This window comes from Dipodomys spectabilis, unplaced genomic scaffold (genome assembly GCF_019054845.1).
Source record: "Dipodomys spectabilis isolate Male_0828 unplaced genomic scaffold, ASM1905484v1 ptg000003l, whole genome shotgun sequence".
Classification (NCBI taxonomy): domain Eukaryota; kingdom Metazoa; phylum Chordata; class Mammalia; order Rodentia; family Heteromyidae; genus Dipodomys; species Dipodomys spectabilis.
Genome location: NW_024870680.1, coordinates 17,835,117 through 17,954,611, shown reverse-complemented (window position 1 = coordinate 17,954,611; position 119,495 = coordinate 17,835,117). Strand labels below are relative to the sequence as shown.

General features: G+C 39.7%; 11 protein-coding genes and 2 pseudogenes across 11 annotated transcripts; 5 read left to right on the top strand and 8 right to left on the bottom strand.

Moving 5' to 3' along the window:
- Window positions 1-3,565: 3,565 nt before the first annotated feature.
- Window positions 3,566-4,531, bottom strand: LOC122113995 (olfactory receptor 52D1-like). Its single transcript, XM_042687133.1, has one exon. The coding sequence runs from the start codon at window positions 4,520-4,522 to the stop codon at window positions 3,566-3,568; it is 957 nt and encodes a 318-aa protein (XP_042543067.1). The 5' UTR covers window positions 4,523-4,531.
- Window positions 4,532-12,848: 8,317 nt separating this feature from the next.
- LOC122115881 (olfactory receptor 51I1-like) lies at window positions 12,849-13,793 on the top strand. Its single transcript, XM_042689460.1, has one exon. The coding sequence runs from the start codon at window positions 12,849-12,851 to the stop codon at window positions 13,791-13,793; it is 945 nt and encodes a 314-aa protein (XP_042545394.1).
- A 7,390-nt stretch (window positions 13,794-21,183) lies between these two features.
- LOC122116011 (olfactory receptor 51I2-like) lies at window positions 21,184-22,128 on the top strand. Its single transcript, XM_042689654.1, has one exon. It carries the CDS (start codon window positions 21,184-21,186, stop codon window positions 22,126-22,128), a length of 945 nt encoding a protein of 314 aa, XP_042545588.1.
- Window positions 22,129-31,238: 9,110 nt separating this feature from the next.
- Window positions 31,239-32,183, top strand: LOC122115899 (olfactory receptor 51I2-like). The gene has a single exon (XM_042689500.1). It carries the CDS (start codon window positions 31,239-31,241, stop codon window positions 32,181-32,183), a length of 945 nt encoding a protein of 314 aa, XP_042545434.1.
- A 6,831-nt stretch (window positions 32,184-39,014) lies between these two features.
- Window positions 39,015-39,953, bottom strand: LOC122115846 (olfactory receptor 51I2). Its single transcript, XM_042689417.1, has one exon. The coding sequence runs from the start codon at window positions 39,951-39,953 to the stop codon at window positions 39,015-39,017; it is 939 nt and encodes a 312-aa protein (XP_042545351.1).
- Window positions 39,954-48,517: 8,564 nt separating this feature from the next.
- LOC122115976 (olfactory receptor 51I1) lies at window positions 48,518-49,462 on the top strand. The gene has a single exon (XM_042689601.1). The coding sequence runs from the start codon at window positions 48,518-48,520 to the stop codon at window positions 49,460-49,462; it is 945 nt and encodes a 314-aa protein (XP_042545535.1).
- Window positions 49,463-58,788: 9,326 nt separating this feature from the next.
- LOC122113608 lies at window positions 58,789-59,721 on the top strand (annotated as a pseudogene).
- A 3,219-nt stretch (window positions 59,722-62,940) lies between these two features.
- LOC122113984 (olfactory receptor 51Q1) lies at window positions 62,941-63,894 on the bottom strand. The gene has a single exon (XM_042687126.1). It carries the CDS (start codon window positions 63,889-63,891, stop codon window positions 62,941-62,943), a length of 951 nt encoding a protein of 316 aa, XP_042543060.1. The 5' UTR covers window positions 63,892-63,894.
- A 7,323-nt stretch (window positions 63,895-71,217) lies between these two features.
- LOC122116745 (olfactory receptor 51J1) lies at window positions 71,218-72,171 on the bottom strand. Its single transcript, XM_042690402.1, is given in 3 exon segments — window positions 71,218-71,607; window positions 71,609-71,868; window positions 71,871-72,171. Coding segments are annotated over 3 exon segments (951 nt in total).
- A 10,373-nt stretch (window positions 72,172-82,544) lies between these two features.
- Window positions 82,545-83,540, bottom strand: LOC122113973 (olfactory receptor 51M1-like). Its single transcript, XM_042687118.1, has one exon. The coding sequence runs from the start codon at window positions 83,538-83,540 to the stop codon at window positions 82,545-82,547; it is 996 nt and encodes a 331-aa protein (XP_042543052.1).
- Window positions 83,541-92,579: 9,039 nt separating this feature from the next.
- Window positions 92,580-93,518, bottom strand: LOC122116287 (olfactory receptor 51B6). The gene has a single exon (XM_042689932.1). It carries the CDS (start codon window positions 93,516-93,518, stop codon window positions 92,580-92,582), a length of 939 nt encoding a protein of 312 aa, XP_042545866.1.
- Window positions 93,519-102,822: 9,304 nt separating this feature from the next.
- LOC122113961 lies at window positions 102,823-103,826 on the bottom strand (annotated as a pseudogene).
- Window positions 103,827-113,277: 9,451 nt separating this feature from the next.
- Window positions 113,278-114,216, bottom strand: LOC122116306 (olfactory receptor 51B6-like). The gene has a single exon (XM_042689966.1). The coding sequence runs from the start codon at window positions 114,214-114,216 to the stop codon at window positions 113,278-113,280; it is 939 nt and encodes a 312-aa protein (XP_042545900.1).
- Window positions 114,217-119,495: the final 5,279 nt, after the last annotated feature.

The window sequence follows — 119,495 nt, the reverse complement described above, 5'->3', positions numbered from 1 at the left end:
AAGAGTTCAAGCCCCACGACAGACAAAAAAAAAAAAAAAAGGGAATGCTTCATGCATTTGCTCACCATTTTTATGCAGCAACCCTCCTAATCTTTGTGCTGTTCAAATCTTCTTATATGTGCTGACAAAGCAAACACTAAATATTTGTATAAGCTTCAGACATTTTGGGCATATTTGTGTCTATATAGAAGGCCATGTGCGTGGACAGAGCTTTGTATATCCCTGGAAATTCTTTAGTAAGACCTTAAAACTCTATTCCATGGTTCACCTTGAGTTTGAATAGGCAGGAAATGAAGGCTAAAGCAGACATGCAGAACAAATGCTGTGTTGAAGTTGTACCTCAATAGACACATAGAGCCCTCAGCACATAGAGAAATAAATACCTCTTCTAGCCATTTAAGGAAATAGCTCTCCAATTATTAAATGATTGTGAAACTAACAGAGAGAGACTTCAATGCCTGAACATAGCAAAAGTTAATGTTAAGGAATTAATTCAGAACCAGTGAATCACTAAATAGAGCATCATGCAAGTCTACTGGTACCAGGTATGTTTACAGCAACTTTAAGGATTATCAATACTTTTAGCAATAGTAATATTTTGGCATGTCTTGCTATATTGCTCTGGCTAGCCTTGCACTTGTGATTCTACTACCTCAGTCTCTATAGTACTTGGATTGCAGCCATGTGCAACAATTCTGTCTGATAAAATACTTTAAAATTGAGATATGTGCATTGTTTCTTCAAAATCAGTGTGGAGGAAACATAAAATTTAAGTACACAGAATAAAATAAACACATCTAACTCTCTTTATGAAAACACTTCTTTATTGTGATTATTGCTGAACTCTTGATATGGCAAATAATGTCCAATGTATGTGTGTTTTTTAAATGTACAGTACTCCATGGTTGTCCATTGCTACTCTGTTCACCATAGTCAAGTTAAGGAAACATCCCAGTTGTCCTACAACAGATGAATGGATCAAAACAATGTGATATATCTATATCTATATATCTATGCATATCTCCATATATAATGGAAATCAATCATTCATCAGTAAGAAAAATAATATGTCATTCACAAGAAAATGGAGGGACCTGCAAAAATTATGTCAAGTGGAGTAAGTCAGGCTCTGAGAGGAAAAGGGTGCATGTTTTCTCATATGTGGAAATTAGACATAAATTATCAACATGTATAAAAACATTCAGGGCTATGTGCATACATATGCATATTCACTATAGTATATTTTATGCAGAGGAGGATTGCAATGGTGTAACTCCTTTGAACAACTAACTTACAGTTTAACAAAATGAATAACAGAAAGCTGAAACCTGTTATTGGGAGGGGAGGAGGACAGAAAAATGGAGAGAAGGATGGACAAATTCAGTCATAATAGTTGTGTATATAGGTGAAAATGGAACTAGGAAAATTGGGGGGATAAGTGGTGTTGGGAGAGATGAGGGAGGCTGATGAAAGAGGTCCCATTGATCAAGATGCATTGTACTCACAGACATGGCGGCTTGAAACCTCTCTGTACAACCACATAAAGATCATAAAATTATGTAAATAAAATTCAGATATACAGTGTTCAGCACAAGATGCCGATAGAGGTGAACAAAGAGGCCATCCACGGGAAAAATACCAATAGATATTGTTTCTGAGTAAGAGCAAACAGTAGGCTTATTAAACTAAACTTTTAATGAGCTATTTTAATTATGTTCAAAGAGCTAAAGAAAATTCTGTCTACAAGATAAAGGAAAGTGCAAGATGACTCACCAAAGAGATAATATTGGTAAAGAAATAGAAAAATCACATGCTTTAAAAAGTACAATTACTAGCCAGGTACTGGTGGCTCACGGCTGTAATGTTAGCTAGTAGCTAACATCTGCGGAGGCTGAGATCTCCGAACTGTGGTTTGAAGCCAGCCCAGGCAGGAAAGTCCTTGAGGCTCTTATCTTCAGTTAATCACCACAAAACCTGGAACTGGAGCTGTAATTCAAGTGGCAGAGTGCTAGCCTTGAGCACAAAAGCTCAGGGACAATGCCCAGGCCTTGAATTCAAAGCCCAGGACTGGCAAAACAAACAAAAAACCCCAAAAAGTACAATGGCAAATCCTTTGTACAACTATTTAGCGATAATATTTTTTAAAGTACAATAACTAAAATGAGAACTTCATAGGCAGAGGTCCTGGTAGAAGGAAGAAACAGCATATTTGAAAGTAATTGAAGAGAACTGAAAAGGAAAAAGATAGAAGCAACATAAACCAAGTCTGGGGATCATGAACATGTCGAGTGCCATGGAACACATGAGCTTAGGTGTATGTAGATCCAAGAAGGAGAGGAGAGAGAAAATTTCCAAATTTGACGAAAAGCAATAACACCCAAGAAGCTCAACAGATCCTAAAGTAGTATATTCTTTAACAAATGACAGCAGTAACTGAAGTCAAAGGCATTAGGTAGATGGGCAACTCAGGTCTTATCTGGCTTCCCTGAATGCATAATAGGGGTATTGTTCAGTGCTAACAGAAAACTAAAACCTCAGATTTTATTGGGATGAAAGAGTGTGGCATGTAATAAGATTTTTACAAAAGACTAGCCATTCCTAAACACTGCCCAGTGAGTAACAGAATAAAAATATACACACTATAGTAATATTATATATTTTACCTAGTATAGATACAATAATTCTGTCATGTGAGATTCTGTGAAAAAAGAAGTAGAAGTCTCAGATAAACAATGTTTTGAGAGGTTACTTTATATCTACTTATTGGCAATATTCCGTTCCAGGACCTGCTATAAAATTTTCTGCAGATGTTACATAATTATGTCAATCCCCACCATCCTCAGAAAACAGGCATTACACTTATCTCCACCTTACACCTAATTATGATAAGCAGGAAAAAAATGAACAACATGCTTCAAGACAGACAAATGTTATGGAACCAAAATCCAATTCAGGCAATCTGGCTTTTGACCTTGTGGGTGTAGCTCCTATCAAGAACTTTGGAGTTCAGATCAAAGCTACTCCAAATGCTTTGTTTGTTTTCTGTTCCTTTGATTTTCATCAGATGCTGCAGTAAAAGATCCCAGCTATAAAATACAGTCTCCTCTCCAGACTAAGGCCACTTCCTATTTTGTCAAATTGTAACTCCTTCTAAGATGACAGAAAAATAGAATGTTATCCATTTCTGGATAATGGACAAGTGTCCAAGGAGCACATCAAGTTGATCCTTAACAAATCCAGTTGGTGTTCGCTCTTTCTGTTCTGTTCAGCCTTTATTCCACCTTATGCCATCTTAGCTCACATCAGAAGTCTCGGTCCATTTAACTTTAGCTAATGGCTACCTTGCCAATGTCTTTTTTGGGGTACTTTTTATTGTAAAAATACTGCGCAGAGGGACTATAGTTACATGAACAAGGTAATGAGTACATTTCCTATCAAGCATTGCTGCCTCCTCCTTCCCCCCCCTACTATTCCTTCCCTCCCACCTCCACTACTTCAATGTCTTTATTTTTGGTGATGGTGGTGGCTGGGAGGTGGGGGTGGTTCTCACACTTCTGTTCAGAGTTCATCTTGAAATCTTCCCAAATTGAAACAGCCTCAGAAGTCGACTCCGAATCTCTTTGGTCCTAGCCCCATAGATGACAGGGTTGAGTACAGGAGGTACCAGCACATAGAGGTTAGCCAGGAAGATGTGCACGTGCTTGGGAACTCGGTTGTGGCCAAAGCGGTGGGTGAGGAAGGAGAAGAAGGCGGGGAAATAGAAGACAAGGATGACACCCAGGTGAGAGCCACAAGTACTTAGAGCTTTGAGCCTGGCATCTTGAGATGGCAGGCGGAAGACAGCACGGAGGATAAATCTATAGGAAATGGCAATGAGGATGGAGTCCATACCCACAACCAGCAGAGCCACAGTCAGCCCATAGATAATATTGACAGTGATGTTGGCACAGGCCAGCCGGGCAATGCCCATATGCTCACAGTATGTGTGAGCCATGACACGGTGGCCACAGTAGGGCAGCCGCCTCAGTAAAAAGATGAAGGGGAAGGCAATAGCTATCCCACGGAATAGCCCCACAGAGACAATTTGGCCGATGACAGTATGGTTGAGGATGGTTGTGTATCTCAGTGGGTTGCAGATAGCCACATACCGATCGAAGGCCATGGCGAGAAGAACTGCTGACTCCAGAGCAAAAATACCATGCACACAGAACATCTGGGCCAGACATCCACCAAAGGAAATCTCACTAGCGTGGAACCACAGAATTGCCAGTGTCTTGGGCACAGTGGTAGAGCTGAGAGCCAAGTCAGCGAGTGAGAGCAGGCAAAGGAAGAGGTACATAGGGGCATGAAGGGCGCTGTCAGTCCCAATGACCAGAATGAGGGCAGCATTGCCCATGAGAGCTACAAGATACATGGCACAGAATGGGAAGGCAATCCAGAAGTGGGCAAACTCCAGGCCTGGGATCCCCGTCAGGAAGACTGTGGCTGGGAGACCATCCTCACTGACGTTAGAGCCTGACATCCTTCTTGGCAAATTGGATCTCTGTCTAAGAGGTGATGATATGGTATGCAGTATGTGATGGAATTCACCTCTCTATCAAACAATATTGTAGAACGGAGAATAAAAGTTTTTTTTAATATCAGTAACTATTTGCAAGCATCTGATTAAACTATCCCCTAACGTCCATATTTTCTCCATTTTCTATCTCCTGTACTATTGGGTAATGATGCTTTTAGTCTATGTCAAAAGCAAATAATTATCGGTCTATATAAAAAGCACAAACTAATATTTACTTATCATTTTAATGTTGTTCTTCCTGTTTTTGGTTTTTTAAAACCTGTTTTCTTCCTTTCTTTTTTTCCCTCCTCAGCTCTTGGCCTCCGGAGTAGCTAGGGTTACAGGTGTGATCCACTGGCACTTGGCTTGCCTTCTGTTTTCTCTTTTCACATGCTCCTTCATCATGAACTTTATTTACATTACTGGACATTTAACCCACAACCTTGCACATCTACCATCAATTGTTTCATTCCCAGTTGAAAGAACTGTTACTTCTGCTGTCAATATCCAGGGAAAATTCTTTACCTTCTCCTTCTCTAGTTTTTGAATTTCAGGGCAAGTTTCTCTACGTTCCCAGATGTCTTTTCTTTCTAATTTAGCTTTTAATTTATTACATCCATTACTTTGCAAAATCATATGAGGCTAAAACTATTTTTATGCAGTTATACTCTCCACCTTGTCCATGACTGTGTACTTATAGATTTTAGTTAGCATTTACTGAAAGAATAAAGTCAGACAATTTCTGGTTGAAAACACTCCAAAACTATTCATCATTTTAGCTTAGGACTATTAGACTTTTTCTACTTACTGTCTGTGTTTATAAAATATTTTTCTAATTATATAGTAAATAGCTTCTTTTTATACCTCAGGTATATTCAGTCATCTATATATACTTAAGTGTTAGGCAAGCACAGGGTGCATAATTGAATAGTCATATTCAATTGAATATTCATAGTAATTTAGGCACATCTGGAGACGATAGTGTGGAATAGGACATGAGGGCTGTCAGACATGCCATCTATGGAGACAGTGCCCCTAGCTCCTGCTGCTCATCAGTGTGGAGGCTCCTGTGCTGCCTTGATCAGCATGCCAAAGTTGGATAACAGGGAGAAAAGGATGCTGGTGTTGCCAACAGTAAAGATACCCTGGAAGAGTGAATGCATTGCTCTTTTGTACAATGCTATCTTCTATCTATCCGCCTTCAATAGATTATTGTACACTTAGAAAAATGTGATGTTGGATGACACAAAATTGGCCCTCAGTTCAGACTATAAGGATGCTGCAATTAAACCTCTAACTTTGAGTAATCTTGATTTTCAAAGAGCAGTGACTCTGAAATCTCACTCTCAGCTTTGGTGTATTTCTACTACCTGAGTTTCAGTCCCTCACTTCTAACTAGAAAATGGCAACATTTTAACCTATTGTTTTCCACAAATTGAGGAAAAGGTAAAGTACACTGGATTAAAATTTGCAACACAAGAAGCAATAACCTCCTCATCTTCACAAACTATTTTCCCCATAAGGATAATACAGAATATCAAAGCATACTGTAATATAAAAAAAAAATTCTCACCTCTGTCTTACCCATCAGGGAAGTTCAAGTTCTGAGTTGTAAATAATGCCAACCACAGAGCTTCTTACTGTCAGAACTGAAATTAGCTCTCCTGCCTCCTGATTCAAACTTAGTGTTTTCATCTCACATAACTCAATTTCTGTTGCCATTACTCGAATTTCTACCTTCCTTTTGCAAGGCACTTTGAACAATATCTGTACCCAATCCTACAAACATTTTACCTTCCAAAAAGTAGAGATGTCTTCTTAGTTGCCTCAAGATTTTCTCTGATGACTCTAGTTCCTAGAAGGAAAGAAACATGCATGATGGAAAGTGGAGGGCTGGAGTTGCTATTCTGTTTTCTTCCTAGCCTATTCTTCTCCCACAAAGGACATTTCAAATGGTTGTCATAAGGAGGCTTCTCATCTGTGAGCACTGATAAGGGTGGGTACTGGACAGACATATGAGCAAGTTTGGATTTCAGAGAAAAGATCTAAAGAGAGCCACAGAGCTGAAATACTATCATGGTCTGATTAGGGGCATTTTTTTGCCAGCCCTGAGGCTTGAACTCAGGGTCTGAGCACTGTCCCCGAGCTTCTTTTTTGCTCAAGGCTAGCACTGTACCACTTAAGCCACACCACCACTTCTGGCTTTTTATGTTTATATAGTACTGAGGAATCGAACCCAGGGCTTCATGCATGCCAGGCAAGCACTCTACCACTAAGCCACATTCCCAGACAATAGGGGCATTTTTTGTCTCATTCAACCTGTCTCTGAGTCACTATGAAAGCTTGAATTTTCAGTTTATTTCCTAAGATCTACCTAGATCTTAAATATTTGAACCCTAAGTTCTTTCTCTGAATCCAGTTGTTTTTTAAAGATGAATTTGAGCCATGTGCCAGTGGCCTACACCTACAATCTTAGCTTCTCAGAAGGCTTAGATCTGAGGGTTCAAAGCCAGCCCAGGCAGGAAAGTCTAGGAGATTCCTTTCTCCAATTAGTCATCAAAAATAAAAAATAAAAATAAAAAAGTCAGAAGTTCAGCTGTGATTCCAATGATGGAGCCCTAGCCTTGAGCACAAAAGCTCAGGGACAGTACCCAGGCCCTAAGTTCAAGCCCAGGATGGGCACTAAAAAAAAAAAAAAGAACTAATTTTGAGAACATACTTGTGCGAGTGGCATGCATTCACAGGATGGGCACGTGTAGGTTGAATGTGAAGCTTGTGGGTGTGGGTATGGGTGTGGGGGAAGAGCAGCCACAGCTTATGGATCATGTGCCCCCAAATGCAATGGTTTGCTTAGGGATATTAAAGCTGTATCTTTCTTTCGTGTGTGTGTGTGTGTGTGTGTGTGTGTGTGTGTGTGTGTGTGTGTGATTTGAAGGACGGATGAGGTCTTCGTGTGTCATCTGTAAGAAGAAAATGTTTATCTTCTCTCAGTTTCCTAGGCTTAGTGAATACTTTAAGTCAAGCTTGGAGTTCCTGCTTTTTTTTTGTTGCAAAGATGAGTGAGGCTATTTATTGATGATGACATTCAGCCCTAAAGCCCAGAAGGTCTGCTCTAGGGATTTCATCCACAGTGCTCATATTTTTAAGGAAAAATGCAGAAGAAAGGGTTGAAATGGGAGAAAGAAAAGACTAAGGAAAAAATTTCATAAGGAATTTTCAAGGGAAGTTGAAATACACAAACTAGCAAAGTTCATGGTTCGTTTTTTTATTGTGAAAATACTGTACAGAGGGGTTACAATTACATGGGCAAGATAATGAGTACATTTCTTATCAAGCATTTTAGCCTCCTCCTTTGTTTCCCCTTCCCATCCCTTCCCATCCTCCCCCAGCAGCCCCACCCAATCCTCCTTCTCCCTCTCCCCCACCCAATCCTCCTCCTCCTCCTCCCCCCCAAAACCCCTCCCCCTCCCCCTACCAAAGTTGTAAAGTTCATTTTTGACATAATGACTTGTACATCTCATGTCATGCAATGGGTCCACCTGTATCCCTATTTAAACGATTTGTTTTTTTCCCTTCCCAGCCAAATTCATGGTTCTTTTTCTTTTTCTTCCTTTGCTCTTTCCATGTCCTACTCTCCTTAACATTGTGGGTGCCACTAAATTCCCACGCAACAGGGGTCATGTCTTCTGTATATACAACAGTGATAGAAAATGTTACATATGTAAAAGGTGCTTAGGAATGGTCAAGACACCTGTGTGCTCTATTGTCTATTAGCTTGAATTTCATAACATATGCAACATTATTAATACTTTTGCGAACATGTCAGCAGAGCATTGACTGAATACAAGGCCCCTCTGTGTGTGGGCCCCTGTGTTGCTGCTGTGGATTTTACCCCCATGAAGTAGCCCTGGAAGCCAAATAGCATTGGTACTCTGGCCAGATGCCGAGATCCCTCACATCATGTTCATAAAAGCAGCATCTAGCTCTCTAACGTTTCATAAATTATGAACCATGAGCTTCATTTTTAAGAAGGGGAGGATATATTACTTATAAGATTCAATCTGTTTCTCTATCCCCCAGATCCATAGTAATGGAATATGATATGATTAACTTTCAATTGTTTTAACTATAGGTCTTTTAATGATTATTTTATTATTACTTTTACCTAAGGGCTTTTATTATTATCTTTAACACAGATCTTTAGTTCAACATGTCAACTTATGAGTACAATTCATCTTTTCAATTTCTTTTATTATTTTAAGTAGTTGCATCAATGGGTTTCCATTCATGTCAATTTATAAATACAATGAATATCTATATCTATATCAATATCTATATCTATATGTGGAATGGAAGTAGGCAACTTGAGGGGATGGATGAAGTTGGGAAAGATGGGAGGAATGATAGAAAGTATGACACCAATGAAGATGCGCTATAGCTGGGTGTCAGTGGCTTATGTCTTTAAACCTAAATAGTCAAGAGTTTGAGGTCTCATGGCTTCAAATTAGCCTGGGCTGGAAAGACTCTTATCTCCAATTAAGCACCAAAAATCTGGAAGAATAGCTATGGCTTAAGTGGTAGAGTGCTGGCATTGAGCACAGACACAATATCCAGGCTCTGAGTGCAAGCCACAGAACTCACACCAAATAACTGTATGACCTCTCAAGGGAAGGAGGCTGGTGGTCAGCCATGCCTGAGCGTGTGGCCTGTTCCCTCCTCATCCAAAGACTCACTTCTGAGGATTTGCTTATTCCCTGGGTTCACAAAATTAATTCCTTAGAACCTTAAGCAGTATGAGTTTGTACTTTTCTCAAATGTATTTTGGATTCTAGTTATTTCAATCCTACAGGTCTGATCTACAAGGCTCTAGTTTCTCTTGTGTCTCTCCCCATTAACACTCAACACTGAGGCAGAGGACAAAAAAAATGCACAGAAGGCAAGATAGAAGCAGGGCCTTTTTTTTTTTTTTTGTCGGTCGTGGGGCTTGAACTCTGGGCCTGGGCGCTGTCCCTCAGCTCTTCAGCTCAAGGCGAGTGCTCTACCACTTGAGCTACAGCGCCACTTCCAGCAGGGCCTTTCTTACTAAGATTTTCTTCCCCTGCCTCCTCCCCCACCCCATAATCATCAAACTAGTCTCCTCGTAAGGTCTGCTGAATCATAGTCAGTATTTAATTTTGCTAAGTTAGAGACAGGCCTATGGTGCCAAAAAATAAATAAAGCAAGAACTTTTCTGGTCTACTTTTGTTTCTGAGTACAGACTATGTATTGTGTCATTTTTTTCCTTTTTTTAAATTGTGAAAATACTGTACAGAGGGGTTACAATTACATGGGCAAGGTAATGAGTAATTTCTTATCAAGCATTGTTGCCTCCTCCTCCTTCGTTTTCCCTTCCCATTCCTTCTCATCCCTCCCTCCCCTTTCCCTCCCCTCCGCGCCAAAGTTGTAAAGTTCATTTTCAACATTGTGTCATTTTAATAAGAGAAAATACCTCATTTGAAGAAAACAATGCTAAATAAAAATATATGGAAGAGTTCCAATTGAAACTCAGAAATCAGTGTTTGGTTGAGGCCTTTTTAGGATTAGTACTATGAAGGTGACCCTAAGTTTTTTTTTCTTTTTGCTTATGTGGTGCTGAGGAATCAAACTCAGGACCTCAGGCATGTAAGGCAAGCGCTCTACCACTAAGCCACCTTCCCAGCCCTGACCCTAAGATATTCTTTTAGCACCTGTCTGATGTGGGAATATAAAATATAAAGAATGGTTTTTTCCTTAGTCCCTGAAAGCCAGTAGGTTTTGTAATTGATGATGGAGGAAGGAAGAGAGGAATAAAGTGGATCAGAACCAAAGGCTCTTTGTGAAGGCTTATATTCTCCTGCCCCTTTTCTTCTATTACATTGTTGGGTTTCAACAATGACTGTGGTAGTAAACATGTTCTTTCTTATTGTCTATGGGGGTGGGGGGCTCAGGGAGTTTCCTTATTTAAATTAAGTACTTTCTGTATTCCTAGCCTTTGCATCTATGTATTCATTTGAAACTAATATCTCAAGACATTATTATTATTATTATTTAATGTTAAAATAGGAACTTACATAGATGAGAAAAGTTATATTTGAATGGACTGAAGATCAGAATTTAGCTTAGTCACCTAAATATTATCCAGATTTTAGAGTGTGCTTGAGCACCAGGCAGTCGTAGGAATGTATTTGTGTTTGGTGGGATGGTTTTAACTTTGAAAGAGTGAATGTAAGTATCAGTAAGTAAATTGCTGTGTCTAGCAATTACCTGTCTATGGCCAGGCCTGTTTGTGGGCATTATGTGCCCTGATCAAGAATTGTTAACATAGTAATGGATAGGGATGGTGACATCAAGGATTTGAGTCCATGAGTGAGAGTCCCCTGGGAGCAATTCTCCTATGGCACAGCTCCTGATACACTGATGTCATCCTTCCCTATTATTTCAACTCCCCCCTTCCACCACAAACAAATGAGTCTTAGGATCCGGGGTTATTCATAAGCTTACATCATAAGAGATGTGCTGAGGATGCCAGTCTGCTGGCTGGACCCGCAGTACAGTCAGTACAGCTACAGAGAAGAGAAGCATCTTCTATGCAGTGAGTGCTTCCTCCCCTCGCTCACTGCCCATCTGGTCCTCCTCAGGAAGGTATCTAAGGTTTTACATTTTTGCTGAAATTACAGGCAAACTCTTATCCTCATATCTCTTCTCCACCATGAGCACATTTCTCTCCTATTAATGCCCAGGATAACAGAGAAATGATTCTAGGATCTTATCTAGATCAAAACTCCAATGTCAAATCACCTATCATCACCTTAAGGAGTTCCATATGTCAGAGTTAGATTCTTTTAAAGTATTTTGTACCTCTTATTTTAAAAGCCCACAATTGAATTATGGTCGCCATTACACAGCTTTTGGGTATACAGAAAAGTTATGGATGAAACAAGCTGAAATTGCTTTAAAAAAACCCATGGATTTCAATTGTAGTTATATTTTCAGTATAGAGTGTGTCATGGATATATAACTAGTTGGACCATAGCTGTGAGTGTGTTAATGTTGATGAACTTACATCATAGTGCATGTGTGTTCATGAGAATGTAAATAAGGAAATATCTTTTAAACGTATCTTATGCCAATGATCAGCCACGAGTCTTTCTAAGTTCTGTGCTGTGATAGTGTTATATGGAACCAAGGGCATGTGTAATAGTTTTTGTGTTTCTGCATCAGGCCTCTGTGTGTGTGTGTGTATGTGTATGTGTGTGTGTATGTGTGTGCAAGTGCCTATGAAAATCTGGATTGTGTATGCAGAAGTGAAAAATGTGTATTTTCTAGAACCTTAAAGGGACAATGAGTAGAATGTGATCATACATGAGGTATGCTCTATATTTTCCTAATCTTTCTGAATAAAGTTTCCATGTAGGAAATGTGTGTCCACACAGAAAAAGCAACCAAAAAGCTGTGTTTGGTGGTAATATGGCTTTGTTTTCCTTAAAGGAGGAGTTTTCAAAGTTATTTTTCAGACAGAACTGAGTATAACTGGACTGCCTAAGTTTGCATATCAGGGACCAAGGACAGTGAGGTGAGTTGATCATTTAGAAGTGTCCATCCTTCATCCCTCATGGTGGTGTCAGAGTCTTTCTATTTTCAGCTCAGAGACAGCCTTGTAGTAAGTATGATTTTTTTTAAAGCAGATTTGAACAGGTGGGATCAAAAAAGACTACTTAGAGATATTTATTTCAATCTCAGTTACAAGGAGAAGAGTTTATAAAACCTATGGGAAAAAAGAAAATCCTGGTGATATGAGAGGTGCTTTGATTCTCAATAGGGAAAGAGAAAAAGCCAAGAAGTCGATATATTTGTTCTTGTCACCCATATACTTTCAGGATTATGACTGTTTGATTCCTTGGCATTATGTAGACACTTGCCGCTCATACAAATTTCACTGGGTGTGCCAGGAGTGCTAGGAATAACCATAAATTTGAAAGAAGAAATAGTTGTGACATTAAAGGTAAGAGAAAGTGGCAGACAGTGAAAAGGAGAGCAAAACACAAGTACGACCAATTGTATACATAGAGACAACTCAGTGATTTTTTTTTTTTAAGAAATCTTTGTCATAATTAGAGGCAAGGACACGGATGTAATCACCCAAACAGATTAATGTTCAAGAGTGAAGAGTAGATGATATAAGAAAGACTTAAAATTATATTGGGGCGAGAGCATGCTCAAAACGATTTGTCTTCTTTACAGGGCACTGGCTGGAAAGCCTGGGGATCCCCAAATGGAAGGTGAACCCCACAACAGCTCAGGACTGCCTCCTTTCACGTTGACAGGACTCCCAGGTTTGGGGACCTCCCAGCACTGGATGTTCTTGCTCCTGGGAGCCTTTTATTTCATCTCTATAGTGGGCAATGCCCTGATTCTGTTTATTATCAAGGAGGAGCAGAGCTTGCACCAGCCTATGTACTACTTCCTGTCCCTGCTGTCAGTGAATGACCTAGGCGTGTCTTTGTCCACCTTGCCCACAGTACTTGCCACATTTTGCTTCCACTTAAAACAAATCAGTTTTAATTCTTGCATGGCTCAGATGTTCTTTATCCATCTCTTCTCCTTCATGGAGTCTGGGATCTTGCTGTTTATGAGCTTTGACCGCTATGTGGCCATCTGTAACCCACTACGCTATGCCACAATCCTTACTGATGTCCACGTGTTTCAAATGGGCTTATCTGTTATTATCCGAAGTTTCTGCCTGGTTTTCCCAATGCCTTTCCTCCTGAAGAGGCTGCCCTTCTGCAAGGCCAACGTGCTAGCCCATTCCTACTGCCTGCACCCAGACCTGATCCGCCTGCCCTGTGGTGACACCACGATCAACAGCATGTACGGCCTGTTCATTGTCATCTCGGCCTTTGGGGTGGACTCCCTGCTCATCCTGCTCTCCTATGTGCTCATTCTGCGCTCTGTGCTGGCCATCGCCTCCCGGGAGGAGAGGCTGAAGACACTCAACACGTGTGTGTCTCACCTCTGTGCTGTGCTCATCTTCTACGTGCCCATGCTCAGTGTGTCCATGGTCCATCGATTTGCAAAGGAGGCCCCTGAGTATGTGCACCAGTTCATGTCCCTGGTCTATCTCTTTGTGCCTCCCATGCTCAACCCAATTATCTACTCCATCAAGACAAAGGAAATCCGAAGAAGGATACACAAGCTGTTATTGAGATCTAAGTTCTGATCCAGAAGGAACTTTCTGTGACATGCCAGATACTTCTGAGGTTTATTATTGTTGCCATTTGGGGATTCCCAGATGTTCTCTTGGAGCTCCTAAATCTCCTTCTAAGTGTGAATGTATTATTGGGTAGAAGGCATTTGATATGTTATCACTTGGCTACAATGTCTGACTCAAATCATCCACAGCTCTAAGTTGTAATTATTCATTTTACAGGTTGCTACAAAGGGTACGCCAATCATATCCCACAAAGGAAAGGACCTTGGATTATATCTTTCTTGTGTTTTTGGTACCTGTATACCTGTCACATGTGTACTTCCAACTAAGTCTCAACAGGTGATACTGATCAAGATACATAGTATTTATAAGCTGTTTATTAAATGGCAACTTCTTTGTACAGCTACCTAAAAATAATAAAAATAATTATAAGCAAATACCCTACTTGGACTGTGTTATAGTTGGGGATTATGTTACTTGAGATCATAGCTATCATCCCAAGTTATTAAAGGAATTATAGTTGTAAATATCTTTAAACTTTGAAATCTAAACACACCATAATTATTTGACCAAACTAACACTCTTGAAATAAGTAAGATAACTCTTTTATCCTAAAATATGGAAATATATTTGTGCCTGACTTCTTATTTAATATGAACTACACACAACTTGGTATTTAGAAGTATGCAATATGGAAAAATGGCAACACCATATGTTGCCAATCAGCAGGCCTGACCAGAGAGAAGACTACAAGTTTTACAAGGATCAACATGTCAAGTGAGATAAATCAAGCTCTAACATCATGTTTTGCCTTATCTGTAGAATCCATATGTGATCATAATCATAATAGTATTACGATATGAATGTAAAAGGTGGGTTATTGAGGAAGTGACCAGTGGGAAGGGTGTGGGGAAAAAAACAAGGTGATGGTTAGTCAATATGCTAGAAAAACATATGTGTATAAAAATAGAATAGTAAAACCCAGTTAAATTGTAAAAGAGTGGGAGTAGAAGAAAAAGAGTATGTAAGAGTAAGAGAGGGATTGAACTAAATTGAAGTACATTGCATGCATATATCGGCGTATCATCATGAAATCCATTTGTAGATATGCTAATGACATTTAAAAATCTTGTAGAGACCTAATGCACACACAAGTTGTCAGAGAATCAGAAGTTGGTGATGGATCGAGGGGCAAGTGCACTTCAGTGGCAGTGGTATTGTGGCCCAGTCTTATGGACATGGGTCTTATCGTGAGCATCACAGTCCAGGTAACACAGAACAGAGCCTGGAAGTCTGCAGAAGAATGTCAGAAAAAGCCACAGAAAGTTGCCATGATGTGAGATGTGACACTAGTCCTCTGGAATGCATGAAAACCAAACATAATCCAGACTATACAAGCATGTGTATCTGTGTAGGCAGAAGTAAGTACAGTCATGTGGACACTTTCACTGCGTAGTGGACAGGTCGTGGCATAACTTGACTTTGAGAAGTAATTTGGAGAAAGCAGATACTTGGGGAAATAATTATTATTTTAAACTTACATACTTTGTAGTACTGGTATTTGAACTCATACTTGGCTTGACTGGCTAGGCTGGTACTCTACCATTTGAGCTATGTCTTCGGTACAGCCTTTTCTGATATTTTGGAGATAGAATCTCATGGACTTTTCAACTCAAGCTAACTTCAAACAGTGATTTTCGGGATCAAAGCTGCCTTAGTAGGTAGGGTTATAGTTGTGAGCCACTGGTATTCAACTAAAGAAAGCAACTAGCTTTGAGGCATTCTTCATGGGAAAGGATGCCATAATAGAATGCAGAATGAATGCATAGCAGACAAAGATGAACATGGGCAGAATAGCTCAACAGCTATGTACATATGACCATATAAGATGATGCTAAGCAAAATGAACTCCAAGATGTGGGCACATGAGGTTTTTCCTTGTTGTTATTGTTTTTAACATTTTATATGATTTCTTTTTTTCTTTTTCCCCCTTATGGTTTATTCCCTGTTGTCACTGTATTTGATTTTAGTACCCTGGGTATTGTATATACGTTTACCTGAATTAGGGAAGGGAAGGGGTACAGAAAATGGTGAGAAAAAGGACAAAGGGAAAACCAATGCAACAGTGATACTCACAAGACAAAATGTTGGAAATGATCTGTACAACTTGGGGGTGGGGAAGGAGGGAAAGTGGGAGAAAAGTGAGGAAGGGGTTAACAAGTTCAACAAGAAATATACTCAAGGGGCTGGGAAGGTGTCTCAGTGGTAGAGTGCTTGCCTTGCATGCATGAGGCCCTGGGTTCGATTCCTCAGTACCACATAAGCAAAAAGAAAAAAAGCCGGAAGTGGCGCTGTGGCTCAAATGGTAGAGCGCTAGCTTTGAGCTGAAGAGCTGAGGAACAGCGCCCAGGCCCAGAGTTCAGGCCCCACGACTGGACCGTCCCCCCCCAAAAGAAATATACTCACTACCTTACTTATGTAACTATTACCCCTATGTCTATCACCTTGACAATAAAATAAAAATAAGTAAATACTAAAATAAAAAGGTGGATACAAAACAGGGCCCCTAGATGTTTTAGAAAATTTTTAGATGCCACTCATTGAGATTTAGCATAGACTGCATGTACACCATATTTGATGACATTGTTTCAAAGTATGAGTGATAGTTCAGCCAAGGAAACAAAATCAGGGTTTAGTTACAGTCTAGTCAGGTTATAAGAATCACAAGCAGTTTCTACAATTGATAGAAATTAACATACCATATTGTCAAACAAGTATAAGGTCTCATGAAAGACAAACAGATCTGAGCCTCCGGAGTAGCTAGGATTACAGGCGTGAGCCACCAGCACCTGGTGAGAAGGAACTTTTGTAACTATATATTTCAATATAAAATTAGTTGCATAAATGCCACACAAAGCATTTGGAGTCCACAGTAAAGATACATTCCACTCATTGTGATTCAAGTTTAAAATATTTAATTCATTTCATGTCTTAACTTAGTCAATTCCTCATACACATAACCTCCTCCAAATGCTGACCGTTGTTTCCAAATGATAAATATTTTATCAACATATTCATATTTTACATATGGCTATTAGTAGTTTTTCTGTTATTGCCTCATTTCATTTTCTGTTTCATGGGATGAAGCTGTAGGACTTGGTAGAGAGGACCCACCTTGTATATCTTATGCACCTGTCTTCTGACAGGTTGTAGCTTTTTTTTTTTAAAAGGCAATTGTGTTTAACAATTGCACAGAAATATCTGTACAACTAACATTTAGAACTCAATAATCACTTGTCACAGAGACCAATATATTCTGTAGATACAGCTGGCCAGTCTTATAGCTGCCTGGCAAGACAGTGGTTAGAAGGTAAGATTTAATGGGATAGATGGAAGAATAATTACAATTTAATGGGATGAGAAGTTTTGTGGCTAAGATGAGAACATTCTTCCTAAATGAAATACACATGCAAAGGAGATTCAGGAAATTTGCAATTTGAAGACATGGAAATTTCTCCCAAAGATAGGAGAAATGTTTACCTCCACTGTGTGAAATTTACTAAAAGAAGTACAAAATATGGGTGTCAGGTGCAGTCAGGAAGGATAAGGTGAAGAGGGAATGGGTGGAGAGAGGAAAGGTATGTGAATGCAGTCATACTATTCAACCTTCAACCAACCTATTTGGAAATGGAACCAAATAAACTGGGTTGGGAGACATGAGGGAGAATGACACAAAATTTACTCACAAATGATACAAAATGTACTCACAGATTGACATGTTGAATTGAAACTCCTTTGTATAATGACTTAAAGATAATAATAAATCCCTCCCCCACGGTATAACCCTTGCTTTCACTGTATTTGATGTCGGTATAATTTGTGGAGGGGAGGGAAAAACCAAATCGTTTAAATAGGGATTCAGGTGGACCCATTGCAACAATGAGATGTACAAGTCGTTATGTCAAAAACGAACTTCACAACTTTGGTGGGTGGGGGAAGAGGATTGGGTGGGAGGGTGGGGGGGTGGGGGGGAGGATGGGAAGGGATGGGAAGGAGAAACAAAGGAGGAGGCTACTATGCTTGATAAGAAATGTACTCATTATCTTGCCCATGTAATTGTAACCCCTCTGTACAGTATTTTCACAATAAAAAAGATAATAATAAATAACTAAATAACTAAAAAGGTATAAAATAACTTGAGATGTCTAAGGAATGTAGACAATGAATTTGCATTAAATTTGGCCCTTTTCCTACTTTCAGATTTTGAACTCTCATAGAATGAAGAGTGCTGATGATTTATATATATATATATATATATATATATATATAATTTAAATCCTAAAGACATACAAATATCACAGCCATCTTGATGAAATTGTTATCTTTTAACTAATTAGAGTATGATTATTTTAAATTTCCTCCCAAATAAGCTACCAAGCAGCTGGGATTAGATATGAGTCACCATGCTCAGCCACAATTAGTCTTTTTTTTGTTATATATTTTTTTTATTGTGAAAATACTGTACAGAGGGGTTACAATTACATGAGCAAGATAATGAGTACATTTCTTATCAAGCATTGTAACCTCCTCCTTTGTTTGCAATTAGTCGATAATGAGTACATTTCTTATCAAGCATTGTAACCTCCTCCTTTGTTTGCAATTAGTCTTTATAGTCAAAGTAATAATACACAGATTATAGTGAGAATTTGATGTGTGGTGATACCTGTTCATGTTTAATGACTTCGAGCATTGGGAAATTGAAGAAATACATTTACGGTTGTTGGAATGAGTGTAAATCTGAAAGATGTATTGTGACTATAAGAAAGTAAATAGCTGAATGTGTCTACTGGAGTATTTTGGGGATTTTCAGGGTGTCTACGACTATGCCTGTTTTGGGGCATCCTGTGCGGTGTGCTTGCAATCCTAACCAAGGACGTGTTCACACACTAGTGGATACGGGTGGTAATAACAAGACTATGAGCTCAAAGATGAGATCCTCTCAGGAGCAATTCTCCTGTGGCTCAGCTCTCCCACGCTGATGCCATTCTCCCAATTATTTCAACTCCCATCCTCCCACCACAAATGAATGAGCCTTGGGACTTGGGGTCATTCATAAATTTATGTCCTAGGAGAATGTGTGATGCCACTCTGCTGGCTGGGCCTACAATGCAGAGCTTCTGGCTACAGGGAGGAGAAGTACCTTGCACGCAGTAAGTGTTCTTTCCACTCATGCTGCCTGCCAAGTCCTCCTCAGGACTGCATCCCAACGTTTAACACTTTTACTGAAATTTTGGGTAAATCCTAACATCATATCTGCCATCCAAACATGACCAAATCCCTCTCCTTTCAAAGCCCAAGGAAAGAGAGAAATTGCTCCATGTTCCTCTTCCTCAATCAAATACCCCAATCTGAAGCCAACTACCACTAGGCTTACGGGGCTTTTCCACCAGATAATGGTGCTATCTTGAAGCTGTTTCATACTTTTGATGTTCAAAGCTTACAATATGAAATATGATCATACATTTGGCTTTTAGATGTGTTGCTGGAAAAAATTACAGAAGGAAATACACTGAAGTTATTTGACCAAATAGTGTCCAAGTTTCACTTGGATTTTCAGGACTTTGAATATATGAATGTAATTTGTGGAGATGTTACTGTGGATCTGTTAATGCTGACACATTTGTTATACTGTATGTACGTGTATATGTGTCGGTATATGTGTGCAATCTTTTTTGTTTTGTTTTTTGTCAGTCATGGGGCTTGGACTCTCAGCTTGAGCACCGTCCCTGAGCTCTTCAGCTCAAGGCAAGTGCTCTATCACATGAGCCACAGTGCCACTTCGGGTTTTCTGGTGGTTTATTGGAGATAAGAGTCTCACGGACTTTCCTTCTCAGGCTGGCTTTGAACCACCATCCTCAGATCTCAGCCTTTTGAATAGCTAGGATTACAAGTGTGAGCCATCAGTGCCAGGCAAATGTATTCTTCCCACCCCAACCCCACCCCAGGTATGGGGCTTGAACTCAGGACCTGGGCGCTATCCCTGAGCTCTTCAGCTCAAGGGTAGTGCCATAGCACCACTTCCGTATGTGTGCAGTCCTATAAGTAAGTGTTCAAGAGGGTGTAAACCTGGAGGAATTCTGGAAACTGGTATTATCAATGAGTAGTCATAGAAGACAGGAAGGAGGGAAAGGAAGGAGGGAAGGAAGGAAGGAAAGAAGGAAAGAAAAGAGAGAAGGAAGGAGGAAGGAGAGGAGGAAAGAAGGGAGGAAGGCAAGCAGGCTGGTGAGTGGCATCAATTGTTCTCTTTGGAAGAGAAATTTTTAGAGCTGCTTTTCTGTCAGGAAGTACTGGCGCATGGATGGTATGTTACTGCTCAGGTATACCTCAGTTTGTACACTAGGGGCCAAGAACGTTGGGGTGAGCCTGTCTTCTAGAGGAGTTCTTAGTATGTCTTGGTTCTGCCAGATTTTTCCCTTTTTGAGGAGTCTGATCAGTTTGGGAGTAAAAATGACAGAATAGATCTAGATAGACTAGGTCCCCAATGACTGTAAACAATGACTTTACCCAATGACAATGACTTTAAATCTTGGTTGGAAAGAAAAGTTTATAGAAGAAAATAAGGACCAGGAAATCTACTGTTGTAAGTAGTTCTTTAATTCTCCATCAGGGGGAAAGAAATCAAACGGTTATTTCTTCTCATTGCCAATACACTTTCAGGATTTTGCCCAATTGATATTTTGGAATTATTGAGCTCCTTGTCACCAACAAATTTCACTTCATTTACCAAAAGGGCTAGGGATTAAAATGATACTCCTAAATTGGGTAAAAGAATTCATGGCCTTAGACACAGAAGAAGTGACACATAAAATTAAAAAAAAGAAAGCAAGACATCAACCTAACCAGTTGGATACATTGAGAGATCCAGATCTCAAGAATCTTTGCATGGTGTAAGTTCTTCAAACAAATAACTCAGAGGGAAACATGAGTTGCGTGGAGTGAAGAGGTCAAGGAGGAGGGGGGAGACAAATGGAAAGAGAATGGTGGGCGCATGTAGTCATAATATTCTATGTACATACATGAAATGGTAACTTGAGGGAATGGATGGGGTTGGTAGAGATGGGGGAGGATGATAAATGGGGAGATCGTGATCAAAATGCATTGTGCTCAAAACCTGACTTCTTGAATAAGTCAGGTTTTTCAACGACGTAAAGATTTAAAAAGAAAAGAACCCTTGCAACAATAAGACGCAAGGATGAAGGATAGCGGATTTATGCTTTAGAGCAGGGAGTAGAGAGTTTAGGAAAGACTTAAAATTAGACGGGAGCAAGAGCAGGCTCAAAACTGTGTATTTGTCTTCTCCACAGGGCCCTGGCTGGAGGATCTAAGCGGGAGTCCCAGAATGCCAGGCAAACCCCACAATAACTCAGAACTGCCTCCTTTCACGGTGACAGGCCTCCCAGGACTGGAGACCTCCCAGCACTGGATGTTCTTGCTCCTGGGAGCCCTGTATGTGGTCGCCATTGTGGGCAATGCCCTGATTCTGTTTATTATCAAGGAGGAGCAGAGCTTGCACCAGCCTATGTACTACTTCCTGTCCCTGCTGTCGGTGAATGACCTAGGTGTGTCTTTCTCCACACTGCCCACGGTGTTGCCCACATTTTGCTTCCACTTAAAACAAATCAGCTTTAATTCTTGCATGGCTCAGATGTTCTTTATCCATCTCTTCTCCTTCATGGAGTCTGGGATCCTGCTTGTCATGAGCTTTGACCGCTATGTGGCCATCTGTAACCCACTGCGCTATGCCACCGTTCTTACAGATGCCCGCGTGCTACAGATGGGCCTCGCTGTTTTTATCCGCAGTTTCTGCATGATTTTCCCTCTGCCTTTCCTCCTGAAGAGGCTGCCCTTCTGCAAGGCCAATGTGCTGGCCCACTCCTACTGCCTGCACCCAGACCTGATCCGCCTGCCCTGTGGTGACATCACCATTAATAACATCTTTGGTCTTTTCATCGTGATCTCTACTTTCGGTCTAGATTCTGCACTCATTCTCCTTTCTTATATGTTCATCCTTCATTCTGTCCTTGCCATCGCTTCCCGGGAGGAGAGGTTAAAGGCACTCAACACATGTGTGTCACACCTGTGTGCTGTGCTCATTTTCTATGTCCCCATGGTGGGTGTGTCCATGGCGGCTCGCTATGGGAGGCACGCCCCACAATATGTGCACACGCTCCTGTCCCTTATTTATCTGTTTGTCCCTCCCATGCTCAACCCTGTCATTTATTCCATCAAGACCAAAGAGATTCGTCGAAGGCTGTGTAAAATACTGCTGGGGAAAACGTTTTGAGCAAATGACAATGGTAAAATAAAGTTCTTCCACTTTCAGAAGGGCTAATCCAATGGAAAACATGGTTTAGAGATTGCGTTGGAGGGGTATTTAAGAGTGTAGTAGGATAGTTATACAAGTAAATTTAAGTTTTTGTTATTTTGATGTTTTAGGGAAATAAAAGAATGTGTATATGAAAAATTAAGTGATAATGAGGCAGCGGGAACAGTTATCAATGGTAGATTCAGCCACATTTAAATGATTACAGGGCAAGTATGAAAACAGATTATTCCTGTCATCTTTTATTTCCTAAAATTTGCAAAACCTTGGAAAGTGATGTGAATATGATCATGAAGGAGGAGGTCACAATGTTCAACGAGAAATGTACTCATTTTATCTTACTCATGTGACTGTAACCCCTGTACAGCATCTTTGCAATAAAATAAAATTAAAAAATAAATCCTATCATCAAACATTTCTGTTAGACATTTCATCCCACTGAACACCTAAAAATGAATATTACACATTGTAATTACAAGGAAACAATAGAGTGAAAAGTGACATCCACCATTATTCTAGAATTAATCAAATTAATTCCTTTTCAGAGCTCAATATAACTCATAATGCACTTTAAATAATAAGCTGTGTTTGAAAGTCATAGATTTAAAAATATTAAGCAAAAAATAATTTATAAAAGTAAGGTAAATTTTCTTGATTTATTGGATTTTGTGCTTTATAATTAAAATGAGAAGCAAATACCTTCTCCATTAAGAGTATTTTTATTATTTATTTTATTTTTATACTTTAAGTGGTTGTACAAAGGAGTTGCCACTCAAAAGAGTAATTTACAAATGCAGTGCATTTTGATCAATTGTTACCTCTTTCAACATTGTCACCCATCCCTCTTCCCTCACTTTCCTTAATTTTGCAAGATAAGTATGAAGTTGTTGCCATTTAACAAGGAACTTTATGAATATAATGCAGCTTGATCTGTGTTACCCCTTTCAACATTTAACCTTCTCCATTTTAACTAACCATTTTCATCACTTTTTGAAAGAATTATTGGCTGACGTTGTAACTCGAATACTGAGCTATTTTACAAAATTCCTGTGTCTGTAACTGAATGCTAAGTAAAAATAACTTTAATTATATTTTTACTTATTCTTCGCCACCGCATCCTTCTCTGTTGCTCCTATCAGACAGTGTTTGTGGCTGCTGACCTTTTGGGAGTAAAAGCACTAATACATCAGGTTATTTGAAAATATTTATATATTTTTGTAGAAGAAATATTTAGGAGGTTTGACAGAAAGTTTATTGTTAGCTTTCTGTTAATGACATTTGGGAAGATGTATTTTCTACTCTTGAATAAGCACTTATTTTTGGACTCTCATTTTTCTCCACCTGGCCATTTTTGATTTCTCTTTTAAGTCTCCACCTAAAGTCAACTTCCATATTATTTCAGTCTCCCCTTTTAAAGTGTCTCCTGTTTCAAGCAGGAGGGAAATCAATCCATGTGATTGTTTGTGTAGCCTGTTGTCCTGATTGTTGAGGGAGTGGAGGGAAGAAGAGTTATCTTCGTTGTTGTTTCTAAGCACTGCATTTGGTGTAATCTGTCTCAAGGATGCATTTATACTGACTGAGACAATGATGGTGATTGCAATGAAAAGTAAAATTATTTTTGTGGACAGATAAAGGACTACTTTGCTAGCACATTCTGTTTAGCAATGGTAAGAGACATAATTATGTTTCTGGGCAAAATACAGATGAGCAAAGGTGCTTGACATGTAGCACTGCGCCCGATGGCATTGATAAGAGGAAGTTGTATGAAGCATGAGGTAGAGAGACTCGTTGGGGTTGGTGAGAGGAGGAGAAGGAGAGTCAATTGTAAACTGTGCTCAGTCTAGACTTGAACTTGAAATTTCAGGATGGGAGCCAGTGCTATGTTTTCATGGGCCTCTTGTTTGTGAAGAAAAGTGGGCAACTATTGATGATTGGGACTTGGTAACCAGACAAAAACAGTTACTCTATCTTTCTGCTAAGAAGAATGGATTATAGAGGATTACACAAATGATAATAAATCTCAGAAAATGCAAATCACAAGAGCATGCTTTTGAGGAAGTTGTGACAGGCATAAAAGAACGTTTCAATGTACTGCTGAGCACTCGGCAACTCTACAAATTTGAGAGACACCTCTGCTGAAATCCTTACCATGATACAACCCTGACCCGTGGATCAACACGTGGGCTGTGATGATTTGTACAACAGGACTGATGTTGGCCTGTACATCTCTGCATGAGAAAGGAAAAGAGGCAAAGAATTCTGCAACTGCATAGAGTGTCTGTGATTCGTGTCTGTGATTATGCAGTGGATCCTTCCTGGGTTCCACTGGACAACTGTGTCTAAATCTCTGTAAACATACTTTTTGCACCTAGTCCTGTCTTCTAGAAATGATAGAAATTAATTTTTTATTGCATAACTGTTTTGATATTTGTTTTCTGTTCAATTCTAAACAGAAAAAGTCAAAGGGGTAACAGCTCCATTTGTTACTGCTGTGCCTTTCATTTCAAAGTTGCTACCACTGTGTTCAGTGATGGATGACAAAGAGAGAGATTGAAGAGTATTTCATTAGTCAATGAAGCTGAGTTTTGAATGCTGGTGGTTCTATTCTCTTCACAGAACGCATATTTATAATATATGTAAATGCTGTATTACAAAGTGCTCTGATTCTTCATGTTAAATGTTCCATAAACTTTCTATAATGAAACACACAACCACTTGTGCTTCATTCTTTATAATGTCACTTAGAGAACTTATCTTTTGCATGTTATGTATGTTATTTCTTGAGCGTTTTATAGTTATTCAAATTGTTGAAGAATGGTGAGTTTTTCAGGTTTTGTATTTGTGAAGTAATGCACCTTTCCATACGATAAACACAGAGGCTTGTATAGTTATGATTTTCTGAAAAAGTCAATCTTTTAGGAATTGTTTTTTAAATATTTTTTATTGTAAAGATACTGTACAGAGGGTTACAGTTACATGAGTAAAGGTAATGAGTACATTTCCTATCAAACAGTGCTACCCTCTCCTTTGTTTTTCCCCTACCATCCCTTCCCACCCCACCTCCCCAACACCTCCCTCCACCTCCCTGAAGTTGTAAAGTTCATTTTCAACATAGTGTCTTGTATGTCTCATTGTTACAATTGTTTTTTAGATCTGTTTTCCTTTGAATTAAAAAAAACCTCATGTCTGAAGTTCAGATGGGTATGTGTCAAATGCTACAAAACCAGCACATTAGGATATTGGTCTGTGTTGAAAAAAAAAAAAGAATATTGGTCTGTGCTGCTTAGGTGGGTTAGTAGTTTCTTCACCATAAGGATGCTATTCAGGTTGCTTTTCTCTTTGCTTTTCTCTCCTCTTCCAGTTGGTGAAAGAGTGTGTATGTTTGTGTGAATGTGTGTTTATGAGTATGTGTGAACATATGTTGTTTGTATGTATGTGTGTGTATATGTGTGTGCTGCAACTGTATATAATCATATTTTTTTTGTTTTTTTTTTGGGGGGGGATCCAGTCGTGGGGCCTGAACTCTGGGCCTGGGCGCTGTCCCTCAGCTCTTCAGCTCAAGACTAGTGCTCTACTACTTGAGCCACAGCGCCACTTCCAGCTTTTTTCTTTTTGCTTATGTGGTGCTGAGGAATCGAACCCAGGGCCTCAGGCATGCAAGGCAAGTGCTCTACCACTGAGCCACCTTCCCAGCCCTATAATCATAGTTTTTAATCCTCAATTAATACCTTGGCTTATCTGACAGTTACATATATATATATTCCATATATATGTATATACATATATATATACATACATACAGGCATATGTATATACATACATATATATGGAATATGTACATATATTCCATAATCTCTCTGGATGTCAGACATTTCACTCACAAAAGGTAGATTAAAGAAGCCCAGACCTCTTCCCAGCAACAAAAAGGAACGCAAAGAAAAAACAAAAAAATCCAGAACTGGCACACACAAAAAAGAATCCTTAATTAATAGGTTTATATAAAAGTTAGTGTATAAGAAGACTCGAGTAAGCTATGGCATGTATCGCTTACTCGATAAATTATAAGTCTTTTGCATATCCTAGTTTGTGAATTTCTTTTCTTTTTTGCCAATCCTGGAGCTCGAATTTAGGGTCAGGGTGCTGTCCCTGAGCTACTTCTGCTCGAGGCTAGTGTTCTACCACTTAATCCATTGAGCCACTTTCAAGCTTCTTTGGGTAGTTTACTGGAGATAAGAGTCTCACAGACTTTCCTGCTTGGCCTGGCTTCAAACCATAGTCCTCAGATCTCAGCCTCCTGCGTAGCTAGGATTACAAACATGAGCCACCAGCATCCAACTTTATGAATCTGTTTTGAGACTAGGTTCCATTAGCTTGCTCCCTTAGGTCTCAAAGTTGTGACTGTCCTGCTTCTACCTCTGAAGTAATTGGAATTGCAGCTTGAGAAACCATGCCAGGCTTCATATCCTATATTTGGAATATGGTTAAAAATCAAATATTGAATGTCACAGTAATTATCAGGAAGAATTGTATTATTTTGAAGTTTTCTTTTTATGCCTCTCATGATTGTTTGTGACATATGTTCGTTAATATGGAGAAGATAAACTGATTTACTTGGAAGTAATGACAGTTACTTCCTTTCACATGCCCACTTCCACCTCCATACATGCTCTTCTGCAGGCTCACATACACATAAACAGGACACTACCACAGACACTATCAAAGGTTTGAGAGGGACCAAACCTTTTTTTTTTTTTTTTTTGGTTGGTGGTGAGGCTTGAACTCTGGGCCTGGGAGCTGTCCCTGAGCTCTTCAGCATAAGGCAAGCACTCTACCACTTGAGCCACAGCGCCATTTCCGGTTTTCTGGTGGTTAATTGGAGTTAAGAGTCTCATGGACTTTCCTGCCTGGGTTGGCTTTGAACCTCAATCCTTAGATCTCAGTCTCCTGAGTAGCTAGGATTACAGATGTGAGTCACTGGCAACTGGCTGAGAAGGACTAAATCTTGAGCAACTTTGCAGTGCAATATATGCATATTATATATATGTTTAAAAATTAAATTCCAAATAGGTAAAAGAAATGATGATGTTTTAAACCAAAGTAATATAATTGAGATGCATACTAATGTATGGTGATCTTAAATGCTTTACTTCTCTCTTGCTCTGAATGTATGTGTTTATTTTGATTACTGGGTAATTCAGTCCTGATGAGAAGCATAGAAAAATCAATTCATATAGTTGCTCCTACCTAGACACATAGTGAGTACTCAGTATACATCTCTTCTTTTCTTCCTCTCTTTTCAGCCATGGTACTAAGACATAGCATGAGCAGTGGTGATATTTGGGCCCAAAGCAGGATACTTGTGCTTAAATTATGTCTGTAAATATTTTCTGTGCGCACATGAGCAAGCTCTTTATGCTTTCACATCTCAGTGTCTCCATTATAAAAGTTTAGGTGTGATATAAGGCAGCTCAAGATGCTTTCTAATTGTAAAATCTTTTTTTTTTCTTTTTTTTTTGTCGGTCGTGGGGCTTGAACTCCGGGCCTGGGCGCTGTCCCTCAGCTTTTCAGCTCAAGGCGAGCACTCTACCACTTGAGCTACAGTGCCACTTCCGGTTTTCTGGTGGTTTATTGGAGATAGGAGTCTCACGGTCTCTCCTGCCTGGGCTGGCTTTGAACTGCGATCCTCAGATCTCAGCCTCCTGAGTAGCTAGGATTACAGGCGTGAGCCACCAGCGCCCGGCTAATTGTAAAATCTTGAAGTTAACGACTAAGAGTTCATGCCGAGCTCAGAAACATCAGAATTAATTAGCCTTTCCATCCATATGAAAAATGAATGTCTTTCTAGATATTTTTTTTTTTACAAGATGTATACAAAACAATTTTAAGTAAGACATACAATACAAGTGAATGTATTTAAGCACTGTCAGCACACTGACAGTGAGTGACATGTCTTGTGAAGTTGTCAGTCTGTAAGGCCTCCCTAATCTAACAGAGCCTACTACTAAATTCTTCAGAGCTGCAACATTTATTTTTCATAATTGCCAGCTTAGTATTTGCTTTATCCTTAGGCAGTCCTTACAGACACTCTAGGTATTTTTATTTCATGAGGATTTGGCATATGACATTGTATCACAATGATAAATGTTCAATTCTACAAGGGAGGAATTTGGAACAGAGATAATACAATAGCCGTACTTCATGATGTTCCCACAGACTGAGGAGTTGGATTTGAATCTTGGTTCTGTGCATAAAGCAACACACTGTCTCAAGTGTGCAGAGATAGATAAGATTTCTAGGTGAAGGACTTTCAGTGTTAAAAACTTCAGAGTTTGAAGCGAACTGAGACGCTCACCCTATTAATGGATTTTTAGATACCTTATTTTATTTCTTGAAACCTATTTGGGTTGTGGCATGGCTAGTGAAAAGAATCCTAATCTACAAATCAATGAGCATCTGTTAAAATGAGATTTTATCCAGCTCTATGGCTGGTGTACTGAAAAAGTTCTTTTGGATTTTAGATTTACAAACGGAAAAGCTGAAGATGTTGATCATCCATGACTACTCAAAGTTCACCCATCATTCCTTTGAAACCCCAGAAGGGAGAAACAATAGGACACAAAGGAGCCACCTAATCAAGATTTTTCACACTCCATATTACCCCTACCATTTCTTTGAACTCTGCTCACTAGACCCAAGGGAACCTTAAGAAATGGTTTAATAGAACTTGGAGGAGGGCGTGGATGGAAGCTGGCAGTAGGGTAGTGTGTAAGATTGTGTTCAGAGTATGCGGGGTCTTGTACTTTTTCTCTTTCGTGAGTACCTCTCCTGTCCTTCTGTTCTCATTTATCAGAGCTCCTATAAGGAGGTAAGTTTAGAGTTTATCTCTCCTCTCACAGAGGCCTTTAGAATCTCATTCATAGCTTCAAAATCTCACATGACTGAGATAAAAGATGTAAGTAAGAGGCTGTCAGTTATTTAAGTTGACGGATTTTAGTTTTCTTCTGTTGTCACTTCTATTCCTAAACACTCTACAGTTATGGGGTCTGCCTTTGTGGTCTTTTGTGTTTGTATTCATTTTGTATTCTTAATTAAATTACCTTTTTCTTTCAAAAAGTAAAGAAACAAATTGGCATTTTTTTTTTTTTTAGTAAGAGTGCAGCATCACCGTATTTAAATTGTTTGCAAACAATGTGGCTCCTTTATGCAGAATGGATTAGAGAGAGGAATGGCATTGAGCCAGTCAGTGGTCAACAAGGAAGATTCTACCTGCATCCTGGTTACAGGTGATGGGAGTTGGGTAACCTTCAGAAGTAAGATAAAGACATTAGCATTATATATCCATCAAACATGGGACAATAGATTAGTTAGATCTGTGAGTAGAGGAGAGTGAAGGGTGTCTTCTTTTCTGTTCTCACACGAGCATTGAGATAGATGGAGAAGGAATTTAATGAGATGATGAACAGGGTGAAGCACAGTGACAGACAAAATGGTAAACTTCCTACATCATATTTGAAATATAAATAATTGGAAATCGATCTAAAATAGCTAAAAGTCATAACTATGCTATATAAATTTGGTGTACAGAGGAGAAATTAGGAGAATATCATGAATGGAAAATAACTTGGAAAATAGTCATATAAGTGAGCAGAGAAGTAAGTAATTGCTAAAGGACATGAAAAACTGATTAGCTCGATATTACTTGACATGTTTCTTCCATGAAGAAGAGTTTTGTTGGGGTGAGACATATTTGATTGTGGATTCGATTAATATAAGCCTGTGATTCCAAAACTTTGCTACATGTTGGAATTACCTGGAGGATTAAAAAAAAACAAAACAGTAACAAATGTTGATTTTCTAAGTTTTATCTGCAGAGTTTCAGATTTCATGGTTATGGGCGTGGCTTGAACAAAGCCTACTTTAAAAGTTCTCCAAGTGAATCTGACATACATTTAGATTTTGAGAATCTTATACCTACAGAAAAGAAAAAGAACTTCCATGCAATCATATTAAGGATAAAAAAAACCCCAATATTGGTGAAGCATAAAGAACAAGCCTCTAGAGAATAAATGAGGGACTCAAGCAACAAAGAGAAGATGAGGGATTGGAATAATATTTGTGTGAAAGTAGAGGAGACCTCTTACAGTACAGTAAAAAAGTGCCAGCAGATGCCTAGAAGACAATAAATTGGTAGGAAGAGAGTGACAAAAAACAAAACAAAACAGATTTATTAAGAATGATTTTACCTCACTTACAGAAAAAAGTGGTAGTTAGAGTGTTGTAGAAAGATAAAATCATTTTCCATCATTACAACATGATTATTATATTATGTTACATATATATTACTATAAAGAACATGATCATGGAAGAATAAAGAATAATGTTCAAAAAAGGAGTCAGAGAAAGAATTTCTCTGAGGCAAGTGTTGGAGTTCATGACAGATGTGGAGATATGGCTAGATAGTAGGTAGTTTGAAATATAACTTTCTTTTTCTTTCTTTTTTCTTTTTTGGTCAGTTGTGGGGCCTGAACTCTGGGCTTGGGCTCTGTCTCTCAGCTCTTCAGCTAAAGGTTAATGTTCTACCGCTTGAACCACAGCAGCACTTCTGGCTTTTTCTGTGTATGTGGTACTGAGGAATCAAACCCAGGGCCTCACACATGTGAGGCAAGCACTGTACCACTGAGCCACCTTCCCAGCCCGTAACTTTCTTTTTCCTGGTCTTCCCATGGTCTTTTGAATTGTATCCAGAAATCATTGTCAATTCGAATTGTTTTTGCTGGACCTCAGGCTTGAAATCAGGGTCTTGGTACTGTCCCTGAGCTGTTTTATTTGCTCAAGGTTAGCACTCTACCACCTGAGCTACAATGTCACTTCCAGCTTTTTCTGTTTATGTAGTGCTGAGGAATTGAACCCAGGGCCTCATGCATGTGAGGCAAGCATTCTACCACTGAGCCACCTTCCCAGCCCTTCATTGTCAGTTCTATACCAAGACATTGACTGCTCCTGATGTTCATGACTTCCACTGTCTGACCTCATTTTCTCTGTATTTCTCTAAAAGCCATTCCGAAACCCTTATGAAAAGCTTTAGGACTAACATCTCGAGCACCACCAGCTTCACATTAACAGGCTTTCCAGAGATGGAAAACCTGGAGCACTGGCTGGCTGCCCTCCTCCTGCTGCTTTATGCCATCTCCATCCTGGGCAACACCCTCATTCTCTTTATCATAAAGGAGGAGCAGAGTTTACATCAACCAATGTACTACTTCCTGTCTCTTCTGTCTGTCAATGACCTGGGGGTGTCTCTTTCCACGTTGCCCACTGTACTGGCTTCTGTTTGTTTTCATGCCACAGAGATTGCTTTTGATGCTTGCCTTGCCCAGATGTTTTTCATCCACTTTTTCTCATGGATGGAATCTGGGATCTTGTTGGCTATGAGTTTTGACCGCTATGTGGCTATCTGTAGTCCCCTGCGCTATTCCTCAGTGCTCACGGATGCTCGGGTAGCCTACATGGGTATATCTATCATCGTCCGCAGCTTCTGCATGGTCTTCCCACTTTCCTTTCTTCTGAAGAGGCTGCCCTTCTGCAAGGCCAACGTGCTAGCCCATTCCTACTGCCTGCACCCAGACCTGATCCGCCTGCCCTGTGGTGACACCACGATCAACAGCATGTACGGCCTGTTCATTGTCATCTCGGCCTTTGGGGTGGACTCCCTGCTCATCCTGCTCTCCTATGTGCTCATTCTGCGCTCTGTGCTGGCCATCGCCTCCCGGGAGGAGAGGCTGAAGACACTCAGCACGTGTGTGTCTCACCTCTGTGCTGTGCTCATCTTCTACGTGCCCATGCTCAGTGTGTCCATGGTCCATCGATTTGCAAAGGAGGCCCCTGAGTATGTGCACCAGTTCATGTCCCTGGTCTATCTCTTTGTGCCTCCCATGCTCAACCCAATTATCTACTCCATCAAGACAAAGGAAATCCGAAGAAGGATACACAAGCTGTTATTAAGACCTAAGTTCTGATCAAGGAGGAATGTTTTCTGAAATGCCAGATTCTTTTCTGAGTTTTGTTATTGCTGGTGTGGGGGTGTTCCAGGCTGGTATGTTGGAGCTTTTAGTTTTCTTTCTCTATATGGATGTACTGTTGTGTATATGGAATTTGTTACATGATGTAACCTAGCTATAATCTGTAAATTAAACATTTTAAATCCACTTATACTATTTTTATACAGACTGAAAGCTGAAAGTTTAATCATCTTTTTTGTAAATAAATCTCTATCCTTAAAATTATAGCCAAGATGTGCAATTTACACCCAACTTGTTTCTAATAAAATACTTCCCTTACTATCACAAAGGTTTTGAATTAATTTTTATAAATGTTTTAATATTGAACTCTACTTCCTGTTGAATCTGATTGCTAATTTCCATTCTTCATTGAATTATTTATGTATGAAATATTTTTTAATCTTGTATTTGCAACCCAATTATGTAATGGTTTATGTCTGTTTAGCAGATATGTTTTCATTTAGGTTTTAGACTTATTTTATTTTCCTGATCTATATTGTGAAAAATTGTTTTAAAATCATGTAATCTCAATCTAAGGGAGTTTTGTTGTTGTTGTTTTAATTTTTTTGATTAAAAATCACACAGTGGAATCTTTTTCATGTCATATCTGGTAAAAAGCCATTAACCAACTTTCAGATGCTGACATATTTAACATTTATAAAAGAATATGTCTGTCAGAGATACTGGGCTTGACTGTGAAGTATCCTAACAAAGACTCTGAGCCACAGTTGTTTATAGAGTATCTTCTACTCTGAAAATGCAAATTGTACTGGGCACTGATGGATCACACCTGTAATCTTAGCTACACAGGAGCTGAGATCTGAGGATTGTGGTCTGAACCAGCCCAGGCAGGAAAGTCTGTGAGTCTCTTGTCTCCAATTAACCACCAGTAAATTGGAAATGGAACTGTGGCTTAAAGTGGTAGAGCACTAGTCTTGAGCAAAAGAGCTCAGGGATAGCACCAGGCCCTATAAAAGCCCCATGATAGACAAAAAAAGAAAAAGAAAGGAAAATGCAAATTGCAACCTAGGCAGCTGATTTCTCCCAGCTTATCTTTGCCTTAGATGCATACAAAGTCTTATGGTTCTCAGGCTTGTTTTCCTCTTACACAGAAAATCTAAGATACACTATAACCATTCAATACAGATAAGTGTTACATGCCAATGCTCCAATGTGGAATTAAGGGGAAAAAATAACCAGTAGAATGATGAAAGGGGTAACATTTTTTGAGATATGTTTACTCACTAACTGACATGTTGAGTTGAAAGTACTCTGTACAAACAAAGATGAAAGAGAGAGAGAGAGAGAGAGAGAGAGAGAGAGAGAGAGAGAGAGAGACCTAAATTTAGAACAATCATTACTAAAGTTTGGACAAGAGATCTAATTAATACATCCTGTATTTGGAAATATCACATATTACCATTATACAATTATTATGTGTTAATAAAAAAGAGAAGATCATGGAGAAAGAACACAGGAGTATGTAGATAGTAACAATTCCCGGCAGATATGAATACGTCCAATCCTTGCTGTATCTCTTCAGGTAGCTGCCTCTCATAAGCCGTAAGGAATAAATCACACTCACAAGTTCTAACACAAAATCTTTTCATATTACATATTATTCCAGTAAACACTTTTGGGTGAATAAAGAATGAGCTGTGTTATTCTTTATAAGCAAATACTGGAAAAACAAAGCTAGAAACAAATATGCTATGAATATGAATATGAAGAGTTATTACTGCCCCACTCAAAATATCCTGAACTTTTTTTTAACAAGTGCAGTTAAAGAATGACAAGAATCCTTTCTGATAAGGAATAAAGACAGAAAAGCACCTCAGTGAGAATTTCCTGAGCTACATGGCTTTCTGTAAATGATGTAAAGCAGAAGCTGAGTGATATTCACCTCTGCCTTTTGTATTTCTCTTTTTTTATTGCAGCGTTTTTTATTAATAAGATTTTTAATGTGAAAATACCATACAGAGAGGTTACAATTACATGAGCAAGGTAATGAGTATATTTCTTATCAAGCATTGTTGCCTCCTCCTTTGTTTCTCCTTACTATCCCTTCCCATCACTCCCCCTCCCCATGAGTACATTTCTTATCAAGCATTGTTGCCTCCTCCTTTGTTTTGAATTTCTCTTAATTGAAATTTGTTTTCCCTACACTTACACACATCAGTACTTTGGTTAAGTGGTGCCAGGCTATAGAGGTTTATAGGAAATCTTACCTGGAGAGTATGAAGAGTGTTGGAGACATACAAATTTCAGTGAAATATCAAATGTTTAGGTGTTCTCAATTTCTGTGGAAATCATATATGTAGGCAGGTACTAGTGTCTCACCCCTGAAATTCTATCTACTCAGGAGGCTACAATCTGAAGATCACAGTTCAAAACCAGCCTGGGAAGAAAAGTCTGTGGGACTCTTATCTTCAATTAATCAGCAAAAAGCCGGAATTAGAGCTGCCCTTCATGTGGTAGATGGCTAGCCTTGAACAAAAATGCTCAGGGACAGAGGCTAGGTTCTGAGATCAAGCCCCAGGACTGGCGCAAAATATGTACACATATAGAAATCAAATCATTGAATTAAAAACAATCAGTGGATAATATTCCTTGTATTTTTCAAATACATTTGATAAACTAGTCTTCTATGCATAGAGAAAGAGAAGAATAAAACATGTTTTTGCTGCAAATATGAGCAAAATCAAAATATGACAACTAGAAGTAGGCAAAACAGTCTTGGTTTCTGACCTTCGTGTCCAGTTGCTGCTGTCCTACCAGGCACCCTGTTCTTTACGAAGACTGATTCCTTGGCTGTAATTCTTGGCTAGTTGCTCAAGATTAAGATGAGAGTAATTGACAAAGTACCTGCCTATTTCCTGAGTGTCTTTTATTCTAAGAAACCTGAAACATTTAGGACCAAATGCTCTGTTAGTTACATTGTTGGGAAGGTACTAGTTCCCTGTACTCAAATGTACAAGAAGCTGCACAGAGACTTCTTATCTGAGAATTAAATAGAATAGAGGTCCTCAGCCCACAGTAAGTAGTCAGCACACTTAGAAGACTGTCCAGTTCTTGTAGCATATAGAATATTCTCTTACAGAAGAATTGCCCTTTTGCTGGCTCAGAAGGTGAACTTTCTATGTCCTGCTTTTGTTTATTAATCCTGTCTGGGAGAAGAGCACTTCCCATCTATCTGAATTGTCTCTGCAACAGCAAAGACCCTTGTCTTAGAAAAGCTGGTTCTAACGCAATTATAAGATTATTTCTTTGTTGCTGTGTATGTCCCTCCCCCACAGTATAACCCATGCTTTCACTGTATTTGATGTTGGTACAATTTGTGGAGGGGAAGGGGAAAAACAAGTCGTTTAAATAAGGATACAGGTGGACCTGCTGCAACAATGAGAAGTACAAGTTGTCATGTCAAAAACGAACTTTACAACTTGGGGGGGGGGAGGATTGGGTGGGGAGGAGGATTGGGTGGGGAGGAGGGAGGATGGGAAGGGATGGAAGAGTAAACAAAGGAGGAGGCTACAATGCTTGATAAGAAATGTACTCACTATCTTGCCCATGTAATTGTAACCCCTCTGTACAGTATTTTCACAATAAAAAAAGAAATATATATAAAAAAAGAAATGAATTCATTATCTTGCCCATGTAATTGCAACCCCTCTGTACAGTATTTTCACAATAAAAAAAAATTAAAAAAAAGCTGGTCAGCTGTGGCTATCACTTCACTAAATTGGGGAAGGACCAATTCAGAACTGATGGTCAGCCGTACCTAGAGGCCTAGTCATTTCTCTCCTCTACAAAAGACTTATTTTGAGGATCCTCTCATTCTCTGGTTTCATACAAATTAATTTCTTGATACCTCAAACAAGTTTTGTGATGTTTCAATTCCATATTGGATTCTAGTTATCTTTTCCCTCCTATGTGTCAGAACTCCAAGGCTGAGAGGTAAACAATTCTGTGCTAATATAATTCTTCCTCCTAGCTTCTCCTATCCCCCACCCTCTCTCTTTCAACTTACCCCTGGCCTTAGATGATGAGCAGTATGTTCAAGAAAAGACATGATTGATACAGGATTCTTACTACTTAGATTTCCCTCTCCCATAAACTTCAAAATAAACGGCTTACAAGCTTTGCTGTAACTATATTCAGCATTTTATCTAGTTAAGGTAGAAGCAAGTCTAAGGTGCTAAAAAATGTAAAAACTTTTCATCATTTATTTGTTTTCTGTGTATTTTTGTCATTATAATAAAGGAATATTGTTTTCAAAGAAAGCTAAATACATAAAAGGATGTGAGTTCCAACTCAATTTCATAAAAGATCACTTGGCTTTCTGAGGATTAGACGTACTGGTTTTTCTTATGGCACCTGCCTCATGAGAGAATAAATAAGAAGAGAATAGTTTCCCATATTCCTTGCAAAGTAACAAACTTTCTCATTAATGATGGAGAAAGGAAGTGGTTGGTAAAGTGGAATGGAGTCAGGTCACACTGAGCGGCTTCTATTCTCTCAATGCGTCTTCTTTCACTTGCTTTACATACTATCAATTTTCAAAATCAGGTCTGTGGTTAAAATCAGCATCTCCCTCCCTCTCTACCAGGTGACCTTGATTTTCCTTCACTTACCCTTAGTAGTTTCCTTAGGCCTTGTCTTTGCATCTATAGACGAATTTGAAATTGGAATGTCATAGAATTATCTTTTTTGCTGTTCTTTTTAATGTACTTATAATGTACTATGTGATTTTTTTGTTTCGTTGTATGTTCTTCCCCCATGGTACAACCTCTGTTGATACTGTATTTGATTCCAGTGTCCTGCATCTTGTGTGTACATTTTTTTAATTTGGGGAGGGGAAGGGAAATAACAAAATGCTGAAATAAGGATACTGGATGACACATTTTAACATATTGTACAAGACAATATGTTGAAAACGAACTTAACAATTTTGTGGGGGTGTGTAGGGGGAGGGAGGGATGGAGTTGGGGAGGTGGGGAGGAAAGGGATGGTAGGGGAAAAATAAAGGAGAGTGTAACAATGCTCGATAGGAAATGGACTCATTACCTTGCTCATGTAACTGTAACCCCTCTGTACAGTATCTTTACAGAGGAAGAGCATATCTTATTATAAACCATTAAATAGCCTAATTATTTTCTACTTGAAATATTTGAATTATGTTATTCAATTCAACCTAAAATAATTCATTCCAGAAAACACATTTCTCTCCCTACTGTAGCTGTGGATGCTTTTGGGAAAGTGGCTTCCTAATATTTATAATCTCCATTAAAAATAGCTCCTCTCTCCACACCTGTCACTTCTCCACAGTAGATTGTTCCTCAGTAGAGTTTTGCACACAGAGAAAATCTCTCTATATAATGTATATGCTCAATTGCTATGAAGTTTCCAGGACAATTTTCCTAGACTGCACAGGTTACCTCCTTCTAAACTATATTTTCATCTTGCATTAAGTGTAAACTTATTCTGAGATTTTTAAAATTAGGCTGAGGGATTCAGGACTGTGTTTATTCCTGTTATATTAAAGAAAGTATATAAAGAAAAATCAGTCTAACAGAATGTAAAATAAACTATCTTCTACATCTGATGTATGCTGATTATCCCAGGCAGATCAGAGCTGAAAATCTGAGGATATAATTTGTGACATTTCGCCCACCCTGTTGGAGAAAGTTATTATCCTAAGAAAGGAAGAGAAAGAGAAATCATAGCTCCCAGTACAATGTCCTCCCTCAAGTCTGTGAGCCAGAAATCTCACATGGTTTTTCATGAAAGAGAATTGAGTGAAGATGTTAGAAAGAAAACAAACAGAAATGAACCTGGTAATTGTTTGACATCAGAAACTACCAGTTCCCTACATTATCATATATATTCATACACGTTGTTAAATCCTAAATTTGACAGTCCATAGGATTTCACTCAGTGAAACAGAAACAACTCATGAATGTTTGATCATGACTGTGGTGGGGTAAACTAGGGATCTTAAGCAATGATAATTAGAACAAAAAGAACTATTTTCATAGTCAGATGGTCCCACAAACACAGGGAAACAAAACTTTACTTCATATATTATCTCTGTGCCTGATCTGATTTGAATATGAAGTGAGCTAACTTGCATAAATAATTTTTTATTGTGAAAATACCACACAGAGGAGTTACAATTACATGGGCAAGGTAATGACTACATTTCTTATCAAGCATTGTTGCCTCTTCCTTTGTTTCTCCTTCCCATCCCTTCCCATCTCTTTCCCCACCCCATCTCCTCCCTCCAAAAGTTGTAAAGTTTGTTTTTCGACATAAGGACTTGTACATCTCATTGTTGCAATGGCTCTACCTGTATCCCTATTTAAACGATTTGTTTTTTCCCTTCCCCTCCACAAATTATACCAACATCAAATACAGTGAAAGCAAGAGTTATACCATGAGGGAGGGACATAAATAATTTAGAGTAGAATTCGTCACATATATAGATACAGTGCAATTGCTTATTGTATTAGTAAAACTCATTATTGCTGAAAATAATTCTGAGCTCCTAGTCTTCTGTAATCTTTAACTACTCACTCAATTGCCTCCAATGCATACTCTTCTGTGAACGTCCACAGTATTTGCAACATTAACTATCTATTTTGAACTCCTGGTTTGTGCTGTTAACATCTGTGTTTTCATTTCCTGGCTTCATTAACATTTCCGCAAGTGCTATTTTTTCCAAGAATATGCTATATTTGATGATGATCATAATGACCCGTGATCGGTGGCCACAATCACCAAACCAGAAAGTCATATTTTGATGCTTTGAAACATGCGGACGATGGCTCGGCGGATCTCCTTTGTCTTGGCGCTGTAGATGAGCGGGTTGAGCACCGGAGGCACGAAGAGGTACACGTTGGACATGAGGACGTGGACGTAGCGGGGAGCATGCTTCCCGAAGCGGTGCACCGTGGAGACCCCAATCATTGGCACATAAAACGCAAGCACAGCCAAGATATGTGATACGCACGTGTTGAGAGCTTTGAGACGTTCTTCATGGGAAGCAATGGCCAGGACTGAACGCAGAATGAGCACATAGGAGAGGAAGATAAACAACAAGTCCATGCCGAAGGTAGATACAAGAACGAAGAGTCCATAGATGCTGTTGATGGTGATGTCTGCACAGGCGAGCTTCATCATATCGGGGTGCAGACAGTAGGAGTGGGAGAGAACATTGGATCTGCAGATGGGCAGCCTCTTAATGAGGAAAGGAAGCGGGAAGAGGGAGATGAAGCTCCGAGCTGTCACAGCGAAACCTGTCCCGGCAATGAGTTCATTGGTGAGCACAGTGGCATAGCGCAAGGGATTACAAACGGCCACATAGCGATCGAAGCTCATGGCCAGCAGTATCCCCGACTCCATCATGGAGAAAGAGTGAATGAGAAACATCTGGATCAGACAGGCATCAAAAGCAATGCTCTGAGCATTGAGACAGAAGGTCCTGAGTACAGTGGGCAGCGTGGCTAGGGACATGGCTACGTCGCTGAGAGACAGCATGCACAGGAAGTAGTACATGGGGGCGTGGAGGCTGGGCTCTCTGCGGACAGCCTGCAGGATCACTGTGTTTCCCCCCAGGGCCACAGCGTACATCACGCAGAGGGGCCCTGCCAGCCAGGAATGAAGGTTCTCCAGGCCAGGGATACCAGTCAGGAGGAAAAAAGCAGGGCGAGTGACATTGAAGAGCCCCATGATAGGAAGTCTCTGTGTCAGATCTTTTGCCTTAGAGAATTCTAAGAGTTGTACCAACACTGGAGGGCAGGAAACCATGAATCAACCCATCCAAAAGATGATGGCTCCAAAATTAGAAACTGATCCAGGCATCCAATTTCCTGGTGTGGGGATAAAGCAGGCAAATGTGTCTTTTCTTCATATTGTATTATCGCCAGACTGCAGGCTGGAATACTATTTCTCTCTGTTTTACAGAAGAGGGACATGCATATAATACATCAGAGATACCAACTAATTATGAGAAAAAAAATCTTTCCTCCATATTATCTACATCTTTCATGCATTAGAAGCATGATGGAGTAGAAACATGTTAAGAATCATCAATTGTTATGATACAAAGCAATCAGGAGATAGGGTCATCAGTATGTTTTGTATGTGCTTAAACATTTCAGGTTGATGCCTATAGTTAGTGAGATACAAATCAAGAGACAGTTTGAGCCATGATGAGTGCTTATTCATTAAGGAGAAATGGTGGGATGTGAATAGAGCTGCCTACCTCTGAGTATCACCTTTTACAGGCAGAATGACTCTACAGAGAACTGTGTAAATACTTGCTCATGTAATGCTTACATATGGAGAAACTGAGGTTCAGTTGGATTAGTCTGCCTTATAGCTTATAATGAATGGCAAAAAAAGCTTCTGTAAAGATTTACAAACTGTCTTACCAGTGGAAGGGAAGACAAAAAGGAACACACACACACACACACACACACACACACACACACACAGATGCATTTCTAAGCCAGGCACTGGTAGCTCATGCCTGTAATCCTAGCTACTCAGGAGGCTGAGATCTGAATATTGCAGTTGAAAGCCAGCCTGGGCAGAAAAGTCTGTGACACTCCTATCTCCATTAAACTCCAAACAAGGGCTGAGAAGGTGGCTCAGTGGTAGAGCGCTTGCCTTGCATGCATGAGGCCCTGGGTTCGATTCCTCAGCACCACATAAGCAAAAAGAAAAAAGCCAGAAGTGGTACTGTGGCTCAAGTGGTAGAGTGCTAGCCTTGAGCTGAAGAGCTGAGGGACAGTGTCCAGGCCCAGAGTTCAAGCCCATGACCGGACCCAAAAATAAATACATAAATAAATAAACTCCAAACAAGATGGAAGTGGAGTCGTGGCTCCAGTGGTACAGTGCTAGTCTTGAGCAAAAGAAGCTCAGGGACAGTGGCCAGTCTTTGAGTGTTTTGATGTGTGTCTAAGATTCTTTTTTTTTTTTGGGGGTCTGGTCGTGGGGCCTGAACTCTGGGCCTGGGCGCTGTCCCTCAGCTCTTCAGCTCAAGGCTAGTGCTCTACCACATGAGCCACAGCGCCACTTCCGGCTTTTTTCTTTTTGCTTATGTGGTGTTGAGGAATTGAACCCAGGGCCTCTGGCTTGCAAGCAAGCACTCTACCACTGAGCCACCTTCCCAGCTGTGTCTAAGATTCTTTATGACTTTGATTTTTCTTTTTGCCAGTCCTGGGACTTGAACTCTGGGCCTGGGCTCTGTCCCTGAGCTTCTTTTGCTCTAGGTGAGTGCTCTACTACTTAAATCATGGCTTTTCAGAGTATTTTATTGGAGAAAAAAGTCTCATGGACTTCTGTCTTGGTAGACTTTGAACCACAATCCTCAGATTTCAGTCTATAGCTAGGATTACAGGTGTTAGCCACTGGAACCCAGCTGGATTTGATTTTTTAATGTTACTTTTAAATTTCTTAGAAATGAACATTTATGATGTTTTTTTGGGGGGCTGGTAGTATTCAGAAATAAGGTATGTATGCTTGTCTAAACACCATAGATTTAAATCTATATCAAAACTACCAAGAGATTAGCAGTAGGTATTGGTGGCTTGTTTGAAATCACAACTACCGTTTCTCCTATTGAAAAAAAAATCCTGGTGAATTTTATGTGCCTTGTTGTTTTAGGACTCATAAGGTAAGAGCCAAAGTAGAACCATGTAATTGACTTCTGTGGTTGGGAAATCATTTCTGAGTTCTACGTCCTGCTTATAACTCCTTACATTTGCAGCAAGGTTAGTGAATCACAGAAACTTCGACCTTTGGATACTGGAAATTGAATATGGCGTGCCAGTGATCTAGAGAGGTAGGGTAAATGACTCAGGTCTACAGAATCTGTTAGTAGCATTATCACAAGAATCTGAGGTCTGGGGCTGGGAAGATGGCTCAGTGATAGAGTGCTTGCCTCGCATGCATGAGGCCCTGGGTTCGATTCCTTAGCACCACACAAGCAGAAAATGCTGGAAGTGGTGCTGTGGCTCAAGTGGTAGAGTGCTAGCCTTGAGCTGAAGAGCTGAGGGACAGAGCCCCGGCCCAGAGTTCAGGCCCTATGACTGACCAAAAAAAAAAAAAAAGAGTCTGAGGTCTTCCAACCCCGATCTTTCTCTCACTCTGCTAAGAAACTTGTTTCAGATGCCCTCCATCCAGGATTTCACACTTTATTTCTGCCTAATTTGACCCTAGTTTAACACTCTCCTGAGACAGGCTTTGCCCTCCCAATGTTTCTCAACTCACCAAAGTCAGGCAGGTAGAAGACACCCTCAAATTATTCTTCTGTCTGCTATAGTTGAATTCTTGACTTCCAGTTTTATATCTCACTCTAAGTCCTGGGATAGAGAAGTCTGAAAATTCTTCTGGGAGGTTATAGTCTCTCCAGGTCTTTTAATGACTCCTGAGGATAAATAATAATGCTCTTAGAGCTGAGAGACCAGTTCTCTACCCCATCTAAGATACTTTTCTCTCTCTTTTTTTTTTTTTCAAGAGATGGGCAGACACTCTAGGAGAAAAGCTCAATACTCAAAGAGATCCCAGCTTTATGCAATCAATAGTTATTTTAAACCCAGGAAATAATGTGCAATCTGAAAATAACTATTCTTAATCTTTTTCCTTTACGTGTATTGAGTGGGTCACAGTTTTCTTGATCCCTCATAAGAACTCAGTTCCTTACGCTTGTAGGTCACATCCTAATAATAGCAGTAATAAATAACATAATATCTTTTCATATATAAATTAAATGCCCAGCGTTATGTAATGGTTGAACCATCCAGCATTTAGCCTTTTGTTTTCTCTTAACCTAACTTGCTAACCATGGTGAGAATAAGAGAAGGGAAAATAGAAGCCTCTAATTCTTCAGTGCCAAAACTAGCTACTATCATATTTAGTGTGGCTAAATAGACTGTCAGGCAAATACTCCATCACAGGGTCCCAATCACAATCAGTTAGTATAATTTTTATTATATATTTTTATTGTAAAGATACTGTACAAAGGGGTTACAGTTAATATGAGCAAGGTAATGAGTCCATTTCCTATCAAGTAGTATAATTTTTTATTAGCATCAATTAGCTGTACAAAGGAGTTCCATTTTCTGTTTATGTATATATGCGATGCATTTTGATCAGTCAAAATCTTTACAAACAGTTTTATCTCACAGGTTACATTGTGCTATTTTTCTGGGTTTCATTATGTTATTTATTTGTGTGTATATAATATGCTTCCTAGTAGCTTCTAACCATAATGTTGGAGGAACAAAGGCAGGTATGTGGGGCTTATTAAATTATAAAATTGAGGAAAAGTGCTAAAGAACCAAAACCTAAGCTTTTGAGGAGTGGACATGAATTTGGTAGTTCTAAGGTATAAAGAGTCAGGGGAAAGGTGGCAGCTATAACTGAGACTTATTGCCTTGAGACATGTGTTTTTGGAGCTTGTTCTGAGGTCATTATGAGAGCATAGTAGGATTGAATCTGGAAATGCTGGAAAGCTGCAAGGCTCTGTGGTTCTTCTGGTATTAATCACTTCAGTGAAGACATGCTGATAGAGTAACACAGCAACAGAAGCAAAGAGGACCATACAGATCCCTCCTTCCTGACCTTTATTTTCAGAATACTATGATTTGGGAGCTGGATGCCAAATGAGAAATGCAGTTCAAAATGCTCAGCACCTAATAGTATAGAAGATGGAACTAAAAATGAGTGACAATAGAACCTATTCAAAATTTAGAATAAATATAATGCTGAAAATCATTTAAATGGATTTTTGAAAAATCTGGAAGCAATTTTCAGTAGGTAACAATTGAGCTGGGGGTTCATAACAGCCTGAAGTCACTCTTACTTACCGACGGGAGTGAAATGTAAGGCTTCCAAGGCTGTAACAAAGGCAAGCCCAACCAGGAGAAGCTGGAGTCGTAGAGGAGATGTGATCCGTGCTAGAGATCATTCCCTAGGTGAACCAGTCAATGGGAGAAACTACTTCTGTGAATGCTTCCCACAAGTTGCACTTGTCTGTAGGGGTAGCTGATTTAGGAAACTAGAATTTTCTTCAAATAATGATGGGATCTTGGTTATATGGAGAACAGCCATTGGATGGATTTTGAAAAGAAGCAAGGTTCATCTTGCTTTTATTGTTTCATTAGCATTATTGGATAAGTGATTACCCATTGGCTTTTATCTTCATACTATACAAAGTGTCAACTCACTGTAGAGCATGAGCTTGTGTTCTGAGTAAAGATTCTGAGGGGCAACAAGCTCTCCCTCCAGGCTAGACAATCAGATTTCCCTGGAATTTACTAAAGCCTACTTACATGCCTAGATTTTACTCACTCAAGTAGGATGTGTGGCTTTCTTTGCAACTCTCTTTCTGTCTTGAAAGGAGCGGTCATACTGTCTTAAATGTGGCTGCGTATATTTCTGTGGCCTCTGTTGGAGAGAAAGTTCTTCCAGGGACATATACAGTTCCTAGAAGGGGAATGTTTGTTTGTTCAACGTAAGCTGCATCTAAGAAGACCTATTATTACCTTTAGTCATATGAAAAAGTACTCATGTGTCACATGCGTATAATGAGTTCTACAATACATCCTAGCACACTTGATACGGAAGTAGCCCAGGTTTGGCTTAAGCTGGCCTATGAGATTATGTGTATTTAGTTCTTTGTTGTTGTTGTTTGTTTTTAATCATTATTTTAAATGTGGTTTAATATGTTCAGAAGAATGATTGCAATACCTCAGGGTTATATATTGGTTCTACACAAATCTATTTTGTACAGGAATTGCATCTGGCACCTAAATTCCACAAACTAATCCATACGTAGATGTTACATCTGAATTTGTGGGACACTTTGTTGATCTGCTAATAATAGCAATGTGAGTGTGTGCTGGAACAGAATGTAGATTTTGGGAGAGGGCGAATATATTTAAAATATTCTTGGATATGTCTTCAAGTATGTGTATGAGTCCGCTAACTTAAAAATTATGTCAATATTTTAAATTAGCATTTATTATCAATAAAAACCTATAGAGATTATTGTGTGTGTTTCAATTTTCAAAATATCTGGCTTGAGCATTGAGCAGTTGTAGAAGTATATTTGTGTTTGTTGGAATGGGTATACATTTGAAAGAGGCATTGTGAATATTAGTAGGTAAATAAAAATGTATACATGGGATCCGTAGAGTATCTGTGATGATATATGTTTGTGGGCATCATATGTAGTGTGCTTGTGATCCTGATCAAGGAAGGGTTGATATGCTACAAATGGTGACACTAAGAATGTGAATCTAAGCATGAGTTTCTCCTGAGAGTAATTCTCCTATTGCCCCACTGCTCCACTCAGTGGTGCCACCCTCCCAATTATTTCATCTTTCCTCCTCTCACTCTATGGAAATGAGTCTTGGGATTTGGGGTCATTTATAAATGTATGTCAAGGAGAATGTGCCAATGCCAGTCTGCTGGCTGGACTCACAGTACAATCAACCCGGCTGCAGGGAAGAGAGACCTCTTCCATGCGGTGAGTACTCCCTGGTTCCCATGGAACACTTGGTCCTCCTCAGGAGTACATCCCAAATTCTAACATTCTTGCTGAAATTCTAGGCCAGTTCTAATCCTTGTATTTTACCCTCATATTTCATATGCCACAGAAATGTAATTACTGGGGATATTGTTGTGGGTACATGAATGCTGATGCACTTGTTATATCTTGTATGTATATGCTTATAAGTAAGTGTTTGGAAGGATGTAAATGTAGAGGAACACTCTAAAAGTCTCTCTCTCTCTCTCTCTGTGTATGAAGCCATAAGTCTGCCAGTATTATGTGGCGTAAGAGTATCATTTGTGACCTCGGGGCCTGTGTGATTATTTCTGTGTGTAAATACCACAGTGGAGGTGAGAAGAAGTGCCTATGAATATCTAGACAGAAAATGTGTTGGTTTTTTCTGTCACTTTAGATGTGCTTTGTATATATATGTATCACACGTGTTTTGACCTGCATTTTCCTGGTCTGATTTTTCTTCCCAGAATAGTTCTATTTAGAGAATTTGACCATACATCTTTCATGAACAGTGACAAAAATAGAAAAGACTTGTTTGGTGGGCTTTGTTTTTCCCCACACAGAATGAACTGAAGATTGATGAAATACTACCCTTCAGGACTATCTTAGTTTGCATAGCAGGGGTTTAAGGAGAATGAGATGATCTCACTTCTGAAAAACTCTGAGCATCTCTTGATGCTGGCAAGACTCTTCCCATTTCTTTAGGACTCAGAAGGAATCTGCAAAAGCAGATTAGAAAAGCACATCTATAAAGGCTGAATCTTAAAGATGTAGATTTTAAACTTGGTTGGGAGAAAAATGTTTCTAGAGAGTCAGGGACAAGAATTCTACTGAGGAAAGGAGTGCTTTCTCTCTCAGTAGTGGGAGAGAAAAATCCAAGAAATAGATAAATGTCTTCCCATTGGCCATAAACTTTCAGGATGGTGTCTTCATCCACTCTTTGCCACCAATGAATTTCCCTGTGTTTACAAGGAGTTCTAGGAATAGAGTGGAAATGCTAAGAAAAGGCAAGGGATGTGAAGAGTCATTATGCTGGAATGCTGAAGGAAAGCTACAATTTTGATCTATCAGGTATCATGGAAATACAGTTGTCAATATATTTTAGACCAAAAGAAAATCTCGATCTTTTTTCTACATTTCCAGCATCCCGACTCACTTTACTTGGAGTTAGGCTACTACTGTTTAAAGACAAAAACAGCAAAAAACAATTTGGTAAACAAAGTATACACAAAAGAGCCAATGTAAGGAAAAAATTAAGATGCTACCCCCTTAAACAAAGAAGGCAGCTTTAAACAGGTGAGTTTCTAATTCTGCTCATTCTGTGACAAATGTCTTAGCACATAAGAAAAATGTTTTTCACTTAAAAACACAGTGGTCAGTGGTCACCTTCTCCTATTTCAGGAAGGAGCGTGGTGGGGGGGGGGGGTGAGTGATCCAGGAGAATGTAAAAGATATAACCAATGAAATGAGCAATAATAGAATATAATTTTAATATAATTGAATTCTGGAGCATAGAATCGTGTTAGGGAAGCAGACACAAAGGCAGATAAGTTACAAGCTATCTTTCCCTGACATCAGGAAATGTAGGGTTTCAAGCAATTTGGCTAAGGATTGAGGAAGGGTGAGAAGGTAGAGGTATATGGAGTATTTATGTATGAGATGATTTTGCAGGTGATTTTGCATGTACTTAATCGCCATAAGGGAAAGAGGCAGAGAGTGAATCAGGTTGAAGTGCCATACAATGGGCTAACAGAAGCTGTTTCAAAGGAGGTGTCAGAAAATGGGTTTTTGAAGTTAGAGGGTCTGTCTTTGGAGAAGAAAACACATTGACTTCTCACAAAAAAATAAGGATACGCATAAATAAAGGCATACATAACTTTAAAACTTAGGGGATGGTAACGATTCTTTCTCTTCTTTTTTTTTTATTATCTCAGTAATTCATTATTCCCCTTGCTTTCTTGAGTCACCCACCTGTACGCCTGTTTGGCTATAGAACTGACCAAAGATCCCAAGATTGCTCCCTCTGAAAGGCAAGAAAGGAGAAGATGAAACTAGTCTCATGTGTGAACATGTCATGAAAAACTAAGATGAAGGTGCTGATTGCCAAATAGATTAGAAGAGGCTGGAGGAAATATAAAGATTCCAGAGCTACACAGACATGAGGATGACAAATTCAGGGGCTGGCCATGGGACTGGCAGGCTGAGGTGAAGTCTGAATAAAGAATATCGAAGATCTAGTTTTATGGCTTTAGATGGTCTACTGAAAAAATCCTCAAAGATACATACGGACAGTTCTCTCCTCCTTGCCTGGACCGCCCTAATTTCTATTTTTCCTTCAGCACTGTAAGAATCTTGCTTCTGGATTAGATGGGAACGTGAAGGGGTCTGTGGTGAGGATTTAAGCCCCTCACTCATGTTTTTTCTTACCTTTGACCTTATTCTCCCGTCATGCAATAGGCACACATTTGATGACAGAGTTTCCACTATGGCAAAGAGAATATGCTGGGCCCTGGTTGTATAGAAACAAGTGGAATCCATCTCCTTCCTCCAACAAATCAGAGTCTAAAAAGGGAGCCAGAAACACAGACACACAATTTCAATCTCTGAGCTTTTGTGGTGGAGACAGGATATCTGAAAGAAATCAAGTGAAGATCTTCCCCTGACGCACCCTCCTTGGGCTGACTCAACCCTTCTCTATTTTTCCCTCCTGCCTGCCATGCTGGACTTCAATAGCACTCCCTTCCAGCCAGCCACACTGCAACTGACAGGCATTCCAGGGATGCAGACAGGCCAGGCCTGGGTCGCCCTGATCTTCTGCATCCTCTACCTGATCTCCATCTTAGGCAACCTCAGTATCCTTGCTCTGGTGGTTCGGGAGCCTGCTCTTCACCAGCCCATGTACTACTTCCTCTCTATGCTCTCTCTCAACGACCTGGGCGTGTCCTTTTCTACACTTCCAACGGTGCTGGCTACCTTCTGCTTCAACTACTGCCACGTTGGCTTCGATGCCTGCCTGGTGCAGATGTTCTTCATTCACACGTTTTCTTTCATGGAATCGGGCATCCTTCTGGCCATGAGCTTTGATCGTTTCGTGGCTATATGTGACCCACTACGCTATGCCACGGTGCTCACCAACAGCCGCATCCTGGCCATGGGCTTGGGGATCCTTGCCAAGAGTTTCATCACTCTCTTTCCTTTCCCCTTCCTGGTGAAAAGGTTGCCATTCTGCAAGGGCAATGTTTTGCATCATTCATATTGCCTCCATCCCGATCTCATGAAAGTGGCCTGTGGCGACATTCATGTCAACAATATCTACGGACTCTTTGTGGTCATTTTCACATACGGCGTGGACTCGGTTTTCATCCTTCTGTCCTACGCGTGGATCTTGAGGGCTGTATTGGCCATCGCCTCCCAGGAGCAGCGACTCAAGGCCCTGAACACTTGCATGTCACACATCTGTGCGGTGCTGGCCTTTTATGTGCCCATCATCGCTGTCTCTATGATTCACCGCTTCTGGAAACAGGCTCCTGCTGTCGTTCATGTCATGATGTCCAGTGTCTACCTGTTTGTACCCCCCATGCTAAACCCCATCATATACAGTGTGAAGACCAAAGAGATCCGCAGAGGGATCCTCAAGATCTTCCATAAATCCCAAACCTGAGGAAGGCCTCAGACCTCGAGGAAACTGGATTCACCTTCCAAGCATGCTAAAATAAAGAAGACCCAGACTCTTGGGAGTTATGAGTTTGATCCCAATTAAAGAGTATCTACAACAGGGGGAAAATGTGATCAAGGTACATTCTATGCATGTAAGAAAATATCATGTTGAAATCCACTTTGTATGTATAAGGAGTTTATAATGAAGTATAATATGTCTAATTCAATAAATGATGTACATCTTTATTGAAAATTGATTGTGAAAATTCTTACACTAAAAATGTTATAATGGTGAACATACACTATTAAACTACTAGATATATATGACAAGTTGAAAAGGTAGGAAAAATACAACAGATGCTCTTGCGAACAATTCTGTTATCAACAAGAGAGACAAAAGTGCCATGGACTCTTGCTGTTTTCGTTTAAGAGGAGGATCTATTTGGTTCGTAGAAATGAAAACAAGTTCTATAGGTGGCTATGAAATAGTTTGTGAAGAATAAGAGGGATTAGATATAATACTGGTTCAGGATGGCAAGGAGAAAGGAGGTAGTAGTCTCTGCAGATCAAACTTTCTTAGAACAAATCTTTAGGATAAAGTGTTTACAGCCTTAACACTGAACCATATAGCACTGTATATCTGGTAGCTTGCTACAGAAACACAATATTAGGTGCCGCACTACTGAATGAGCACTGCCTTTACTAAAATGTTGAGCGACTAAAGCTTGAGAAGCATTCTGCTTCCCTTTTCTAATATCTCTCAGGTATTAGATGCTTATCTATGAGCCCTACAACAAGAGTAAACAGACACATAGACAACACAAGTTTGGAAAAAATGGTTCTCAATGTTTGATTCTCAGACTAGCACCTTCAGCAACACTTGGGATTTTGTTAGTCATGTAAATTCTAGGGACCTTTCTCAGACTACCCATACCAAAAATTCTGGGAAGCAGGATCCAGGAGTTTGGATTTCAACAGGTATCCCATCTTATTCTGACTCACTAACTTAGAATACTGTTATAATATGTGGGAAAGTTGCTATTACTTTTGTATGGATAAAGAGGAGGTTTTCTCATTGAGAAGCCTGAGAAACAAAGTCTTAAGAGATTGCTTAGCCAGAGGAATACCAAGTACATTATAAACAAGAATATGGTACGAATATTGAAGATCTGGAGGAAACTCCTTTGGAGGAAGAACTGTGATTTACCTCCAGGCACACTAAAACTAGGAAGTCGAATACTCAGACTCTTGAGAGACAATGTAGCCTTACCACTCCTGTGAGCTGATGGAGGTAGAAGACAGATAGTTTCGGAATAATTTGAGAGTCTTCAGCCACTTCAGTCATTATCCCATAATGTGACAGCATTTCCTTTCCTCCTAGTTCTTACTCTGCTATTCCAACTGTCTGACATTCAAAATTCATCTCAATTCCAATTTTAGTGCTGCTCTCTGGGTATATAGAACTTAATGGAAAACAAATGTTTTGCTATAAGATGAGAGATCAGACAAGAGTAGTTTGTGACTGGAGGTTGAGTGTGTACCAGTCCCCTGACAAGAACCTGGTTTGAGAATTTTCTGCTTTATTCCACTGTAGAAAGTTTCACTACTACATTACAGAGCACACTGTTTTCTGCTGAAATGTTGCTGTGGAAAGAGACTCCTATTTTCCTTACAGATGACTTGGAAGACTTACAGTAAACTTTTTCTATGAGATGTGTGCATATGTTGTTCAATTATTACTACCAGAAGGAATATTTAGGCTTTCATGATTTAGCCACTTACTTAATAGAACCTTGGAAAAGGACATTTCAGATGTACAAAAAAGATATATTGCAATCATAGCTAAAATTCTATTTCTATTTTAGGGTTTGGCACACTAAGTTTTAATTAAATGACTAATCAAATAATCAAATGACTAATAAATAATCCAATGACTAATAAATGAGGGAACTGAACTCTGATCCTTCTTTCCTTCCTTCCTTGCTTCCTTCCTTCCTTCCTTCCTTCCTTCCTTCCTTCCTTCCTTCCTTCCTTCCTTCTTTCCTTCCTTTCTTCCTTCCTTCCTTCCTTCCTCCCTCCCTCCCTCCCTCTCTCCCTCTATCCTCTCTCCCTCTTTCTTTCTTTCTTTTTTCTTTCTTTCCTTCCTTTTTTCTTTCATTCTTTCTTTTTCTTTCTTTCTTCTTTTTGCTACTTGTAAGGATATAGTTAATCATTCATTCTGTGGCTTCTAAAATGTCTCAACTCCTTGCCAGAGACTTATTACCAATCTAAGGCATCATTTAGGTCTCCTTTCTCCATGATTCTGTGGCCTCATGCATGACACTGATTTATTCTGAATTCCATGTCCTGATACAACTTCATTACCTCTGACTCATCCAATCCTGTACCAATCATAGAAGGCATAGCTATTCTTTTCAAAAGGCTCCTCTGTTACTTCATACTTCATAATTGTCCTGTTTGCCTCCCACACCTATTCCATAAGCTGACAGAAAAGAGAGAGTATGTTCCTGCCTCTCTTTCCCTTCACAGAGTCTTACTCTACCTGAAACTAAAATGAAGAAGGGTTAAGTGAGATCTTCAGTAGGAGTGACAGGTATTGGAAGCAAGAACATGTTGGGGGAATGGGGACCCAAAGCAGAACCTACAATGAGATACATTCTCATGTGTGCTAAATTCAGTTAAAAACAAACAACAAAGAAACTAATTATGATCATCTTTCCACTTGCATCCCTATCTCTTATAGATAATAATACACCAGTTAAAATAAGACTCCGAGGTGAGGAGGTAAAGTAAAATCATGAAGCTATGTATCAAGCTAGCGCTTAAAACTAGGTATATGCAACGTTGCACCCCATATCATTCCAGTGTCTTGGAATGACTCTCTAGAAAAAAATCCCTGAACTTCTGGAGCTTGGGGTAGGGTTGAGAGGAAGGTAAAGGAAGTGGGAATTGGTTAGGGAATAACAAGGATAAATACATTTAAATAGCCAAGGTTGTATCCTCTATTGCTGAAATTCTGGATTGTCTTTGGCATCCAGGACTTATTCTCTAATATTTGAACCTTGGAATTTGCCTGTCATACACTGAACTTTAGATTCTATCTGGAATCTGGGTTTTAAGACAGACTTCAGAAATCAAGGTCCTGAATTTCAGGCAAACAGTTTTATTTTTGAGGCAGGATAATTGTGTGTGTGTGTGTGTGTGTGTGTGTGTGTGTGTGAGTGTGTGTGTGTGTGTGTGTGTGTGTGTGTGCATGTGTGTTGGCATGCTGGCATGGAGCCCAGAGGGGATTTTTTCTCCTTTTTCTTTTTCCTCATAAAGAAGGAGTTAAAATGTATGTTCTCTATGGAGAGATGACAGTATCCCTCGAGTGAAAAGTCTTTTATTATTATTACTATCATTATTATTACTTTTCTATTCCTAGACTGAAATCTAACCCTATCCCTTTTGAGCTCACCAGAACAGCCTTACACTCAGACAAAGCAGGACCCCAGAGACTCTGGCGTCTGAGAACTTGCACTCAGAGTATAAAATCTGCATCTCTTTGTATAGCACCTGCCTGAGAACCACTGTGGATCCATTTTGAGCTCTGGTCCTGTGATAATCCAATTATCACTCCCCCAAAGCTATCTCAGGTGAGTTTCAATTTGTGTGTGTCTCCAAGGTGTGAGGGCAGTACTTGGTTCCTATGAACCATTTTCTTTGTCTTTCTGTGTGGGTTTCCTGAGCCTCTCTTAATTACGTGTCTGTATCTTTGAGTGAATTTCTATCAATGTCTGTGTACATTTGAATAGTTGATACTTTGGTTTAGCCCATGACAGAAACTGAGGCCAAAAAGTATTTCATTTTCATGTTGGTGTTCTATACAAAAAGAAATAATCGTTCAAATGCCTTTGTGATCTCCCAGCCACTTCCAGAGAGGGCTGTCAGGATGGATGTGTACGTGCTAGCCACCAACAGCTGGCCTCTGCTCTGTGTCACCTGAGGTTCTGTTGCTGAACAGGAAAGGGCTTGACAGCTTGGAACATCAGGCCTGGGGTTAGGAGGAAAGCTGAAAGGGCTTTTCATCCCAATTCAGGAGATGCTGGCATCCTCCCTTTAGCTTATCTTAAGGTGGAATCCTGTCTTTGTTTACATCTGTCCGTTGTCTAGAGGCTTCTTATGTTGTCATAGTTTTGGGTCTGAGAAAAATAATGTGCCTTGTTTAAAGCCCAACTTCTATCGATGATATTCACCAATCACTCCTTACTTCCTCTCCTACCCATCCCCTCCCACTCTATTGTACTTTGCTCTTGTTAAGGTTCAATCTAGCCCAAGCAGTCAATTTGTATGTTTGTTCATTTAGTACGTTCTTGCTTTTATTATTGCTTTTGGCATTATTGGAATTTGAATTCAGCGACTCACTCTTGCTAGGCAAGGGTTTTATCACATGAACCATGCTTCAGTCCTTTTTTTGCTGTGGTTTACTTTTTCAGATAGAGTCTTATGCTTTTGTCAGGGCTACCCTTGGGCAAGTGGCTGAGATTATAGGCATGAGCCAACATGCCTGATCTATCCTTTTACTTTTTCTTGAACACATTTGTGCATCCCAGCTGTGGGAAATCTTGTGAGGTAAAGAGAATCAGATACAATCTTGACATTAAAAGAACACACAAGCCAGGCACTGGTGGCTCACACCTGTAATCCTTGCTACTCAGGAGGCTGAGATCTGAGGATTGTGGTTCAAAGCCTGCCCGGTGCAGGAAAATCTGTGAGACTCTGATCTCCAGTAAACCACCAGAAAACTGGAAATGGTGCTGTGGCTCAAGTGGCAGAGCACTTGACTTGAGCTGAAGAGCTGAGGGACAGCGCCCAGGCCCAGAGTTCAAACTCCATGACCAAAAAAATAAAAAAAGCACACAAGTCACACAGACATAAAGGTAAATGTCTTTTATCATTTTATTAGGATTAATTTCAAATATATTATGTAGATAAATTATTCACTGGGTTTTGTGACATTTATGAAAATGCTGAATGAAGATATAGTCAACAAAATAATAAAATACTAGAAGAAGAATAAAATACTAGCAGAATTATTCTATATTGGATAAAGAAGCAGATTGGTTGCCAATTGGTGACAAAATAAGTTTTAAAAGATGTACTATTTGGGCTGGGAAGGTGGCTCAGTGGTAGAGCGATTGCCTTGCATGCATGAGGCCCTGGGTTCGATTCCTCAGCACCACATAAGCAGAAAAAGCCAAAGAGGTGCTGTGGCTCAAGTGGTAGAGCGCTAGCCTTGAGCTGAAGAGCTGTGGGACAGCACCCAGGCACAGAGTTCATGCCCTACGACCGACAAAATAATGTAATATTCTGCCAAGCATGAATATCATCTTCATAAACAAGGAGAAATCTGAAGTTGTAAATGAGAAGATTGGTTTCTTTTTCTGCATAAGTATTATTATAAAATACTGTTGTGAAATAAATGTGACACTGCTGATACCCATTATGATCGCTTCCTATGGGTCATCCTGACAAAGGAACTCACCTGGTGTGGAAACTGTAAGTCAGATATTTTGAGAAGTAGCTTTAGAAGCTTTCAGGATCAAAACTTCAATTCCATATCTATTTACTTATACTACTCACAATCTGCTATGTATTTGAACTTGTGTTAGTATTGAGTATGTATTAGGAAAGGTCAACATAAACGATCTTTTCTATGGGGTGTTTACACTTTAATAGGAGATACAGACATTAATTAATAAACAAGTAAATGGATACTTTAAAAAATAGAAAGGTATTTTGCAAGGAAACTACAGATGTCATGAAGATGGTTGTGATAACCTGATTAAGATTTATTGTACTGCTGTTCCTTTAACAAAGCCTGTAGTGAAAACAGACTTAACCCTAAGGTAAGAGTGCTCTTTGTAGGTCAGGAACATCTAATGGGAATAGTGGCTTTTAGATATAACCTGAATGTGTTCACTGTGTGTGCTCACATTGAGCATGGTGACAAGTTTGGTAAGAATACCACAGATGAATTTTTCTCTTTGGAGGCATGATTGGAAATTTAGGAAGTTACAACAGTATTCTCAAATCTAGACTATATCTATGGGTATTATGAGCAAATCCCAGTTTTCTTATCTTTCTTTTTTAAAAAAAGAAATGTTTTTATCTATTCATGCATTAGGTAATCATGCTCATGTATACAATAAACAGTATGGAAATTCAGATAAATTCACATTTCTTTAGAGACTTTTCAGCATGCTGAAGAACCCCATACATGGAAATATGAAGTTGTACTCCAGACTGAGGTGGAAAAGAAAGGTAGACACTTATAGCATGCTTGCAAATTTCATTTCTGTCTAAAAGATTGTCACTGTAAAGTGACTAGAATATCACAAAAATGATTCCAGAATATAGCTCAACACTGCATTTGACTGACAAGCCTTGAAATATTAAAAACTGGGTACCACACCCAAAAATCTGAATTTAATTATCCCGGCTCTGAGATTTTTGTAATGTGCAATCAAGCTTGAGAACTCCTGATCTCTAAAGGTGGACCCAAAGGAAATGGGTGAATAAGATGGACAAAATCCGATTTCAACTGCAAGAGACATTGTTAGTTGTGAGAGAAGCAGAGAGATGTGCACAGGATCACAGCAGAGCCGCGTGTGAAGACTGAGGCCAGGAGGAATGCAGGCCACTCATGGTTGCAATGTCCTTCTTCATGGTCATAGTTCTTTCTATTCTCTTTGCTACAATGCCCCTAGTTACCCATTCCAAAAAGCTTAAGATATCTAAGCCATTCACATCAACAGTGGACAGTCATAATTTGAAGAATTGATGCAGCATCAATGATTCATATAACTGATCTGTAGAACAAATGGATGATTGGAGTCACTTCAGCTTTTCTATTAATTTTTTTCTATTGTAAAGTTGATATGGAGAGGGTTACAGGTACATAAATCTGGTAATGAATACATTCCTGTGTGAACAGTATCACCTTCTCCCTCATTTTCTCCCAGTTTTTTTCCCCTTCTCATTCTAATTGTAACTGTCTTGTCTCTTACTACTGAAGCATTACAAATTTAATTTTATATCCATTACATTATATTGGGTTATGCTGTGTTGCTTTACTGCATTGATAATTTATATTAACTTGTATCTTTCTCCCTGATCTCTTAGTCATTGATGTCATTTTATTATATATATATATATATATTTATTTATTGTAAAGATACTGTACAGAGGAGTTACAGTTACATGAGTAAGGTAATGAGTGTATTTCCTATCAAGCATTGTTACCCCTCTTTTGTTTTTTCCCTACCATCCCTTTCCTCCCCACCTCCCCAACTCCTCCTTTCCCTCCTCAAAGTTGCAAAATTCTTTTTCTTTTCTTTTCTTTTTTTATTGTGAAAATACCGTACAGAGGGGTTACAATTACACGGGTAAGGTAATGAGTACATTTCTTATCAAGTATTGTTGCCTCCTCCTTTGTTTCCCCTTTCCATCCCTTCCCATCTCCCCTCCCCACCTCTGCTCTCCCTCCCCCCTCCCCATCCCCTTCCCACCAAAGTTGTAAAGTTCATTTTTCCACATAACGTCTTGTACATCTCATTGTTGCAATGGGTCCACCTGTATCCCTATTTAAACAATTTGTTTTTTCCCTTCCCCTCCACAAATTATACCAACATCAAATACAGTGAAAACAGGTTATAACATGGGGAGGGACATACTAAGCAACAAAGAAATAATCTTATAAATATGTTAGAAACAATCACAAGAAAGAAAAAAAACAGTTGAATCCTTATCTTGGGGTTCATTTCACCTAACATCAATTTATCTGACTGTTTCTGCTTGTCTCAGACATATACTAGTTGTTACAAATAAGGGAAACCATGGGACCTATGTTTCTTGCAAAGTTCTTTTTCAATATAGTGTCTTGTACATCTCATTGTTACAATGGGTCGTCCTGTATCCTTATTTCAGCTTTTTGTTATTTACCTTTCCCTCCCCAAATTAGAAAAATGTATATACAAGTTGCAGGGCACTAGAATCAAATACAGTGAAAACAGGGGTTATGGAGGAAGAACATACAAGAGAAACAAAAAAATCACATAGTACATTAGAAGTACATTAAAAACAGCAGCAAGAAAGATAAAACTTCTTGTGTCCTTATCTTGAGGTTCATTTTGCTTAGCACATAGATGACTTTTTAAATCTTTGTCTTTGATCTTTGCATGGATTCAAAGTAAAATATGCTCACTTTAAAGTACTGACTAGCCTTTATGAATTCTTTTTTATATCACTCAGAGGGTCACTTTTATTTAGTGCAATTTTCTTTATCATTCATATTCATAATTCTTTCTTCAGTATTCTAAAGTTACAGTGTCTCTTCCTTCCTTTTTCCTTTGAGTAGTAAGGGTTGAATTCAAGGTCTAGCACTTTCCAGGCAGGCATAATTCCTCTTAGGCATAATTCCTCTTATACCTTAGTCTTTCTGGCTTATTATTTTTCCAATAAGATCTTACCTGTATGCCTCATCAGAGATACAATCCTTTTGATCTCAGTCTCTCACATAGCTAGAATATCATGCACCACCACTGAGTTCAGTTATTGGTTGAGATAAGGTCTTGTGTTTATGGCTAGGCTGACCTCAAAATGCAGTATTTCCTGTCTCTACCTCCAGCATAACTAGAATTACAGGTGTGAGCCATCACATTGCAACCTTCATTCAAAGCATTATTCCCTCTTTGAGGCAGAGTAGGGACCGATGGAGAATATCACTTTCTCAGGTAGTCTTGTCATCTCAGAGCCATGTTGGCTGAGCTAAAACTCAACTCTTTCTTATAACTCTAGTCTCTATCAAACCAAGTCAGCTCACATCTTTATAGTGAAATTAGAAACAAACACTGAATATATATTTTCTCTTTATTTTCAGATAAGAGAATAGAAATATCACCCTCATTTTACAAAAGAGAAGTAAACAAGCAAACAAAACAGAACTTGGAATCAAAGTATAAGTCCATTACACACATCATATATCTAACAACTATAAAATTTGACTCAGATGGAATTTGTTCTAACATTTCTGCTCTGCAGTTTTAGGGTATGTTTTCTCTCATACGATTGAGCAATCTGAAGTATCTATTTTACATGTCACATGGTAGGATTCTAAAACTCAGAACAGAAGGAAAGATGAGACTCTTATTGCAACTTTCCCTGTCTTCCCTTTCTCCTTTCTTCAAACTTTAGGATGGGGTCCTGTGGCAGAAGACTCAAAAGACATAAGATAACTTAGAATTTTTTTTTTCAAATGGCAGGGGAAGACTGATCCCTGTTGGTGATGACATGGGAGTGAAGATTAATGACAGTTTTGACCTCTTATCTGTCTTCCTGACTGGACTCCCAGGACTGGAGGCCCAGCATGGCTGGCTCTCCATCCCCTTCTTCACTATGTCCATAGTGGCCATTGTGGGCAACAGCTTCATCATGGCAGCAGTACACGCAGACTCTGCCCTACATGAGCCCATGTACCTGTTCCTTTCCATGCTGGCTATCACTGAAGTGGGTGTCTCCGTGTCTACATTGCCTACTGTTATGGGTATTCTTTGGTTTGATGCTCTCAGGGTTAACTTTGATGATTGCTTGGCCCAGATGTTCTTTATTCACACATTCGCCTGCATGGAGTCAGGTGTCCTGTTGGCCATGAGTTACCACCGCTTTGTAGCCATCTACAACCCACTGCGCTACACAGCCATCCTGACCCTGCCACGTATCCTCTCCATGGAAGGAGGAATTACACTGAAGAGTGTGGTGCTCACGGCCCCGCTTCCGGTTCTTTTGAGGCAACTGCCCTACTGCCACATTAACATCCTCTCCCACTCCTACTGTCTCCATTCGGACCTGATCCAGCTGCCTGTGCTGATACTAAGCTCAACAGCATTCTGGGCTTGTCCATTGTTCTGGCCACTTTTGGACTGGACTCCCTGCTTATTGTGGTTTCTTATGCACCAATTCTTTGCACAGTACTGGGCTTTGCTTCTGGGGAAGGACGGAAGAAGGCACTCAACACATGTGTGTCACACATCTGTGCAGTCCTCGTGTACTATGTGCCTATGATTGGCGTGTCCATAATGCATCGCGTTGCTGAGCATGTTTCACCCATGGTCCAGCATTTACCACTTTGTGCCACCAGTGCTCAACCCTATTATCTACAGCGTTAAGACTCGCCTCATCCGACAGGGAATTGTCAGCTTATTCTGCAAGAAGGAATCAATCTGAATTACTATGGACAAGGACCATCCTTCAATCTGCAAACTGTTATCAAGCTTCTCATATGGGCAAAATTCTATACCAGACATTTTGAGAAGGAAGCGGAAGAAAGTGGTCTAAGCACTGTCATAATCATCTATCCAAATTTCAAATTATTTCTAAATCCTTTACATTTACAGTTTGTTTGTGTGTGTGTGTGTGTGTGTGTGTGTGTGTGTGTGTGTGTGTGTGTGTGCGCCTCTCTGTGTACATATGTACATTCCTTTCTTCTCTGGCCAGATATGAAAACTTGAAGGCACAAAGAATGAATTCAGGGTGCTGAGAAAGTGGCTCAGTGGTAGAGTGCTTGCCTTGTATGCCTGAGGCCCTGGGTTCAATTCCTCAGCACCACATAAGCAGAAAAAGCCAGAAGTGGCGCTGTGGCTCAAGTGGTAGAGCGCTAGCCTTGAGCTGAAGAGCTGAGGGACAGCGCCCAGGCCCACAGTTCAGGCCCCCCAACCAACAACAGCAACAACAAAAAAAACAAAAAACAAACAAAAAACCCCCACAAAGAATGAATTCACTGCTTCTATATTCTCTCAACATTCCTAGCAAGTACAATTTTAAAGAATTTAGACTTTACTATATCTGTATTGAAACAGAACAAAATTTTACTTTTATGAGATAGCTAGGGATTAAGAGTATCCCCTTTCCAATACAGACACATAATTTGGGAATATTCCTTTGAGCAGAGTGAGTCTGCTTTCTGGTTTGTACCAGATATTCATGGTGTACATGTATTTTCTTCATTTTATAATAGAACCTACTTTTACTTTCAAAATTGTCCTTATTTAATGAGTTCTGGGGCTTGAACTCAGAGCCTGGAACCGACTTTGAGCTTTTATGATCAAGAATAACACTCTAAGCTTGAGTCATAGACCCATTTTTCGCTTATTTTTGTGTGTTTAATTGGAGGTAAAATTCTTTTAGACTTTCTTTCCCCGGTCTGTCTAAGAACCATGATTCTCAGAGCTCAGCCTCTTGAGTAACTAGGATTACAGGCATGAACCACCATTACCCTGAGCTTTTTATTTAATTTAAAAATAATAATATTTACTAGTGGATTGAGACTTAGCTCAGCATGAATCTTATTCCATTTTACTTTCTCCTTACTGTGAAGGTTAATGAAATATTTGATAACATAAATAAGATAATACCAACATTATTTTACCACTTAGAGCCATTGTTTATTAAATACATTTGGAATAAAATTATAGAACACATATGACTTATCCAAAATATGTTAGCAACTTAACAAGAAATGAATCTGTTGGATTCCTCTGCACTTTTGATGAAAGCGAAAAAATTGATCTCATTTGTCTTACATTGATTATTACTCAGTCATTGATGCCAATATTTCTGGTAGTTCCTTTGAGTTCCTTTGTTTGAGGTCTCAAAAATATACAGAAGAGTTAAGTTACATAAGTCAAGTAATGAGAACATTTCTTTTTGAACAGTGTCACCCCCTCCCTCAATTTCTCCCAGTTTTTTCCCCTCCTGACCCCCTCCTCATGAAGTTGTATAGTTCATTTCCAACATAGTGTCTAGTGAGTATCATTGCTGCATTTGTTCAACATTTTTTCAAAAATATTCATATGTTGGTGTAATGTAATGTGGAATGACTTAGGATGATTTTATGGGCTTTGCTTTTTCTCTTCTCCTAGCAAGAGATTATTTCTTGTGTCACATCTTTCCTTTAAAAATACTGTCATTATCTCAAGATTCATTGGCTTCAGATGATATGTTGTGATTCATACAGGTTTGTGATTCATGGTGATGTGTTTTGAACATACAGATTTGTCATCCACACACTTGTACTATTAGTTAAATGGGAAATAACAGCTGACCATGTTTTTACTCATTTTCTTAACATTTCCCCCCCCCCCCCCAACTTGGATTTCCTGATCCTAAACATCCTAAGATTACATGTATCTTTCATTGTGAAATATACTTCTTTTTTAAAAATACATTTTTATTATAAAAATAGTGTACAGAGGGGTTACAGTTACATGAGTAAGGTAATGAGTACATTTCCTATCAAGCATTGTTGCCTCCTTTGTTTTTCCCTTACTATCCTTCCTTTCCCACCTCTCCAACTCCTCCCTCCCTCCCCCCCACAAGTTGTAAAGTTCGTTGAAATATACTTCTTTATGCCAACTGATTCATGGCACTCTGGGGGAAAGTAAGTCATGCTAACATCTAGGCTCTGGTTAAAAATATAAGAAAGATAAAAATAAAGGAGAAGAACATGGGAGGGGAACTTGCTCTCTAGCATTCAATGCCCACTCCCTCTCCAACTGTGCTTCTACTGATTTCCCTTTGGAGATCTATTCTCATTAATTCAAATCTAAGTGGGTCCTAATATTATCCACCTACACAGTGTAGTCCTATAAGGAGAAAACGTGACCAAATGAAGGCTGATATTTCTGAAAGAGGCCCAGGGCAATCTGACTCTTAAGAAGCAGAGACATAGGAATGACATTAGGATTGTTTTGTCTTTGTCTTTTTTAAGCTCTAGTCAGAAAAAAATGAGCTCTTATTTCCTACAAACATTATCATACTTGAAGTTTAAATTGTAAGTTCTGAAGACTTTGGTCTAGCAAGGCAAGAGTCCTACTCTAGTTACAGGATATTTTACCACCCTGCCCTAATTTTAAACACATTGCATATGATCCCTTGTTCTGCTGGAGTCAGGGTGGGTGTTGATTAGATAAACCTGAATGTTTGAGAAACTTGATCTGCAATAATCCTGCTCCCAAATTCTTCACAAATATTTACTGTTATTCTGAAAGAGTAAGTCAGAGAGTACTTGACAGAGGAGCTGGAGTTCACCTGTACATCTGAGCCGAGGTACCCAACAGTATAGATTGTGACTTAAGAGCTAAGGATTTCCTTCTAGTATTTAATCAACCATGGGACAGAAGAACCGCCACAAGACTCAGTAATGCTTGTCTCATTGGCATAGCTGCTGAGGATCTCGAAGCTATCAACTCAGAACAATATCTCTTCTGTATAGAAGCATTGTTCCCAGCTTTCCTCAGCCAACTATCTGCTAAGAGTTACAAAAAGTCCTATTGCCTTCATAATATCCTGTAGTCTTATTTTATAATGCCCATGATCAAATTTGACCTATAATCTCCCATTAACCTTATGCCTTCTATTCATGTTGAATATAAGAAATTTATCCCATCATTTCAACTGCATAGATTTTGGGGAAAAGAGGTGAAAGATTGCCCGGCGAATCTGCTTGGTCTTTGCACTATAAATGATGGGGTTCATCACTGGTGGAGCCAGAAGGTAGACATTGGCCATGATAACATGGACCAATGGAGAGGCATGTGTGGCAAAGCGGTGAGTCATGGATACACCAACCATGGGAACATAGAGGAGAAGAACAGCTAGAACATGAGACAGACAGTTATTGAGGGCACGGAGTCTCTCAGTCCAGGTGGCTGTGCTCAAGATATTTTTCAGGATGAGTGTATAGGAGAATACAATGAGCAGAGGATCCATTACAATGATGAGCAAAGCCAAAGCAAACCCATACCAGCTGTTAAGGCGAATGTCAGCACAGACCAGGCGAATCATATCCTGGTGGAGACAGTAGGAGTGGGAGAGGTGAGAGCGGCAGAAGGGCAGGCGCTTGAGCAGGAAAAGCGAAGGAAGGACAGCCAGGACACAGCGGCAAATGATGGCGAGTCCAATCCGACCAATGACTTCATTGGTGAGAACAGAGGCATAATGGAGAGGTCGGCAAATCGCCACGTAGCGGTCAAAGGACATGGCCAGCAGGACAGAGGATTCCATGAAGGAGAACCCATGGAGGAAGAAGAACTGGGCAAAGCAGGCATCAAAACTGATTTTATGGATGTTGAACCAGAGGAGCTGCATGACCGTGGGTAAGGTAGTGAGCGTGAGGCCCAGGTCAGTCAGGGCCAGCATGGAAAGGAAAAGGTACATGGGCTGGTGGAGTGATGGATCTGTGCGGATGGCAGCGAGGATGCTGGTGTTACCTGTGATGGAGATGGTGTAGAGACAGAAGAAGGGGATGGAGATCCAGATGTGGGAGGCCTCAAAACCAGGGATGCCCAGGAGGAGGAAGTAGAAAGCCCCTTGTGTGCTGTTAGTCACCTCAGACATGACTGATGAAAATGACTTCAGAGGCAGTATCTTCGCTCATGGAGAACCAGCACCATGTGACATCATCTGCTCTTCCTCACCCAACCCTGACACACATCTGGTCTAAACTGTATACAAAGGTTCAGAGTCAGTGAGGGTAGCTACGAAGACCTTGATTGTCTCTACCTAGCCGAGCCTGCAGACTCTCCTCAAAGTCACACCCCTAACCCCATCACTCAGTACAGATTAATTCACCAGTAGCTCCTTTTCATTGTTTGCTGTTTTTATTTTCTCACTGCTTTTCAGTTCTCACCCTCAACAGTTGCTTTTTTTCACACAAATCCCAATGTCAATATTATTCCCAGAAAGGATTAAAAACGGCTGCAGTGCAAAGACAGTGGCTAATATTCATCCCTGATTGCTTTTTAGTACTTTATGTCTACCATGGATTCGGTTTCTATGATATCAAAACACAGTTGGAGTAGGTACAGTGACTCACACCTGTCATCACAGAAGCATAGGACTCTGAGAATAGAAAGAGAGTCATTCTAGGCCCATCTGAGCAAAAACTTTTTTTTTTTTTTTTTTTTTTTTTTTACCACATCTCCTTTCATTGGAAGAAGCTGGGTATGCTGGTACTACAGAAAGCACAAAATAGGAGGCTTTCTGTAGGCCAGTCTCACTTTCTCTTAAAGTGAAACTCCATCTCAAAATAACGAGTGCAAAAAAAAAAAGGCTGGAGATGTGGCTTAGCAACTAAGACCAACTGCCTAGAAAGCATGAAGCTCTGAGTTTGAATCCCAGTACCACCCATAACAAACAAAAAACCACCTAACTTGAAGCAAAGGGAAGGGATCATGGAAAGGAAGAAGAGTAGAAAAGCACTGGTTGGTGAATGTTTATGTACTATTTTAAGTGCACAGCCTGTGATCATTCTCATTCTCTGACAACCATCACCCTCCCTCCTTTTCTCTGTTGATTGATTCATGGAGGAGTCCTACCTGGGGTTTGTCCTCTTCACTGTTTGTGGACTTGATGGTCTCTGATCAGCTTAGAGGTCAGCTGTGTTATAAACCCTTGCAAATCTTTGGCCTGGAAAGTGGGGAGATTTGGCCCTGCCCGTAAGGGATTATGTGCAGAAACTCCTGGAGAAGCCGATCCTTTGGGAAGTCAGCCCGAGCTGTGGCTCTTCCTTTTGTCTCCACAGAACAAGGAAATACAAAACCACCTTGAGTCCCTGTCTTTCTCGCTTGTTAAAGTTGACTTGGAACTGCATACTTATTTGTGGAATACTTATATGTAGCCATCTGATTATTACTGGCAATTGGAGGGTGGAGTTAAAAAATCAAGAGAGCTGCAGATGAAAGGAATGTTAGTATACATTCATTCTAAGAGGCATTCCTTTTGCAGTGAAACCTCTGGGAATAATGAGAAAAGAGAGTTTTCTCTCACACACATGTATATTGAGTAAATGAAAAGAGATGTCAAAATCAAATTAGAAAGAAAAAAATATCAGCACTTATTTATTGACTCATATCTTATTACACACAAAATGAATTACAAATTTATGAAATGTAAATGATATAAAAATAAAATAGAGGAAATTAAATATATTTATTTAAAACTACCTTTGACTTGCATTTTTCAAAACTTATCTGCCATAGACAAGAATCACAAATTAAAAGAGAAGTTCATCTCTGAAGAGGAAAGAAGGATGGCCAATAGACACATGAAGAAATGCTCAACCTCCCTATCCATAAAAGAAATGCAAATCACAACAACACTGAGATTCCACCTCACCCCAGTTAGAATGGCTATAATCAAGAACTCTAATAACAACAGATGCTGGAGGGGATGTGGACAGAAGGGAACCCTACTGCATTGTTGGTGGGAGTGTAAACTTGTTCAACCACTTTGGAAAGCAGTGTGGAGGTTCCTCAAAAGACTCCACATAGAGCTCCCCTATGGCCCAGGAATCTCACTTTTGGGCATTTACCCAAATGTTCACAAACAAGACCACACTAAAGCTACCAGCACGACTATGTTTATTGCAGCATTATTTACTATAGCTAAGATATGGAACCAACCCAGATGCCCCTCAGTAGATGAATGGATCAAGAAAATGTGGTATATATACACAATGGAATTCTATGCCTCCATCAGGAAGAATGACATTGCCCCATTTGTTAGGAAATGGAAAGACTTGGAAAAACTTATATTAGGTGAAGTAAGCCAGGCCCAAAGAAACATAGGTCCCATGGTTTCCCTTATTTGCAATAACTAGTATATGTCTGGAACAAGCAGAAAAGGTCAGATAAGATGATGTTAAGCAAAATGAACCCAAGATACGTACCAAGTGTTTTTTTCTTCCTTGCTATTGTTTCTAACATATTTATAAGGTACCATATGATTTTTTTTGTTGCTTTGTATGTCCTCCCCCATGGTATAACCCCAGTTTTCACTGTATTTGATGTTGATATAATTTGTGGAGGGGAAGGGAAAAAACAAATTGTTTAAATAGGGATACAGGTAGACCCATTGCAACAATGAGATGTACAAGACACTATGTTGAAAAACGAACTTTAAAATTTAGGCGGGGGTGGGGGATGGAGAGGTGGAGAGTGGGGGGTGTAGTTGAGGAGGTGGGAGGGACGGGATGGTAGGGGAAAAACAAAGGAGGAAGCAACAATGCTGGATAAGAAATGTACTCATTACCTTGCTCATGTAACTGTAACCCCTCTGTACAGTATTTTCACAATAATAAACTTTTTTAAGAAAAAAATAAAAAGGGCTGGGAGGTGGCTCAGTGGTAGAGCACTTGCCTTGCATCCCTGAGGCCCTGGGTTCGTTTCCTCAGCACCACATAAGCAAAAAGAAAAAAGCTGGAGGTGGTGCTGTGGCTCAAGTGGTAGAGTGCTAGCCTTGAGCTGAAGATCTGAGGGACAGCGCCCAGGCCCAGAGTTCAGGCCCCACGACTAGACCCTCCCCCCAAAAAAAAGAAAAAAAGAAAAGAGAAGTTCATGTAAGCAAAAATGTTATATGCATGATATGAATGTATAAACATACCATAATGAAAAATAGGAGTAAGGAGTAAGTACATAGAAGGGGAATAAGATAATAATAGAGAGGGTAAAATGATCCAAGTAACAAATACATTTGTATGGATATAACATCATGAAACCTCTTTGTACAATTAGTATATGCAATTAAAATTTAAAATAAAGCTACTCAAAGCTTAACAAATATAATAAAGGAACAGTTAAAATCTTGTAAAATACACACTAGAATTGTTTCATATTTGAAAAGTGAACATCTCAATGTTGGTCAATGAAGTATCACATGACATAGACAGGAAAGACTTGGAAATTAAACACAAAAGGAGAACTACAACTTCAAGCATAAAATTGCAATTCTTTTTTTTTTATTTGGTTATACAGAGGGAATCTCTCATTGTTACATCTCCACCTATATATACACTGTATTCCAATCAATTTTGCCCTCTCTATTACATTCCCTGCCTCCTCTCACCTCAAAATAGCATCACCAAGAGATTTCCTTTCATTTTTACAGTTGCAAAAACCCTATTTTGACAGTACTGAACCACATTTATCCTCCCTGCCAGCACGACCCCCACCTCATAGTCCACACCTACCTAAGAACCTATTTCTCTCCCTATCCAATAATTGAAATTCTTGAACTTAATGCACAAGGAACATACAAATGAATTTATTCTAATAGTCTGTCTTTTATTTTTCCAGTCCTGGAGCTTGGATTCATGGCCTGGGCACTGTCCCTGAGCCAATCTGTGCTCAAGGCTAGTACTCTATCACTTGAGCCACAGCACCACTTTCGGCTTTTTCTGTGTATATGGTACTGAGGAATCAAACCCAGGGCTTCATACATGCTAGGCAGGCACTTTACCATTAAGCCACATTCCCAGCCACCCTATTCTGTCTTTTGATGTACAAAAACATAATCATTTTTAAAATAAGGTAGTACAGCTCACAGGCTTACGCTTATAAGCAAATTAAAGCAAATTAAAATAATAGAGATGCAAATACCCTCTGATCATATCAAAAGCTTACAACCATTGATAATATAAACTCCATGTTGTACCTTATAAATAAACTATAATTACAAATAGAAAGAAGTGAGAAAGGAGAGAAAGAAGGACAGAACGTAAGAAGAAAGAAACAAACATAGAAGATAGAAAAGGGAGGGAAGGAAGGAGAGAAGGAAGGAAAGATGGAAAGAAGGAAGAAAAGAATGGAGGGAAGGCAATTGTTTCTCAGGATTACACAGGTGCCAAGAAATATATTCAGCATCTGAAGTTTGAGCTCTGGAAAAAAAAAATCTGTGAGTTCTGTCTCCTAAGTAAGACTTGACTCAAGTTATTCAAGCTGAGTCTTCAAAGATCTTTCTGATGGCCACTGATTTTTATTCAAGATCACATTATATTTTTTCAAAATATGACAAACTGATCTATATATACATTAAAAAGAATGTTTAGTTAGCTTATGAGAAGACAAAAACCCAGTAAGGGTTGTAATCAAATTGAGATATGGCTTTTTATTCATCATCTGAACAAGATTTAAAAATACTGAAAAAATATTCGTTGGTAAATAAAAGAATGTAATGTTTATGAGAGAAAATAAAAATATTGTAAGTACCAAAATTGTAACTGCTCACAAACATGTTTTTTGGTGCAATTAGGGTTTGTACTCCAGGGGACTGCACTTGCCAGGCAGGTCTTCCTCCATTTGAGCCATACCTCCAGGCCTTTTTGTGTGGATCATTTTATATATATTTTTTTTGGTACCAGTACTGGGGCTTGAACTCAGAGCCTTGTGCTCCTACTTGGCTTATATCTCCCAATTCCAATTCTGTTTTTTTTTTTCTGTTTAATTGGAGGAACTCTTCTCTGAGATTTTGTTTTCCTTGGGCTGGCTTGGAACTACAATTCTCAGCTCTTAGCTTCCTGAATAGCCAGAATTATAGACATGAGCCACTAGCAGTTGGCTAGGTTGCTCATTTTTTTTTCAGGTGCAATTTCACTTTTAGGCCCAGACAGACCTAGACTATGATTTGCTGGGAAATCATGTACCACCATACCTAGACATTGATCAAGATGGAGTCTGACAGCCTTCATTTACCCAAACTGACCTCAAATCAAGATTTGTCAATACATACCTCCAGATAATTAGAGTTATGTTTCCGCCAGAATGTACAAAATTTTAGCTTAGTAATCCTATCTATAAATTTACTTCATGAGGGCACTAATACATTTGAAACATATTTATAAGACTTTATTCCCACAAATTATTTGTAAGATTATAAAAATGGAAACAAATTAGATAGCCATTAATTGGACACTGATAAATGAATGTTGATAATGTACAATGTTCACAGAATGAAATAAGTAGATGTAAGGTAATGCTCCTTGCAAAGTGATTATGAGTAATCTAAAAGATGTCCATCTGTACGGTCAGATAAGTTGATGTTAGGTGAAATGAACCCCAAGATAAGGATTCAAATGTTTTTTTCTTTCTTGCAATTGTTTCTAACATATTTATAAGATGATTTCTTTGTTGCTTTGTATGTCCCTCCCCCATGGTATAACCCTGGTTTTCACTGTAGTTGATGTTGGTATAATTTGTGGAGGGGAAGGTAAAAAACAAATTGTTTAAATAGGGATACAGGTGGATCCATTGCATCATGAGATGTTCAGACGTTATGTCGAAACATGAACTTTACAACTTTGGCGGGGGGGGGGGGGGAGGAGGAGTAGGGGGAAGTGGAGGTGGGGAGATGGGAAGGGATGGGAAGGGGAAACAAATGGGGAAGCAACAATGCTTGATAAGAAATGTACTCATTACCTTGTCCATGTATTTGTAACCCCTCTGTACGGTATTTTCACAATAAAAAATTGAATTATATGAATGTATAATCTTATCAACATTTTATTAAAACTCTGTATGCAAGCACCTGTGCTCATACCTATAATCCTAGCTACTCAGGAAGCTGAGATCTGAGGATCACAGTTCAAAGATTGCCCTGGCAAAGAAGTCCATGGAATTCTTATCTCTAATTAACCACCAAAGAGCTGGAAATAGAGCTGTGGCTCAATGGTAGAGCTCTTAGCCTTGAGCAAAAAAATCTCATGGACATTGAGTTCAAGCCCTAGGACTGGCATACAAAATAAATCTGGATAACAAAGTTAATCAAACTATATTTTCATTAGAGTCAGTGCTTTTGCCAGATTTAAATATAGGCGCGATCATTTGTAAGAAGTCTGAAGACCCACCATGCAATCTTGGAGAAGAAATAGAAGTGAAGTGCTAGTTTCTCATTTTATCCTAAGCTGTTTGCTGGTTCCCAACATTTTTCTAGCTGCCAAATGCCTCCCAAGGAATAACCACTCTCTAGTTTCTCTGGATATCTATGGGATGTCCTTCCTTGGGTTTACCTGCTTGGTAATTTTAAGTCAATGCTCCTTGTGGGGTTCTGCTGACTATGAGTTGGCTATGATCTGGGTAGCATTTACAGGCAACTGTAGAGTCCCAAGTCAGGATCTATAGAAACATTATCCATGGAAACTTGGAGGGGTCATAGAAGTGACCTAGCATACATTCATCTCTTTAAGATCTCAATTTCCTTCCCTGAAAATTCAATTGCAAACTGTTTATAATACTTTAAATGTCTTAAAAGGAATGTGACTTCAAAATAAGATGCTTGTTTCTTTGACAGTTTCTGCATAATGAGTGGGAAAACTTTAGAATTCTGCACAATTAGCATGATTTCTCACTTTAAGGACTTCTAGTTTGGGCCTTAGGGAAGTTGGGTGGATGCCTCATCAAATTCTACATGGGAAAATTCCTTTGAGAGAGCTGGAGTTCAGGGATCAGTTCACCTGCTACAGAATTCAGAGACCAATAACTCTTTATTTATTACAAAGATCTCGGTAGATTTCTATCAATAAATTTCTTTGGATACCTTCTAACTCAGCTTGCATTTTCCTTATGAGAAATGCTGTGCTTTCAAAGGCAATATATTTTTTTTTTGCCTTCTTGTTCTAGGTCTGCAAGTTAATACATTTAGGTATGTATGTCACACAACATGCTTCAAAAAAAAAAACCCATTCGTTCTATGTAGTTTTTGATCATGCATAATCCATGCTTCCTTATATTTTCACTGTAGTTAATTACTAGATGATCAGAAAACCTATTAGATGCCATATTTTACGCCAGCACCACTTACGTAACCTGTAAGTTAAGACCACTTGTAGTTAGAGAAAACAAAGGAACAAACAAAATCTTTTTTTTTTTTTTTGTTTACTCTGACCATTAACTAAACTCTGGATCTCTTCTCTGATAGCATTCGGGCAATGCCACGACGAATCTCCTTAGTTTTAATGCTATAGACAATGGGGTTAATGACAGGTGGAAAGAAGAGATAAGCATTGGCCATCATAATTTGTAGCAGGGGAGACACATGACGTCCAAAACGATGCACCATAGACAAACCAATCATAGGCACGTAATAAGCAAGCACAGCACAGACATGTGACCCGCATGTGTTGAGTGCCTTCTTCCGCCCTTCTCCGGTGGCAATTCCCAGTACAGTGTGGAGTATGAGCCCATAGGAGACCACGATGAGCAATGAATCCAATCCAAAAGTGGATATCACAATGAAAAGCCCATAGATGTTGTTGATAGAAATATCCCCACAAGGTAGATGAATAAGATTAGGGTGGAGACAATAGGAGTGAGAGAGGGCATTATGGCCACAGAAGGGAAGTCTCCTTAAGAGCAGGGGCAAAGGGGTCATGAGCAGGATGCTTTTCAGCCCGATGATAACTCCTGTACAAAAGATGCGAGGCAGTGTCAGGATAGTTGTGTAGCGCAGAGGGCTGTGGATGGCCACAAAGCGGTCCACAGACATGGCCAGCAACACAGCTGATTCCATGATGGAGAAAGAGTGGATGGAGAACATCTGGAGAAGGCATGCCTCAAAATGAATCTCAGAATTCCCAAAAAGGAACATGCCTAGCACAGTGGGGAGGGTAGATACTGAGACACCGACCTCAGCCACTGCCAGCATGGCAAGAAAGAGATACATGGGCTGATGCAGAGCTGCGTCTTTCCTGATGACGTGGAGAATGCTGCCATTGCCAAGGAAGATGATCAGGTACATCAGGCAGAAGGGGATGGATATCCAAATGTGCTCTGTCTCCAGCCCTGGGATGCCAACCAAAATGAATGATGCAGGTAAGAAGCTTAACGAGCTATTGGAGTTCTTCATGTTGAAACCTCATGCCAGGGGATCAGTGTCCACCTTAAAAATTAGAAACAAACCAGTTTGATGACACTATCATGGAGAAAGACCACAGGGCATGGAGGAAAGGGGAGAAGAAAGCAAACTCAGATTTGTGGGACCAACAACCTCATTTCTGGAAGCTGATAGATAACTTCCCATTGTAAAGTGGTTATGATCTCCATCATAAGGAAGTTCTAGGCTGATTGATCAGTATGCATCATAGTGCACCTTGGGTCAGGTAAAGGAGACACGGGTTCCTGGTATGGGCGTTGAGATTCCTGTCCTAGAAAGTCACTGGGAAGATCAAACATATATAGCATAAGACATGGACTAATGTTGGGGGCAGGTGAACATAAATTACTGATAAATGTTTAGCATGGTACATAAAAATAGCTTAAAAGAACTTCCTTATGATGGAGATCATAACCACTTTACAAGTGATGAACAGGTTTGTGAATAATTGAGGACCAAGACAAAGCCAGAAATAGCTGCAATGATGAGCCTGAGACCAGCAGAAGAAGAATTAAATAAAAATACTTGGAGCAGGGAACCACGCTGATCTTAGCTGTTCTGAACTTTTAAAAGTCTAGAAAGCAACTAGAAAGAATGTATATGACTGGGTGATTTAGGAAGAAGTAGAAACCTAGCTTAGTGGATTTACACGCAGAACTTTAAAGGTGCACGGACATATTGCCACAATGACCCATAATCTCTTGACTCAAGTGTGCTCATAAACTGCTTACCTTAATCATTGGGACATATTTTTGACTCAGCTACCAAATGGAGTGCACTACAGCAACAAAGCTGAGAACAGTGCTGGAACATTTTCCTGGTGAGGAAAGGAAAAAGCAGAGAAGAAGATAATCTGCTTCAGTTGAGCTATTATCTGGCCAAGCACAGTAATAATAGCAAATTCCTAGACTGGGAGGATTGAAAAGACTTCTGAGTACTAACTATCCCAAATACACATGCACGTGCATGTGCGTGCGCATACACACACGTGCACACCGCTACTGCTTACTTATTCATTCATGTACACAGTTCTCACATGTTTGTTATAATTCTCCCAACTGAAATGAGCTTTCTTTCAGCCACTTCTGAAAGTCAATCCCCTAGAAGCACCAATCTCATTGTTCCATGATGGCTATTATTAATTTTTAATCTACCAGGAACATTGATCTTCTTGGCCACGCTCCCTGTAGAACTCAGGCAACATGGAGTCTGGGCTCTGCTCGGGAAATCTCTTCACCTTCTAATCACAGACCTCAGAGAATACATTTTCTCTCACTAATGTTCAAGTACAATTATTGCATTGTTAAATTGCAAAAATGTTCAATATATAACCTAAAATTAAGATAAGTAAGGGAAGGAGTGGGTTAAGAAGGGTGGGTGAGAATGTTGAAAGGGGTGACATTGATCAGGATGCACTATGTTCATAAGCTGCTTTCGTGAATGGCAACTTCTTTGAACAACTATTTAAAGATAATAAAAATCAAAAAAAGAGAAGTTCAGGATACTATGAAAGGGACTTAGAGGTTAAAAAAATCCTGATTTATTTTATTCCTTTCTTTTTGATCTAATACGCATTTATAATATGGGGGGTTTTCATTATGCTGTTTGCACTCAGTGCACTTTGAACAAATTCATCTTCTCCCTCTTTCCTTTCCCATCCTCCCTCCTCCTTTTTAAACAACATTTGGTGGGTTCCATTATTCTGATTCACACACACACACACACACACACACACACAAAGATGTGTGTCTTTTGATCCTCTTTGTCATTTTTAAAAGTAAAACTTTAGCTGGCACCTGAGGACTGGAATTGTCCCAGGTTTAATGCATAACTTGGGTGCAGTAAAGAAATGGACACCAGGGCCACAGCAATTTTGTCAGACTAGAATAAGACATGGGGAAAATGAACACTGTTGATCTACTAGGGTATTAAAATCATTGCTTGTTTTGTTTTCTCACAATTTCTCCTTTTGTAGACATATTGGGCAACAATGAAAAAATACATTGCTCACCTACATGTGTGATTCCTGGGCACTTATGCTGTGTTGAAGTGCATCTCAGTAGACACACCAAGGAAGGAAAAGTTCTCTGTGTTAGGATGTGTTAAAACACAGATTAAAAAATTCTGTTCCTAGCTACTCAGGAAGCTGAGATCTGAGGATCGGGGTTCAAAGCCAGCCTAGGCAGGAAAGTCCATGAGACTCTTATCTCTAATAAACCACTAGAAAACTGGCTTAAGCGGTAGAGCACTCGCCTTGAGCTGATGGTTTGTTTTTTGGATTTTTTTGTTGTTGTTGTTGATCATGGGGCTTGAACTCGGCTTGGGTGCTGTCCCTGCACACTTCTGCTCAAGGTGAGCGCTCTACCGCTTGAGCCGGTTTTCTAGTGGTTTATTGGGGATAAGAGTCTCATGGACTTTTCTTCCCCGGGCTGGCTTTGAACCATGATCCTCAGATCTCAGCTTCCTGAGTAGCTAGGAACAGCTCCCAAGCCAGAGTTCAAGCCCCATGACCGACCAAAAAAAAAAAAAAATTCTGGAAGAAATCACTGACCTTGAGAAATGACGATACATTGTCAGAGCATCCCATGACTAAGGGAGTTCAGACATTTCTCTTCTTCACTTGTTATGCCTCTTCCATTGTCTTTTCTTTCCTCCAAAATGCTCAGTATATCTTTTGAGTTCCTTGAATAGACCTAATACTAGTCTCCCTATAGGCTGAGCAGCTCTTTCTCATATACTGTCTTACATAGTCCTTGGTCCCATTGCATCTGAATCTTGCATGTCACCCCTCAAACAACTTATCAGTGGAACTTTACCTGTCAAGAGAGATAACATTTTCACAGCTTGACAATGGCAGGGAAAAAAATGACAGATTCTTCAAACAATGCTATGCTTTTCTATACCTTATCTATTTGTCCATGTTTTCTTTGAGTTTTGCTTTCTATTCATTCTTATAGTTTTGCACCTGCCATATCCTTCCTTTATCTCAGGCCACACAGGGCAGGTCTTGAGTTAGACCCTAAATGGCTGTTTTCTCCAACAAATCCGGGATCAGGACATCAGTGTCAGAAAGAATAATCTCTTCCCTTGACTCTCTACAAAAAGAAAATTTCAGTCAGTGCCTTGAACAGTATATAAATTCACATTTTCCTAAATGAGGCTTAAAAACTGCTGCTATATATTATGTACAGAAGAGAGAATCACACACATGGCTTTGGTATTTTGAATTCAGAATGGAAATAAAGCTGCTCTGTATTAAAGCATGTAAGCAATAAATGCTATATATATGATATATATATATATATATATATATATATAGAGAGAGAGAGAGAGAGAGAGAGAGAGAGAAGAGAAGAGAAGAGAGCACACCAGAAGCTAGTGGCTCACTGGTAGCGTACTAGCCTTAGTGGAGGGGGGCAGGGGGAGGATGGGAAGGGATGGGAAGGGGAAACAAAGGAGGAGGCTACAATGCTTGATAAGAAATGTACTCATTATCTTGCCCATGTAATTGTAACCCCTCTGTATAGTATTTTCACAATAAAAAATGAATAAAAACTTAAAAAAAAAAAGAAAAGAAAAAGAAGCTAAGGTTACTGCCCAGGCCCTGAGTTCAAACTCAAGGAATGGGAAAAGAGAGAAAGAAAGAGAGACAGACAGACAGAGAGAAAGAGAGATACAGAGAGACAGACACAGACACAGACACCGAGAGTCAGAGAGAGAAGGAGGAAGGAAGAGAGGGAGGGAAAGAGGGAGAAAGAAAGAGATAACTGAAATATAATCATTTTCCTTGTTCTAAAAGCACATCTGAATGGGGAGGTGATTAAAGAGATTATTTAGTTTTTGTCCTAGAATAACAGGACAGAATAATGTAAATCCGCAGAAACTCCTACATCCCTGGAACTGGACAGAATTGGAGGTGAATCCTATGTGCAGCTTGACTTTATCTACCTTGTTTTTATGAACATGTGTTTCTTTATTGTTAAATGTAAGATGCTAATATGTAGCTCAAACATTGACTCTCAGTATTTAATGTGACATTTTAACAACCACTAAATGATAGTATTCCTTGCCCCACCATCTCTTCTTCCAGGATTTTTCTGAGATATCATCACAGCTTATCCACAACTCTCTACTCATACTATTCTGTCACCAAGGACACTCAGGCCATAATAGTGAGGGAGGTAAAAAGACAAGAATTTCCCCCTCCATAAAGGAGCATCGAATATATATATATGTATATCTATATATATATATATACACATACATATATATATACATATACACACACACACACACACACACACATATACTTTGCAAGAGGACTAAAAAAATAACACAATGGCAAAACTGCTTCTAAATGCTATAATACTTTCTGATTTTGTTTTGTTTAACTCTTACTATCTATCATCTAGCTTAGGAGATGTGCCTCTCTTTCTACCACCTTGATTCGTTCAGGAATCAAGGTAAGCTAAGTACTGACTAGAGGAAAATCTGATTGGTTTCAAGCTCAGGGGTAAAGGGGGGTTCCGTTTGGAAGCTGTTTGAGGAGTCAGTCATGGGCTTGAACACTCACCACAACAGCAAGTGGGAAGCTCACTTCAGCAAGGCCTGCCACCCTGGCATTTTTGCTTTCTTCTTCTTCCCGTTGGAAGCTGAACGCTCTTTTTAAGATGACCAGAAGCTCTGGGAATGGAATGAGTTTCCCAGAGGAGTAATTACCCCAGTAACTGTATCATCCTTTCTTAATATCTAGAGACCTATAAGGGAAATAAACAAGGATATAAAAATGAGTCCAATAGTATTTACTTAGCATGGTGACTGGATAACTAATATACTTAAATGACTTTGAAAGCATGTTGTTTATTAAAACTACAGTAGAGAAGCCAGGTAGTGGTGACATTCCTGTACACAGTTTTGCTTTGAACAAGTTAACCCACTTCCCCATTCTTCCCCTCTGCCTCCCCCTCCTTTTTAAGCAATGTTTACATAATGAGTGTGTGTGTGTGTGTGTGTGTGTGTGTGTGTGTGTGTGTGCGTGCGTGCTAGTCTCAGATGTGAATGATAAACATGGTAAGAAATATAGAGTACAGATTTGCAAAGTGGTAATGCAATTTCATAAATACAGAAAATTTAAAGTAAATGACATTATACCTTATCAGATTGAGATTAGAATCATGAAGGGATTTGCCTCTATTTATAAATATACATTTATAATTTTATATAATTATATTATATAATTATAAATATATTTATAAACATAAAATATGTTATTAGAAATAGCTCAGATATAGCATGACAAGGCAAACAAATTCCTTATCAACTGACTGTTGAAATACAATTGAATCCATCTACTATATGAGATATAAAGGAGAAAGTGATTTGGCTTAGGATATTAACCACACTTGTTTTGACCAAGAAAATCGCACTATGTATATTAACGTGTGTCGTTAGATCTCACAGGATCATGCCATGGACCCTGTCCAGAGCCATTTGATTTGCCCCTGTGAGGTTGAGTGGTAAGGATGCTGTTCTCTCTGCCTGGCAACAACTCAGCCTAGCATTCTATTCTACTTCACCTTCTCTTTTGCTTTAAGGTGTCCATTTTTATTGTCATTCTTTTTGCTCACTCATCATTCAGTATATCTTATTGCTTAGCAAAGATAATATAAAACCATTCTGTTCTCTGAATACTTTAGGTTGACATTACTACAGTTCAGAATGATCAAGAAATCCATCACATAAAGTTCTCTGTAGTCTGACATTCCTAACTAGGGTCTTTGGGGGAGGAGATATAGGTCAAGGTGCAAAACTGCTAATTCATCTTCCTTGACTTTGACGTTCCAGATATTGGGACTGATTTCAGATGGGCAAAAAGAAGAGATTGACAATAGTAGCCTGTAGAATAGAAGCCCTGTACTGGCTGGACAGAAGAGAATGGCCATTGACACATACTACAAAGGCACAAGTATGCAGAGAACTGCTTACATTTTGTGCAGACATGGTGCTTAGCATCACATAAAACATTAATATGTAAGGACCATAAACAGAGTGTTCAGCCTGGTCAAGCTGTTCAATATGCAGGAGATGATGCTGAACAGCACATGATAGATGCTAATGGTGAAGTATACAGGAATGCCTTCCATGCAGGGAAGTGGAAGCATTCAGTTCTTGAGTCCTTCAGGCAATGATAAGATGTTTGTGCAGAAAGTGGGCTGTAGAATGTCAAGGACTAAGTTGGGCATCAGTGGCCATGCATGTAATCCTAGCTACTCAGGTAGCTGAGATCTGAGGATTACAGTTTGAAGCTGGCTCTGGCAAGAAAGTCCAAGAGACTCTTATCTTTGAAAACAACCTACAAAAAAGCCCATAGAAAATACAGGTGTGGCTCAAGTGGTAGCATGTGAACCTTGAGCAAAAGCAGCTCAGGAACAGCACCCAGGCCCTGAGTTCAAGCCTCAGGATCAGCATATGCATGTGCATGTGTATATGCACGCATGCACACGCAAACATGCACATACACACACAAAGTGGCACACTTGACTTAATCTCTAGATCCATCCACTTACCTACAAATGGCATGATTTCATTCTTCTTTATAGATGAGTAATAACCCTATATATATATGTGTGTGTATATATATATATATATATATATATATATATATATATATGCATATTCCTCAGTGTTAGGGCACCGGGGCTGTCTCCATAGTTTGGTTCTTGAATATTGTAGCAATGGACATGGGTATGCACTTGCCTTTATTACATCCCTACTTAAAATGATTCAGATAAATGCTCAAGAGTGCTATGACTGGATAGTAATAAAAGACATTTGAATATGGTCAAAAGACTTCATGTTCATGTGTGGGGACACAGAACAATGAAGCCTGTTGAGACTGATTTGGGAAGGAGAGAAAAGGAAGATGAAGAGCAACAGAGGGAGTGAATCTGATCAAGTATATGCATATACAGGCCTGTCAAAGGTGAATCCCTTTATGTAACTAATTGAGACATATATACACAAACATTATCTACAGTATATGCAAGGGAGATTCCAACAGTGTAACTCCTTTGAGTAACTAACTTACAGTGTAACATGAATACCAGGAAGCTGTGTTGTGGCCACAGGCGAGAAGGGGGGCTGGGTGCATCTGAATGGGGAGAGGAATGGTGGATGAATGCAGTCATAACGAAAATCGTGACTGACAATATGACAAGTAAACTAAGGGAAGGGGAGGGGCAGAGTTGGGAGAGAGGGGGGGAATGATGATATGGGGAAGGATGGAGAGAAGGGTGTCCCTGACTGAGATGCATTAAACCCTCAAACTGATGTGTCATCCTGAAACCTCTTTGTACAACTACTTCAAGATAATAATAAACAAACGAATAAAAGTTTGAGAAGGTAAAAGAAAGCAAATGGAATAGCAGTGAAAGATTTAAAAAAAAGATGCAGAAGGATAGAAAATGTAATCTGAATGTTAGAGAAGAAGAAAGTGGTATACACTGACGTTCAGAAAAAGATGGGGACATGGGGGTGTAAGGGCCTGAAGAATAGGAAAGTGATATGTCTTAGAGAGGGCTACAGTATGGACAGACTTTGAAGGAGAGATGATTGCATAAAGACATGAGGAGAAGACTACAGAGAGTGAAGGGAAAAATCAGAGAAGTGGAAAGAGGCTCTGTGAGAGGAAGAGGAAGAAACAGAGGGGCAGTGTGAGAAGTGGACTGAAGGTGAGAATGGGTTGGAGGAGAAGGGAGAGAGAGAGACAGAGACATAAGAGAAAGACAGAGGAGAGAGAGAACTCTAGGGGTACAGAAGATGAGGGATGGGCAATGTGGTCACACAGACACAACGAAGAAAGAAGCATGAGCTTACAGGGATGATGATGCATAAAGGACCATGAGGCCAGCACTCCCCTAAAAGGAGGTGAGCCCACTGTCCAGCCTCTTTGTCTCAAGTACGTGGCAGTGATGAACCCATGTGGTTGTGTGGACGAGTAAGTCTCCAAAGGAGGTGTACTGCGGTTGCTGGAAGTATGCTCTGAGCTCAGACATACATTCAAACAGTAACTCCATCATCAATGATCTCTTTTATGGCACATGCTTTTTGCTTAATCTCAGTTTCTTCATCTGAACAGTTGCAACAGTTTTACCTTTGTTGGTGAGAGAGCCATTGACATGCAATTTTAAGTGAGATATAGTTACAGCCATCTACTCAATGGAGACAGAGATTTATCACTTTCAGTTTACATTCTTTTTCAAATCTCTGTGTCTGTGTCTGTACATGGACAGCCAGATAATAAATTGTCATTCCACTTTCCCACCAATATTTTATATCATCAAGTGTTTTCCTTCTTTTCAAATTTATTCACGAAGTATGTTATTACTATGCCATTTATTTTGTGTTTTCATAATGGTTAGTGAAAATGAGTGAAAGCACGCCAGTCTCTTTTATGTACTACTTGTTCTTTACTTAGTGTCCTATTGTTTCTCAGATTTATGTTCTAGACATGAATCCTCAGTTGCTTATGTAGATATACATTACAGATCTAATTTCCTAGTCTGTGGTTTATTTTATCTCCTTTTTGGTACTTTCTCTTGATTGTATTTGAGCAATTGTCAGTCTAGCAATCCATCCACCTACGTTTTCTCTTATGTGATAAATATTTTTCAGTTTTAGCATTTATACCTTTAATTAGATGTACGCATGTGGACATTGTAAGATAGGGATCTAATTTTATATGCATATTTGGATGATGAAGTTGTCTATTTCATTTATTGAATAATCCAAATTTTCCCAACTCTATGATTATTCTTTCAGGTATCATAATCAAGCAGACACAGTATGCACGTTTCTGAATTTGAAAAATGGTTATATCCTGAGAAAGTAACCTTAAAGGTGAGACCAGCATGGATTCCACTTTGCTAATCGTTAGGTCAGCTGCTTTGAAAATTTTCAATTCACACCCTCTTTAGAAATGGAATGGTGAATTCACGTGTTTGTTGTAGTTTCCTTAGGGGAAAGCTCTCACAACTAACACATCCACAAGTCAACCCTGCCTTCATCTTAAGTCATCTGGGAGGTAAAGGACTCAGGGGTCCACAGGAAAGGAAAAGCAGAGATGCAAAGAATCAAGGGTAGGGTTAAAGGCTTCTACTAGAAAACAGTCAGAAGGGAGCAACTTCAGAAAGAGTTAGGGGTATATATATATATATATATATATATATATATATATATATATATATATATATATATAGTATGCCTCCTTCAGAAAGAATGACATGTCCTATTTGTTAGGAAATGGAAAGACTTGGAAGAATTATATTAAGTGAAGTAAGCCTGGCCCAAAGAAACATAGGTCCCATGGTTTCCCTGATTTGCAATAACTAGTACAAGCAGAAATGGTCAGAAAAGTTGATGTTAGGCGAAATGAACTCCAAGATAAGGCTCTAATGTTTTTTCTTTCTTGCTAATATTTCTAACATACTTATAAGATGATTTCTTTGTTGCTTTGTATGTCCCTCCCCTACGGTATAACTCCTGTTTTCACTGCATTTGATGTTGGTATAGTTTATGGAGGGAAAGGGAAAAAACAAATCGTTTAAATAGGGATACAGGTGGGCCCATTGAAACAATGAGATATACAAGACATTATGTCAAAAAACGAACTTTCCAATATTGGTGCGGTGATGGGGGAAGGAAGGGTAGAGGATGGTGGGCGGGAAGTTGGGAAGGGATGGTAAGGGGAAACGAAGAAGGAGGCAATAATGCTTGATAAGAAATGTCCTCATGACCTTGCCCATGTAATTGTAACCCTTCTGTATGGTATTTTCACAATAATAATAAAAACAAGAGCTGGGGGATATTTGCATAAACTGCATTTAGGAAACTATGCAGGAATTCTGAAGCATCAGGATCAGAGCCTGAAGTATACCCAGCCCAAACAAGAAGAGCTGAAAAGGGCCAGGTCTCTGTTAGTATCTATTTGGGGTCCTTTGTGATTTATTATTCCATTTTGATTTTTAGTTAGTTTTATTTTGGTGTTAGCTTCATTAGTGTTTACAAATGTATAAGGATCCTCCATAAGGTCTTCCTCTGCCTAGCTTTTGATGTCAGCAAAATGGCCAGATCCCAAATGTGGAAAGAAATTTTGTAATGGGAGAGAACAGAACAAAGTTCACTGTGCCTAATTCATAATCCAAGAAAGAAATTCCTCCATCCTTTATTCAGAGTTGAGGGAAAATCTGTGGTAACTGTATAGTGTTAGAATAGATACTTGATGTGATAGATTTGTTTTCTTTTGGCATGTGGATTAGGAACTTGAGAATGGGTGCCTACTAAATGATTCAACTCCAGGACTCGGAATTAACTTTTTTTTTAAGACCTAGCAGCTTGAGGAGGGCACGGCGGATCTCTTTAGTCTTAATACTATATATGATTGGGTTAAGCATGGGAGGCACAAACAGGTAGATGTTGGCCATAAGAATGTGGACAGCAGGTGGGGCATGCTTCCCGAAGCGGTGTACCAGGGAGAGCCCCATCATGGGCACGAAGAACACCAGCACAGCACACAGATGGGAGGTACATGTCTGGAAGGCTCGTCGCTGCTCCTCTTGAGAGGCCAGGCCTGCCACGGTGTGCAGGATGAATCCATAAGACAGTGCAATGAGCACCAAGTCCAACATGACAGTGAACACCACCAGGCTCAGTCCATATAAGTTGTTGAAGGTGGTGTCTACGCATGCCAGGTGTATCACTTCCTGGTGGAGGCAAAATGAATGGGAGAGGATCAGATGTCCACAGTAGGGAAAGGCTTTCAGGAGGACAACAATCGGGATAAGGGTCACAGGACCCCGGAGGATGACACACAGGATTGTCCTCATCACTCGCTGGACCGTGATAATGACTGAGTACCTCAGGGGGTGGCAGATGGCCACAAAACGGTCAAAGGACATGACCAGGAGAACTGCCGACTCCATGAAGGAAAACGAGTGAATGCAGAACATCTGGACTTGACAGGCTCCGAAGTAGATGTGATGGGAGTTGAACCAAAAGATCCCCAGAGTAGTAGGCAAGGTGGACACAGATAGCCCCAGGTCAGTGAAAGCCAACAAGGACAGAAGATGGTACATGGGTGTGTGCAGACGAAGGTTGGTCTTAATAATAACCAGAATGAGACAGTTGCCTGAGATGGCCACCAGGTACATGAAGAAAAAGGGGATGAAAATCCAGTGTTGGATGGTTTCCAAACCAGGAAAGCCAGTGAGGTAGAACATGGGGCTAAAATGAGTAATGTTGGGTAAGACGATCCATTGAAGACTTAATGGATAGTGGGCTACCATTCTGCAGAGATTGAGCTGGAAATCAATGGATGGTTCTGAGTATTAATTCTTCAGTGTCACTACTCTCTCCATCACCATAAGTAACATTATGATCATCAAATATCCCCGGTTATTATTTACTACACTGCTGTCAATGCTATTCTCATTATGTCATTGAAAATCTCTTTGATAACACTATCCTCCCCAGATTTGCCTCTACACTTCCAGTTTTTTCTTTTCTGTCTCAGTCTTCTTTGTTGGGTTATCATTAGTCTTCACCCCTTAGACATAGTTTTTTGCATCATTGGCAATGTTGTGACCATTATTTCTTCCCTCAGGCAATATCATCCATGCCCATAATTTTATTTTGCTATCCATGTATTGATGAGAATCATGTACAAGCCTCCAAAACTTCTCTTTTGATTCCCAAATTCATATCTAGCAGCTTGCTGAGCATCTATATCAATGTTTTGTTCTAGTATCGGGATGTGAAGTTGGGCCCTCACACTATCACTTGGCTTGTTTGTTCAGCTGACTTTATACCATATGAGTCACATCTCCAGTCTAGCATTTTGCTGGTCCACTGTGATAGAAGTCACATACTTTACTGCCTGGGCTATCTTAGAACCTCAGTTCTCTGTCAGCATCCTTAGTAGCTAGAATTATAGGTGTGAGCCATTGGCACCTATATTTGATGCTTTCTAATTACCTCATAGAAATCTCAAAACTACCCATGTTCTATTTCCTTCTATTTCCCAGCAACGTTCCTGTTTATTTGTGTTGCTAGTCTCAGTTGTTTCAGACAAAATTAATTTTTTGTTCTCTACTGGAGGTAAAACGCAGTGCTTGTACATGCCAGGGAAATACTCTACCACTAAGTTATTTCCTCACCCCTAAATTAAGTTTTATGTTAGATTTCTCCATGTCACCACTCTAATGATCAATCAAGAATCAATCAACATATCCTGGGATTTCCATGAACCAAATACTTTGAGTCTGTTTATTCATGTTATCTTTATGGATGTTGTCCTAATTCAGATTACTAATACTCCCTGGATTAATTCCAACAACTCCTGTTCTGCCCTCCTCTAATCAGTTATAGTTAATAACTAAATGTGGCTCAAAATACAAAGGGATTAAATTGATGTGTAAGGCCCTGCTTCACCTCCTTTATTTTCTAACGTATCCAAGCATTTGTATTTTCATTCTTTCAGGATTCGCTTTTCTTTTTCTTTGTATAGCTAACTTCTAATCGCACTCATGTCTCAGCTAGTGCATTGTCTTTTAGAAGACCTGTTTTATTTCCTCGTATTTAGATGAGCCATCTCTACTCTGTGCTCTTAGAGTTTATTATGCCTTTACCCTTTGACTGCTTGGATTTCATAAATATTTACTGGATTTTGTACTATAAGACAGTACCTAGGTGCTGGGTAAAGTTCATATGTGACAGAGATAGAATAGAGACCAAGTAGCGATAGAGAGAACTAGTGATCATATAGTACAATGCAAGGTGTTGTAGTGCTATAAAAATTGTAGGCTAGTCAGGAAAGATTGCTCGAGGAGATGACTTAGAAGTAAGATTCCTGATCCTACAGGGCAAGTGTATGGATATTTTGGAGAACATTCTGACGAGGGGCAAGAAAAAGGTCCTGGAGCAGAAAGAAAGAATGAAGGAAAGAAAGGAAGAGAGAGAAAGGGAGGGAGGGAGGAAGGAAGGGAAAGGAGGGATGGAAGGATGGAGAGAAAGAGAAAGGGAAAGAAGGAAAGAGAAACAGGAAGAAATAAAAGAGAGAGAAAAGGAAAGAGAAAGAAAGAAAGAAGAAAGAATAAGGAAGGAAGAAGGAAGTAAAGAGAGAGAATGAGAGAGTGAAAGAGAACACATGTTCAAGGTTTTGTCTAGCTGCATGTGGAGTTGGCCCCAGCCACTTGATCCATGCCACATTGTAGTCACAGGGCTATCTGGAAAAGATGGACTCTATGATCCATTGCATTATTTCCAATCTTTCAATAGCTTCTCTCTACTGGAGGAAAAATCTATGCTGATAGTTCCAGTTAAATGGGTCATACATGATTCTGATACTACATAAGACTTTACACAATCACGTACACTTCTTATAATTATAAATCATTATATCCTTGCTTAAACGGGAGGAAACTATTTTTTTTTAAATGCAAGTAACTGTTCCAAGACCTTACAGTGAGCAAATGTCACCAGGGGTATGTAAGCCCATGTCTAGCTGATTCCAGAGTGTGGCTCTGATGAAATGCAATCAGCTCTCATAATCTGCACTTAGCCAGACTCTTTCTGCTTTAGCATCTCTCTGAATGCACCTCTTTTTCTTCCTAATCTAGTCAATCTATCTATATCATTTTGAGTTACCCATACCTAGTTTTCTGCTATATCTTTTTTGTGTTCTCACCAAATAAACTCATTTTTCCAACAAGTAAATGCTTGACCTAGTACAAATATTTCCACTTATAAATTTCACTTGACTTTCTTGCATAGAATTAGATAAATTCTTTTTCACACTTATGTCATTTAATTCTAATAATCATTAGCTATACCATTGTTTTTTATGTACCATCTTCCATGTTAGCAGCATTAAGGCAAATTTTCTGTACCTCAATGGAGCCAGTGCATATCCTGCTGCTTCATCATGGCTTATATATCTAAGATGCTATGCACAGAAACTACTGAGTTAGAATCATTTTTATTACAGGTATGTATGCAGCAGTTTTAAGCATAAGATATATTTATATCAAAGCACACAGATACATTTTATATTTAGAAAGAAAACATTTCTAGTTATTATATTCTTATTTGTACAATAGTACAAATACAAATACACGCACTATAAATGATATATACTTTGGATATCCTCATATAAATATGTTATATATTATACATTATGAATATATTTTATATATTATAAATTCTAACTTATATACATTATATATGTATATATTATCCAGATACCTACACATTTATAAATAAGTATGAGGCTATAACATAAAAGTAGTACAAATTCTATATATAAAATATAACATTAAATTATATATTTGTACTTTTTATGTCAGTACTGGGACTTGATCTTAGGGCCTGGTTATTGTTCCTGAGCTTTTGTGTTCAAGGCTAGCACTCTACCACTTGAGCCACAGCTCTACTTCTGCCTTTTTGGTGCTCAATTGGAAATAAGAGTCTCAAGGACTTTCCTATCTGGGCTGGTTTCCAATTGTGATGCTTAGATTCCAGCCTTCTGCGTAGCTAGGATTACAGGCATGAGCCACCAGTGCCTGGTTTATTTATATATTTTGTACAACATACATGATTGTATATTCCCTACATCATCTATCTGTATATTTAGAGATACTCTTCACATACAGGTACTTAAAACTTATTTTTAACACAAGGTTTTTTTCCCAAACCTTTTCTCTTAGAACTCTGTGGCCAAGGACATTGTCTACATATACTTTCTGTGAAAAATGAAACGAGCCATTGACTGGATGATGCACTCACCTCTCCTTCTGAATGGCTTTGCTTGGAGTTCTGTGCTCAGCTCTGTTCTCACTGGTATCTGGGTAGAAGAATGCACAGGGAGCTGGATCTGGTGGAAGCAAGAATTCTACAGAGACAATGACAAGAGGAGGTTTATTCCTACTGGAAAGGAAGTTATTAGGACTTTCATCTGGCGATAGGATAAGCACCACTATTCCATTCCCACTAAGAAACAGAGACTTTGCTTATTGGCCCTTAGTCATCTCTAATTACACTATAATAACAACACTCACAACAGAGAAGCAGCTGAGGAGAACCAGGACCAGATTCAAGAAAAGAGGGATTTTAGTATACCATGAGTAGTTAGCTTCATTTTTCTTACAAATATTCCCCTTGAATTTGGTATTTTTTAAAAATTATACTATTGGTAGAGGCATTTTTTCTTATAAATAAGAAGATATGTAAATAAATCTATGCAGAAACATGATTTCTGAGCCTGCAATCATGAAGAATTCCCTTCCCCTCAATGGATAGTGGAGCCTCTTTTTAGTAGTGTAGAGGGGCACTTTGGAGGGGAAGATCATATCCTCCATACTGAAGAAGTTATTAAAGTTTATTTTAAGTTAAGAAGATTATCTGTTGTGGTCACTGGGCTGGCACATAAAATGCACCCATGATGGCCGAATGAATGACTGTTTCATTGATGAGAAACATGACAGGTAGAGAGGAGCAGACAACCAGCCAGGCTGAGTGCATGGAGACCAGAGAGAGGGTTGATCATCTTTGTGCCAGTGAGAGGCTCATGGTCTGACTGGCCTGGTTGCCACGCAAGCCCTGGTGAAGCAGAGCTGTCAGCCCTTCCTCCTGACCTTCATAACAGAGCGCTGCCATTGACCACTCCTCTTTTCTAAGGAGAGCAGGCTCTCATCTGCACTCTGTGCTGCTTCTGTGCAGAGACTCTAAGAGAGTCAGAAGCAGGAAAGATTCTGTGGAGATTTCAGATTCTGTGACTTCATCTGTCAAGAAAAACAAGTAACAAACACCACCTAAGTGTTTGGAGAGACAGGGCATGGGATGGGGGAGGAGGGAGGATACATTCATATAAGGCTACTCAGACATGTAGGCAGGAAACAATTAGAACAGAGAGCACTTCCTTCTAGGCTCACTGTTCTTCTGAGGTACCCACGTAACTCCCTCTTCTGTTATATTTTGCCTCTTCTCTCTTCTTTCTCCCCCCTACACCACATACTCGTACACATTGGAGCCTGGCCTAAAACAAAACAGGGAGAACTCACCAGCAGCTGCTAATATTAAAAACATGAAGTGAAGTTTAAAAGTCTGTACTGTAAGCAGGGATTGTTGTAGATTCAAAGATAGGAATCTGGCTGGTTGCTGCAAAGGAAGAATTGATTCCCCAGTCTATGGGCAATAGAATGCTCTGGTTGGGATAACTTGAGCACAGAGAGTCCCCAGGGTGGAGCCCCCTGTGGACAGGAGCTGCTCACTGCTCCACCTGTCTCCCTTCACAGATTCTCTTGAGGTGAAAAGCTGGGCAGGGCTTTGCAGGGTTTCAGCTAAGCCTAAGGTAGTCTTGCCCTTTTTAGGCTCACATTTAGTAAAGAAGATAGGTTGTTAAGTAGAATTTGTACAATAGCATGAGTAGCCCACAGGAAAGAAGAGATGGTTTCTAAAACCTGGGGAATGTGTGTGTGTGTGTGTGTGTGTGCGTGTGTGTGTGTGTGTGTGTGTGTGTGCATGTGTGTGTGTGTGTGTGTGTGTGTGTGTGTGTGTTTGTGTGTAAGACAGAGAGAGAGAGAGAAAGAGAGAGAGAGATTATGGAGACAACAAAATGATAGTACTTAGTTCCATTTGTGTTGCCTTGAGCAATGCTGGAATCCAGCAGATATGTGGCTGGGTGGTTGAGGTCATGCAATATTGGTAAGTTAAGATGAATCATTTGGGTCTTCAGTCTGAATGTGTTAGAGTTCATTACTAAAATAGCTGAATCCACTATGGAAAGTATCAGTGTAAACATGTGGATTTTATGAACACACTAGTCGTTTTCAGTGCATGTAATCAATTGTATATTTGCAAATGTGCCTCTATATGAATGCAAATGAGTGTATGTATGTATGTGTGAGTGAGAAAGACAGAAACAGACTAAGAGACAGACAGATCACCTACTCTGATTTACAGAGGTCCAGTACAAATTGTATTTTGGGGACCTTCCATCTGGAACTGCTATCCAGCTCACTGAGCCAGGCTGGACTAGTAAGGGATTTCTGCAGAACTGAAAAGCCAGGTTAATGCACATTCTGTAATTTACTTAGCCACCATGGGGAGGATTCAGCTCAAAAATGACCTTAGATTCAAGGCAACACCAAGGTCTCCACTCACAGATTCCCTTCATCCAGTATCACCTTCCTATGTTGTCTGTGACTACCACACAGCTCTAGGAAGTGCCAGCCACCTCCTCTTCCCTTCACAATGATCTCCTTGTCTCATATACACACAAACCAGACATACCTATACCCATGCAAACTCACATACAATCCTGAAGTGGATAGAGACACAATTATTCTCTACTTGAAAATTCTGTCTGTTAAAAGCAAACATCTCATGTGACACAGATTTCTTTAGTCTGGTGACACTGACCGAGAGTTGAATTCCTACCCTGCCCACCATGAAACCCTAGCTCCAGGGCCTCCATGTTTCCAGATGCAGCCAGTCATTGCATCCTCTGCCATGGAAAATGGATGCCAAGTCAACTCACTCTTTTTCCGATTCAAAGCCCAGGCTTCAAGATGTCTATTCTGTATGATTTTGTATGATTTATATGGGTCGTGCAGCCTGAAAAGTTTATGCTGATTTACTTTTTCCTTCTTCCCTCCTCCCCCCACTCCCACATCTCTCTGGACACTGGTATCTGCATAAGCACAGACAGTCTAGACTATGGATTTCAATCATGGTTCAAATCGTAGAGTGTCTGCCAAGCAAGTGCAGATGCTGAGTTCAAACACCAGGGTTTAGGAGTGGAGGTGGGAGGGAGAGTTTTCAGGAAGCCTTGGAGATGTAGTCCTATGGAAGGTGTCTTGACTCAAGTAACACTTCACTGTATCATGTCCAGAAATCTAGATGCAAAGAACATCTGCTTCAGAAATTCCCAAGGCCCATTTGTGCCTCTTTCATCTTTTTTTTAAATTAGTACACATGAAGCGTACAAGGAGGCTGCATTGTGATGATTCCATAGATGGACATAGAATACTTTGAACAAGCTCACTCCTTCCCTTGCATTCCATTAATGCCTCCTACTATTTCTTCAAATAGTTTCTGACAGGTTTCATCATCTACATCTGTGTGCACGTATGTATGTATGTATATATGTATGTGTGATGTATGTAAATATGCATGTGTGTATGCCTTTATCTACACATAAATAAAACATTCTTCAATCTTCTACAGCTCCATCTTCTTTTCCCTTCTCCTCTACATCTTTATCTTTACAGGATTAGGATTTGGAAGTTTAAATTAGGGATCCTCAAGGTCTCTTCCTACAACCTGATTTGAAATCTATCCTCATCACCAGTAAGATGATTCCGTTTAGGAATCACATGGGGAACAAGATGGAAAGAAGAGAAAGGGAAGATGGACTTTTGGCCCTGGCTTCTTTTTTTGTGACCACGTAAGAACTGTGGATTTCCACTCTACTTGAAGTCCATGTAAAACAGGGATCACAGAAGAACGTTCAATGACCCAGAAAGATCATGTCCCTAACTCCTTTTAGAGCACAGGTTCTGCTAAAGACCTTATGGGCCCAGAACTCTGCTTTTTTCATAGAATTAGCTCCACAAAGAGAAATGGAAATTCCCAGTCTTTTATTTTTCTTGGACATTTACTCAAAACTCTCCATCCCTTCTTTTCAATATAAGGAAAAAGAAGGAAAGACAAACGTGTGGAGGCCCAACATATGTATCTCTTTACAGCTTTATTAAATGAATTGCTATCCTAATATCTGTTATGTTCATCCGATAAGAGTAGGCCCCAGGGCCCCTGGACCCAAAGGAAAACAAAGAAATGTGTCTTTTGAAGTGGCTTAGATGGCTCTGAATACATTCCCAAGAGCACAAGACAAGGAAGAACTCGAATTTAAGGAGTTGTGATTCTGCTAAATGGTACTCAATTTAGTTTGGTCTTATCTTGGAAAACATAATCAGGCACACTAAGACAAACAGAAGAATCAATAGACACAGACTTTAAATTTAATCAATTAGTTTAATCAAATTATATTTCATTAAAAAAAATCTATGTTGTGTCGGTTCCATAGCATAGTAACAAGCGAGGCTTATGCTGTTCTTACTTTTCCTAAATAGCACTCTAGAAGCTATGAAAGGAGAAATACATTTGACCTAAAATACAAACATACAGTCAAAATGAGTAAACGAAACATAAAGCACCATCCATTGGATGTATCACAAAAAATGATTTACTATCTTGGAAACCGCCCTAAGATATGATTTCATTCTTTTTTTGAGCCTTTATAGTTTCTGATAAATCCCAGACATTCTGTCATCTTTGATGACAAAGATTTGATGTAGCCAATGCAGGTTGCTTTGAACTGGCAGACGCTGGAGATCAGATGTATCTACAGGGAAGGAAGTGACTATTTACTCAATGACCTCTTATGTAACTCTAGCTTTTCAGATCTGGGATTCTGTCCATCAGAAATTGCTTGACTGAATTTAAAGTTTCCCACAGAGCCATAAAATCCTTCTTCCCAGTTTTAGGTAGTCCATGGAGTCAATTTTGAAAGCCATGTGTATGGCCAGGAAGACTTTCTCTTGTGGTCGCCAGGGGTTCCATTTTCCTTCTCCCATACCGATGGCCAGGAGCTCCTCACCTCTGAGGATCACTCTGCAAACCAGAACACTCCTCTCCTGTTACCCATAATGCATTTACAAATTAGACTTTTAATACCACTTTGCTAAACAAAATACTTATCTTCTGTTCATCAGTATTTGAGGGCAAGCTCATTAAGAGAATGATTATTTGGACTAGGAATGTTAGCTTGGCTTTTAGGTTATTATAATCAAAATTATTGTCAGATAAAATTTTAACAGAATGGATTTTTTCCCACAGTCCACTTTTTCCTAAAGTCATCCTGAACTGAGAGCAGTATAAGGCTCATTTCTTCACTCAATGTGTTTTTCTAGAAATATTAGGTAGCTCAATATGAGCAAGAAAACTAGATGCATGCACAAAGTTAAAAATGTCTTTCTCTCATGCATTTTAGGCCTCAGGAAAATGATGGCATTAACTCAAATGTTGCTAGCTATGCCACAGGCTCACCAAACTATGAATTATCTAGGAAAAAGAGTTCACACCAGGCTAAGCCCTTAAGACATGTGCTAAATGTTGTGTATATATTTTGCCCTATAAAAAGAAATGGCCAAGAGAAGACGATACGCTAAGTGACAGAGAAATGGGTTGATTTCCATTGAAACGCCTGCACAGCTATCATCTTGCTCAGGTTCCAAGAGTTATTTCTCATAGCACAGTGATTGAAGTCATGCTCTAGAGCAAAGCAAAGAAAACAAGCGCCGTATCCCACTCTGAATCTGTTTGGTTTTAATGCTGTAGATGACAGGGTTCATGAAAGGGGGGAAGAGGAAGTAGATGTAGCTCATAGTGATGTGGACCACATGAGGAACATGCTTGCCAAACCTATGAATAAACGTTAGGCCAACTACAGTGATGTAGAAGACCAGGATGCAGCAGATATGGGAGATACATGTGTTGAGGGCCTTGGCTCGTTCCTCTCTAGAAGCAATGCCCATCACCGTCTTGAGAATCAAAATGTAGGAGAAAAAGATAATGAGAAAGTCCAACAGGACCATTGCAAATACAACCACCACTGGGTAGAGTCGATTGAAGGTGATGTCTGCACAGGCGAGCTTGATGACATCTTGGTGCAGACAGAAAGCATGGGAGAGGATGCGGGATCGACAGTAGGGAAACCAGTGCAGGCGAATGATTATTGGCATAATTGACAGACCGGCCCTTGTCAACACTCCCACCCCAATTTTAATTACCTGCATGTCAGTAAGGATGGAGGTATATCTTAAGGGGTTTCGGATGGCAATGAAACGGTCGTAGGCCATGGCAAGCAAGACACCCGATTCCACAATAGAAAGAGTATGGATGAAATAGGCCTGAGAGAAGCAAGCTCCATAGCCAATCTCTCTGTTATTTAACCACAGAACACTCAGCACTGTAGGCATTGTGGTCAAGGTCACTCCAAGATCTGTCGCTGCCAACATAGCTAAAAAATAGTACATGGGCTCATGAAGGTTATTGTCATCCCTAATGAGAAAGAGAAGGGTGCCATTGCCAAGAAGGATGGAGATGTAGGCCATCAACAGTGGGAGGGAGATCCAGTGATGGGCCTTCTCCAGGCCTGGGAAGCCAGTAAGCAGGAATGCAGATGGAGTGGTGTTGAGCCACATAGCTGAACTGCAAACCAGAAAATATTCCTCTCAGGCAATGCAGTAGAAACGAGTTCTGTAGATGCTACTCATCCAGCTTGCTACCCATTCATAAGATGTTCACTGCTTCTGACTTCCAGAAGTAGCAAGGATGGTGGTTTAGTCATTCCTTAGAGATTCCTAGACAGAATGGGATTCATAAAACCAACTCTACCTAGTGTTCAAGGATTAGTATATGTCAGGTTGTTAGAAAATACTCTGGAGATACAGAAATGTGTACAAAGTAGATCTTGATGTTTCTATAGATCCTATATTGTAGATATAAGAAAGGACAAAATAATGATCATTCAATAATGCTATCATAGTGTTGGATGTAAAGGGTGATTTTAATAGGATTTCTTGTGTTGATGGCTGGCATTGAGGAGAGGTATAATGGCTTCCCAGAGTACGTGACACCTAAAAGTTCAAGAAGATTCTAATCAGTCTTGCAAGAGCAGTTCTGAACATTCTATAACTCAATAAATTTGGTTCGAGGTGGGGAGGAGTGTAGGGGGAAAGGGATGGGAAGGGGAAACAAAGGAGGAGGCAACAATGCTTGATAAGAAATGTACTCATTACCTTGCCCATGTTATTGTAACCCCTCTGTACAATATTTTCACAATAATAGTAAAAAAGAATAACTTCAATAAATCAAAGGGGTGACATTGATCAAGATGCTTTGCATTCATAAGCTGCTTTGTTGAAGGGCAATTCTTTGTACAACTACTTAAAGATAACAAAAATATAATAATAAATATATGAACAAATAAAAGGGAATTTTAGGGATTGATTTCTATGCAAACCGTCTGGGAGAGTAAGACTGAAAGGGAGACATTGCTCAAGAGGCCCTGTACTCATAAATGGACGTGTTGAATTAATCGCTCCTTGTCCAACTACTTAAAGGTAATGCAAAAAGTTTATAAAAATACACAATGGATACAGATAGAGATTTGAGGGGGGTTACCATATGACATGGCTCACTTATATGAGTTCATGTCCATAATCAACAGCAGAGTCATATATTAGTTATTGATGAACTTAAACTCCAGATTTCATAATATGCACATAAAGCTGAGCAATGAAGAAGAGATTTTTATGTGAACAGCACCAGGGTAGATTTGCATTTCATCTATTTGGAGAAGTAAAAGTAGGAATGGATTTATGAGGCAAATTCACAGGAAACGGGATTTGCCCTGAGAGGTGTCAAGTGGTCCAATTTTCTTAGGAAGCTCCTGAGGCATGTGAAGTAGCCAGGGAGTCGTCACTGACGGTGGCAGTGTCATCTGCTCAGCAGAGGGTGTCTCTGGGGGCAAAGCCAGCTGATGCCTGTGGGCACTCCCCAAGAGAACATTGACTCTGTAGCCTTTGCAGTGGGGGAAACGGATGACACAGAAGCTCTGTTTGTCCAGGGGAGAGGAAAGCAGAAATAGCTAACTCCTGCTTGCCAGTGAAAGCCTCACCTTCGGAACAGTTCAAAACCACGTGTGGCAGACACAGACCTTGTATTTCTGTAGTGTACCATGGGGGCGTGTTTGGATGGAAGTGTAAAGCACAGGTTTAATGCAGCCCGGGGCACCATGGCCTCTCCTGTGAACAGCTCCTTCGCACCAGGATATTCAGCGCGGATGTGCACATGGCAGGCTCAAGTACTAGGGTGATAGTCTAGGGCACAGTGTGGGCTCAGAGGAGCCCTGAGCCGAGTCCAGGCCCCATGTACGTCCTCTGAGCCTTGCTTGTCAGGGAAGCAGACAAATCCCGTGATGCCCCAAATACCACTTCTCAGGGGGTGCTTGGTCCCTGTCCCTCCTCAGGCAGGGTTCTCTGAGCCCCTTTCTGTCCCTCAGATGCAAAAGACCACATTGACAGAGCCCGTATTGTAAGCCCACTATAGAGACCCCCTACCCATATCCCCTCTCCCATGACAGGCCCCAGACCCCTAACACCCTTCCACCCTCTGATCCCCACCTACAGAGACCATTACCTTCAGACCTCTGCTACAGAGACTACCCCCCAGACCTCCACTGAGAGACCTCCCCAATCACCACTGACAGAAACTACCACTCCAGAGCGCCAACCTCAAACCCTCACTGGACAGAGACCCCCATGCCCAAGCCCTCACTGACAGAGAAACTCCACAACCCAGCTGGCAGCAACACAGTCTATCTGCTATGATGTCCCTTTCCTTAAATGTTAAGTGCGGTACGGGGGACAAAGCAGTTTTATATTTCAGTAATAAAAATGGCAAAAAAATCTTAATAATCCTAATTACCTCACATGGTTACTTCTTTTTCTTTTGTAATGAAAACAAGTTAAGAACTCCGAACAAACTTCAAATATACATTAATAATGTTGAGAAGCTAAGATAGAGCATTTGTCTAGGTCATTTATTTTAATACAAAGTAAACAAATAACAAATGAATAAAAAGAAATGAAGAAAAATAAACTGAGTGTTGACTCAAAAGGCAATATAATGTCAAGCAGCAATATGAGGAATAAATAATTGTTCAGCTTTCATCCTTCACCAACACTCTGAAATACTAATATGCTCTTTTGTTTATTATAAAATTCTTTAAATACACTTTCTGCCATTTTATAGATTTGTACTGGATGTGAATGAAGTGACTCATTAATCAAATACCAATGTCCTCTTTGTCCAATATGGATTAGGAAGTCTTCAGGTGTGGGTAGAAATTTAAGGGCACAATCTAGACTGACTTTCTCATTTAGGTGCCAAAGGATACTATTTTTTTAATAGATTCATGCCTTGAATAAATTCAATAAACAGATAAGCTATGATATAATAAGCAGATACAAACATTATAAAGATTTTAGAATTTTTAAAGAGTAATTTCCTTTCACTAAGGAAAAATATAGAGCTGGATTTCAACAAAACTTAATAAAGCACAGTGTTTAATAAGACATAGTATTAAGCCCAGTAGTCACTTCACAATAGTTGTATAGAGACTTGTGTTGAAGTTTGATGCATTCAGATCCCACTTTGTATTCATAATAAACAAAAAACATAAGGGAAAACCTTAGAAAGACAATATTTCAACTTGCTTCACTCAGAGATGTTTCTGTGGCATATGAGCTTGCCTGTAAGTTGTGGATGGTTTAAAAGTCTAAGACTCGCTTCCACCCTGCGGCAGCCATCCTCTCCCAGGGTTTCTGCTTTACAGTGAACTTGTTTCAGGAATGAGATGCTAACTCGACTACAGTAAAACTCTACCACGTAAAGTGAGAACCGCCACATGGGTTCCAAAATTCCAGTTACACTTATGCTTTTTACATGTCCACCTGTCTTCCTTCAGATCTTTTCCTCTTATTTTTGACCACCCTCCTATGTATCACAAGCAGGAAATCTAGCCCTCTTTTGAAATCTCTTTAACTTTGTTCCATACCTGTCTTTTGGGGGAGGATCACACTTCAAGAGTACAATCCACACATGTTTATTTTCTCTCAATGGCTTCCCATGGTCTCTTTCTCAGTACTTGAGATCACAGCAGGATTAATGTTAAATGTTCAGAATTATTGACTGAGTGGCTTTCCCATGTATATAGATTGATTCTGTGACCATGTTATATTCCTAGCTGTAAGCAGGTTTTCCAATCCCTGAAGCATAGATTGGCTGACTCAGTTTACCTGGTGGTGGATTCATCACTGTGGTCATAGGGCTGTGACTTCTGGGATACTTGAGAATCAGGAGAGGTCTTAGAGGATTTTTATAAAGAATATGGAAGGAAAATATAACCCCTGTTCTCATTATGTGGGAATGAATGCATGTTTCCCTCTGCAATGGTTTTCCAGGTGCTGACAGTTTTGTGAATCCTACTCTTCAGGCACATACAGCCCAAGCCCCATCCAACCTTAATTTTAACTTGACTAATTGGTCTCATGACCAGACAGGGACTTTTGTTTTCTCAGAAAGGTCTTGAATGAACCCTCTGGTTCAAACTAGATGCCTTCAGGAATTTGGAAATAACTCTATCCTTGGAACTTAATCTGAAATACTAAGCAAGAGATTTTTCTTTCAGAGCATTAGAATGGAACTCAAAACAGGAGAGAGAAAGAGGAGGAAACATACAATTCATCCGTTCCACCTACTGACTGCTTCCACCTTCTTCTTTGCCTGACCCTCACCTTCTTTATACATCCACATAGTACCTGAAGAAACCAGGTTTTAGAAATGTCAGTCTTTAGGACACATGACTGTGGTTTGTCTGTTCTTAGCAGGTCATGCTGTTACTTTCCTCTCACTGACAAGCCAGCTGCCTTCCCCATCTTGCTTGGCCTTAATGCCTGTAGTGAGATTTCGAGAGAAAATTCTTTACCTACCCCACTGATCTGAAATCTTGTATTTTCCCATGCTTCAGTGCCATGATCATGAATTCTAGATGTTTTAGCTTTGTCAAGGAGTTTTTCATAACATCATCTTTCAAAATCTGCACAAAAGTCTTGCTGGAGGGCACATTTATTTTAGAAGCATCTCCTTAGGGTCCATTCTCAATTTAGATACTCTTTGGTCTTCTGTTACTTTCCTTCTTCCCTTGGATCATTTCATCTTCCTCCTTCTACTACTACCATATGCTTTGGGGATTTGGAGTTTCAATAATAGGTCCCAAGCTATATGTTTGTCATTTGTGCTGTATTGTTGATTTAAGGCTTGCTGCTGGCATGATGACATCTCTATGCAAACCTGGAAACACAAGTACAAGAGTTAATGCTGAGGGTCTGGATTGAGTGATAGAGTGCATGCCCAGCAGGCACGATAATCTAAGTTCAAACCCAAACAAACAATCAAATCAAATAAAAACTAAGCACCATCTCTGAGATGAGGAATATGCAATAATTAGAGAAGAGGAGGACTTCTTCCACTCCGCATGGTTCCCCACTCCATGCTCTTTCCCCTGGACTTGATGTGTGGCTGCAGCCAGTGAGACCTCAGAGCCCTGACTCATCTGGTTGAGTTCCAGGAATCAGTGTGTGGAGAGTGGTTCCTCTTTCTAGTCCTTAGCTACTCTTTCGCTATATCCTTCGTTCTCATTCTCATATACTCCATATGAAAACAGGGTAAGGAAAGGAAGTGTGTGTGTGTGTGTGTGTGTGTGTGTGTGTGTGTGTGTGTGTGTGTGTGTGTATGTGTGCATATATTCAGTTCATGAGAGGCTTGTTTTAATACCTTAATAGAAGAAGGCATTTTTTTATTGTGAAAATACTAAGAGAGGGGTTACAATTACATGGGCAAGATAATGAGTACATTTCTTATCAAGCATTGTAGCCTCCTCCTGTTTTCCCTTCCCATCCCTTCCCATCCTTCCCTCTTCCCTTCACCCAGTCCTCCTACCCCCACCAAAGTTGTAAAGTTCGTTTTCGACATAACGACTTGTACCTCTCATTGTTGCAATGGGTCTACCTTTATCCCTATTTAAACAATTTGTTTTTTCCCTTCCCCTCCACAAATTATACCAACATCAAATACAGTGAAATCAGGGGTTATAACGTGGGGGAGGCAAATACAAAGCAACAAAGAAGTAATCTTATAAATGTGTTAGAAACAAGAGCATGAAAGAAAAAAAACATTTGAATACATATCTTAGGGTTCATTTCCCTAACATCACCTTATCTGTCCTTTTCTGCTTGTCTCAGACATATACTAGTTATTGCAAATAAGGGAAGCCATGGGATCTATGTTTTTTTGGGCCTGGCTTACTTCACTTAATGTAATTATTTCCAAGTCTTTCCATTTCCTCACAAATGGGGCAATGACATTTTTTTTGATGGAGGCATAGAATTACATTGTGTATATATATCACATTTTCTTGATCCATTCATCTGCTGAGGGGCATCTGGGTTAGTTCCATATCTTAGCTATGGTAAATAAGGCTGCAATAAACATAGTTGTGCTGGTAGCTTTAGTGTGGTCTTGTTTGTGAACATTTGGTTAAATGCCCAAAAGTGGAATTGCTGGGTCATAGGGGAGCTCTATGTGGAGTCTTTTGACTTGTTCAACCACTTTTCCACTCCCACCAACAATTTAGTAAGGTTCCCTTCTGTCCACATCCCCTCCAGCCTCTGTTGTTATTAGAGTTCATGATTATAGCCATTCTAACTGGAGTGAGCTGGTATCTCAATGTTGTTTTGATTTGCATTTCTTTTATGGCTAGGGAGGTTGAACATTTCTTCATGTGTCTATTGGCCATCCTTCTTTCCTCTTCAGAGACATTTCTTTTTAAGTTTTTAGCCCACTTATTTTTTGGGCCGTTGTTTCTTTGAAGATTTGTTGTTGGAGGATTTAATTTTTTGAGTTCCAAGTATATTTTAGATATGAGACCCTTGTCCGTTGTATGGCTAATGAAGATCTTCTCCCAATCCATGGGCTTTCTATTGATCTTGCTAGCTATGTCCTTTGCCATGCAGAAGCTCTGAAATTTCATGCAATCCCATTTGTCCAACCTTTCTTTGATTTGTTGTGTTTCCGGGTCTCTATTAAGAAAATTTCGGCCTTCCCCAAGGAGACCTAGAGTTTCTCCTACTCCATCCTGTAATGTTTTCAGAGTGAAAGACCTCGGAGTCAAAACAGACACTCTGAAAACATTACAGGATGGAATTGGAGAAACCCTAGGTCTCATTGGCACAAGCCAAAATTTTCTTAATAGAAACCCGGCAACACAACAAATCAAAGAAAGGTTGAACAAATGGGATTGCATGAAATTGCAGAGCTTCTGCATGGCAAAGGACATAGCTAGCAAGATCAATAGAAAGCCCATGGATTGGGAGAAGATCTTCACTAGCCATACAACGGATAAGGGTCTCATATCTAAAATATACTTGGTACTCGAAAAATTAAATCCCCCAACAACAAATCCTCAAAGAAACAATTGCCCAATAAATAAGTGGGTTAAAGACTTAAAGAGGAACTTCTCTGAAGAAGAAAGAAGGATGGCCAATAGACACATGAAGAATTGCTCAACCTCCCTAGCCATAAAAGAAATGCAAATCAAAACAACATCGAGATACCACCTCACTCCAGTTAGAATGGCAAAAATCAAGAACTCTAACAACAACAGATGCTGGAGGGGATGTGGACAGAAGGGAACCTTACTTCATTGCTGGTGGGAGTGTAAACTTGTTTAACCACTTTGAAAAGCAGTATGGAGGTTCCTCAAAAAACTTCACATAGAGCTCCCCTATGACCCAGCAATCCCACTTTTGGGCATTTACCCAAATGTTTACAAACAAGACCACACTAAAGCTACCAGCACAACTATGTTTATTGCAGCATTATTTACCATAGCTAAGATATGACTCCGAGGTCTTTGGTCCATTTGGAGTTGATTCTGGTGTAGGGTGATATATAAGGATCTAGCTTTAGTTTACTACAAGTAGTTAAACAATTTTGCCAGCACCATTTACTGAAGAGACTGTCTTTCTTTCATTCTATTGTTTTAGCTCCCTTATCGAAGATTAGATGGCTATAGGTCTGTAGGTTCATTTCTGGGTTTTCAATTCTATTCCATTGGTCCTGAGGTCTGTTCTTGTGCCAGTACCAAGCTGTTTTGATTACTATGGCTTTAGAGTAGAGTTTGAAATTTGGTATTGATATTCCTCCAGCAGTGTTCTTTCTGTAGAGGAACGTTTATGCTATTCGGGGTCTTTTATTGTTCCATATGAATTTTTGGATCGCCTCTTCTATTTCCTTGAGGAATGAGGTTGGAATTTTGATAGGTATCGCATTGAATTTGTAGATAGCCTTGAGAAGTATTGCCATTTTCACGATGTTAATCTTTCCAATCCAGGAGCATGGGAGGTTTTGCCATTTTCTAAGTTCTGTTTTGATTTCCTTTTTAAAGTTTTTAAAGTTTTCATCATAGAGGTCCTTCACTTCTTTGGTTAAGTTAATTCCTAGGTATTTTATTTTTTGTGAGGCTATTACAAATGGAGTTGCTTTCCTAATTTCAGCCACACTTTTCTCATTGTTGGCATACAGAAAAGCCACTGATTTGGGGGGTTAATTTTATACCCTGCTACCTTGCCAAAGTTTTGAATCAGCTTGAGAATTTGGGAGTGGAGTCTATGGGATTCTTTAAATCCAAGATCATGTCATCTGCAAAGAGGGAGAGTTTTATTTCTTCTTTCCCTATTTGGATCCCCTTTATGTTTGCATCTTGTCTTATTGCTGTAGCTAGGCATTCTAATACTAAATGGAAGATAAGTGGAGAGACTGGACATCCTTGTCTTGTTCCTGAGTTAAGAGGAAATGGCTTTAGTTTTTCACCGTTAAGTATAATGCTGGCTGTAGGTTTGTCATATACAGCCTTTATTGTAATGAGGAATGTCCCATGGATTCCTAATTTTTCCAGAGCCTTCATCATAAAGGGGTGTTGGATCTTGTCAAGTACTTCTTCTGCCTCTATTGAGATAACCATGTGGTTCTTATCCTTGCTCCTGTTGGTGTGATGAATTATATTAATTGATTTGCGTATATTGAACCAGCTTTGCATCCCTGATATGAATCTTGTTTGATCGTGGCTTATGTTGCTTTGGATGAATTGTTAAAGTTGATTAGTCAAAATTGTGTTGAGAAGTTTTGTATCATTGTTCCTCAAAGAAAGGGGTCTATAGTTCTCTTTCTTTGATGAGTTCCTGCCTGGTTTTCTACTCACGTCATCTTGGTTCCTGGGTCTTCTCTGGTTGGGAAGGGATGGTAAGGGGAAACAAAGGAGGAGGCAACAATGCTTGATAAGAAATATCCTCATGACCTTGCCCTCTGTATGGTATTTTCACAATAAAAAAAAGAGTTGGGGGATATTTGCATAAACTGCATTTAGGGAACTATGCAGGAATTCTGAAGCATCAGGATCAGAGCCTGAAGGGCGTACCCAGCGCAAACAAGAAGAGCTGAAAAGGGCCAGGTCTCTGTTAGTATCTATTTAGGGTCCTTTATGATTTATTATTCCATTTTGATTTTTAGTTAGTTTTATTTTGGTTTTAGCTTCATTAGCGTTCACAAATGTATAATGATCCTTCATAAGGTCTTCCTCTGCCTAGCTTTTGATGTCAGCAAAATGGCCCGATCCCAAATGTAGAAAGAAATTTTGTAATGGGAGAGAACAACAACAAAGGTCACTGTGCCTAATTCATAATCCAGGAAAGAAATTTCTCCATCCTTTATTCAGAGTTGAGGGAAAGTCTGGGGTAACTGTATTAGAATAGTATTAGAATAGGTACTTGATGTGATAGGTTCTTTTTCTTTTGGCATGTGGATTAGGAACTTGGGAATGGGTGCCTACTGAATGATTGAACTCCAGGACTCAAAATTAACTTGTTTAAGATCTGGGAACTTGAGGAGGGCACGGTGGATCTCTTAGTTTTAATACTATATATGATTGGGTTGAGCATGGGAGGCACAAACAGGTAGATGTTGGCCATAAGAATGTGGACAGCAGGTGGGGCATGCTTCCCGAAGCGGTGTACCAGGGAGACCCCCATCATGGGCACAAAGAACACCAGCACAGCACACAGATGGGAGGTACATGTCTGGAAGGCTCGTCGCTGTTCCTCTGGAGAGGCCAGGCCTGCCACGGTGTGCAGGATGAATCCATAAGACAGTGCAATGAGCACCAAGTCCAACATGACAGTGAACACCACCAGGCTCAGTCCATATAAGTTGTTGAAGGTGGTGTCTACGCATGCCAGGTGTATCACTTCCTGGTGGAGGCAAAATGAATGGGAGAGGACCAGACCTCCACAGTAGGGAAAGGCTTTCAGGAGGACAACAATCGGGATAAGGGTTACAGGACCCCGGAGGATGACACACAGGCCTGTCCTCATCACTCACTGGACCGTGATAATGACTGAGTACCTCAAGGGGTGGCAGATGGCCACAAAACGGTCAAAGGACATGACCAGGAGAACTGCCGACTCCATGAAGGAAAACGAGTGAATGCAGAACATCTGGACTTGACAGGCTCCGAAGTAGATGTGATGGGAGTTGAACCAAAAGATCCCCAGAGTAGTAGGCAAGGTGGACACAGATAGCCCCAGGTCAGTGAAAGCCAACAAGGACAGAAGATGGTACATGGGTGTGTGCAGACGAAGGTTGGTTTTAATAATAACCAGAATGAGGCAGTTGCCTGAGATGTCCACCAGGTACATGAAGAAAAAGGGGATGAAAATCCAGTGTTGGATGGTTTCCAAACCAGGAAAGCCAGTGAGGTAGAACACGGGGCTAAAATGAGTAATTTTGGGTAAGACGATCCATTGAAGACTTAATGGATAGTGGGCTACCATTCTGCAGAGATTGAGCTGGAAATCAATGGATGGTTCTGAGTATTAATTCTTCAGTGTCACTACTCTCTCCATTACCATAAGTAACATTATGATCATCAAATATCCCCGGTTATTATTTACTACACTGCTGTCAATGCTATTCTCATTATGTCATTGAAAATCTCTTTGATAACACTATCCTCCCCAGATTTGCCTCTACACTTCTAGTATTTTCTTTTCTGCCTCAGTCTTCTTGCTGGGTTATCATTAGTCTTCACCCCTTAGACATAGTTCTTCCCATCTTTGGCAATGTTGTGACCATTATTTCTTCCCTCAGGCAATATCATCCATGCCCATAATTTTAGTTTGCTATCCATGTATTGATGAGAATCATGTACAAGCCTCCAGAACTTCTCTTTTGATTCCCACATTCATATCTGGCAGCTTGCTGAGCATCTATATCAATGTTTTGTTCCAGTATCGGGACATGAAGTTGGGGCCTCACATTATTACTTGGCTTGCTTGTTCAGTGGACTTCAAACCATATGAGTCACATCTCCAGTCCAGCATTTTGCTGGTTCACTGTGATAGAGTGTCACATACTTTACTGCCTGGGCTGTCTTAGAACCTCATTTCCCCATCTGTCAGCATCCGTAGTAGCTACAATTATAGGTGTGAGTCATTGGCACCTGAATCTAAATAAGCACCTATATATATTTTTTTTCTCATTTCTTTTTTTTTTTTAATTTTATTTTATTTTATTTGAGAACATACTGTACAGAGGGGTTACAATTACATGGGCAGGATAATGCATACATTTCTTACCAAGCATTGCAGCCTCCTCCTTTGTTTACCCTTCACCTCCCTTCCCAGCCTCCCCCCTCCCTCCCACCCAATCATACCCCCCCCCCCACCAACATTGTAAAGCTGGTTTTGACATGACATTTTGTACTTCTCATTGTTGCAACAGGTCCACCTGAATCCTTAAACGACTTGTTTGTCCCCATCTCCTCCACATGTTGTACTGACATCAAATATAGTGAAAGCGGGGGTTACACTGTGGGGGAGGGACATACAAAGCAACAAAGAAATAATCTTATAAATGCGTTAGAAACACATAAGCACCTATATTTGATGTTTTCTAATTACCTCATAGAAATCTCAGAACTTCCCATGTTCTATTTCCTTCTATTTCCCAGCAATGTTCCTGTTTATTTGTGTTGATAGTCTCAGTTGTTTCAGGCAAAATTAATTTTTTGTTCTCTGCTGGACGTAAAACTCAGTGCTTGTACAAGCCAGGGAAATACTCTACCACTAAGCTATTTCCTCACCCCTAAATTAAGTTTTATGTTAGATTTCTCCATGTCATCACTCTAATGATCAATCAAGAATCAATCAACATATCCTGGGATTTCCATGAACCAAATACTTTGAGTCTGGTTATTCATGTTATCTTGTGGATGTTGTCCTAATTCAGATTACTAATACTCCCTGGATTAATTCCAAAAACTCCTATTTTCCCCTCCTCTAATCAGTTATAATTAATAACTAAATGTGACTCAAATTACAAAGAGATTAAATTGATATGTAAGGCCCTGCTTTACCTCCTTTATTTTCTAACGTATCCAAGCATTTGTATTTTCATTCTTTCAGGATAGGCTTTTCCTTTTCTTTGTATAGCTAACTTCTAATCGCACTCAAGTCTCAGCTAGTGCATTGTCTTTCAGAAGACCTGTTTTATTTCCTCGTATTTAGGTGAGCCATCTCTACTCTGTGCTCTTAGAGTTTATTATGCCTTTACCCTTTGACTGCTTTGATTTCGTAAATACTGGATTTTATACTATAAGACAGTACGTAGGTGCTGGGTAAAGTTCATATGTTACAGAAATAGAATAGAGACCAAGTAGCAATAGAGAGAACTAGCAATCATATAGTACAATGCAAGGTGTTGTAACAATTGTAGGCTAGTCAGGAAAGATTGCTCGAGGAGATGACTTAGAAATAAGATTCTTGAACCTACAGGGCAAGTATGTGGATATTTTGGAGAACATTCTGACGAGGAGCAAGAAAAAGGTCCTGGAGCAGAAAGAAAGAATGAAGGAAAGAAAGGAAGAGAAAGAAAGGGAGGAAGGGAAGAAGGAAGAAAAAGGAGGGATGGCGGTATGGAGGCAAGGAGAGAGGGAAGGAAGGAAAGAGAAAGAGGAAGAAAGAAAAGAGAAAGAAAAGGAAAGAAGAAGGAAGTAAAGAGAGAGAGAGAATGAGAGAATGAAAGAGAACACATGTTCAAGGTTCTGTCTAGCTATATGTGGAGTTGGCCCCAGCCACTTGATCCATGCCCCATTGTAGTCACAGGGCTATCTGGAAAAGAAGGACTATATGATCCATTGCATTATTTCCAATCCTTCAAAAGCTTCTCTCTACCAGAAGAAAAATCTATGCTGATAGTTCCAGTTAAGTGGGTCATACATGATTCTGATACTACATAAGACTTCACACAATTACGTACATTTCTTATAACTATAAATCATTTTATCCTTGCTTAAACAGGAGGGAACTATTTTTTAAAAATGCAAGTAATTGTCAAAGGCTTTACAGTGAGCAAATGTCATCGGGGGTATGTAAGCCAGTGTCTAGCTGATTCCAGAGTGTGGCTCTGATGAAATGCAATCACCTCTCATAATCTGCATTTAGCCAAACTCTTTCTGCTTTAGCATCTCTCTTAATGTACCTCTTTTTCTTTCTAATCTAGTCAATGTATCTGTATCATTTTGAGTTACCCATACCTAGTGTTCTGCATTATCTTTTTTGTGTTCTCAGCAAAGAAACTCATTTTTCCAACAAGTAAATGCTTGACTTAGTACAAATATTTCCTCTTACAAATTTCACTTGATTTTCTTGCATAGAATTAGATAAATTCTTTTTCACACTTATGTCATTTAATTCTAATAATCATTAGCTATACCATTGTTTTTTATGTACCATCTTCCATGTTAGCAGCATTAAGGCAAATTTTCTGTACCTCAATGGAGCCAGTGCATATCCTGCTGCTTCATCATGGCTTATATATCTAAGATGCTATGCACACAAACTACTGAGTTAGAATCATTTTTATTACAGGTATGTTTGCAGCAGTTTTATGCATAAGATATATTTATATCAAAGTACACAGATACATTATATATTTAGAAAGAAAACATTTCTAGTTATTATATTCTTATTTGTACAATAGTACAAATACAAATACACGCACTATAAATGATATATACTTTAGATATACTCATATAAATATGTTATATATTATACATTATGAATATATTTTATATATTATAAATTCAAACTTATATACATTATATATGTATATATTATCAAGATACCTACACATTTATAAATAAATATGAGGCTATAACATAAAAGTAGTATAAATTCTATACATAAAATATAACATTAAATTGTATATTTATACTTTTTATGTCAGTACTGGGACTTGATCTTAGGGCCTGGTTATTGTTCCTGAGCTTTTGTGCTCAAGGCTAGCACTCTACCACTTGAGCCACAGCTCTACTTCTGCCTTTTTGGTGCTCAATTGGAAATAAGAGTGTCACAGACTTTCCTATCTGGGCTGGTTTCCAATTGTGATCCTTAAATTTCAGCCTTCTGCATAGCTAGGATTACAGGCATGAGCCACCAGTGCCTGGTTTATTTAATATTTTGTACAACATACATGATTGTATATTGCCTACATTATCTATCTGTATATTTAGAGATTCTATTCCCATACATGTACTTACAACTTATTTTTAACACATCTTTTTTTTTCCAAACCAACTCTATTGAATTTCTCTTAGAACTCTGTGGCCAAGGACATTGTCTACATATACTTTGCATGAAAAATGAAATGAGCCATTGACTGGATGATGCACTCACCTCTCTTTCTGAATGGCTTTGCCTGGAGTTCTGTGCTCAGCTCTGTTCTCACTGGTATCTGGGTAGAAGAATGCACAGGGAGCTGGATCTGGTGGAAGTGAGAATTCTACAGAGACAATGACAAGAGGAGGTTTATTCCTACTGGAAAGGAAGTTATTAGGACTTTTATCTGGCAATGGGATGAGCACCACTATTCCATTCCCATTAAGAAACAGAGACGTTGCTCATTGGCCCTTAGTCATTTCTAATTACAGTATAATAACAACACTCACAGCAGAGAAGCTGCTGCAGAGACCCATGGACCAGATTCAAGAAAAGAGGGATTTTAGTATACTATGAGTAGTTAACTTCATTTTTCTTATAAATATTCCCCTTCAATTTGGTATTTTTTTCAAATGTATTATTGCTAGAGGCATTTTTTCTTATGAATAAGAAGATATGCAAATAAATCTATGCAGAAACATGATTCCTGAGCCTGCAGTCATGAAGAATTCCCTTCCCCTCAATGGATAGTGGAGCCTCTTTTTAGTGGTGTAGAGGAGCACTTTGGAGGGGAAGATCATATCCTCCATACTGAAGAAGTTATTGAAGTTTATTTTAATTTAAGAAGATTATCTGTTGTGGTCACTGGACTGGCACATAAAATGCACCCATGCTGGCCGAATGAATGACTGTTTCATTGATGAGAAACATGACAGGTAGAGAGGAGCAGACAACCAGCCAGGCTGAGTGCATGGAGACCAGAGAGAGGGTTGATCATCTTTGTGCCAGTGAGAGGCTCATGGCCTGGACTGGCCTGGTTGTCACGCAAGCCCTGGTGAAGCCGAGCTGTCAGTCCTTCCTCCTGACCTTCATAACAGAGCGCTGCCACTGACCACTCCTCTTTTCTAAGGAGAGCAGGCTCTCATCTGCACTCTGCGCTGCTTCTGTGCAGAGACTCTAAGAGAGTCAGAAGCAGGAAAGATTCTGTGGAGATTTCAGATTCTGTGACTTCATCTGTCAAGAAAAACAAGTAACAAACACCACCTAAGTGTTTGGAGAGACAGGGCATGGGATGGGGGAGGAGGGAGGATACATTCATATAAGGCTACTCAGACATGTAGGCAGGAAACAATTAGAACAGAGAGCACTTCCTTCTAGGCTCACTGTTCTTCTGAGGTACCCACGTAACTCCCTCTTCTGGTATATTTTGCCTCTTCTCTCTTCTTTCTCCCTCCTACACCACATACTCGTACACATTGGAGCCTGGCCTAAAACAAAACAGGGAGAACTCACCAGCAGCTGCTAATATTAAAAACATGAAGTGAAGTTTAAAAGTGTGTACTGTAAGCAGGGATTGTTGTAGATTCAAAGATAGGAATCTGGCTGGTTGCTGCAAAGGAAGAATTGATTCCCCAGTCTATGGGCAATAGAATGCTCTGGTTGGGATAACTTGAGCACAGAGAGTCCCCAGGGTGGAGCCCCCTGTGGACAGGAGCTGCTCACTGCTCCACCTGTCTCCCTTCACAGATTCTCTTGAGGTGAAAAGCTGGGCAGGGCTTTGCAGGGTTTCAGCTAAGCCTAAGGTAGTCTTGCCCTTTTTAGGCTCACATTTAGTAAAGAAGATAGGTTGTTAAGTAGAATTTGTACAATAGCATGAGTAGCCCACACTAGGAAAGAAGAGATGGTTTCTAAAACCTGGGGAATGTGTGTGTGTGTGTGTGTGTGTGTGTATGTGTGCGCGCGTGTGTGTGTGTGTGTGTGTGTTTGTGTGTAAGACAGAGAGAGAGAGAGAAAGAGAGAGAGAGATTATGGAGACAACAAAATGATAGTACTTAGTTCCATTTGTGTTGCCTTGAGCAATGCTGGAAACCAGCAGATATGTGGCTGGGTGGTTGAGGTCATGCAATATTGGTAAGTTAAGATGAATCATTTGGGTCTTCAGTCTGAATGTGTTAGAGTTCATTACTAAAATAGCTGAATCCACTATGGAAAGTATCAGTGTAAACATGTGGATTTTATGAACACACTAGTCGTTTTCAGTGCATGTAATCAATTGTATATTTGCAAATGTGCCTCTATATGAATGCAAATGTGTATGTATGTATGTGTGAGTGAGAAAGAAACAGACTAAGAGACAGACAGATCACTAAGAGACAGACAGAGGTCCAGTACAAATTGTATTTTGGGGACCTTCCATCTGGAATTGCTATCCAGCACACTGAGCCAAGCTGGACTAGTAAGGGGTTTCTGCAGAACTGAAAAGCCAGGTTAATGCACATTCTGTAATTTACTTAGCCACCAGGGGGAGGATTCAGCTCAAAAATGACCTTAGATTCAAGGCAACACCAAGGTCTCCACTCACAGATTCCCTTCATCCAGTATCACCTTCCTATGTTGTCTGTGACTACCACAGAGCTCTAAGAAGTGCCAGCCACCTCCTCTTCCCTTCACAATGATCTCCTTGTCTCATATACACACAAACAGACATACCTATACCCATGCAAACTCACATACAATCCTGAAGTGGATAGAGACACAATTACTCTCTACTTGAAAATTCTGTCTGTGAAAAGCAATCATCTCATAGGACACAGAATTCTTTAGTCTGGTGACACTGACCGAGAGTTGAATCCCTACCCTGCCCACCATGAAACCCTAGCTCCAGGGCCTCCTTGTTTCCAGATGCAGCCAGTCATTGCATCCTCTGCCATGGAACATGGATGCCAAGTCAACTCACTCTTTTCCCGATTCAAAGCCCAGGCTTCATGAAGTCTATTCTGTAAGATTTTGTATGATTTATATGGGTCGTTCAGCCTGAAAAGTTTATGCTGAGTTTACTTTTTCCTTCTTCCCTCCTCCCCCCACTCCCACATCTCTCTGGACACTGGTATCTGCATCACAGACAGTCTAGACAATGGATTTCAATCATGGTTCAAATCGTAGAGTGTCTGCCAAGCAAGTGCAGATGCTGAGTTCAGACACCAGGGTTTAGGAGTGGAGGTGGGAGGGAGAGTTTTCAGGAAGCCTTGGAGATGTAGTCCTATGGAAGGTCTTGACTCAAGTAACACTTCACTGTATCATGTCCAGAAATCTAGATGCAAAGAATATCTGCTTCAGAAATTCCCAAGGCCCATTTGTGCCTCTTTCCTCTTTTTTTTAAAATTAGTACACATGAAGCGTACAAGGAGGCTGCGTTGTGATGATTCCATAGATGGACATAGAATACTTTGAACAAGCTCACTCCTTCCCTTGCATTCCATTAATGCCTCCTACTATTTCTTCAAATAGTGTCTGACAGGTTTCATCATCTACATCTGTGTGCACGTATGTATGTATGTATGTATGTATGTATGTATGTATGTGTGATGTATGTCAATATGCATGTGTGTATGCCTCTTTCTACACATATATAAAACATTGTTCAATCTTCTTCACTGTCAGCTCCCTCTTCTTTTCCCTTCTCCTCTACATCTTCATCTTTACAGGATTGGGGTTTGGAAGTTTAAATTAGGGATCCTCAAGGTCTCTTCCTACAACCTGATTTGAAATCTATCCTCATCACCAGGAAGGTGATTCCGTTTAGGAATCACATGGGGAACAAGATGGAAAAAAGAGAAAGTGAAGATGGACTTTTGGCCCTGGCTTCTTTTTTTGTGACCACCCAAGACCTGTGGATTTCCACTCTACTTGAAGTCCATGTAAAACAGGGATCACAGAAGAACGTTCAATGACCCAGAAAGATCATTTCCGTAACGCCTTTTAGAGCACAGGTTCTACTAAAGACCTCATGGGCCCCGAACTCTGCTTTTTTTTCATAGAATTAGCTCTACAAAGAGAAATGGAAATTCCCAGTCTTTTATTTTTCTTGGACATTTACTCAAAACTCTCCATCCCTTCTTTTCAATATAAGGAAAGAGAAGGAAAGACAAACGTGTGGAGGCTCAACATATGTATCTCTTTACAGCTTTATTAAATGTATTGCTATCCTAATATCTGTTATGTTCATCTAATAAGAGTAGGCCCCAGGGCCCCTGGACCCAAAGGAAAACAAAGAAATGTGTCTTTTGATGTGGCTTAGATGGCTCTGAATACATTCCCAAGAGCACAAGGCAAGGAAGAACTCGAATTTAATGAGATGTGATTCTGCTAAATGGTACTCAATTAATTTGGTCTTATCTTGGAAGACATAATCAGGCACAATAAGGCAAACAGAAGAATCGATTGACACAGAATTTAAATGTAATCAATTAGTTTAATCAAATTATATTTCATTAAAAAATCTATATGGTGGCTGATTGTATGTCATAGTAACAAGCGAGGCTTATACTGTTCTTACTTTTCCTAAATAACACTCTAGAAGCTATGGAAGGAGAAATACATTTTACCTAAAATACAAACATACGGTCAAAATGAGTAAACCAAACATAAAGCACCATCCATTGGATGTATCACAAAAAATGATTTACTATCTTGGAAACTGCCCTAAGATATGATTTCACTCTTTTTTTGAGCCTTTAAAGTTTCTGATAAATCCCAGACATTCTGTCATCTTTGATGACAAAGATTTGATGTAGCCAATGCAGGTTACTTTGAACTGGCAGACACCAGAGATCAGATGTATCTACATGGAAGGAAGTGACTATTTACTCAATGACCTTTTATGTAACTCTAGCATTTCAGATATGGGATTCTGTCCATCAGAAATTGCTTGACTGAATTTAAAGTTTCCCACAGAGCCATAAAATCCTTCTTCCCAGTTTTAGGTAGTGCATGGAGTCAATTTTGAAAGCCATGTGTATGGCCAGGAAGACTTTCTCTTATGGTCACCAGGGTTTCCATCTTCCTTCTCCCATACAGATGGCCAGGAGTGTCTCCCTTCTGAAGAGCACTCTGCATACAAGAACACTCCTCTCGTGTTACCCATAATGCATTTACAAATTAGACTTTTTATACCACTTTGCTAAACAAAAATAATTATCTTCTGTTCATCAGTTTTTGAGGGCAAGCTCATTAAGAAAATGATTATTTGGACTAGGAATGTTAGCTTGGCTTTTAGGTTATTACATTCAAAATTATTGTCAGATAAAATTTTAACAGAATGGACTTTCTCTTTTTCTTTTTTGGATTTTTTCCCACAGATCAGTTTCTCCTAAAGTCATCCTGAATTGAGAGCAGGGTAAAGCTCATTTCTTTACTTAATGTGTTTTTCTAGAAACATTAGCTAGCTCAATATGAGCAAGAAAACTAGATGCATGCACAAAGTTAAAAATGTCTTTCTCTCATGCATATGAGGCCTCAGGAAAATGATGGCATTAACTCAAATGTTACTAGCTATGCCACAGGCTCATCAAACTATGAATTATCTAGGAAAAAGAGTTCGCACCAGGGTAAGCCCTTAAGACATGTGCTAAATGTTGTGTATATATTATGCCCTATAAAAAGAAATGGCCAAGAGAAGACGATACGCTAAGTGACAGAGAAATGGGTTGATTTCCGTTGAAATGCCTACACAGCTATCAGCTTGCTCGGGTTCCAAGAGTTATTTTTCTTAGCACAATGAATCAAGTCATACTCTAGAGCAAGGCAAAGAAAACAAGCGCCGTATCCCACTCTGAATCTGTTTGGTTTTAATGCTGTAGATGACAGGGTTCATGAAAGGGGGAAAGAGGAAGTAGATGTAGCTCATAGTGATGTGGACCACATGAGGAACATGCTTGCCAAACCTATGAATTAACGTTAGGCCAACTACAGTGATGTAGAAGACCAGGATGCAACAGATATGGGAGATACATGTGTTGAGGGCCTTGGCTCGTTCCTCTCTAGAAGCAATGCCCATGACCGTCTTGAGAATCAAAATGTAGGAGAAAAAGATAATGAGAAAGTCCAACACGCCCATTGCAAATACAACCACCAGTGGGTAGACTCGATTGAAGGTGATGTCTGCACAGGCGAGTTTGATGATATCTTGATGCAGACAGAAAGCATGGGAGAGGATGCGGGATCGACAGTAGGGAAACCAGTGCAGGCGAATGATTATTGGCATAATTGACAGACCGGCCCTTGTCAACACTCCCACCCCAATTTTAATTACCTGCATGTCAGTAAGGATGGAGGTATATCTTAAGGGGTTTCGGATGGCAATGAAACGGTCGTAGGCCATGGCAAGCAAGACACCGGATTCCACAATAGAAAGAGTATGGATGAAATAGGCCTGAGAGAAGCAAGCTCCATAGCCAATCTCTCTGTTATTTAACCACAGAACACTCAGCACTGTAGGCATTGTGGTCAAGGTCACTCCAAGATCTGTGGCTGCCAACATAGCTAAAAAATAGTACATGGGCTCATGAAGGTTAGTGTCATCCCTAATGAGAAAGAGAAGGGTGCCATTGCCAAGAAGGATGGAGATGTAGGCCATCAACAGTGGGAGGGAGATCCAGTGATGGGCCTTCTCCAGGCCTGGGAAGCCAGTAAGCAGGAATGCAGATGGAGTGGTGTTGAGCCACATAGCTGAACTGCAAACCAGAAAATATTCCTCTCAGGCAATGCAGTAGAAATGAGTTCTGTAGATGTTACTCATCCAGCTTGCTACCCATTCATAAGATGTTCACTGCTTCTGACTTCCAGAAATAGCATGGATGGTGGTTTAGTCATTCCTTAGAGATTCCTAGACAGAATGGCATTGATAAAACCAACTCTACCTAGTGTTCAAGGATTAGTATATGTCAGGTTGTTAGAAAATACTCTGGAGATACAGAAATGTGTACAAAGTAGATCTTGATGTTCCTATATTGTAGATATAAGAAAGGACAAAATAATGATCATTCAATAATGCTATCATAGTGTTGGATGTAAAGGGTGATTTTCATAGGATTTCTTGCGTTGATGGCTGGCATTGAGGAGAGATATAATGGCTTCCCAGAGTACATGACACCTAAAAGGTCAAGAAGATTCTAATCAGTGTTGCAAGAGAGGTCTGAACATTCTATAACTCAATAACTTTGGTTCGAGGTGGGGAGGAGTGTAGGGGGAAAGGGATGGGAAGGGGAAACAAAGGAGGAGGCAACAATGCTTGATAAGAAATGTCCTCATTACTTTGCCCATGTAATTGTAACCCCTCTGTATAGTATTTTTAGCAATAATAGTAAAAAAAGAATAACTTTAATAAATCGAAGGGGTGACATTGATCAAGATGTTTTGCATTCATAAGCTGCTTTGTTGAAGGGCAATTCCTTTGTACAACTACTTAAAGATAACAAAAATATAATAATAAATATATGAACAAATAAACGGGAATTTTAGGGATTGATTTCTATGCAAAAGGTCTGGGAGAGTAAGACAGAAAGGGTGACATTGCTCAAGAGGCCCTGTACTCATAAATGGATGTGTTGAATTAAACGCGCCTTGTCCAACTACTTACAGGTAATGCAAAAAGTTTATAAAAATACAGAATACATACAGATAGAGATTTGAGGGGGGTTACCATATGACATGGCTCACTTATATGTGTTCATGTCCATAATCAACAGCAGAGTCATATATTAGTTATTGATGAACTTAAACTCCAGATTTCATAATATGCACATAAAGCTGAGCAATGAAGAAGAGATTTTCACGTGAACAGAACCAGGGGAGATTTCCATATCATCTATTTGGAAAAGTAAAAGTAGAAATGGATTAATGATGCAAATTCAGAGGAAACGGGATTTGCCCTGAGAGGTGTCAAGTGGTCCAATTTTCTTAGGAAGCTCCTGAGGCATGTGAAGTAGCCAGGGAGTCGTCACTGACGGTGGCAGTGTCATCTGTTCAGCAGAGGGTGTCTCTGGGGGCAAAGCCAGCTGATGCCTGTGGGCACTCCCCAAGAGAACATTGACTCTGTAGCCTTTGCAGTGGGGGAAACGGATGACACAGAAGCTATGCTTTTCCAGGGGAGAGAAAAGCAGAAATAGCTAACTCCTGCTTACCAGTGAAAGCCTCACCTTCGGAACGGTTCAAAACCACGTGTGGCAGACACAGACCCTGTATTTCTGTAGTGTACCATGGGGGCGTGTTTGGATGGAAGTGTAAAGCACAAGTTTAATGCAGCCCGGGGCCCCATGGCCTCTCCTGTGAACAGCTCCTTCGCACCAGGATATTCGGCGCGGATGTGCACATGGCACGCTCAAGGACTAGGGTGATGGTCTAGGGCACAGTGTGGGCTCAGAGGAGCCCTGAGCCGAGTCCAGGCCCCATGTACATCCTCTGAGCCTTGCTTCTCAGGGAAGCAGACAAATCCCTGATGACCCAAATACCACTTCTCAATGGGTGCTTGGTCCCTGTCCCTCTTCAGGTAGGATTCTCTGAGCCCCATTCTGTCCCTCACATGCAAAAGACCACATTGACAGAGCCCGTATCATAACCCCACTATAGAGACTCCTTACCCATATCCCCTCTCCCATGACAGACCCCAGACCCCTAACACCCTTCCACCCTCTGATCCCCACTTACAGAGACCATTACCTTCAGACCTCTGCTACAGAGACCACCCCCCAGACCTCCACTGATAGACCTCCCCAATCACCACTGATAGAAACTACCACTGCAGAGCGCCAACCTCAAACCCTCACTGACAGAGACCCCCATGCCCAAGCCCTCACTGACAGAGAAACTCCACAACCCAGCTGGCAGCAACACAGTCTATCTGCTATGATGTCCCTTTCCTTAAATGTTAAGTGCGGTATGGGGGACAAAGCAGTTTTATATTTCAGTAATGAAAATGGCAAAAAAAAAACTTCTTAATAATCCTAATTACCTCATATGGTTGCTTCATTTTCTTTTGTAATATAAACAAGTTAAGAACTCTCAACAAACTTCAAATATACATTAATAATGTTGAGAGGCTAAAATAGAGCATATGTCTAGGTCATTTATGTTAATACAATGTAAACAAATAACAAATGAATACAAAGAAAAGAAGAAAAATAAACAGAGTGGTAACTCGAAAGACGATATAATGTCAAGCAGCAATATGAGGAATAAATAATTGATCAACTTTCATCCTTCACCAACACTCTGAAATATTAATATGCTCTTTTGTTTATTATAGAATTCTTTTTTTTTTTCTTGGGTCCGGTCATGGGTCCTGAACTCTGGGCCTGGGTACTGTCCCTCAGCTCTTCAGCTCAAGGCTAGCACTCTACCACTTGAGCCACAGCACCACTTCTGGCCTTTTTTCTTTTTGCTCATGTGGTGCTGAGGAATCGAACCCAGGGCCTCATGCATGCAAGGCAAGCGCTCTACCACTGAGCCACCTTCCCAGCCCTATTATAGAATTCTTTAAATACACTTTCTGCCATTGTATAGATTTGTACTGGATGTGAATGAAGTGACTCAATCAAATACCAAAGTCCTCTTTGTCCAATATGGATTAGGAAGTCTTCAGGTGTGAGTAGAAATTTAAGGGTATAATCTAGCCTGACTTTCTCATTTAGGTACCAAAGGATACTATTTTTTTTAATAGATTCATGCATTGAATAAATTTAATAAACAGATAAGCTATGATATAGCTAGCAGATACAAACATTATAAGGATTTTAGAATTTTTTAAAGAGTAAGTTCCTTTCACTAAGAAAAAATATAGAGCTGGATTTCAACAAACCTTAATAAAGCACAGTGTTTATTGAGGCATAATATTAAGCCCAGTAGTTGCTTCACAATAGATGTATAGAGACTTGTGTTGAAGTTTGTTGCATTCAGATCCTACTTTGTATTCATGATAAACAAAAACATAATAGGGGAAACCTTAGAAAGACAATGTTTCAACTTGCTTCACTCAGAAATGTTTCTGTGGCATATGAGCTTACCTGTAAGTTCTGGATGGTTTAAAAGTCTAAGACTCACTTCCTCCACAGTGAACTTGTTTCAGGAATGAAATGCTAACTCAACTATAGTAAAACTCTACCACGTAAAGTGAGAACCGCCACATGGGTTCCAAAATTCCACTTAGACTTATGCTTTTTACATGTCCACCTGTCTTCCTTCAGATCTTTTCCTCTTAGTTCTTGACCACCCTCCTATGTATCACAAGCAGGAAATCTAGCCCTCTTTTGAAATCTCTTTAACTTTGTTCCATACCTGTCTTTTGGGGGAAGGATCACACTTCAAGAGTATGATCCACACATGTTTATTTTATCTCAATGGCTTCCCATGGTCTCATTCTCAGTACTTGAGATCACAACAGGATTAATGCTAAATGTTCAGAATTATTGACTGAGTGGCTTTCCCATGTATACAGACTGATTCTGTGACCATGTTATATCCCTGGCTGTAAGCAGGTTTTCGAATCCCTGAAGCACATAGATTGGCTGACTCAGTTTACCTGGTGGTGGATTCATCACTGTGGTCATAGGGCTGTGACTTCTGTGATACTTGAGAACCAGGAGAGGTCTTAGAGGATTTTTATAAAGAATATGGAAGGAAAATATAACCCCTGTTCTCATTATGTGGGAATGAATGCATGTTTCCCTCCGTGATGGTTTTCCAGGTGCTGACAGTTTTGTGAATCCTACTCTTCAGGCACATACAGCCCAAGCCCCATCCAACCTTAATTTTAACTTGACTAATTGGTCTCATGACCAGACAGGGACTTTCTTTCCCAGAAAAGTCTTGAATGGACCCTCTGGTTCAAACTAGATGCCTTCAGGAATTTGGAAATAATTCTATCCTTGGAACTTAATCTGAAATACTAAGCAAGAGATTTTTTTCTCACAGCATTAGAATGGAACTCAAAACAGGAGAGAGAAAGAGGAGGAAACATACAATTCATCCATTCCACCTACTGACTGCTTCCACCTTCTTCTTTGCCTGACCCTCACCTTCTTTTATACATCTGACATAGTACCTGAAGAAACCAGGTTTTAGAAATGTCAGTCTTTAGGACACATGACTATGGTTTGTCTGTTCTTAGCAGATCATGCTGTTACTTTCCTCTCACTGACAAGCCAGCTACCTTCTCTATCTTGCTTGGCCTTAATGCCTGCAGTGAGATTTCGAGAGAAAATTCTTTACCTACCCCACTGCTCTGAAATCTTCTTTTTCCCATGCTTCAGTGCCATGATCATGAATTCTAGATGTTTAGCCTTGTCAAGGAGTTTTTCATAACATCATCTTTCAAAATCTGCACAAAAGTCTTGCTGGAGGGCACATTTATTTTAGAAGCATCTCCTTAGGGTCCATTCTCAATTTAGATACTCTTTGGTCTTCTGTTACTTTCCTTCTTCCCTTGGATCATTTCATCTTCCTCCTTCTACTACTACCATATGCTTTGGGGATTTGGAGTTTCAATAATAGGTCCCAAGCTATATGTTTGTCATTTGTGCTGTATTGTTGATTTAAGGCTTGCTGCTGGCATGATGACATCTCTATGCAAACCTGGAAACACAAGTACAAGAGTTAATGCTGAGGGTCTGGATTGAGTGATAGAGTGGATGCCCAAACAAGCACGATAATCTAAGTTCAAACCCAAACAAACAATGAAATAAAATGAAAACTAAGCACCATCTCTGAGATGAGGAATATGCAATAATTAGAGAAGAGGAGGACTTCTTCCACTCCACATGGTCCCCCCACCCCATGCTCTTTCCCCTAGACTTGATGTGTGGCTGCAGCCAGTGAGACCTAAGAGTCCTGACTCATCTGGCTCAGTTCCAGGAATCAGTGTGTGCAGAGTTGTTTCTCTTTCTAGTCCTTAGCTACTGTTACTTTATATCCTTCGTTCTCATTCTCAAATACTCCATATGAAAACAGGGC

Bases quoted from the DNA above. Each gene is read 5' to 3' on its own strand.
- LOC122113995 (XM_042687133.1), bottom strand. From the start codon at position 4,522: ATGTCAGGCTCTAACGTCAGTGAGGATGGTCTCCCAGCCACAGTCTTC.
- LOC122115881 (XM_042689460.1), top strand. From the start codon at position 12,849: ATGGAAGGTGAACCCCACAACAGCTCAGGACTGCCTCCTTTCACGTTG.
- LOC122116011 (XM_042689654.1), top strand. From the start codon at position 21,184: ATGCCAGGCAAACCCCACAATAACTCAGAACTGCCTCCTTTCACGGTG.
- LOC122115899 (XM_042689500.1), top strand. From the start codon at position 31,239: ATGAAAAGCTTTAGGACTAACATCTCGAGCACCACCAGCTTCACATTA.
- LOC122115846 (XM_042689417.1), bottom strand. From the start codon at position 39,953: ATGGGGCTCTTCAATGTCACTCGCCCTGCTTTTTTCCTCCTGACTGGT.
- LOC122115976 (XM_042689601.1), top strand. From the start codon at position 48,518: ATGCTGGACTTCAATAGCACTCCCTTCCAGCCAGCCACACTGCAACTG.
- LOC122113984 (XM_042687126.1), bottom strand. From the start codon at position 63,891: ATGTCTGAGGTGACTAACAGCACACAAGGGGCTTTCTACTTCCTCCTC.
- LOC122113973 (XM_042687118.1), bottom strand. From the start codon at position 83,540: ATGGTAGCCCACTATCCATTAAGTCTTCAATGGATCGTCTTACCCAAC.
- LOC122116287 (XM_042689932.1), bottom strand. From the start codon at position 93,518: ATGTGGCTCAACACCACTCCATCTGCATTCCTGCTTACTGGCTTCCCA.
- LOC122116306 (XM_042689966.1), bottom strand. From the start codon at position 114,216: ATGTGGCTCAACACCACTCCATCTGCATTCCTGCTTACTGGCTTCCCA.